This window comes from Pseudorca crassidens, chromosome 15, assembly GCF_039906515.1.
Source record: "Pseudorca crassidens isolate mPseCra1 chromosome 15, mPseCra1.hap1, whole genome shotgun sequence".
Classification (NCBI taxonomy): Eukaryota; Metazoa; Chordata; class Mammalia; order Artiodactyla; family Delphinidae; genus Pseudorca; species Pseudorca crassidens.
Window position 1 is genome coordinate 15,521,247 of NC_090310.1, and position 104,339 is coordinate 15,625,585.

The 104,339-nt window shown below is 48.3% G+C and overlaps 4 protein-coding genes, 2 long non-coding RNA genes and 1 other non-coding gene across 14 annotated transcripts; 3 read left to right on the plus strand and 4 right to left on the minus strand.

Moving 5' to 3' along the window:
- Nucleotides 1-18,543: 18,543 nt before the first annotated feature.
- LOC137206899 (cardiotrophin-2-like) lies at nt 18,544-21,702 on the plus strand (the record flags this gene model as incomplete). Its single annotated transcript, XM_067706110.1, has 2 exons — nt 18,544-18,693; nt 21,197-21,702. Coding segments are annotated over 2 exons (609 nt in total), but the record flags the coding sequence as incomplete, so codon positions are not given.
- Nucleotides 21,703-22,447: 745 nt separating this feature from the next.
- On the minus strand, nt 22,448-26,649 carry LOC137206898 (cardiotrophin-1-like). Of its 2 annotated transcripts, XM_067706109.1 has the most exons (3): nt 26,547-26,649; nt 25,247-25,365; nt 22,448-23,597 (listed from the first exon to the last, which is right to left on the minus strand). In XM_067706109.1, exons 1-3 carry the CDS (start codon nt 26,569-26,571, stop codon nt 23,133-23,135), a joined length of 609 nt encoding a protein of 202 aa, XP_067562210.1. In that variant the 5' UTR covers nt 26,572-26,649; the 3' UTR covers nt 22,448-23,132. The 2 variants fall into 2 exon arrangements, with proteins under 2 accessions (XP_067562210.1, XP_067562209.1); XM_067706108.1 differs by lacking the exon at nt 26,547-26,649 and having other exon boundaries at nt 25,247-26,536.
- A 2,895-nt stretch (nt 26,650-29,544) lies between these two features.
- BCL7C (BAF chromatin remodeling complex subunit BCL7C) lies at nt 29,545-78,972 on the plus strand. 4 transcript variants are annotated; one of them, XM_067706111.1, is made up of 7 exons: nt 29,549-29,881; nt 30,433-30,511; nt 30,845-30,953; nt 31,047-31,208; nt 32,658-32,743; nt 61,648-61,844; nt 78,930-78,972. In XM_067706111.1, the coding sequence occupies exons 1-7, from the start codon at nt 29,790-29,792 to the stop codon at nt 78,955-78,957; spliced, it is 753 nt and encodes a 250-aa protein (XP_067562212.1). In that variant the 5' UTR covers nt 29,549-29,789; the 3' UTR covers nt 78,958-78,972. The 4 variants fall into 4 exon arrangements, with proteins under 4 accessions (XP_067562215.1, XP_067562212.1, XP_067562213.1 ...); XM_067706114.1 differs by lacking the exon at nt 30,433-30,511 and having other exon boundaries at nt 29,545-29,881; XM_067706112.1 differs by lacking the exon at nt 78,930-78,972 and having other exon boundaries at nt 29,551-29,881; nt 61,648-70,804.
- On the minus strand, nt 46,673-46,745 carry TRNAK-UUU (transfer RNA lysine (anticodon UUU)). The gene has a single exon. It is a non-coding gene; the product is annotated as a tRNA-Lys (tRNA).
- On the minus strand, nt 69,841-83,824 carry LOC137206902 (uncharacterized). 3 transcript variants are annotated; one of them, XR_010934856.1, is made up of 4 exons: nt 83,486-83,824; nt 82,033-82,109; nt 76,920-77,044; nt 69,841-69,974 (listed from the first exon to the last, which is right to left on the minus strand). It is a non-coding gene; the product is annotated as an uncharacterized lncRNA (long non-coding RNA). The 3 variants fall into 3 exon arrangements; XR_010934857.1 differs by having other exon boundaries at nt 69,846-69,971; XR_010934855.1 differs by lacking the exon at nt 69,841-69,974 and adding an exon at nt 73,677-73,737.
- A 2,269-nt stretch (nt 83,825-86,093) lies between these two features.
- LOC137206345 (uncharacterized) lies at nt 86,094-90,190 on the minus strand. The gene is made up of 3 exons (XR_010934623.1): nt 90,033-90,190; nt 88,904-89,024; nt 86,094-87,791 (listed from the first exon to the last, which is right to left on the minus strand). It is a non-coding gene; the product is annotated as an uncharacterized lncRNA (long non-coding RNA).
- Nucleotides 90,191-94,468: 4,278 nt separating this feature from the next.
- On the plus strand, nt 94,469-103,538 carry ZNF629 (zinc finger protein 629). 2 transcript variants are annotated; one of them, XM_067706123.1, is made up of 3 exons: nt 94,470-94,884; nt 97,376-97,483; nt 97,638-103,538. In XM_067706123.1, exons 2-3 carry the CDS (start codon nt 97,411-97,413, stop codon nt 100,169-100,171), a joined length of 2,607 nt encoding a protein of 868 aa, XP_067562224.1. In that variant the 5' UTR covers nt 94,470-94,884; nt 97,376-97,410; the 3' UTR covers nt 100,172-103,538. The 2 variants fall into 2 exon arrangements, with proteins under 2 accessions (XP_067562225.1, XP_067562224.1); XM_067706124.1 differs by lacking the exon at nt 97,376-97,483 and having other exon boundaries at nt 94,469-94,884.
- Nucleotides 103,539-104,339: the final 801 nt, after the last annotated feature.

Below are 104,339 nucleotides of genomic sequence, written 5' to 3' on the forward strand. Positions count from 1 at the left end.
CATTGAACTGGTGGCTTCTCTTGTTGTGGAGCACTGGCTCCAGGCTTCTGGGCTTCAGTAGTTGTGGCACACGGGCTCAGTAGTTGTGGCTCACGGGCTCTAGAGCGCAGGCTCAGTAGTTGTGGTGTACGGGCTTAGTTGCTCCGCGGCATGTAGGATCTTCCTGGACCAGGGATCGAACCCGTGTCCCCTGCATTGTCAGGCAGATTCTTAACCACTGCGCCACCAGGGAAGTCCCAGCATCTACTTTTAAAATATGTGATTAATAGATGAGTCCATCTTTCATGTTTTTCAGAATCATTTTTTCTTAACCTTAGAGAAATATTATATGAAAAAAATGTCATTTGTGCTGCACACCAGAATCTAACACGGTATTGTAAACCAACTATACTTCACTTTAAACTTTTTAATAAAAAAATTTAAAATGTTTAAAAATAAATGTCATTTGTAGTGAGGAAACATTTCTCTGAAGTTCCATCATCCTTTCAGTTCCGTTTCCATTTCCTTTTTTTCTGTTAAATTCAAATAAAGTTAAATACAATGTTTTTGTTTTGAAATAGGACATATTGTATGAATTGTTATAAATTTTTTCTTTATTTACTTATGAAATATCTAGAGTCATGTTCTCCAAATGTTAATGCAGTAATGACTATTTCTGGATGGTGAACTAGGGTAGTTTGTTGGTTCCTTCTTTGTTCTTTTCTGGTTTGCTTCAATTTTTATAATGAACAGGTATCATTTTAACAAAAATGATAAAGTCATTAGTCTTTTAAATGTATATATTTTTAATTAATTAATTTATTTTTGGCTGTGTTGGGTCTTCGTTGCTGTGCGCGGGCTTCTTATTGTGGTGGCTTCTTTTGTTGTGGAGCACAGTCTCTAGGTGCGTGGGCTCAGTGGTTGTGGCCCACGGGCTCTAGAGTGCAGGCTCAGTAGTTGTGGCACATGGGCTTAGTTGCTCTGTGGCATGTGGGATCTTCCCAGACCAGGGCTCGAACCTGTGTCCCCTGCACTGGCAGGCGGATGCTTAACCACTGCACCACCAGGGAAGCCCTAAATATATACTTTAAAGAAGGTAAGTGGCAGACTTGACGTTTCTCCAAAAAGATATACAAATGGCCAGTAGCACATGGCAAGGTGTTCAACATCATTAGTCATTTGGGAAATGCAGATCAAAACCACAATGAGATACCACTTCACACCCTTTAGGATGGCTATTACTTAAAAACAAACAGGGACTTCCCTGACGGTCCAGTGGTTAAGACTGGGGCACAGTTCGATCCCTGGTCAGGGAACTAAGATCCCTCATGCCACGCAGCATAGCCGAAAAAAATAATAATAAAAATAAAAACAAAGAGAAAATAAGTGTTGACAAAGATGGGGAGAAATTAGAATCCTGTGCATTGCTGATGGAAATGTAAAATAGTCCAGCCACTGTGGATGACAGTATGGTGGGCCCTCAAAAAATTAAACATTAATTTAATGTGTAGTTAATGTTTAATTAATTAATTAATCAAACGTAGAATTACTAGGGACTTCCCCGGTGGTCTAGTGGTTAAGACTCTGGGTTCCCAATACAGGGGGCATGGGTTTGATTCCCTGGTTGGGGAACTAAGATCCCACATGCCAAAAAAAATGGCACAGCCAAAAAAAAAATAAAATAAAATAGAATTACTATATGGTCTAGCAATTCCAATTCTGGGAATTGAAAGCAGAGACTTAAACAGATATTTGTACACCCAGGTTCATAGCAGCATATTCACGATAGCTAAAAGGTAGAAGCAAGCTTAAGTGTCCATTGATGAATGAATGGATAAATAAAATGTGACATACATGAGTATCACAAGGGGATATCATTCAACCTTAATAAGGAATAAATTCTAATACATGCTACAACATGGATGAATCTTGAAAACAGTATGCTAAGTGAAGCAAACCAGACACTAAAGGACAAATACTGTGTGATTCCACTGATATGAGGTCCCTAGAATAGCCAAATTCATAGAGACAGAAAGTGGAATGACGTTTACCAGGGCCCAGGGGAGGGGGAATGGGGACTTAGTCTTTAATCGGTACAGAGTTTCAATTTGGGAAGTTGAAAAAGTTCTGGAGATTGATAGTGGTGATGATTGCATAACATTGTGAATGTACTTAATGCCACTTAACTGTGCACCTAAAAATTGTTCAAATGGTAAATTTTGTGTTATGTATATTTACCACAACAAACCACTATACTGTAAGGGGCGGGGAGAAGAATGTAACGGCAACAGGTTTTCTAGTTTAGAATGGATATAGAAGATATGGGTTTTATTTATGCAATGAACTCAAAATATTACCTAGAAATTTTTAAAATTTATATTCCAGTAACTTTCCACTTTCTTTTTTTAATTTTTTTAAAGCAAAGTTGAAGGAGAAGGGAGCCCTTGTGCACTAACGCCCGCATCTGAGAACTGAAACCGGCTAGTATTTCAATGTCTCAGTCAGTAATTTCTCTCTTTTTTTAAATTAAATTTGCTTATTTTGGCTGCGTTGGGTCTTCGTTGCTGTGCACGGGCTTTCTCTAGTTGTGGCGAGCGGGGTCTACTCTTCGTTGCGATGCGCAGGCTTCTCATCGTGGTGGTTTCTCTTCTTGCAGAGCACGGGCTGTAGGCACTCGGGCTTCAGTAATGGCTCACGGGCTCTAGAGCGCAGGCTCGGTAGCTGTGGCTCCCCCACTTAGTTGCTTGGGGGCATGTGGCATCTTCCCCGACCAGGGCTCTGGCGTGTCTCCTGCCTTAGCAGGCGGATTCTTAACCACTGCTCCACCAAGGAAGACCTCCACTTTCTTATAAAGATAGACTATATAGATATAATTGTGGTTTAAAAACAAACAACTGGTATGGAATGATTATGAGCAACACTGTGAAATTTGAAAAGCAAGATGCAGAACAGTGTGTGTGGTTTGCTACTGTTTGTTTTAAAAAGGCAAATGCCAAACATACATATTTCATGACATATACATAAAATGTCCTGAAAGTATTCAGAAGAAGCAAGTATCCATGGTTCCCTCCAGGGAGGGGAACTGGGAGGCTGGGGAAGAGAGGTGGGAGGAAAGCCTTTCACTGAACAGATGCCTTTTTGGCCCTTTTGAATATTGAACCAGACAAATGACTGCACTACCTTGGCAAAAAATTGCACACAATTATTAAAAAATGATGTTAAAAGCTTTCTGGAAAATTCTGATATGCACATCTGCTTGGTTGAGGACCACTACCACTAAATGGAATAAATGGGTATTAAGCACCTCTGGTGTGCCATGCCCCATGCTAGGCAGCTATGATGCAAAATTCCTGACCTAATCCAGCATGAGGAGGGAGCCTCAGGCCTTTGTTCATTTAGAGATGAGGGTTTGAGATTTAGTCTCCTCATAATCTAGGATCTGTAAGTCTGTGGCCTCCTGCACAATACTGCATTCTTCCAAAGCTCCGTGGAGAGACCTGAATCCTCGTGTAATACTTCCACCAGCTGCTACTAGGCCTCCTGCCTTCATTCCCTTTCTGAAATGGGCCCAGCTTCACCACCCCTCTAGGCACAGGCCAAGCCCTAAATTCCAGCCAGTCCTACACAGATATTAGGAAACCCTGAGGGCTTAGATTTCTGCTGCCCAAAGCTCTCTCTTCCACTAGATTGACCTGAATTCCACTTGCTTTGGTTAAGCAAGGGTCAGGGGTCAGCTGCCTCCCATGCTTGATTCTATCCTTCCTCCCTCCTTCCCTTCCCCTCCTTCCTTCTTCCCTTCCTCCCTCCCTCCCTCCCTTCCTTCCTTTTCTTTCTTTTTCATATTTATGGTTCTCTTTCCCCATCTGAAATTTTTTTTTCCCTCTTGTTATTGTCTTTTCTAACCATTAAAATACAGTCAATCTGCAACAACTTTAGAATTTGTATATTCTTTTAGCTTTCCTTTTTAAAATATTTATTTATTTATTTAGGCTGAACCAGGTCTTAGTTGCAGCACGCGGACTCCTTAGGTGCGGCATGCACGTGGAATCTAGTTCCCCCACCCGGGATCGAACCCAGGTCCCCTGCGTTGGGAGAATGGAGTCTTACCCACTGGACCACCAAGGAAGTCCCTCAACTATCAATGTACGATTTTTTAGCTTCAATTTGCTCTTTTAACTATTATGGAAAATTTCAAACACATATAAAAGTAGAAAAGTATAATGAACCCTCGCATCCTTCTAAACGTAACACACTTCCAACATTTGTTACATGTGACAAATCTAGTTTCACCTATACCTCCATTCCTCCCATCTTCCCCTCCCCCATTATATTATTTTAAAGCAAATCCCAGGCATCATAACATTTCATTTTTTTAAATTAATTAATTTTTTATTTATTTATTTTTGGCCGTTTGGGTCTTCGTTGCTGCGCGCCGGCTTTCTCTAGTTGCGACGAGCGGGAGCTACTCTTTGTTGCGGTGCGCAGGCTTCTCATTGCGGTGGCTTCTCTTGTTGTGGAGCACAAGCTCTAGGCGCGCGGGCTTCAGTAGTTGTGGCACGTGGGCTCAGTAGTTGTGGCTCGTGGGCTCTAGAGCGCAGGCTCAGTAGTTGTGGCATTCGGGCTTAGTTGCTCCGCGGCACGTGGGATCTTCCTGGACCAGGGCTCAAACCCGTGTCCCGTGCATTGGCAGGCAGATTCTTTTTTTTTTTAACATCTTTATTGGCATATAATTGCTTTACAATGGTGTGTTAGTTTCTGCTTTATAACACAGTGAATCAGCTATACATAAACATATATCCCCATATCTCTTCCCTCTTGCAACTCCCTCCCTACCATCCTCTCTATCCCACCCCTCTAGGTGGACACAAAGCACCGAGTTGATCTCCCTGTGCTATGTGGCTGCTTCCCACTAGCTATTTTACATTTGGTAGTTTATGTATGTCCATGCCACTCTCTCACTTTGTCCCAGCTTACCCTTCCCCCTCCCTGTGTCCTCAAGTCCATTCTCTACGTCTGCATCTTTATTCCTGTCCTGTCCCTAGGTTCTACAGAACCATTTTTTTTTTTTTTTTTAGATTCCATACGTATGTGTTAGCGTACAGTATTTGTTTTTGGCAGGCGGATTCTTAACCACTGTGCCACCAAAGAAGTCCATAACATTTCATTTGTAATATTCTTTAGGCTTTATCTAAGATATAAGGAATTTTTAAAAAACATAACCACAGGTATTTGTCACATCTAAATAAATAATGGTAATTCCTTAGTATCATCCGATACATAGTCCATGTTCAAATTTCCTGGATTATCTCATAAATGTCTCTACAGTTGGTTATTGAAATCAGAACCCAACGCAGGTCCACACATCACATTTGGTTGTTGAAGTAGGCAGCTTCTGACATGGGTCCAAATGATCCCTGCCTCCTAGTATTCCTCTCCCCTTGGTGTAGTCTGGACCTAGTGACTTGCTTCTATAATGAACAGAATCAGTAAAAGTGATGGGATGTCATTTTCAAGACAGGCTATGAAAGACTGTCACTTCCATCTTCTGAGCCCTCTCTCTGGATCTTCTCGGCTTCGTTAATAAAGCAAGACACCACGTTGTGAACTGCCCCATGGAGAGACCCACATGGTCAGGAACTGGGAATTCCCTGCTGGGGCCTGGGTTCCATCCCTGGCCGGGGAACTAAGATCCCACAAGCCACGGGGCCAAAAAAAAAAAAAAAAAAAAAAACCACGGCAAGGAACTGAGGGCAGCCTCCAGCTAACAGCCCGGGGAGGGAAGGATGAGGCCCTGAGACAAACAATCCTCAGGGAACTGAATTCTGCCAAAGCCACGTGAGTGGACTCGGAAGCAGATTCTCCTGCCCCTCGAGGTGACTGTAGCCCTGACCTTGATTGCAGCCTGTGAGAGCCTCTCAGCCCAGACCCCTGACCCAGAGAAACTGAAATCATAAATGTTGTTGTTTTAAACTGCTCGTTTTGGGGATAAATTGTTACACAGCAATGATAACGAATCCTGCTCTTATGGCTCCAGAATCCCTTAATCCACAACGGTCCCCTGACCCCTTGTGTATCTCTCTCACCAGGGCTGGTTCTGTATAGAAGACAGAGGTGTGTGTGTTATTCAGTGTCCCTCAGAGCAGGACCCAGAGTCCCCTTGGAGATGGGGTGCGGTGGCCCCCATACTAAAAATGCAAATGCCTGGGCTCCTTGGGATCAATTGAACGTCTGGGTGGGGACCAGGAATCTGTATTTGTAAGAGTATCCCAGGGGATTCTTTTTTCCACTGAAGTCTAGAAACACATAGACTCAGTTGGGAGACCTGGCCTTACCTCTAGCTGTGGGGCAGTGTGTGACCTCACCTCTCTGAACCACAGTTTTCTCATCTGTAAGGTATGATTCTCATAGCATTTACTTTGTAGGATGTTGTGCCTAGCTGCTCCCTTTCTCACTCTCTTTTTTGTTTTTTAAATATTTATTTATTTATTTATTTTGGCTGCCCCAGGTCTTTTTTTTTTTAATACATAAACTTCTTTAAAATTTTATTTTATTTTATTTTATTTACTTTTGGCCGTGTTGGGTCTTCGTTGCTGCATGCGGGCTTTCTCTAGTTGCGGCGAGCAGGGGTTACTCTTTGTTGCAGTGCGCGGGTTTCTCATTGTAGCAGTTTCTCTTGTTGCGGAGTATGAGCTCGGACTTCAGTAGTTGTGGCACACGGGCTCAGTAGTTGTGGCTCAGGGGCTCTAGAGCGCAGGCTCCGTAGTTGTGGCGCAGAGGCTTAGTTGCTCCGCGGCATTTGGGATCTGCCCGGACCAGGGCTCAAACCCGTGTCCTCTGCATTGGCAGGCGGATTATTAACAACTGCTCCACCAGGGAAGCCCTACGCTGGTCTTAGTTGCAGTCCGCGGGATCTTCGTTGTGGCCTGTGGGATTTTTTTTTTTTCTTAGTTGTGTCATTGGAACTCTTAGTTGCAGCATGCATGCAGGATCTAGTTCCCCAACCAGGGATCAAACCCGGGCCCCCTGCACTGAGAGAGTGGAGTCTTACCCACTGGACCACCAGGGAAGTCCCTCCCACTCTCTTGATTCATGGATTCACTCTCTCTTTTGTGAGAGAGAAAGGGAATGAGTAGGCTGTAGGTGGAGTGAGGGGGAATTGGGCCTAGGGATGGACCCACATGTACCCTCACACACATTCAATGTTACTGAGAAGCATGTACACCTCAAGTCCTTGCATGGGAGCACCAACTTGGTTTTTCAGTTTGCCAAACAGAAGTTTCTTCTGCATGATAATTTTCATATATCTAAGACAACAAACTATGTTTATGGGACAGTCAGCTCAACTGCATATGAAATGTTGAAGATTTAAGAAATTCTAAGGAGTCTGAAATGTTAAACGCACTTTTATCTCACTCTGTGCTGTGAACTGTCTGGATTCTTTCTGCAAATTGTTACTGAGTCTATGTAATTCAATTGCTCTTCATTTTTGTGCCATATATTTCACATGGCCCCTGTGTTAGTTTATCTGTTGCTTCCTAAATTTAGTGGCTTAAAACAATAACAGTCATTTATGATCTCTCATGGTTTCTGTGTATCAGGAATTCAGTCAGGCATCAGTAGGGATGGCTTGTCTCTGCTCTACCATGTTTGGTAGATGGTAGTGGTGTCAACTACCATTAGTTGACTAGTTGGGGGTGTCAACTATAAGACTTGAAAGCTGGGGCCGGGGTTGGGGGGACTTGGAATCATCTGAAGGCTCGTTCACTCATATGTGTGACTATGGATGAGGGCGGAGCTTGGGGCTCACAGCCAGAACACCTACCACACGGTCTCTTATGTCGCCTGGGCTTCCTCACAACATGGCACCTAGGTTCCAAGGGCAAGTGTCCAGAGCGACACTTCTTATGCCCTAGCCTCAGAAGTCACACAAGATCACTTCTGTCACATTCTAGTTGTTACTAGCAAGTCACTAGAACCAGCCTGCATTCAAGGGAAGGGGAATCAGCCTGCTCCCTTTGAAGGGAGGCACGTCAAAAAATGTGGGCACATATTTTAAAATCATCATGATACTAATGAAAATATCAGGGAAAGCATGACATATTCGTGGTCTGTATTGTGAGAGAGTGCACGTGAGTAATCAAGAGCAATATTTGGGTACACTTACGGTAAAAAAACAAAACTAGAGCTGTACTTATATTTATCAACATTTTACTTTTCACTTAATGTATGTTTTGTTTTGTGACTTTCTTTAGAAGAAAGAAAGATATTTTTGCTTAGTATGCTTAGAGATCTCTTTCACATTAGTAAGTTTAGAGATCTCTTTCACATTTGTCTTTAATCTATAATTTATTTATTTTTTATTGAAATATAGTTGATTTACAATATTGTGTTAGTTTCAGTTGCACAGCAAAGTGATTCCGTTATACATATATTTTTTTCAGATTCTTTTCCATTATAGTTATTATAAGATATTGAATATAGTTCCCTGTGCTATATAGTTATAATTTATTTTTTTTAATGGTGTTAGAAAGGGATCTGCCTTGGGTCAGTTTCCTGAGAAACAGAGCCCAAGATGGGGATTCTTTTTTTTTTTTAACTCAATATATTTGATGTGTAACATTGTATAAGTTTAATGTATACTTACTTTGACACGTTTGTATATTGTAATATGATTGTCAATGTAGTGATATCTATCACATTATATAATTATAGTAAGATATTATTGTCTATATTCATTATACTGTGCATTAGATCTCTGTGACTTATTTACTACTCATTACAAGTTTGTACCTTTAAACACTGTCACTCTTATCCCCTCCACCCCATCCTCTGGTAAAGACCATTTTATTCTCTGGTTTTTTACAGGTTTAACTTTCTTAAATTACACATATAAGAGACATCATACAGTACTTTTCTTTCTCTGTCTGACTTATCTCACTTAGCATAATGTGCTCAAGGTTCATTCATATCCTCCTTTCTCACAACTGAATAATATTTCATTCTGTATATGTGCTACATCTATTGATGGGCTCTTGGGTTGTTTCCATATCTTGGCTATTGTGAATAATGTTGTGATAAACATGGAAACGCATATATCTCATTGAAATCCTATATTTATTTCCTTTGGGTACACACCCAGAAGTGGAATTGCTGGATGGTAAGGTAGATCTACTTTTAATTTTTTGAGGAACCTCTTTATTGTTTTCCATAGTAGTTGGACTTATTTACACTCCCACGAACAATGTATAAGGGTTTACTTTTCACCACATTCTTGCCAGAACCTGTTGTCTCTTGTCTTCTTCATGATAGACTTTCTAACAGGTGTGAGATGGTAGCTCATTGTGGTTTTGATTTGCATTTCCCTGATGATTAGTGATGTTAAGCATCTTTTCTGTGCCTGTTGGCCATTTTGATGTCCTGATGTCCTCTTTGGAATAACGTCTGTTCCGTTCTTCTGCTCATTTTTTAATTGGGATTTTTGGGTTTTTTTCCTTTTTTGTTACCTTTTTTTCTTTATTTTTGTGGCTGTTTGTTTGGTTCTTGTCTTTTAGTTTGTTTGTTATTAAGCTGACAGCTCTTTACATATTTTGGATATTAACCCCTTATTGAGGGACTTCCCTGGTGGTTTAGTGGGTAAGACTCTGCACTCCCAATGCAGGGGGCCCAGGTTTGATCCCTGGTTGGGATACTAGATCCCGCATGCATGCCACAACTAAGAAGTCCACATGCCACAACTAAAGATCCCATGTGCCACAACTAAGACCTTGTGCAGCCGAAAAAAACCCACCAACACTTACTGATATATGGTTTGCAAAATTTTTCTCGCATTCTATAGGTTGTCTTTTAATTTTGTTAATTGGGTTTTTTTTGCTGTGTAGAAGCTTTTGAGTTTAATATAGTCCAAGATGGAAATTCTTGACCAAATGACTGGGGAAGTATTCTCAGGAGAATGGGGTCATCAGAATAGGGCAGTGACAAAAAGCTGAACAAGAATGTGGTCTCACCTGGTGACTAGCTTTGGCTAGAGAAAGTTCTGGAGCCCAAATTGTATCACCAAGTTAGTTTCACCTGGAGGCAAGGGATCTACCTTTTTATCAATCTGGTGCTAGTCTGTCACTGGCCAAGTTTTTCCAGGAGGAGAGGTGCTGGGCAATTCTCTGGAGGTGGGGCAGGTGGGGGATGGGTGTACAGTTGGTAAAGGGACCTGGCTGGGGCACCAACAGTGTGCACTACAGTTCACCTTTGCACTGTTCAAATGTACTTGCTTCTCCCATTAAGTTCTCTCCATCCAGGTGCAGCTTCCCCAGGATTCTGACTGATCATAATTTCTGGGTAAACGTAGAAAAGGAGGATTAGCTCCTGAGACTTAACTGATACTTATCGCCTCTTTCCTTTGCCATCCACTCATTCTAGCCCTCCCCTTCCCTTCTGCTCCTGGCTTCAGCTAGTATCTCTGCTGGTCTCGACAGTTTGTCTGGTGGGTTGACCCTGGCCCTCACCCCTGAAGGGTCTGAGTCCCTAGTTAGCATGCCCTGTGAGCCCATGGTGATGGTACTTGCCCACTTACAAATAAAACTCAGCATGGGGATCTGGAGATGTCTCAATGGATCACCTGAATGCTAAGCGTATTCCTGTCACCCCCATTACACAGAGGTGGTCCTACTTCCTGGTGATGACCTTGGTCTCTTACCCCTGCCCATATGGCATGTTCTTTCTTTGCCTGCTGGTCTATTGGCAGAAGGAGACCAAAGTGACCATGGGTTGGGTGTAGCTCAGAGTTTAATGGGACTCTTGCCATGTCCCCTGGTAGAAATGTCCATCCCCAATCTGGAAATTAGGATCTCTAGACTCACAGGGCCTAAAGTTAGGGGGTTGCAAGCACAAATTCCCCAAGGAGGTCACTGGGAGCAACACTAAGCGGGGCCACGCTTGCTTCTGCCCCTTAATTCCCAGGCTCATGTACCTATCTTCTGGGTCACAGCACCATAAAATAGCCATTGTTTTAAGGTGTACACCTTATTCCGAAGGATGGTACTGTATCCTCTCCACACTGGCATCTCAGCTGGGCCTTCCAGAAGTGGTTCCATCATCCTAGGGGGCCATCAGCTTCTGGGTAGTGCAGCAAATGGCAGTGTGTCCACCACTGTGCTTCCATTGTTGTTATGCGGGCCTCCATCCCAGGGAGAAGGATGCAGCTGTGAGTCATTGGCAGCCAACACTCACACCAGCCTGAGACGGGTACGCTGCCAGTAGAGGGGATTTGGGTGGAACACCAGCTGCGTTCACTACATGATCTAATTTAAACTTTTCCATATAGTTTTCCAATATCTTTTATTATTATTATTATTATTATTATTATTATTGGCTGTGCCACATAACTTGCCGGATCTTAGTTCCCCGACCAGGGATGGAACCTGGGCACAGCAGTGAAAGCACCGAGTCCTAACCACTGGACCACCAGGGAATTCCCTCTTTTATCTTAATAGTTTATCCTTATCCTCCCTCATATGAAGTGTCCCTTTTATCACATCCTTAATTCCTGTGTATACACTGGTCTACTCCTTGTCTTTCTATTCTTTTCCACTGACCTACTTGCCCAGTCCTGCATCTCTGGCATGCAGTGTTTAGTACAGTGTTAGGGTCGTTTTTGCTATTTGGTAGGGTCTACTCATCTGATTAGAGTCTGTTCATATGTCACTTCTTTGGGAAGCTTGGGTTACACAGTGGGAATTCAGTATGTAACTGTAAATGGAGGGCAGCCGTGCTGGCTCTTTTTCACTTTCATTTCATGCTGTGCCGAAGGGCTTGAGGGATCTCAGTTCCCTGACCAGGGACAGGGATTGAACCAGGTCACAGTAATGAAAGCCCAGAATCCCAACCGCTAGGCCACCAGGGGACTCCCACTTTCTCCCAATTTTAAAGCCAACACCTCAATCTCCCATCTGTGCTCTTCCTCTTCCTCTGGGTCTCCTCATCAAACCCAGGGATGCTCAGGAAGCAGAGGCAAAGCTTGAGTGAATTCCAGAAGGTGCCAAGGACCAAGATGAGACTAGGTTAAGACATAGACACAAAGCACTGCTGACTCTGTGCCTCCCATTTGGTCACCATGGTGTCCAACCATGTGTCCTCTGAATGCAGACAGATGGTGGTGCAGATACTGGGCTATGGGATAACAGGAACCAGCCCAGACATTGGGGCCAGTCTCCTCAGGTCTTAGCTGTGGTACACGGGCTCTAGAGCGCGAGTGCTCAGTAGTTGCAGCGCACGGGCTTAGTTGCCCCGGCATGTGGGATCTTAGTTCCCTGACCAGGGATCGAACCTGAGTCCCCTGCATTGGAAGGCAGATTCTTAACCACTGGACCACCAGGGAAGTCCCCGTTCTGTGTGATCTTGACAAGAACCTCATCTGTAAAAGTGGGAATAATAACCATAAAACTTACTTCCCAGGGTCATTACAAGGATTAAATGAGATAATATCTATGTATAAAGTGACTGGTAACATAATAGAGGCTAAAAAATATGATTCTTGTCTTTTCCCTGAATTTCATCTGCAAAATGGGGATGACAGCACCTTGTCAGTTTCCTGAAGGGAACCCAGGGGGACAAAGGTTGTAGAAAGGGTTCATAGACTGGGCTCTGGAGCCTGTGTTCAAACTCTAGCCATGCCTCCTACTAGCTGTGTGACCCTGAACTAATCACTTAACCTTGCTGTGCCTTAATTTCCTCATCTGTGAAATGGGGAAACAGTACTATCCATTCCATGGGGTTTTGTAAAGGAAAGAATTATTATACAGAAAGAGCTTACAACATCACCAGGCCCTTAGTCAGTGCTCAAGAAATGTTAGGGATGATGATGAAGACAACTGAGCTGCAAGATTGTACCTTCCAGTAGGGCAGGATGCCCCTCGGTCCTGTTCACTCCCATCCCAGTCTCTGGAATAGTACCGCAAAGGCTCATGGAATCAATGAATGGAGTAGGCTGTGCTGCTCGTCCTGATGGTCCCTGCGTTGGGACCATGTGCCCTCACTGCCCAGTTGGCCCGCCACCCCATCAAGACAAGGCACTGACATGGCATTCCCAGAGATCAGGTGCAGATCAGACTCCTTGGCCTGGCTTTGCAGAGCCCCCAGCTGGAACCAGTATGCTCCTGCCTTCCTTCACCCATCACTCACGGAGGTGTCTTCCTTGTGGGTGGCCTGGTGCTGGGGCTGTGGAGATGACCCCGCCTCCTGTCATGTAGATAGAGAAACGAGGAGACTGAGAATGACAATGCAGGGTGGTCAGTAAGTGGACAGGGGGTGGAGCTTGGGGGCAGTGGGAGCTCTGAAGGGGCAGAGGAGACAGCAAAAGCTTGCCAGAGGAGGTGAAACCCAAGTTGAAGGTTGAAATATGAGAAGGATTGTGTCAGGTGAAGGAGGAGTACTTGCTACACAGGGAGAATGACAGGAGGGGCTGCTGCTGAGCAGGTGTGAGAAGCAGGATACGCGGCTGGCATAGAAAGTGGGAAAAAGCAGGAAGTGAGGTGCAAGGCTGCACAGGGACTGGGGGATTAACGGCCTTGAAGGCCAGGCTACAGAGCTGGGACTATATCCTGAGAGCACTGGAGAGTCAAGGAAAGGTATGGGGGTGGCAAGGCGGGACAAGGCGACCCTTGCTCTTCCCCATTGTTTCATGTCTCAACAACAACCAATCTCTTCGCTCTGTCTACTAGCCATGTTTGTTTCTGAAACCTGCCAAGCATATTCCCAACCTCAGGGCCTTTGCACTTGCTTCTCTCTTTGCCTGGAGATGTAGGGGGTGAAGATTTGCAGTTAGGGGTGGGAATGGGGTTGGGCCTAATATTGGGGTCTGGGTGAGGATCTGGCTTGGAGTTCATGTTCGTGTGTTCTGAATGGACCTCACTATGGGACCTGCTGGATGACTTTGGGGTCATGCTTGAGTGTCCCGGCAGATGGAAGGGACAGATCTCTTGGGAGCATTAGTGTGGCTGGTGGGGACTGGGCTCTAAGCATGGGATGGTGGGGCATCGAGGCTTTTGTCATTGGTTGGAGGCATTATGTACCATTGGGGCAACCCTTGAAGGGACTGGGAGGGGCCTCATAGCAGGGGTCAAGGCACTTGAGTCAGTGAGAGCCTGGGAGGTGGGAATGATTTTTCCAGTTTCCAGATGAGGAAACAAACTGAAGCTCAGTGAGTTTAAGTAACTCGCCCAAGCTAGTGATGGACAAAGGGAGGATTTGCACCCAAGTCTGCTGACTCTTAATTTGCTAGTATTTCCCAGGCATCAGCTTCTGGTGAGACCAAAACAGAGATGGAGACACGTGGGCTGGGAGGTGGGGCAGGACAGGTGGCAGAGCTAATGACATCTGATCAAACGCCTTGGACAAATGGAGCTGGGCCTGGGATGGGGGCCCATTCCTCCAGCTGTGAAGGGCACCTGGGTGCCCTGGGTGTCCAGAGAGAGAGAAAGTGAAGTCCCCAAGAGGAATAGGAGGGGTGGGTGAGGGTGAGCCTGCCCTCTGGGGTGAGATTCGGCCCCACATACACTGCCCACCTGTGCCTAGCACCAGATCGGGTGTCTGCCTCCCTCTTCCCCTCCTCCCTCCTCCACTACCTGGCCTGGCCCATGCCTCACTGCACCCACTCAATGGGCCTAGTCTAATCCCTTGACATCACCACCTGCCCAGCGCAGGCCCTGCCTGGCGGCCTTGGCAGCCCCCAGGCTCAGAGACACAATTTAGGATCCCCCACCTCAGAACCCATCTTTCCCTCAACCTCTTCCCTCCTTCAGCTCACAGTTCCGATTGGGGATACCCCAGATCCAGTCCCAAGCTGGGGGGCAGGTGTCTAGAATCTGTCCTGGCCTTGCTGTGTGACTCCAGGTAAGTAGCTGCCCCTCTCTGGGCCTCAGTCTCCTTATCTAAGTCTCCTCATCTAAGTCTCCTCTACCCCCAGCTAATCACGTCAACCTGTTTTGGCTTCCTCTCAGCACCTTGTAGCTTTAGGAAATTTTGTTTGTTTATGAGTTCACATGTTTGTTGTCAGGGGACCACTGGACTGTGTGCCCCTTATTATTCACCCCGGTGCCCGCACACAGCAGGGGCTCCATCGATAACTGCTGACTGAATGTGTACATGGGTGAATGAATGAACAGATGTAGCTCCTGCCTTAGCAGGAAGCATATGGACCTTCTCCCTCCACACCAGCCCCAATGGGGGAGAAAGGTAGAGCAGTATTTCAGCCCTGAAACTGGGTGGAAGCAGGGTGGGCGTCTGACCCACCATTTTCTGACTCGGCGGGTAGACAGAGGCTGAGAAGTGAATCTCCTTTATGGAGAGACTGGGAAAGCTCTGAAGGACCAGGACCCCGGACCTGTCTCTCTGCCCTCCCTCTCTGCCACAAGGCTTCCCCGGGCGGGGGTGGGGTGGGGTGGGGGAGGGGAAGGCCTCAGGTATATGTCTGTGTGTCCCTGTGTGCTTTACCTGGGCAGAGGGCAGCCACTGACCCAAGATCTCCCAGGATAGCAGAGGCTGAGACACGGCTAAATCTCAGGACTCCTGACCTCCAGCTGCACACGTGTGTGTGTGTGCATACGCGTGGCCATGGTGTGTGTACACGCCATATGTATATGTGTCTGCTCCGAGCATGCGCCTCTGGTGGGGTGTCTGGGTACGGTTGTGTGTTCATAGGCGTCTGTGTGGACGCGTGCGCAGTCCTGTGTCTGGCTCTCCCTGGCGGGGTATGTGGTCTAACACGGGTGTAGGCATGTCCACTAGAGTGTCAGCTCCAGAGGGAAGGGATTTGTGTCTGGCTTGCTCCCTGCTCTATCCCAGCATCTGGAACAGGGACAAGCACACAGTTGCGGTCAATACATCCTTGACTGAATAAACGTATGAAGGTGTGTGCACATGTCTGGTGTGTGCCCACTTGCTAACTCGTGTGTAGACGTGCACATGCTCCTGTGTCTAAAGGTACACCTGGGTGTGGGTGATGTTGCTGACATGTCAACCTCCTGTCCCTTTTCCAAACTCCTCAGCAGCCAGGGCCCAATGCCTGGGTCCCCGTGGGGCGGAACAGGGGCCTCCTCCTCACAGGAAACTGGATCCCTGGACGTGCAAAGCAGCAGGGAGCAGGGCAGCCCCTTTGTCCCCCGATAATCCCTTCCCCGCCTGGCCCCCTTTCTCCCAGCAACCGGGGTTTAAGGTCGAGTTTGGGGGCTGTAGGGGACGAGGGTGTCACCTCAGTGTCCCCTTCCCTACATATTCCCTGTGCCCAGGGCTTCTGACTCCTTCCCTCCCTCGTGGGCGGCCCTAGGGCTCAACCCCAGGTATAAAGCCACCTGAAGGGCGGGAGGAAAGATGCCCCAGAACCACCTGGAGACTGCAGAGATGAAGGAGCCAAGGAGAGAACATGAGCTATCACCCGCCGCGTGAGTGAGGGAGGGCGCCAAGGTCCCGAGGCCAGGACGGGAGCGCGTACCGCCTGGCCCTCTGGCCCGTCTGACTCAGGTGCCTGGCTATTTTACATCTGTTGCGAACCTCCAAATCCTTAAACACAGAGGACTTCATTCGTCATTCATTCATTCAAGAAATATTTACCAAGTGCCTGTTAGGCGCTAGGTAGTATTCCAAGCATTTGGGGACACGGCAGTAAAGAAACAGGCAAAAAGTTTGTTGAATGAATGAATGGGCCTTCACCTTCAGGCCTTCCCTTAAGTTCTGAATTTCTGGGAATTCAGGAATGTAGACAGGGAAGCCAAGGAGGCCACCCTGGTTTGTCTCTCGTCTCCATCATAGCTGGTGACCTTAGGGAATTGCCCTCCTCTCTGATCCTCACACTGTTGGTGGGGACAACTGGGCCCAACCCTTGAGAAGCCAATTTGGCAGGATTTACTCAAATTTAAAATAAATACACCCTCCAATCCAGATATTTCTACTTTCAGCAGTTCCCCAAGAGGCTGGGATAAGGATGTTCACAGCAGCATCCATTCATTCAAAAAATATTTATGGGGACTTCCTTGGTGGCGCAGTGGTTGAGAGTCCGCCTGCCAATGCAGGGGACACGGGTTCGAGCCCTGGTCTGGGAAGATCCCACATGCCGCGGAGCAACTGAGCCCGTGTGCCCCAACTACTGAGCCTGTGCTCTAGAGCCCGCGAGCCACAACTACTGAGTCCGCGTGCCACAACTACTGAAACCCACATGCCTAGAGCCCGTGCTCCCCAACAAGAGAAGCCACCTCAATGAGAAATCTGCACACTGCAAAGAAGAGTAGCCCCCCACTCGCCGCAACTAGAGAAAAAGCCCACACGTAGCAATGAAGATCCAACACAGCCAAAGATAAATAAATAAAATGAATAAATTTATTTTTAAAAATATATATATTTATCAAGCTCTGCACTAGGTGCTGGGGAACCAGCAGTGAATGAAGCAGGTGAGGTTTCTTCTTTTCTGGAGCCAACATTCCAGGGGGAGAGACAGCAACAAGCAAGTAGACAAAGAAATCAATGAGGGATCTGTAAACAGCAGAAGTCTCTGAAGACTACACATCAGGGAGACGGAGGGGCTTTTGAGTTGAGGCCTGAAGGACGAGAAGGAGCAGCCTTGGGTAGGGTTGTGGGGTGCTCACGGCAGGACCCAGCAAGGCAAAGCCTGCATGGGGCGCTGCAGAAAAGAGGGGCCAGGTCTGTAGCCCACACAGAGGCTTTCACTGTGTTAGGTGGGAGCCACGGGAAGGTTTGGGCAGAGGAGGGATCTAGCTGGAGTCGGAGAGTTGCGAGGTGGCGGAGGGAGGCAAGGGTGGAGACAGAGACACTAGAAGAGAGAGAGGTAGCTCGCTTCTAGATACTTCTTTTCATCTTTTAAAATTTTTTATTGAAAATAACGAATACGTACAGGGAAGTGTGCACAAGTCCTAAGTATACAGCTCAATGAATTTTCACAAAGTCAAGGTATCCTTGTTATAAGTGCTCAGATCAAGAAACACAGACAGACCGAGGGAGTTCCCTGGTGGCCTAGTGGTTAGGATTTCAGGCTTTCACTCCGTAGCCCAGGTTCGATCCTTGGTTGGGAAACTGAGATCCCGCAGGCTGCACAATGTGGCCGGAAAAAAAAAACAACAGACCTCTTGGCCACCTTTTAAGGACAGATCCAACAGGATTTACTGTGGGTTGAACATAAGAGGAGAGAATGAGGCGTCTAAAAGGACCCCATGGTTTTGACCTGAGCACCTGGGAGAATGGATGTGCTCTTCCCTGAGTGGGGAAGGCTGGGAGAGGAAGGGGAAGAGGGCATCTTGAGCTGAGCATTGGATTTTTTTTTTCTTTTGAGCATTGGATATTTTGACTTTGAGAAGCTTATTAATATCCAAGGGAAAATGTCAAGCGGGAAGTTGAATACATGAGTCTGGAGTTCAGGGGGATATTCTGGGCTGGAAATAATGGGCTTAAAGGATGGTTCTGCCCTGACTTGGATACACAAGATCATTGTAGCCCACAAGGGCTGTACCCACTTGAGGAGCTGTTATGATGAATGAATGAATTGGCAGGCGAGGTGCTGACCTCTGATTTCTCCTGCCAGCCGCCCTCTGCCTGCTGACCCTGCTGCTGCCACCCCTCAGTCTGGGAGCCCCCATCTCCCCAGCTAAGCCCATCAGTCAAGCCTACAGCCTGGCACTCTACATGCAGAAGAATACTTCAACACTGCTGCAGACTTATGTGAGTGATACGGCACGAGCAGGGAATGAGGGGAGAAGGGCGCCACTCTCCCGGCCCAGCTCTGGGTAGGGGAAGCAGAGCAAGGCCAGAGGAAGGCTCCTCCGCGGGTCCAAGGGTATAGGGACTCTGCCATCTAGAGACATACTCCCAGGAACGTTGTCACTGATGGCTGGCTGACCTTGGGCAAGTCATTCCTTCTCTCCCAGTCTTAGCTTCCTCATCCGCCAAATGGGCTGGTGATCCTGCCTTGGCTGACCTCTCAGGACTATTAGAAGATTCAAAGGAAGCACATAGAGGGAAAGGCTTTAGGGGAATCATGATTCTTTCCACAACTACCTCATGCCCCGTGCTTTCTCTTTTTCTTTTTTTTTGATAAATTTATTTATTTATTTTTGGCTGCATTGGGTCTTCGTTGCTGTGCACGGGCTTTCTCTAGTTGTGGCAATTGGGGGCTGCTCTTTGTTGCGGTGCACGGGCTTCTCATTGCGGTGGCTTCTCTTGTTGCAGAGCACAGGCTCTAGAGCTCAGGTTCAGTAGTTGTGGCTCACGGGCTTAGTTGCTCCACAGCATGTGAGATCTTCCTGGACCAGGGCTCGAGCCCGTGTCCCCTGCATTGGCAGGTGGATTCTTAACCACTACATCACCAGGGAAGCCTGCCCCGTGCTTGCTTGAGCCTAAGCCATGCTGGGAAGTCTAGCCTTATTATCTTTTTAAAATATTTATTTATTTATTTATTTTTGGCTGCGTTGGGTCTTCGTTGCTGCACGCGGGCTTTCTCTAGTTGCAGCGAGCGGGGGCTACTCTTCGTTGCAGTGCATAGGCTTCTCATCGCGGTGGCTCCTCTTGCTGCAGAGCATGGGCTCTAGACGCATGGACTTCAGTAGTTGTGGCACATGGGCTTAGTTGCTCCACGGCATGTGGGGTCTTCCCGGACCAGGGCTTGAACCCATGTTCCCAGCACTGGCAGGCGGATTCTCAACCACTGCACCACTGGGGAAGTCCTTAGCTTCATTATCTTATTGACTCCTCAAATAGTTCTGAGAGGTGGATTTATAACCCATTTTACAGATAAGGAATACTGAGTTTTAGAGAAGGGGAATAATTTGCCTGAGGTCACAAAACCTCAGGTCTAGAAGTTCAAACTGGCAGCCTCCTGATTGGGTCTGACCCACAGCTGTTTTGTTTAGCCCATGCAATGCTTGTTCAGATTCTGTGTATGAGTACCTGTCAAAAACAGGCACAGGGATCCTATTGGCCTCCTGCCACCCCCACCCCCCTCTTAGTCCTGCCCTCTTCCCCAAGTGACATGATCTGCCTGGTCCCTGGAGGCCCTGGGGTTTGTGACTCTTCTGCTGTGTTATACTCTAGATCCACGTGAAGTTACTTAATCTAGTTTCTAGTCTCATATCCACCAAACCCTGGGTAGCTTTGGGTACCCTGAGCCTCAGTTTCCCCACGTGTAAGATGGGGATGTAGGACCAGATGATCTCTCAATTAGGGGATTTATCAGTGTGCATTAAAATTCTGTGGGCCTAGGTTTGTGGAGGCGAGAACTTTAATGGAGAAGTCACTCAGCTAAATTTAATAATATTAATAATTATTTATTAATGATTATAATAAAATGAACAAACATAAACCACTAAATGCTGTGAATAAAAAGGAAATAGGGCTGTGACTATTATACGTTGTCAATAATATATTTATATTGAAAATATTGCAATAAGTAGCATAGTCATAGTGTTCATGATTCTAATATGTAGTTCGTGAACAATATTAATGCCCTTATTGTATGCCAGATGCTGTGCTAAGTGCTTTATACGTTGCGTTGGCCAGCTAGTTCGTTCAGGGTTTTTTTTTTTTTTTTTGCGGTACGCGGGCCTCTCACTGTTGTGGCCTCTCCCGTTGCGGAGCACAGGCTCCGGACGCACAGGCTCAACGGCCATGGCTCACAGGCCCAGCCGCTCCGCGGCATGTGGGATCTTCCTGGACTGGGGCACGAACCCATGTTCCCTGCATCAGCAGGCGGACTCTCAACCACTGCGCCACCAGGGAAGCCCCATAGTTCGTTCAGTTTTGAGTAAAAATAAAAGACACATCTTTTGGGCCACAACAGTGAGAGGCCCGCGTACCGCAAAAAAAAAAAAAGAAAAAAAAAGAAAAGACACATCTTTCATTTTCACCAAGAACTTTATTGAACAATGTATTCATTAACCGAACTAACTTTCTGGCCAGCCCAATATATTACTTATCTTCACCATAATAGTGACACATGGGAATTACTGAAGCTGTGATTCAAAGTTGCACAACTTGTACGTGAAGGAGGCCAAACTGGAACCTAACAGAGCCTGGGCTCTGTGCTAGAACATTTCACCAACTCCCTGAGAGGCAGGGAATGTCAACTCCCCCTGGGAAGATGCCAGTCTCATGGAAGGCAGATGTGAAGTCAGGGGAGACCCAGGGCAGCCTTTTGGCCTCCTCACTCCCGTCTCTGTCCCTCATGCAGCTCCAGTGCCAAGGCAGCCCCTTTAGTGATCCTGGCTTCTCAGCGCCAGAGCTCCAGCTCAGCAGCCTGCCTCCTGCCGCCGTCTCCTTCAAGACCTGGCATGTGCTGAATGATAGGGAGCGTCTGAGCTGTGCCCAGGGGGCCTTCCTGGCCTTGACCCAGCACCTCCAGCTCGTGGGGGATGACCAGAGTGACCTGAACCCTGGCAGTCCCATCCTTCTGGCTCAGCTAGGGGCTGCAACACTCAGGGCCCAAGGCCTGCTGGGCAACATGGCTGCCATCATGACTGCCCTGGGCCTGCCTATCCCCCCAGAAGAGGACACTCTCGGGCTTGTCCCCTTAGGGGCCTCGGCCTTCGAGAGGAAATGTCGAGGTTATGTAGTAACCCAGGAATATGGCCATTGGACTGACCGAGCTGTGAGGGACTTGGCTCTGCTCAAGGCCAAATACCCTGGGTAGAGGAGGTGGAACTTCCCGTCAGAGGCTGCAACACTTCCCCTTTCACAACGGACTATTTTCTGCCTTGCTTCTTGGCTAGAAAGGAGACACATCTTGTCTAGGAGACAGGGCTTGTGTACCATGTATTTGGGAAAATTTCCTGGTAACCAGGCCTCAAGTCGCCACTGCCTGGGCCTTCCTGCCTAGGTCCTATGGCCTCCCTTCCAGATCTGGGTGGGACTCTATGGATATCATTTTATGGATTACCAGTCCAGCGGTACTGGTTGCTCACCTCCTGGGTGGAAAAAAGTATCTCTTTGAAGTGGCTTCACTTCCCACTCCACGGGGCAGTACAGTTGGTCTCCTTCCTGGGCTCTCCCTGAGACCTTCTCCCTCCTGTAATTTCGGGGAGGTCCAGGGGCTGCCTTCTTGTCTCTGTCTACCTCACTTCCTGTATGAAGATATGGACTTTCTGAGCAACTAGGCCTCCCTTCTTGCTGGAGCTCATTTCCTCCCCTAGTCTACCTCTCCGACTACGGCCACTGTTCCAACTTCCCATCTTAAGGGGCTTCACTTCTTATTCAATGGACGTCTGATTCTTGAAAAACTAAGGGTTTGTGTCACATCTGTTTCCTGCTCAGGACACATCCACTTCCTGTTCTGGGCTGAGAGATGGCATCCCTGGCCTGGGGCTCTCATGAATCTCCTATTTATACTGTGGCTTTTGGGGATGTCTGGGGGAACCAGTTTGTAACCCAAGGACCTTATTCTCCTTAAAGGTGTCTCCCCATTTTCAACAACTATATATACTGGTAACTTTAGTGTTCTTTTTATTTTTAAACATTTTATTTACAAAAAATTAACTTATTCTCGTAAATAAAACTCTTTTTAAGGGGTGATTTTTTTTTTCTCTCCAGTAGACCTAACTTGGGGGGAAGGGAAGGTACAGGGAGGGATAGGGCAGAGGGAGGGGAAGAAGGGAAAGGACATCAAAGGCAGAGGAGGCAGGGCCGCAAAGGGTGGGATGTGGGAGGGGGAGAGCAGCAGGTGGAGTGACCCTGGGGGAAGGTGGCTGAAATTTGTCTGGAGGAGCCCACCCACCACAGGGTCAGCAGACATGTCCCTGGCCAGGAAAGGACAGAGAGAAGGACAGAGGGAAACAGAGTGCCAGGTGTCCCCTTGAGATGAGGCGCAGATGTACACATGCTCACATGGGGCCAAGAGGAGGCAAGAGATGGGGAGAAGGGGAGACAGAGATCCTCAGCGAGGCAGGCCCAAGCGATGGAGAAGAAGAGGGGGAAAGCAAGGAAGTGATAGACATGGGAAGTCACAGACGGAGACAAGGAGGCCCCAGGGAGAAAAAGAGATCGAGAGTGTACAAAGCAAATAGAGAGATGGAGACGGTCGGAGAACACAGAGACGCTGCTGGAGATGGAGAGGGATGGAGAGGGGGAGACGGCCCAGGAGGGGACCGCGAGCTGCGGCGCGTGCCCCGCTCTTAGGCCGGGCCCCCGGGCGCCAGCTGGCCTAGGTCGGCCTCGGTGCGGCTCACCCACTCGCGGTAGAGGCCGCACACGCGGAGCCCCAGCACCTTGGCCGGGAAGACGCCCGCAGTGACAGTGGCCGCGGCAATGGCGGCGGCGGCGGGCTCCGGTCGGGGCCCGCGGGTCTCGGCGCCCAGAGCGGCCAGCACGGCCTCCACGGCGGCGCCCAGGGCCCGCGCCTGGCGCGCCGCGTCCTCCAGGCGCCGCAGCAGGCGCAGCGCGCGCGGGTTCAGCTCGGCCTGGCGGCGGCGCACGACGTCCAGCAGCGGTGGCAGCGCGGCTAGCGCCGCCTCGTCCAGCCGCAGGCGCTCGGGCACCGGCAGGCCCGCGTGGCCCGGGGCCGGGGCGCTCAGATCGGCCACCGGCAGCCGCGGGGGCGAGAAGCCAGGCAGCCCGAAGGGGTCTCCCTGGTGCTGCACCTGCGGAGACGCGGCAGTCAGGGCGGCTCCTCCGCCCGGAACTCAGCCCTCCACCCCTCTCCTGGGTCCTCAGTGTCCCCATCTCGTAAATGACACACTCCGGCCAACAGAGAGGCTGTGTTTGAGATAATACAAAACAACAAAAACCACTGTGCGCTTTACACCACTGCTTTGTTTCCTCATCTCCTCAATGGAGATAATAACCATATCAACTTCATAAGGTAGTTATGAGTCTGTTAAAATGCTTAAGGCAGGTCCTGACTCATTGGAAGGGCACAAAAAACGTTAGCTCTTTTATTAATGCTATCTGACAGACCCAGCTTCAAATCCTGTCTCCACCACTTACTAGCTGTGCCATTCAGTGCAAAACCGTTTCCTTCTCTGAGCCTCAGTGGTCTCCTCTGTAAGATGGGGGAACAGTTCCCTGTCCTGCCTGCCTACCACGGACCTCTTGAGAATCACAGAAGATAGTGCAGGGACCGAGTTTGTTTCACTCCCTCCCCCCATTCTTCCCCACTTCTGCACCTGCTTGACACACAGCCAGGGGCTCAATGAATAACTGTCATGTGAATTGAATGAACAAATGAAAAGATAAAGGTGATTTGTAATTTGTAAAGATGCTATAACAATACCATTTATCCTTTCCTAACATTTTGCTTCTGGTTCAGGCACTGTGCTGCTTTAAACACACTATTCCTAATCTTCCCAATAATAGGTGTGATGATGATGATCATGGTCTTGTAAATGAGGATATTGGGACTGACTTATCCTAGGTCATCCATCTAGGAAGGGGCAGAAGCTGGAATTTGAACCAAAGTTGGTAGGACTACAAAGCTAGCTTTATTATCTTACTATTGCTGTCATAATTATTAAATTATTATGTTTAATGTTATTAGTACTGCCCATGGTCACAACAAGTTGGCAGGGCTACAGTCTATCTGATTCAAAACTATACCCTCCCTCCACTACATCAGAGTATTTTGGGGAACTATCTAGTTTCCTTTGTCAGTGTCCTCTGGCCAACCAAAGATTTTGGCAGATCCTTCTCCTCTGTAAAAGGGTCCTCTTGGGATGGCATTTTTACCCCTAGATTGAAACCCTTTCTTAGCTTCTCTGCATAACACAGGTAGAAGAGTTCACAGCTCATCTTATTCAACTGCCTCCTTTTTTATTTTTTTTGGTCCTGCCGGGATCTTAGTTCCCCGACCAGGGATTGAACGCAGGCTCTGGCAGTGAAAACGCCCAAATCCTAATCACTGGACCTCCAGGGAATTCCCTTAACTGCCTCCTTTTACAACTGGGGAGTCCCAAGCTCATGGAGGTGAGATGACAAGATCACACAGAGCCTAAGAACATAGGTTTCCTGACTCCCAGACCAGAGTTCTCTTCACTCTCTCAGGTTCCTTCTGTCTTAAAGTACCAAGGAGGGAGCCTCCATGCTGAGGCTAATGGAGGGGCATTTGGGGCACAGACAGGGTCCTCCTCCAATTTGCTGTGTGGCCAGGGGCCAGTTACTAACCCCTCTTGGGAGCCCCAATTTCTGCAGCTGTGAAGTGAGATTGAGAAAATGGGTGGTCAAGGACCCCTTGATCTGTATGTACTTCCCCATTCCCCAGGCCCCTGGTACCCACACCCCGAACCCCACTCACATATTCCTGGAGCAGCTGCTCAGCATATTTGGTGAGGAGGCGGGCAAGGCTGTGTGTCTGTTGGATCTTGGACTCCAAGTGGGGAAGGGGTGAGATTGAGGAGTCAGCCTGGGGGTCCTCTGGTGGGAAAAGGGGGGGAGGAATGAGGGCACCCCAACCCCTTGCTTCTTGACCACTTCTTCCAGGCTGGCTCTTCCTGAACCCGGAAGCTCCACTCTGAATTCTCCACCTTTTAAGCCAGGCAGGTTCTGTCCCATTCCAACTGAGGGAAAATAGGGCACCAGACATTTGCCAAACGGTTGTTCTCCTGAAATGTGTTCCCTGTCCCCAAATCATGGTTAAAATCCTATTAAAGCCAAATTCAAATACTGCCTCCTCAGTGCAGCCTCCAGATTCACTCCTCCTTTAAATTAACTTCTTCCTTCTACTTAAGGCCATTTGTTCATACTTCCAAGGCGGTTCTTTTAATATCTCTTTTATCTGTGAGAATCTGCCTCAGCATGGGAGTCCTTTGAGGGCAGGGCTCACGTATCTCTGTACCTCAGTGATTGTTGGTGGAATTCAGCATCATCGAAGCACAGAACTTAAAACTGAAACAAGCCTTTAAGCCCATTTTACAGATTGGGATACTGAAGTGCCATTTCTTCCCTGATGGTCCTTCTATGCAAAACCGTGGGCTGGGCACCGTACAGTTTCAATGAATCAGCAACCGGCCTTAACCAGCACAAGTTAGAGGGTGGCGCCCCGGGAAGAAGAGTACATTTCCCGAGACGCCTAGCGCGCGTGCCCAGGGCATGCTGGGGACTGTAGTCCTAGCCCGGCAACCCCCGACCCGCCCCTCGCTAGAGTTTGCCCCGCGGGTCCCTATCCTTAACAGCCTCGACTTTCGTCTCCTGTTGTCACTTACCAGCCCCTGTGGCCCAAAGACTTCCGCCCCTAACTTTACCCCTCCTTCTGGCTCCCAGCTCTGCTTCTTTCCCGGTACTCAGATAGGGTCCCGGCGTCCTGCCCCAGCCACGACCCCAATTCTCCCCCAGGGTGTACTCGAACCGGTAATCTACCTCCTGAGCCCAAGTCCCTGAAGTCACAGCCCCAGGCCTCCTCTAAACTCTGGCGCTTGCCCCTTCCCACAGCTGACGCACAACTCATCCGCTCGTTACCTGACACCGGGGCCCTGCTCTCCCCCGCCCAGGCCGCTCCCTTCCCGGACCTAGGGGTGGCGAGGACCCAGACCCCAGCTTCCAGCCCTTCTGACCCCTGCTCCCCTCGGCGCTCGAGATCCGGCCCTTCAGCCCCTTACCCAGATTTCCCTCCCTCCGGCTCATGCTGGCCCCAGGCTGATCCCGGTTGCCTCCACGCCCCCCTACCGAGGAGGGGAGAAGGGGGAAAAGGGTGGGGGCGTGGCCCGGCCGTAGCCAATCAGGGCTCAGACCCCAACAATCTACACCCCCTCCCACCCCACCTCCGCCGCCCCAGGCAGGATTCCTTGGCCCTGAGCTCAGCTCCCTGCATGCACGGCCTAGTCGGGAAGGGGGCGGCAGGTTGTCTGCAGAGTGGACTCGGGACCTGCAGGCTTGGGTTGCCGGGGCCTGGGAGACAGCCCTGAGTCAGATGGGAGGAGAAGGCTCAGGCTCCGACCTGAGGGAAGGCTTGGCGCCCGGGCTGCTTTTCGGAGAAAGCTGGGGAGGGGTGGGAGGTGGAGAGGGAGCAGCTGGCAGGACAGGAATGTGCTGCCCTTCCTCTTGGCTGGGGGAGGGGAGAGCGGGGTGCGTGAGAGGCCAAGGTGGGGGCCCTCAGGCTTAGGCCACACCTGCCCGGACATACACCTCCCGGCCTATCTCAGATGTCTCCTGCCCTTGCTTTCACAGTCACTCCTACTAGGCGGCCACCTCACCTCACCTTACCAGACCCAGTAAGAGAATTGTTCTGACACACCCGCATCTACTGAAGGGTTTTCACACAGGAACAAACTTAAGAGACAGGTACAGGGAGTCATACCCACACGTCAAACCACTAACCTGATGCAGACAAATGCTGAACGGTCTGTACACACTTACTTATCCCCACAAATGGTTCCCAGGCACCCACACTCTCCTGAGCTCTGGGACCCAGAGATGATCCATTCTTGGTCTCTAGCCCCCTGAGGAGCTCACAGTCTGATGGGGAAACCATAGACAACAGCTTGTTATGGGGTTTGTGAATGAAGAAACTGGGAAGGAGACCTGTGTGTCTGTGAGTACATTGCCATGTGCAGACAACTGTCAGAATAAAGGAAGAAAGAGATGAACTGGCAGAGGGCACAGCAGGTGGGGCATCACACACTGTGCGCGGGCTTTCTCTAGTTGCAGTGAGCAGGGGCTACTCTTCGTTGCGGTGCGCGGGCTTCTCATTGCGGTGGCGTCTCTTGCTGCGGAGCACAGGCTCCAGTAGTTGCAGCACGTGGGCTCTAGAACACAGGCTCAATAGTTGTGGCGCATGGTATTAGTTGCTCTGCTGCATGTGGGAGCTTCCCAGACCAGGGCTCGAACCCGTGTCCCCTGCATTGGCAGGCAGATTCTTAACCACTCCGCCACCAGGGAAGTCACCATCACACATTTTTTTAACAGAAACTGTTGTTGGGTATTTACTATGTGCAAGGCACTGTTCTAAGTTATACAGGTATTAACTCACTCCCATGTTATAGCTGAGGAATTAGAAATAAGTGACTTGTCTAAGGTCACTGGACAAGAACAGCTGGGATTTTACCTCAGCAGTTTGGATCCAGAAATGCTGGCATAACCACCTTCCTATACCTTAACCCCTCTGAACATAGTAACACCAAAACACCCAGACACAATAGCCACACCCTTGAAACACATGCACACGTAACAACAGAAATTTAGAAGGTGGCATCTGCTGACAAACACAGCCTCAAACAAAATCAACCAAGACACACTCATTTTAAGTAAACTTTCCATTGAAGTAAAATATACACAGGGAAAAGTACACACATCATAAGGGTACAGCCTGACGAATTTTCCAAGAGTAAATATGCCCTGGGAACCAGCACCAGATTAAGAAACAGAACATGACCAGTTCCCAGAGCCCCCTCTTAGCCCCTCCCAGTCCCAAGGCTGACCACTATTCTGATTTCTCACAACATTAATCGGTTTTGTCTGTTTTTTTTTAATTTTTTAATTTATTTTTTTATTTTTGGCTGCGTTTGGTCTTCATTGCTGCGCCGCGGGCTTTCTTTAGTTGCGATGAGCGGGGGCTACTCTTTGTTGCGGTGTGCAGGCTTCTCATTGCTGTGGCCTCTCCCGTTTCGAAGCATCGGCTCCAGGGGCACAGGCTTGAGTAGTTGTGTCTCTTGGGCTCTATAGCGCAGGCTCAGCAGTTGTGGCACACAGGCTCAGTTGCTCCGCAGCATGTGGGACCTTCCCCGACCAGGCCTCGAACCCGTGTCCCCTGAATTGACAGGCGGATTCTTAACCACTGCGCCACCAGGGAAGCCCGGTTTCGCCTGCTTTGAACTTTATATAAATGGACTCATACAGTGTGTAGTGCTGTATCTGACTTCTTTCATGAGACTTGTCCCAGTTGTTGGGGGTAGCAGGACATCACTCTCCTTGCTGTGTCCTCCATGGTTTGAACAGACTACAATCATTTTGCACTCCCCTGTCGATGGGTTGTTTCCAGTCTGAGGCTATTATGAATAGAGCTATGAACATTCCAGTACAGGCCCCTTGGTTCTGATACCCACGCATTTCTGTTGGGTGTTAACGACCTAGGAGTGGAACTGCTGGATCATAGAGTTTCACTCGAAAACCGCCAGCTTTCCAAAGTGCCTCTACCAATTTACACTCCCCCAGAAATATGAGGGATCCAGTTGCTCTACTTCTTCGCCTCCACTTGGTAAGGTCCGTCATTCTCACTTTAGCCATTCTGGTGGGTGGAGAGTCAGTCATATTTGCAGTGTCTGGCACGTAACTGGCACTCAGTCAGTAGACTGTTGAATGAATGGGTAGTTGAACACTGTAGAACCAGAGCGCCTGGCGAGGGGGACACACACCCACGCACACGCACACGCGCACACACACACACCCCGTTCCAGGGACGCCCCCACGCGCAGCGGTAGCACACAGGACACACACCCTCTCGCGCCCCCTGGCGCCCACGTGGTCTGAATGCAAGGCCGCAGCCCCACCGCGCGCATCCAGTCGCCCAGCGGCCCCCAACCTGCCTCTCGGCGGCGGGCAGGAGGCGCTGCTCGTCCGGGTGCCCCGAGGGGGCGGGCCCGGTCGGGGCGGGGTCGGCCGGCTTCCAGGCCTGGGCTCTGGCCTCCCGCACCGCCCGGCCGCTCCGGGGACGGGCCGGGGCGGGGCGCGGCGGCAGGAAGCGGGGCGGGGACTCGCGGAAGCCTTGGGGAGCGAGGGAGGGCGCGGCCAACTCCCAGAGAGAAGACAGGCCGAGAGAGCGGCGCCCCGGCCTGGCGCCGAGCCTGAGCCAGCCGGACGGGAGGCGGCCCAACCGCGGGCTCGGCCTCGGCCCCAGCCCCGCCAGCATGGCCGGCCGGACCGTGCGGGCCGAGACCCGGAGCCGGGCCAAGGATGACATCAAGAAGGTGATGGCGACCATCGAGAAGGTCCGGAGATGGTGAGCGCTGCCCCGGGGCCAGGGACGGGACACGATGGGCCACTCCTCCCCCAGATACGTCTACCCCCCTTCGCCAGCTGTGGCCCCCAGGTGTTAGGTGTGCCTCCCAGCTGCGCCCTGGATCTGCAGGGCTCTATCTTCCTTCTCCTGGCTACACCCTGGGGTCTACAAAGCGTGTTCCCCAGCCCTGCCCTCCCGAGGCTGGAGCCCCCATTTATGCCCCGCCCCCTGAAGCTTTGACACTCCTTTCGCAAGTATGCAGAGTGATCTTCATTGCTTTGGTCCCCAGCCCGGCCCATAGTCGCGCTCTCCACGTATATACCCCAGGGGTCTGCAGAGCCATGACCCCAAGTCACACTCTCTCTCTAGAGGCACCCCCCATCTATACCCTCGGGTCTGCAGGGTTTCTCCCTCTAACTATGTCCCATTAGCAAAACTGCCCCTTCCCTCCGGCACCACCACCACCTCTACAGGTATCCCCAGATGTGTCCAGCTCCTGGGGTGGCTCTCTCCTCAGGCCTCTCTGACCCAGTCCCCCCACCGTCCCACAGGGAGAAGCGCTGGGTGACTGTGGGCGACACTTCCCTTCGTATCTTCAAGTGGGTGCCAGTGGTGGACCCCCAGGAGGAGGTGAGCAAGTTCTCCCACACCAGGCCCTTCCTCTGTGCAGCCTCAGGCAAGCCCCTCCCCACCCTGGCCTCCACCTCCAGTCCCCACTCAGACCTCAAATGCAGGAGCCCGGACAGATGTTAACAATTAGTAGCAACTCCGCCTCTTCCCCCTCCCCCCACACCAGACCCCGCTCACCCCACCCCAGTTCAAAACCTAACCCAGTGTGCACAACCTGTCCCCTCATGCAGGGCCTTCTGCTTCTCTGTGCCTCAGTTTGCTTATTTGTACAGTGGGGGCTTTGCAAGTGCTAACTAGAAAGCTGACTCTGACCCTTAGCCCTCTAACCCCCAGGAGCGACGGAGGGCAGGTGGCGGGGCAGAGAGATCCCGAGGCCGGGAGCGGAGGGGCAGGGGCGCCAGTCCCCGAGCGGGTGGCCCTCTCATCCTGCTCGATCTCAATGGTATGTAGGGATGCTGAGATGTGGGGGGCAGTGGGGATTGAGGGAGGGGGCTGGAGGCCTCAGGCCCAACCCTTTTGGCTTTTGCTCCCACAGATGAGAACAGTAACCAGAGTTTCCATTCGGAAGGCTCCCTGCAAAAGGGCACCGATCCCAGCCCTGGGGGCACCCCCCAGCCCAGCCGCCCTGTGTCACCTGCTGGACCACCAGAAGGGGTCCCGGAGGATGCTCAGCCCCCACAGCTGGGCCAGGAGAGAGGTAGGACCAGGTGCCTCCCAGGAGCCCTCTCTTCTGAATCTTGTTCTCTCCAAGGTCGAAGCCACCAGCTTACCCCTCGACCTGCTCCCCCTCCTGTGTTGCCTCCTTGGGAGGCCTTCCCTGAGTCCTGTGGAAAGTCACCGCCCTTCCTCTAGCGACTATCTGTCTCCTTCCCCTGGCTTCTTGGCATCTGTGGATAACTTAGCACTGTCTGAGGTTTCATGTAAATGTAGCATTTTACTAGTTAAGTATCTTTCTCTGCCACTCCCACCTCATGTCACTTCCTGAATGTTGGGCCCATATCAATCTTGTTCACTGCTGTATCCTCAGAACACCATGGAACACATAGTAGGTGCTTAATAAATATTTGCTAAGGAATAAGTAATCGTGATAATCGTAAGAGTGATTAATAATAAGAGATAATAACAGCTAATACTTATTGAGCTCTTACTGTGTGCCAGGCACCCTTCTAAGCACTTTCCATGTTTTATCTCATTTAATCCTTACAACAACTCTGTGAGGGTTATGATCTCCATTTATAGATGAGAAACCGAAACCCAGAGAGGTTCAGTAAGTTGCCCAAGCTCACACAGCCAGTGAGCCAGGATCTGGGGTATGAGTCCTCCTCAGCTCCTCTTTCTTCCCGTAGAGTCAATCCCCTATCTGGTCAGATTCACCTCCCCAATGTGTCTGCCTTCCCAGGCTCCGTCATCTCTCTCACCCGCACCCAGCTCCAGCCTCCTGGGTCTCCTGTCTTCCAGTTGGACCCACACAGCTACCAGAGCACAAGGTTGACGAGGTCATTTTCCTGCTTCAAAGCCTTCAGTGGCTGCCTGTGACCTTTGACTTCTCAGCCTGGCACTCCAGGCCCTTCGTAAACTGTCCCCTGCTGACCTCATTGTTCCCTTCCAAGAACACCATGGCTTGGGCCTGTGTTCCGTGTTGTCTAGATCATACCACACGCTTGTGTACCTTTACTAATATAAAAACAATAATTGGCATTTATTGAACACTTCCTGTGTGCAGGGCACTGTACTTTTCCTGTGTTATCTCATTTAATTCTTAAAACAGTCTCATGTGGTAATTACTGTAATCATCTCCATTTTACAGGTGGGGAAAACAGGCTTAGAGCAATTAAGTCACTTGCCCAGGGTCAGGATTCGAACCCAGGCAGTCCAACCCCAGAATCTGGGCTTGCCAAGCTTCTGTTCCCTCTGCCTGAAATGTACTCCAGCTCCCCATTTGTCTATCTGATCAAATCTACTCACCCGTCAAGATCCCACCTAAATGTCCTTCCTGTGTTTTCTTCCTGGGTTGCAGCCAGGTGACTGGCTCCCCACTCAGTGCTCCCACAGCCCGCGGGCTTATGTGATTGGTGTGTTTCCCTCTTGGTCTGTGCTGTGGTACAGAGCAGCTGTTCAGGGAACACCTGTTAATTTCATGTTCCAGATCCTGGGGGCATAACTGCGGGCGGCACCGATGAACCTCCAATGCTGACCAAGGAGGAGCCTGTTCCGGAATTGCTGGAGGCTGAGGTGAGAGTGTCCAGGAGGCTGGACTCCCAGGTCTTGGAGGGAATGGGGGCTCTGGGGTAGCCAAAGCCTTGGGGGCTGCACTCTTGAGGTCCAGGTGGGAAATGTAGACCTTGGACACAGCTAAAGGCTATAAGGCTGGGTTCTTGGGACTGAAAAGAAAAGGGTGTTTTAGAAACAAAATCCTGCGGGCTGGGTTGGGGCTGATTTGAGACCATTAAAAGCCTGAAAAGATCATGGTGCACCTCCAAGTATTTTTTTTTTTTTAATCCTAAGAATGTAATTAGCTTAAGAAAGTCCCCCACAAACTTCTGACTTTTCCCACAAGGACTACCGTGATACGTTTTCGAGAAATATCAAATATCAACTTCTTTCCCCCAAATGGTGTTGTTGTTGTTTCCGGAGCCCTACTTAATCTGCGTCCTGGGGCCCTGGCCCTGGGCTAGACTCCCGGGTCCGGGAGGGGAGTGGAGTGGAGGCTTTCGAGAAGGCATAGGCTAGGAGGCTGCACTCCTGGGTTTGGGTGGAGCTCATGCCTGTCCACCCTTCCTCTCCAGGCCCCTGAAGCTTACCCCGTCTTTGAGCCAGTGCCACCTGTCCCCGAGGCAGCCCAGGGTGATACAGAGGACTCGGAGGGCGCCCCCCCACTCAAGCGCATCTGCCCAAATGCCCCTGACCCCTGAGAAGCCGGCCTGCCTGTCCTGTCGCCCCAGGGGTCCCTTTGGCTTTTTACAAATAAAGACCCTTTTGTAATTTTGTGTCATGTCATTTCCCCGTCAGGGCTGGGGAGGGTCTTTGGAGACAGTTTTGTCTCACGCTCCATTTCTCAGATGGGGTCACTGAGGCTCTGAGAGGACCTACCTGTAGTCACACCCTGAGTCAGACATGGAAGAGGGGTTTGAGCCAGGACCCTGCCTCCCCAGCACTCCCTCCACCCTGTCCTGTCCCCCTTACCTTTGACCCTTCCTTCAGCCCTCCTGCTCTGGGAATCCCAGGACCCCTTTTCTTCCTGCTCAGCCCTCCCCTGGGCCCAGCAATTACCAAAGCTCTGGGCAGCTAGGCCCGTGATTCCCATTCACACACAGGAACACAGAAGCCCAGAGGGACTTTGGGGCCTGGGATGACCCAACCCATTCCCTGCCCTCAGGAAGCTACAGCATCGTTCCTCCCTGCCTCTGCTTAGCCATTCCTCCACTGGAGCCCCTGCCCACACTTCTGGTTGAATCTTGCTTGTCTTCGGCTCAGTCACTACCTTCTCCAGGAAGCCTTCCCCAGGCTCAGTGAGTTTCTCCCCTTCGGGCTCCTACAACCCCGTGTGCTCCTTTCCCTTTGTCTCAGCATTTATCAGGCTGTTTGGGGATGGTTGGTTTGTGTGTCTATCTCATCCACTAGGCTGTAGGCTCCTGAGAGCAGAGCTTGGTCCCAGCCTTGCCTAGCAGCACACTAGGCATAGAGCAGTCATAGCAATTGTTGGGTGAATGAATGAATTAATGAATGGGCTGAGGCTGTCCAGGAAGGCTTCTCTGAGTAGGTGGCACACAAGCATGACTCTGAGACATGTACCTCAGTGTGGTATATCTGAAGTCAGAAGTCCTGGTTAAAGTCCTGGCTCTGTTACTCGCTAGCTGTGTGGCTCTATGCTGGCTGTTTCCCCTCTCTGAGCCTTAGTTTGTTCATCTGAGCAATGGGGACAATAACTAGGCCTGATCTGCTGCAGTGGGTTGTGGGAAACTTCAAATAATATAAGGGTACCTTCACTCTGTGCCTGCAAGAGAGTCGGAGTCAGGTGTATTAGCCCTATTTTTATTTTTTTTCCTATTTTTATTTTTAACAAAGGAAGAGACTGAGGTTCAGAGAAGACCAAATTGAAGCTTTAAAGAACTTTTAAAAATATTCAGGGTGTTTCCAGCAGCTTCAGTAGTAATATTTGAGCCAGGCTGGCCAGGGGAGCCAGGTGTGCAGTGATGTGGTACATTCATTTCTTGTTGCTGCCTAACAAATTACCACAATTTTAGTGGCTTAAAACAATGCAAATGTATTATCTTAGCATTCTGGAGGTTAGAAGTCCAAAATTACTCTCAGTCGGTTAAAGTAAAAATGTCGACAGGGCTGGTTCCTTCCAGAGACTGTAGGGAAGCATCTGTTTGCCTGCTTTTTCCAGCTTCTGCAGACCACCTGCATCCCTTATGGCCCCTCCCTCCATCTTCAGATCCAGCAGCATAGCATCGTCCAAACTCCCTTTCTGCCTGTGCTTCCATTGTCACATCTGCTTCTCTGACTCTCCTGCCTCCCTCTATTAAAGACTCTTGTGATTACATTGGACCCACCTGCATAATCTAGGCTAATCTTCCCAGCTCAAGATTGTTAATTTCATCACATCGGCAGAATCTTCTTTGCCATGTAAAGTAACATATTCACAGGTTCTGGGGATAAGGCCTGGACATCTTTGGAGGGCCATTATTCAGCCTCAGCACATGTGGTAAAAATCTCAGCCATTTCTAGGGTGTGTGGGTCATCTCGTTATTCCCCTGAATCACCTCATGTGGTGATGAGAGTGCTCTGTAAAATGTAAAGTGCTTTGTATGGATTAGTAGTACAGTGTTAAGGCCCAGAATTCAGGCTCTGGGTTAGAATCTCAGCGTCACCATTCATTCACTGTGTGACCTTGAGCAAGTGACTTAACCTCTCTGTGCCTCAGTTTTCTCATCTGTACAATGGGGATAATAGTAACATCAGCCTGGTGAGATTATTGTGAGGATTAAATGAGGCAATACATGGAGAGAGAGTCCTTGGCTTGGTACATAGTAAGTGCTCAACAAATGGCAGCCGTTTTTCCTATTACCCCATTTTACAGATGAGGATATTAGGGGGTAGGGGTAGAGGCCAGAGACTCATCTGCCAGTGAGACTGGGGAGGAAGAGTCATTTCTGAGTAGGCTTGAAAGGCTGAAGTATGAGTCTTCCCCATTCCTATCCCTCTCCTAGCCCAAGGCCCCAGTCCCCAGGCAGCTGTCCCTTAGCCCAAGCCTGCCCTCACCATTTCTGTAGCCTACTCTGTAACCTGGTTTAAAAGCCACCTCTTCCATAGCCATATCCCTGACCATCACCTTGCCATGCCATCCCCTTCCGCTCCCCACATCCACACTCTCTTTTTGGAAATTCTTCACCCTTGGCTCTCAGGCCCTAGCCTCCAGTGCTTTCTTCCCCTATGTCACTCTCTCCTTTTCCCGATCCCTTAAATATCTCTCGCTCTGGCCTAGCTCTTTTCATGAACACTTTCCCTGCTAGGTCCCACCTACTCCTTGAATTAATGGTTCCCAAGTCTCTGCCTCCCAGTTCTGCCCCCTACCTCCAGGCTCAGAGAGCCAAATGCCTCACGACATCTCCACCGAGACGTCCCACATATCCTCAGCCTAGCCCTTCTCCCCACCTGTTCCCAGCATCCCCTCTGGGATTCCCCAGAAATGGCCCACAATCCCAGGAGTTGGCTAAGATGGGAGCACCCAGAAGTCAGAGTCAACATCCCGTGAGTCACCCTGTCCCGTTAAGTCCTTGTCCTAAATAACCCTCCCACTTGCCCCTTTCTTTAGGGCCCCACTGTTTTGCTGGTAGGCACCAGTGAGTTTCCCTGCTTCGCTCTGGCCCATCAGCAATGCATTGTCCACCCAGCAGCTGGGCGGTCTCGGAAGCCCGAATCTGCCCATGATGCTGCCCGGGGTTAGAACCCTCCAGTCCCCTCATTACCTGCAGGATGGTACCACACTCCGCCTCTTCCTCCCATCCCTGCACAGCTACCCTTGGAACTGCCTATAATCACCCCCAGACACTTTGCTTTTTTCCTCACCTCTGCGGCTTTGCTCATGCTGTTTGCTCAGCCAGGAGTGCCCTTCTCGTCCCTCTTCATCTGGGAGATGGCTTATTGTGTTTCAAACCTCAGCTTCCTGGTGTGGTCTTCTCTCCTCTCCTCGTGCCCCCTGTCCCCTCTTCTGCCGTTTCCAGAGCATCAGGAATTCTCTTGTGATGGTCGATGTTGCCTTCGGTCTCCAGCACCAGACTGCAAGCTCCACGAAGGCAGGGGAATTCCTTTATTCATAGCAACGTGTATTTATTGTGCACTTACTGTTTGCCGGGTACTGTTCTAGGCCCTGGGGATACAGCATAGACAAGATGGAAAAATATCCTTGCCTTCACGGAACTTAGCTTCAGTAAATCAGATTATATGTAGAAAGTTATAAGTACTGTGGAAAAAATAGAGTAAGGGAAGTGGGGAAAAAGCAGATTGCAATTTTAAATAGGGAGGTCAGGGGAGGCCTGACTGAGGACACATTTGAGGAAAAGGTTGAAGGAAGTGAGGGAGAAATCCTTGCACATATCTGGGGGAAATGCATTCCAGGAAGAGGGAACAGCCAGTGCAAAGGCCCTGAGGGGGCACATGCCTGGAAATGAGATCAGTGCCTCTGGAGCAGAGGGAGGAGGGAGAGAGTGGTGGGAAGTGAGGTCAGGTCAGCAAGGGCCTCAGCGGCAGGACAGGCACATAACCTGTCATTCAAACCTTGAGGATAAAAGAGGATGTATTAGTAATTATCCCCAGATAACAGGTGAAACGGGATAACCAGGATGTAAGGTTATCCTGTTTGGAGGCCATTGTCAGGACTTTGGCTTTTGTTCTGGGTGAGATGAAGAGCTATTGAAGGGGTCTGAGCAGAGGAGTAACATGATCAGACTTAGAGGGCTTTTTCCCTTAATATTTTATTATAGTTTTAAAGTTTACAGCAAAATTGGAAGAATTATATAGGTAACACTGATGTACCTACCACCTAGATTCTATATAACATTTTACTGTTTGCTTTATCACATAGCCCTATCCATCCATCTAACAACCTTTCTTATTTTCTTGATACACTTCAAAATAAGTTGCAGACAGTGGTATACTTTCCTCTCTACACTTCGGCATGCACATTTTTCACTAGAGTCCAGTATTTATTTATAGGTTTTTCTTTTCCTGTAAAAAGAAAAACTATTCATATAGTATTCATATAGCAAAACTATTCATATAGCAAAATGCACAGGTGTTAACTGTGATCCAGTGAGTTTCAACAAATATATAATTTGCATGATGCAAGCCCTTATCAACTATATCACTATCCCCCCCCCCCCGGAAAGTCTCCTGTTGCCCCTTCCCTGTCCCCAGCTCCCTAGAGACAGCACTGTTCTGATTTTGGTTTTGATTAGGTTAACCTGTTGTTGAACTTCGCATGCATGGAATGTATGTGCTCCTTTGCATCCATGTCCTTTCACTCAGCATAATGTTTCTGAGAGTCACCCACTCTGTTGCTTGGATCAGTAGTTTGTTCCTTTCTATCGCTGGGTTAGATGCCGTATACTTGTCTTTGACTAGGATTGCTCTGCTGGGTGGAGAGCAGATGGGTCCAAGTTCTCTGCCTGTTTCTGTTTCCCCGCACAAGCCTGTCAGGCCTAGGGCTCAGCCCTGGATGAGTACATCCCAGGGAGATGGATAGCCTTTTCTCAGGGACCTTTCAAACCTCAGCTTCCTGTTGTGGTCTTCTCTCCTCTCCTCGCATCAGTCCCCCAGAAATCTGGGGAGACAGAACGATATCAGAGGTAGGATCTAGGGTGACCAAGCATTCTGGTTTGCCCAGGACTTTCCCCATGTTAGCCCTTCAAGTTCCATTCCCGGGAATCCCTCAGTTCTCGGCAAACTGGGATCCCACCACTGCCCCTAGGCTCCCAGGCCCTTTCTCACTCCAGACTACACTTCCTTCCTTCTAAGAATTGATTTTCCTTAAACTCCAAACTGGTCTGCTGCTCCCTTGCTCTAAAACTTCCCATGGCTCCCCATGGCTTTGCCTGGCAACCCAAAGGATATACTCAGCCTATGGCAGTGGTTCTCAAACTTTGCTGCATATTGGAACCACTTGGGAAATTTTGATGTCTGGCTTCTACCCCCAGACATTTTCAGTGGTATAGGATGCGACTGGGGCATTGGCTCCACAGGTGACGCTCATATCCTGCAAAGTTTGGGACTCACTGGCCTATGGGTATGATTTGATTGGCTTACCTGGTGTTGAATGTGTTGCCAATACTTAAAATTAAGTGATTTCATACAAAAATCTGGCCTCCCGGCTACCTTTGACAAAGCAGAAGTTCTGAGACATTGAGTCTGCTACGAAGCATGGTCATTACCTAGGGGTGTGGGCGCTGGCTGCCCTTGGCGATGGAGCATGTGCTCTCCAGCCCCTAGAGTCCCCACCACCCCTCCATGTCTTGCTCTTCTCGTTCGTGTTCATTTGCATGGCCTGCAGGCTAATGTCTGAGCTCTCCAGCCTGGTCCCCGCTCACCTCCTCAGCCTCTTCTTCCAGGATGCTCACCTCGCTTCCTGCCTTCCTGCCACATGGGCCTCATGGTGCCCTTTCCCACCTGCCTTTGCCCATGCAGTTCTTGCGCCAAACTCCTTATCATGGCAGACCAGGCCCTGCTCAGTTGCTCAGTTTGGCCTCTGCCCTCCTCTCTCCCTCCTCCCCCCTGAGCTCTCTACCATCTAACCCACGGAACTTCAAACACACCAAAGCTGGCCAAAGCTAGTTGCCATCTTAGCCCTTGCTGCTCCGTCTGCCTGGGAAACCCTTCCCTTCCTCCCTTTCTCTTTCTTCCTGGCTGATGCCTACTCATCTTTCAGGCCTTGGCTTAGATCTCACCTCCTTCAGAAAGGTCCCGTGATCCTCAAACTAGGTCACGTTCTGGGTTAGTCACCGTACTTCCTCTTTCACTTGACGTGTCACTTTCCCCTGCTAGAGTAAGGCCACGTTGTTCATCTCTGTTGCAGGGCCTCCTGTAGTGACTGGTAAGTAGTAGGCGTTTGTTAGTGATAAATGAATGAAAGACCACCTCCCTTTCTCCACTGGCAAATCCTACTCCTTTTCCTGTTACATTTCTACTATAGCATTCAGCTCTCTCTTCTCCTGGAGACCCAAAACCTCACTGAGGTCAGATGATCCACTGAGTTTTAGCTTAGGTCCTTCTCACAGTGGGCTGAGTGGGTCCCCAAACCCATCCTGTGGTGTTTGCCCAGTTTCAGAAGGTGTATCTGGAATAGGCATACTCAGTAACGGGTAGACTCCCCACATCCGTTGAAGGCAGGGCTGTGACTGGTTGGTGACCCCCAGGTCCCCACACAGGGCAAGTGAAAGGGCAGAGCACAATAACTTACTTTCCATTCCCTTATATTCATCTGTTGGCAATGGCTCTTCTGCCTGTCCCCTCCTTTGTTCCTCCAGTCAGCTCTGGGATGCAACTGTGGTGTAGTGAAGGGTCAGGATGCAGAATAGGAATGGAGGTATTCCAGATTCAATTGATTTGTACTAACTGTGTGATCTTGGGAAAGTCATTTCCCTGTCTAGACCTTAGTTGCCTCATCTGAAACATGAAGCCAATATTATCTTTTCCATATACAGTAAGTCTCCTACATACGAACCTTCAAGTTGTGAACTTTCAAAGATGCGAATTGCGTTCGCACGTCCAGTCACGTAAATTAGTTCACGTGTCTGGCGTACATTGTCACCTGTGTGCATCCTCTACAAGTGGTTGTGCTTTTGTGTACTTTACTGTACAGTATTGTATAGGGTACAGTAGTACAGTATCTTTATTTCAAGCCCAGGATGTCTGGAAGCAAGTGTAAAAGCAGTGGTGTTGTAGCTGGTACTGCTAAGAAGCGCCAAGCTGTAATGATGGAAACAAAAGTGAAAATAGGGCTTCCCTGGTGGCGCAGTGGTTGAGAGTCCGCCTGCCGATGCAGGGGACACGGGTTCGTGCCCTGGTCCGGGAAGATCCCACATGCCACGGAGCGGCCGGGCCCGTGAGCCATGGCCGCTGAGCCTGCGCGTCCGGAGCCTGTGCTCTGCAACGGGAGAGGCCACAGCAGTGAGAGGCCCGCGTACTGCAAAAAAATAAAAATAAAAAAAATAATAATAATTGAGAGAGTGGAGAGAGGTGAAAAGATGGTAGATGTCACTCGTTCTTATAGCATGAATCGTTCAACCATCAGCACAATTCTAAAGAACAAGGACAAGATCATGGAACATGTGAAGTCTGCTGTGCCGAAGATGTCGACAATAGTATCGAAGAAGCGTGGAAAAGTGATGGAGGAGATGGAGAAACTTCTCAGAGTGTGGGTGCAGAATCAGCATCAGCGTCAGCGTCGAGTCCCGCTCAGCTTAATGCTGATTCAAGAGAAAGCTAAAACCCTTTATGAAGACTCGAAGAAGAAACACAGCGAAGAATCAGAGGGTGCATTGTTTAATGCCGGCTGGTTTCATCGGTTCCAGGCTAGAGCCAACCTTCAAAACGTAAAAGGAAGTGGTGAGGCAGCGAGTGCAGATACGGTAGCTGCCCGGGAGTTTCCTGAAACACTTCAAGCAATCATTGATGAAGGCACGTACTGTACTAATGAAGACCTGATGGAATTGGAGGCCCAGAGGAAGGACGAAGAGAGACAAGAGGAAGAAGAGATAACTGAAGAACCGAAGAGATTCACGATGCAGGAAATGGCAAGGGGATTTTCTTTATTTGAGGAGGCACTGTTAGTTTTTGAGGCACAGGACCTGAACGTAGAACAGTACACGAAGGTTGCAGCAGCCGTTCAGCATGCAATCCAGTGCTACCATGTCATCTACAACAAGGAAAAAAGAGTTACTACCCAGACATCACTGGATCGTTTTTTCAGGAGGGTTGATATAATTGAATCCAGCAAGGAACCAGAACCTGTGCCATCAACGTTAGGCATGAGTGAAATTGAAGCTTGCCTTCCGTCTCCTATTGCTGACGATCCTTCAGCTCTACCATCTCCCACCTCTTCTCCCTCTTCCAGTCAGTAACTCTTCTTGCCTGTTCACTTGATACCAGCCCCCGTATGCCAGCTGTTGTAGTGCACTGCTGTACTTTTCAAGGTACTGTACTGTAAAATTGTTTTATTTTTTGTGTTTGTTATGTATTATTTGTGTGAAAAGTATTATTAACCTATTACAGTACAGTACTATATAGCCAATTGTGTTAGTTGGGGTACCTAGGCTCGCTTTCTTGGACATAGGAACAAATTGGACTTAGGAACATGCTCTCGGGATGGAACTGGTTTGTATTTAGGGGACTTATATTATATATATATATATATATATTTTTATCTTTTCCTCATCTATCTTTGACCCGTGTCAGGAGCAGAGTGAACCAAGTGCAGATCACGCACGGAGAAACTGTATGTAAACCAAATTTTTGTGAAGCGAATAATATTTCCAATCTTTAATTTTTAAAATCACCGGTAGGACTACAGGCACTCTGGGAAATGCAGTGCTAAAGAAACGAAAGTAAAAGTCTGTTGTAATCGATTATAACCCCAGCTGAGGTTTTACTGTATCTATTGTAAGATATTGTGAGGGAGCCAGAGAGAGTCGGTTGGGATCAATGAAAACAGCCCTAAATGGGGCGCCAGGGCTCTGGTACAGCTGCCGTGTGACTTCAGTCACCTTGTCTGTAAAATTGGACCCACAGATCCGGCTCCCCTTCCTGCCTTTGGTGAAGGTTCCTGGAAACAAAGGAGGGCAGTGCGCCTCGGAAACGGCCGAGCGCGGGGAGGGCGCCCCGCGGCGAATCAAGCGTTAAGGGCACCGAGCGCCCAGCTCGGGTCCTAGAGAGGCCGCGGCGGACTTCCGGTACGGGCGCTCCGGACACGATTTTTCCCAGGGCTGCGGGGCGCGGGCGGGGGACAGTGCCGCCGAGGTTGTGTCTGCTCTACAGCAGCAGATCAGGGTCACCTAGGCCGGGACCTGCGGACGTGTCCCCTTCCCCCGAGTTCCTGACCAGCATTTTTGACCGTGGGCAGCATCTGGACCCTCTGGGCCTTTGTCTCCCCGGCTGTAATGCCGGCGTGAGGATCCCGGGACTAGCCGATCACAGTCAGTTTCTTTTATTTACTTGCCTCTGGGAATCCACTGTCTCCCCATTATACAGTCCAGGAAACCGAGGCCCAGTAAGAGAATGTGACTTTGGAATGGCAAAGACAAGCTTTCCACCAGTGTATCTAGTCCGGGCAGAGGCATAGTTCAAAACCACATCCCTTGATTCCTAGCGCTGCTGCTCCAAGAGTTTAAGGACGTTTATGATGAGAGCCACTATTGAGAGCTTAGTCTGTGTCAGGAGCGGTGCATACATACCTCGGGAGATGTCCACATTTTACAAGTAAGAAAAGTGAGGTTCAGGACGATTTTCTCCACAGTCATGATGCAGGACAGTGGGTGAGTAGCGAGGGTTATAAACCAGGTTTGTGCAACTTGACTGGCAGATCTGTTTGGGGGAATATTAGCTAACATTGAGTGCTTATGACTGAATCCTTTCATAAGGGGGTAAAAGCTTGCCACAGGGAGATGATGGGGAGCGAGGGATGCTCGCCGACCTGGTTAAGTTAAATAATAGTGGTCCTGGTTCAGGTATCTTTGCATCCTTTCATTTACCTCAAGGAGAAAAAAAATAAGATTTAACCATTTTCTCTTTTTACTAACAACTTTTATTGAGAGATCATTCATATACCATACAATTCACCCATTTAAAGTGTACAATCTAGTGGTTCTTTATTCAAAGAGTTGTGCAGCTATCACCACAGTCAACTTTAGAACATTTTCATCACCCTCAAACCATACCCATTAGCAGTCATCCCCATTCTCCTCCAGCCCTAGACTATCACTAATCTACTTTCTGTCTCTGTAGACTTGCCTATTCTGGACATTTCATATACAGCCATAAGTGGCCTTTTATGACTGAGATAATCTCTTTTTTAAACAAAGTCCAGGCCTTGGGCTCAGAGCTTTGGGCTATAACCATCGCAAGCGAGAATTGAATACCATCGTTTTGATTTTGTTGTATTTATTTTTTACTATTCTAGGGTAAGTGATAGGTACTTCCTGTTTATGGTAGTGATATAAAGTTTCCTTCTTGAATACATGTTTTTCCATTTTAAAAGTTGATATTTTTAAAGGACAAGATTAAGCAAATAGTAGAGATGGTGTACAGGTGTCTGAAGCCTGGGAACATGGGATGTGAATGAAGTTTTGAAAACACTAGGTTGTCTGATTTGAGGCTTTACAGGACATAGTTGGAAAAACACCCTATTATTCCAATTCAATCTCCTAACAGTTCGTAAGAGGAAGTGCATCATTTTACTGATGAAGAAACAGGTATAGGGACTTCGCTGGTGGTGCAGTGGTTAAGACTCTGCACTCCCAATGCAGGGGCCCTGGGTTCAGTCCATGGTCAGGGAACTAGATTCCACATGCATACTGCAACTAAGAGTTCGCATACCACAACTAAGGAGCCTGCGTACTGCAACTAAGGAGCCAGCAAGTCGCAACTAAGGATCCTGCGAGCCGCAACTGAGGAGCCCACCTGCTGCAACTAAGGAGCCCACGTGCCACAACTAAGGATCCCTCAAGTCACAACTAAGGACCCTGCGAGCTGCAACTAAGGAGGCCACCTGCCGCAACTAAGACCCAGCGCAACCAAATAAATTTAAAAAAAAAAAGAAAAAGGAACAGGTATAGAAAAGTTAACTATGGTAACTGGTCCAAGGTCACACAGCTAGTGACAGAACCTAGACTTAACCTAAGGTCTCTTTAATTCCAAAGACTACCTATTAACCAAGTTTGAAAATAAAACTGGGGGTGAGGAATGGAGTAGCAGGCTTGAGAGAGGACTCTAGCCACTAGACCAAAACATGTGGGGACCAGGCTAGTTGTTTTGGGTATCCCTTCAAACAAATAATCAAATATTTTTTTAAAAAACAATGCAATTTGTGACTCTAAGCAGAGATTCCATCTCAGGCACTGTTGGGGTTTCTTCCTCTCTCAAGGGCACACCAGAATCCAAGAAGTGTTGCCTGGATAACTAGGGGTGTGTGTATGTGTGTGTGTGTTGGTGCCAGGGAGGGTCTAATCCCTTGTTCATCTTGGCTGCTGTTGGCATCACTGTCCAAGGGACAGTGGTCCTTTAAAGTCCATGGCTTCTGCCCCATACCACATGCAAGGCATCAGAATCTAGGGCTGCCTGAGACTCCTTGTATGTAGGATCCCATGATTCCTGGAATATCAGGCAGCCACCTACTCCTAGGACTGGCTAGTTTCATGGAGCACAGCCTTGGGGCATGTGCCAGGACTCCCTCTCTCCCCTTCCAGGCCTGGGGACTTTTCCATCCCTTGTCATCACCTCCACCAAGACCCTCTGCCTCCCACCCTCCTACCCTTCTTAATACACTTCATATTCTTTCACTGTTGGCTTTAATAGCACATTAAACTCAGAGCCCATTTCCATTTAAACTAGTTTTCTTTTCCTCGAGGGCAAAGAAAGGAGGGAGCTTAATTTTTAAATCTTAACTTTAAAAATGTAGCATACAGAAGACAAACATACTTGGTCCTCCCCTCACATAGCTGTGCATTTCAGCTTGGACCCAAACTTGAAGTTAATCACACCTATCCTCCTTCAAAGGCAGTTAGGGTCCATTGTTATTCAACTTGAGTGAGAATCTCAACCCTCACTCCAAGCAGTTTAGATCTAAGAATAATTTGGGGCCATATAGAACCAAATAGCTAACCCGGAGCCAGGTAATACTCTAAGAAACTACATGCATAACCTCACAAAAATCATTTCAACAGCTCTGTGAGATAAGTAGTATTATTGTGTCCATTTTACAGATGGGAAAACTGAGGCACGGAGAAGTTAAGTCACTTGTCCAAGCTCCCCCAGTCAGTAAATAGTAGAGGCAGATGTGAGTCCACGTAGTCTGACTGGAGAGCGTGTGATCTCGAACACAGAGCATAGACTCTGAAGTCAGACTATTTCCTTCATCATCTACAGCAAAATTTTAGTGTTCCCTATTCTTCGCAACTTTCTAATGAAAGCAGGCTTTTTCTTTTTTTTAATTTTTCTTTATTTATTTTTGGCTGCGTTGGGTCTTCGTTGCTTTGCACGGGCTTTCTCTAGTTGCGGTGAGCGGGGTCTACTCTTGGTTGCAGTGCACGGGATTCTCACCGCAGTGGCTTCTCTTGTTGCAGAGCACGGGCTCTAGGCGCGCGGGCTTCAATAGTTGTGGCACGGGGGCTCAGTAGTTGTGGCGCATGGGCTTAGTTGCTCCGCAGCATGTGGGATCTTCCCAGACCAGGGCTCGAACCCACGACCCCTGCACTGGCAGGTGGATTTTTAACCACTGCGCCACCAGGGAAGTACGAAAGCAGGCTCTTTTTTTTTTTTTTTTTTTTCCTTTTTTTTTCAATTTCAAAATTAAACTCAAAGACCACTGTAAAGAGAGTGTTCCTTTAAAGAAAGGAGTCTCACAGTCTGCTCTAAGGAGACATTTTCTGCCACGGCTTTCAGAGCAGCAAGTGGGCTGAGGGGCTTGGAGTTTGGGGGAAAGGAGATGGGGATCCTTGAACCTTGTGGGGAGCAAGGACATGATGGTAACAGTGGCTCCCATTGACTGGGTCTTCCTAACATGCCAGGCCCTAGGTTAAGTGCTAGATAGATGGGTATATGTAATGTGTATGTTTACATGAGACACACACTAGAGGTCAAGTTTTTATCCACTGCCCTACTCTACACTTCTAGATTTTTAGAGGGGAGTTTTTTTAGAGATCACTTCATACCTCCTAATTTATAGGTGAGGAATCATTTCGGTTCATTCCTCAACAGCCATGGAAGTTCTGTTCTATGCTGGGCCCCATGCTGAGCTCTTAGGAAAGATAGAAAAGAACAATTCAAGGTGTTAGCAATAGGAATCTCTGGGTGGTAGGAATATAGTGTTACTCTTATTTTTTCTTATCTGTATTTCTGTACTTTCTTTCTTTCTTTCTTGGCCATGCCGTGTGGCTTGTGGGATCTTAGTTCCCTGACCAGGGATCGAACCTGGGCCCTCAGCAGTAAAAGCGCAGAGTCCTAACCACTGGACCACCAGGGAATTCCCTGTATTTTCTTTTTCATAATAAAATAAAAATAAGTTCCCCCCCATTATGCCCCTACATGTACCGTACTCTTTCTCCAGTTTAAATGATTACACACCTCAAAACCCCCATGGTGGGAGAAATTCCAGTTAAGGAATTCAAGACCTTGTACTAGAGAGGAGTCCTCCTAATTCACATGGCAGCTGCATCTGCAGTCCCATCATGACACCCCACTTTCCTCCTCTCAAATCCCCAATGGGCCCAGGAATTGGCATCTGAACCCAATTTTCCATAACAGTGATTCTCAGTGGGGCCTGAGCATTCAGAAAAGCATAGGGCAGATTTGATTGTCATAATTTCTGAGGCCGCTACAGGCATGCAGTTAGCAGGGCCGAGGGACGGTGGTCATCCTGTAATTCACCAGGCAGTGTCCACAGCAAAGGTCATGCCCAGAACGCCAGTGGACTCCTGTAGGCTGACCTGGTGGCCTGGGAGGTGTTTGGGCCTGGAAATACTGCCCGACTGGATCATGCCTACCCAGCTGATCAGATCTAACCTCTTGGGAAGTTTGAAAGCCAGACCCAGAAAAAGTGAACTGAAACAGCAGGGGCCATAAGAGCCCATATCAGGAGTCTGGTGGGGTCACTGTGCTGGGAGTGAATGTGCCACTTCTAAGGAACAAGGACGTTCCAGGGACCCCATGACTTCCGTGGGTCTCAAAGGGCATGACCAATGTCCCAGGTGTCTGTGAGGCTCCACCATAAATGCTCAGCAGCTACATGGGATACATAAGCCTATGAAAACTCCTACACATTTTTTTCTTTTACTGAAAGTTACTGAATAGGCATAGAGTGGCATTTTAAATATTTTCAAACTACTTCCTCTATTAATGAATATTCTATATACCCTTCCTTATTTTGTTGAAATGTTTTAGGATTCATTCTTTCTGTGGGTTATTTTGGGATAGGTAGCATGCCCTCTGAGAGGGATATTCTTCTATGGAATGTTTGTTGCCTTTTTAATTTTTGCAGCTCCAGGTCCCAAGGTCATAACAAGGAATGATTTGAAATTTGTATGAACTGGATCTGAAATCCTCAGAGTTGCCTATAAGTTGAACAGAAAGAAGTAAATTCACATATTTAAGTGTTTGGATAAGTAGACTTTGTGACTGGGGAAGTATTATACCCCTGAACAACATCTAGCTAAATATTTTGTTCAATATATAATTTTTGTTAATTAAAATAATTAATGTTATAGGCTCAGAGAGGGAAAGCAATTGGCTCAGAGTCACACAGCAAGTTAGTGCAAAGCTAGAACTACAACTTTGGTTCCTTATCTTGAAGCTCAGTGCTCTTTCCATTCGTTCTCTCCCCATGACTGTTGACTCACAAAGCTATGGGCAAGGAGGAAGTTTGGCTTAAGAGTGAAGCTGGGGGAATTCCCTGGCAATCCAGTAGTTAGGACTCTGCACTTTCAGTGCCGAGGGCCTGGGTTCAATCTCTGGTCCGGGAACTAAGAACCACGCAAGGCACGCAATGTGGCCGAAAATAAATATCAGATAAAATTTTAAAAAGAGTGAAGCTGAAAAGAAAAGGAAGATGAAGTATAGGTCATAGCAGGAAGGCAAACATCTTAATGCTTTTTTTGTTGTTGTATCAGTATTCTATTGTTGTAGCAAATTACCACACATTTGGTGGCTTAAAATAACATAGATTTATTATCTTACAGTGTTGGAGGTCAGAAGTCCAACATGGGTCTCACTGGGCTAAAATCAAGGGGTAGGGAGCGCTGTGTTCCTTCCAAGGCTCTAGAGGAGGATCCGTTTCCTCACCTTTTCCTGCTTCCGGAGGAACTCCATAGTCCTTGGCTTGTGGTCCCCTTCCCCCTTCTTCAGAGCAGCAATGTTGCATCTCTCTGACCATTCTTCCACAGTTACGTCTCCCTCTGACCATAACCAGAAAAGGTTTTCTAATTTAAAGGACTCGTATGATTACACTGGCCACCTGGATTATCCCGGATAATGTCCCTGTCTCAAGGACTTCAGTTTAATCACATCTGCAGAGTCCCTTCTGCCATGTAAAGTAACAGATTCAGAGGTTCTGGGGATTAGAATGTGGACATTTTAGGACATTAGACAAAGGCCATTATTCTCCCTATCACAGTTATGAAATATCATGCATAGACATTCATAGAGAAATAGCTTAACATGATATTATAGGACAAAATACCCTCATAACCACCACCCAGAACCAGAAATAAACATTGCCAGAATCTTGGCAAGAACTCTTCCCTCAATCTTGTTGTTTTGGTTGCATTTGCCTGAAAATTTTTGTCCGTTTATCTGAAACATTTTTGTCACTTTATGTGTTTCCTATAAATTGCTTATAGCTAGATTTTAAAGTCATTTAGTTTCTGCCTTATAATAGGTTAATCAGTCTGTTCATATTTATTGTAATAAACAATATACTTTTTTCTTTCTACCTTATTTTACATTTACTATTTATTTTTCATTAATGTTTTCCTGTTTGCGTTTTTTTTTAACTTTTGTTGACTTGGTCAAGTTTCTATTTATTGCCGTCCACCCTCCCCTTTATTAAGCTGCTAGTGTTTATCTTTTCTTTCCTAGCAATCACAATTATTCTTAAATTGTTGTATCAGTACATGGTAATAATCCTACTCCTTCACCAAAATGTTTTACTTGCCCATTCCCACACAATCTCCTGAAAGATGATACCTTTAGAATGCTGTTAACTTCCCCACTCTCCCTACTCCTGGAGTTTTACTAAGATAGTTTACAGGGGTTTTTTTTTGTTCTACTCTATTATTAGGTTTTCCATTAAAGTTCATGACTTCTGCAAAAGAATCCTTACTTAATACCTAAAGCACAAATTCCCAGTCTCTATCTCCTACCATTTAAACCGAACTATATATATAGCAAGATTTGTTGCTCACCTCTGCTACCCCATCTCTTCCTCTTGCATTATCATGAGCTCTCAATCAGTATTGAGAGAGTTTCTTGAGCACTCCCCTCAGATAGGCATGCACATGATCCATGCACTGAATCCTGTAGGCTAGCAGATGTCTTTCTTTTGCCCTGGTTGAGAAGTGACGCGATGACTTGCTTTGATTTTGGGGTTACATTCCTTTTCTCTTAGCAGTCTGTATTCTGCTGTCTCCTAGCTCATAGGATTGCAGATGAGTGGTCTTAAACTAGTCTGATTCTTGCTCCTTCATAAGTAACCTAGTCTTTCTATCTGGAAGCTTGCAAATTGTAGTGGTTGTTGTTGTTTTCTACCTCTGGAATTTAGGAATTTCATCAGGATATGTCTAGATGCTTATCTTCATTCATGTCAGTCTTTTAATCTTCAGACTCAAATTTCCCTCTCCACCTGTTACTTTTCTCTCCTTTGGGGACTCCTATTATTTGTGTGTTAAGTCTTCTGGATCTGTCCTTCAAATTTACATTTAATGGTATGATTTCTTTTCCCTTGTATTTTTGATGTGTTGTAAGATTTCTTCCAGTATCTTTGAGTCTCTCATTACTGACTGTGCCAATTACCAAGTATGTCTATTTTAATGATAAATTCAGGCATTGAAGAAATAACCACAGAATGGGTCTATGGGCCACCTAGGCCCACTGAATTGGCCTGGAGTTAAGATTCCATCTATCACCTGGCTGCTGTAAGCATCTACTTTGACTGGTGGATCACAGTGGCATTTTGGGTCCCTAGGAATGTGTCCATTAGAGCCAATGTCTAATAACCCATGAAGGGTCTGGATAGTTCCTTTTACCCAGTGCACACCGTAGTAAAACGGCCACAGGTCCCTTTGGGGAAGGCTTAGGGAAACACTTATGATGAATACTTGCAGCAATGGTACAAGGTCCTTCCTCAAGGAGACTTAGCATCACCCTCAGTTAAGCGACTCTAGGTCTATGATTGACTTGGGTCTGCGAACTAGTGACAGGCTATGATTCTCCACTGTGACAACTCAAATCAGAATTTTGGCTACCAGGCCTAGGGTTTCTCCTGTAGATCAAGCAGAAGAGAAACACTTCCAGAATGGTGGAGTGAGGACCTCTGAAAATTCACTCCTTCATAAAAACAAGAAGAACTCTGGCTAAAATGGTCAAAATAAGCTTTTTCAGAACTCTGAAAATTAACCAAAGCCTAGCTACAACCCAAGGAGCATTTACTCCAGAAAAACAGCTGTGCCCTAGTGAGAACAGTGAACTTTGTGCAGTTTTAACTTGCCTTAGTCCCATTCTCCTCTTCACAGGTTCACAGAAACCTTGAAAACTAAAAGCCTCACAACTAAAGGAATTGTGAAAACCCGTGCTTAGTAGCCACAGGAGGGGGAACAGGTTTGAATCTCCATAACAGCTCCATTCCCAGAGAAGTATCTCTGTTTGGTAGCTCTCTGAAAAGCTCTATTCTCAGAGTTTGTCTTTATGTGACCCGACTCAGAACTCTCCCTGTGCTACAGCCATATCCCTAGGGATAGGTTGAAACATCCCTAGTTTAAAACAATCAGTGGCCATTGTTTAATATCACAGCAGCCTGAGATGGTGATACCAGTTTTGGGGTAACGAGAGGCTGGACCTCAATCCCTGGTTGGGGAACTAAGATCCCGCAAACTGTGCAGCACGGCCAAAAACTAAAAACTTAAAAAAAAAAAGAGGCTAGCGACTTCCCTGGTGGCACAGTGGTTAAGGCTCTGCGTTCCCAATGCAGGGGTCCCAGGTTCCATTCCTGGTCAGGGAACTAGATCCCACGTGCATGCTGCAGCTAAGAGTTTGTGTGCCACAACTAAGGAGCCCACATGCCGCAACTCCCTAAGGAGCCTACCTACTGCAACTAAGACCCGGCGCAACCAACTAAATAAATAAATATTAAAAAAAAAAAAAAAAAAAGAGGCTGGACCAAAAAAAACACAAAAAAACTTAAAAGGAAAAACTAGGGAATGAAATATCCATAGAGGGCTTTGAAAAGCCCTGACACATTCCTGGGAATCCCTATAAGGTCACAAGCATGAGTAGGGCTGTATGCACTCAGGAAAGACCTGAGAAGACCCTAAGCTTTTACCTCTAGCTGACCTTGATGCTCTGTGCAAGCAGGAAGTGGAAGTTAAAGCAGTGTTGTGCACACACACACACACACACAGAGCCCCTCAGAAAAGGCTAGGAAATTTATTGGTTGAATGCATTAGAGGAAATCTCTGTCCAATCATTAGCTGACCACTAAGCAAGCTAATCGAGCACAGACTTCAGTGGCCATGCGCAAAGAATGAAGTCTTTACAGAATTCATCTAGGAAAGTTCGTAAACAGCAGCAACAACAACAACAAAGCCTGAGGAGGGGTGGAATCAGATTTTTGGAGTTGCCACCTTATAATATTTAAGATGTCACTGTCAATAAAAAAAATTATGAGACATGCAAAGAAACAGGAAAGTATGGCCCATACAAAGGAAAAAAAGGAGTCAAAAGAAACTGTCCCTGAGGAAGTTATCAGACAAAGTCTTTAAATCAGATATTATAAATATATTCAAAGAACTAAAGGAAACCACGCCTAAAGAATCAAAAGGAAGTGTGGGAATGATGTCTCACCAAACAGAGACTATTAATAAGCATATAGAAAGATTAAATTTATATTAAAAATGTGCATGTATGTATGTGTATACACATGCATACATATATATATATATATATCTCAAATAGAAATTCTGGAGCTCAACAGTACAAAAGTACAATTGAAAGATTCACTAACAGGGCTCAATAGAGGATTTGACTTGGCAGAAGAAAGAATCAACACACTTGAAGACAGGTCAATTGCGATTACCCAGTCTGAGGAATAGAAAGAAAAAAGAATGAAGAAAAAGGAATGGAGCCCCCAGACACCTGTGGGATACCATCAGATGTACTAATATACATATAATGAGAGTCCCAGATGGAGAGAAGAGAAAGGGGCAGAAAGAGTATTTGGGGACTTCCCTGGTGGTGCAGTGGTTAAGAATTTGCCTGCCAATGCAGGGGACATGGGTTCGAGCCCTGCCCCAGGGAGATCCCATCTGCCACGGAACAACTAAGCCTGCACACCACAACTACTGAGCCTGCGCTCAGAGCCCACAAGCCACAACAACTGAAGCTTGTGCGCTCTAGGGCCCGTGTGCTGCAACTCCTGAGCCCACGTGCTGCAACTGCTGAAGTCCTCGCACCTAGAGCCCATGCTCTGCAATGAGAAGCTACCACAATGAGAAGCCCACGCACCACAACTACGAGTAGCCCCTGCTCACTGCAACTAGAGAAAGCCCACATGCAGCAACCAAGACCCAAACGCAGCCAAAAAAAAAAAGTATTTGAAGAAATAATTTCCCTGAATTTGATATTTTAAAAAATCAATCGGGGCTTCCCTGGTGGTGCAGTGGTTAAGAATCCACCTGCCAACCCAGGGGACGCAGGTTCCAGCCCTGGTTGGGAAGATCCCACATGCCACAGAGCAACTAAGCCTGTGCACCACAACTGCTGAGCCTGCGCTCTACAGCCCACAAGCCACAACTACTGAGCTCACATGACATAACTACTGAAGCCTGCACATCTAGAGCCCATGCTCCGCAACAAGAGAAGCCACTGCAATGAGAAGCCCGCGTACTGCAACAAGGAGTAGCCCCCGCTCGCCACAACTAGAGAAAACCCGTGCACAGCAACAAAGGCCCAACACAGCCAAAAATAAATAAATTAAATAAATAAATTAAAAAATTAATCTACACAGCCAAGAAGCTCAAAGTAGGATACACTGAGAGATTCACATCTAGACATATCATAATCAAACTGTTGAAAGAGAGAATACTGAAAGCAGCAAGAGAAAAAACGAATCATCATGTACAAGGGATCTTCCATAAGATCAACAGCTAACTTCTTATCAGAAACTATGGAGGCCAGAAGACAGTGAGATAACATATGCAAAGTGCTGAAAGAACAAAACTGTCAACCAAGAAATCTATACCCAGCAAAACAATCCTTCAAAAAAATAAAGGAGAAATTAAGACATTCCCAGATAAACAAAAATGGAGAGAATTTGTTCCTAGCAGACCTACCTTACAAGAAATTCAGAGGGACTCCTTCAGGCTGAAATGAAAGGACTAGACAGTAACTCAAATCCACATGAGGAAATAAAGAACATCAATAACGGAAACTATATAAGTATATAGAAAAGACAGTATAAATATATTTTGTTTATAATTTTTATATTTTATAGACAACTGCAAACATTGTAAAACAATATACCCCAATAAAATTTAAAAAATAATAATTAAAAAAAAGACAACTGCAAAAAGCAATAATTGTAAAACTGTGTTTATGGGCTTATAATAAATAAAGATGTAACATGTATGACAATAATAGCACAAAGGGGACTTCCCTAGTGGTGCAGTGGTTAAGAATCCGCTTGCCAATGCAGGCTTCATGGATTTGACCCCTGGTCCGGGAAGATCCCTCATGCTGCAGAGCAACTAAGCCCGTTCATCACAACTACTGAGCCTGCGCTCTAGAGCCCGCGAGCCAGAACTACAGAGGCCTGCGAGCCACAACTACAGAAGCCCACGCACTGAGAGCCCATGCTCCGCAACAAGAGAAGTCACCGCAATGAGAAGCCCATGTACCACAACGAAGAGTAACCCCTGCTCACCGCAACTAGAGAAAGCCCACACTCAGCAATGAAGACCCAAAGCAGCCAAAGATAAATAAGTAAATAAATAAATAAATTTAAAAATAAAAATAATAGCACAAAGGAGGAGTGAGAGAAGGGAGCTATATAGGAGCAAGTTTTTATATACTACTGAAATTAAGTTGGCATTAACATGAACTAGATTGTTTTTTTAAAAATAAATTTATTTTATTTATTTATTTTTGGCTGCATTGGGTCTTCGTTGCTGCATGCGGGCTTTCTCTAGTTGCAGTGAATGGGGACTACTCTTCATTGTGGCACGCAGTCTTCTCATTGCGGTGGCTTCTCTTGTTGCAGAGCGCGGGCTCTAGGCACATGGGCTTCAGTAGTTGTGGCACATGGGCTCAATAGTTGTGGCTTGCAGGCTCTAGAGCACAGGCTCAGTAGTTGTAGTGTGTGGGCTTAGTTGCTCTGCGGCATGTGGGATCCTCCCAGACCAGGGCTCAAACCTGTGTCCCCTACATTGGCAGGCGGATTCTTAACCACTGCACCACCAGAGAAGCCCAACTAGTTTGTTTTAAGTAGAGATGTTAATTGTAATTCCCAGGGAAACCACTAAAAAAGTAACTCAAAAGAACAGAATAAAACAACAAGGGAATTAAAATGGAATACTAGAAAATATTTAACACAAAAAGAAAGTGGTAGTGGAGAAACATAGGAACAAAAAAGAAAAGAATTATAAATAACAAATAGCCAAATGACAGATATAAATCCTATCTATTAGCAATTGCATTAAATGTAAATGGACTAAACATTGCAGTCAAAAGATAGAGATTGGCAGAATAGATTTTAAAAACCCAACGTGATCCAACTATATGCTGTCTTTATAATCAATGACATCAATAGGTTGAAAGTAAAAGGATAAAAAACGATATGCTATGCAAAAGCAACTATAAGAGATGTGGAGTGGCTATACTAATTACCAGACAAAACAGAATTTAAAACAAAACTTGTTACTAGAGGCAAAAGACATTTTATAATGATAAAAAGGTTGATCCCTCAGGAAGACATAATAATTATAAACATATAAGTACCTAAAAACAGAACCCCAAAATACATGAAACAAAACCTGACATAATTGAGGGGAAAAATAGACAATTCAACAATAATAGTTGGAGACTTTAATACTGTACTTTCAATAATGGATGAAGTAACTAGATAGAAGGTCAAGAAGGAAACAAATCCAACAATAGTGGAGTAGGTTTCCCATTTATTTCATTGCTAGGGACAGTGAACAAATACCATTGCCAAAGATCTCTGCTAGCCAAGAAATCAGATTGCCTGGTGGTCCCTGCTGCCCTTTACAGTTAATGTGTCCACCTTATCTGGATCCCATGATACCCACCGATAGCAGGGAGTCCAAATAAATGGTGATACCCCCTACAGTCATACCAGGCCTACAAAGAAGAATAACCAGAGAGCTTTTCAAGCATGGAGATGCTCCCTTCAGTGTTTTAGCAAAGGAATTGTCTGTGGGTCCTCTCACTGAATACAGCTGACAGGTTACACATGATAAATCAGTCTATCACCCAAGCCTTTGGATTCTCTCTTCTATGTGATGCCAGGAGAACTCTAGTATCTCAACTTCACTACATTTCAGTCAGCTAACCAAATAACTTCTCAGTGCCAACTTCAGGTGTGTGAGCTAGCACATTAAATCTGGGATCTTTAGTAAATACACCCATATAAATGAATGTGGCCCTATCTAGTGTTATATTCTACCCTCATTGGTCTAACACCCTTAGAATCCATTCTCACACACTCCTTAGGTTTCTGCCAACATATTAGCAATGTATTGCTATTCTTTCGATGTGTAAGCTGTTTCTTCCTGGATCATGGTGTGTACCTGTCTTCCTGAAATGTGTTGAGACTTGACCCTTGTTAAAGGCTTAGAGGCAACAGGGTAGTTGTGAATTTTGAGTGGAATGAGCACCCCCTTTCAAGGCATTTGCCCCAGGTGAGGTTTTCACAGGGTTTTCAGACAGAGAACAGCTAGTCTCATCAGACACAGAAGTGCAAGCTACTTCCACCGGCAAAGGAGACTCAGAATGACTTGGGAGTTCACTATTGTCTGCTTCATCTGATTCCAACCAGTGCACCCTTCCGAATTTCTGGACCTTATTCTTTCCTGATTGATACCCTAGTTTTCCCATGACAGATTTGATAAGAGTGTGAATTCAACTGTCCTTATAAATCATCAACTTACACAATTAAATTTTGTGTTTGACTTTTAGCAATATCAGCCCTGGGTCTACATAATTAAAAGATAGTTTTAGGACTGTCATGTAAGTATCCTGGTTCTCAGATTGTGACTTGTGCTGGAAGTGAAGAGACCCGACTTTGTCATTTTCTCTCTGTAATCACCCAAGTGCACTGCAAAGAATCCATCCTACACCACAGGTCTGAGTCATGACTACTGCTGTAGGAGTCAAGGGCAGCAGCCAGTTGGGCTCCCAAGGCATGAGCTTCAGTTGGCATCTCATCACAGTCAACCACAGGCAACAGTTTGATTAACTGTGATGCCACTGCATACCGTGGATTGCTAGCATCCCATTTCCCATTGGTTAGGAGCTCAGCACTGTGCTCAAACTCAAGGGTATGACCATATCATTGCAAAATCCCATCTTTGTGAGTCTTTCTCCTGGGACCATCCCAGTACCAATTATTATATCAATCAAGGTCTAACCAGGAGAGAGAAGCCACAATGGGAAAGTTTAACATAAGCAATTATTAACAGGGGATTGGAATAATAGGGAATTGGCTAATTAGAGCTAAAGACAATTCTAAAGAATACAGAAACAGAGGTGTTAAGATCAGCTACTCTCTCTAGGACTGAGATAGAGAGCCCAAGGAAGAGTCCTCTCCCACCAGGCTGAGATCCAGACTTCACTTGAAAGGGCATGGCAGAGAAGTTGCTGACTGCCTCACCAATGGGACTTCCTGGAAATTTGCCCTCTGGGGTGTCATGCATGAAATTTCATGTCATGCATGAAATTTGCCCTCATGGGGTTCCAGCACTGCTGGAACCAAGATTGTAGGAAGTGTTCTGTACAGGAACCCAGTGCTGGAGAGAGCTTTGCCAGTACAGGGATCAAGCACTGTATAAAGTCATACCATTGTGCAGTCAAGAGCCAGATGTATAATCAGGGAGAGCCCAGTGCTGGAGAAAGCCACACCAAGAATCAAGCACTGTTGTCGTTAGAGAAGGTGCACTCGGTGAGAGCAGAGTGCTGGAGGAAACCAGACTGCTGCCAAAGTCAAGCGCTGGAGAAAACCAGACTGCTGCCAAAGTCCAGTGCTGGAGGAAGCTTGCTCTGCCGAAGATCAGTGCTAGAGGAAGCCTCGTGAGGTGCAAAAGAAGTCTGAAGCGTCAAGAGTCCACTCACTGCAAAGTCAGCTTGTGGTCTGGGGTCTGTGGTGACCACGTCGGGGTAGAGAGGGTGCGGCAAGGTGGTTGCAAGTTGGGGGCTGCGAGCTCCTCAAAGGACTCCTCACTCTCACACACATCTAAGGCAGGGAACCACTGGATGTGCCCCTGCAAAACTGTGCAGCAAGCGCAAGAAAAAAACCAAACCTCAACGGGATCAGAGCCAGGAAAAGCATCCCCTTCCTCTTTCAATGTCCCTCTAGCGCCCTCTACTGACAAAGCTTAACTGCCAGGAGAAACGCATAAATAGTCCAGTCCAGTATCTCAGAGCAGATACTAGAGCCTGAATTTGGAGCTGAGAGGCAATAAATTGAAAACTGTCTTAGTGGCAGAATCCCCACATAGGGTCTCTGACCCACAGACTGGGGACCAATATGGCAAGGAGGGCTAAGTGAAAGTCCCACTTCCTACAAAGACAGCAAACCAGTAAAAATACCACATCCCTGGGAGAAGTGCAGAGATTCATGCCAAAGAATTGAAAGAAGCAGGGGTAGTGGGACCTATCACATACCCATTTAACCCGCCAGTCTCTCCTGTGCAGGAGTCAGATGGAAAATGATGGTGGACCTTCATGAACTTAATCAGGTGACACTTCCAATTGCAGCTGCTGTCCCAAATTTAGTACCTTTCCCCTGGTATTTGGTATGCAGCTATCAACTTGGTTTTTCTTCCATACCAGTATGCAAGGTTCACCAGAGCGGTTTCCTTTTTAGCTGGCAAGGCCACTGTGTAACTTCAGGTGGCCTCAGGGCTCTGTCAGTTCCGCTCTGCCCTAATAGAGTCTGCAAAGATCTTAATCATTAACATCCCACAAAACACCACAGTGGTCCACTATATTGACAACATTACTGGATCTGATGAGCAGCAAGTAACAAGTACTTTAATTGCCCTAATAAGACATATGAAAACTAGAAAGTGGGAGATAAGCCCCACTAAAGATTCAGTGAAGTTTCTGGAGATGCAGTGGCCTAGAGTATGAAAAGGTATCTCCTCCAAGGTGAAAGACAAGTTGCTCCTCATACAACCTACTCCCCCTAAAAGAGGCCCAGTGCTTGGTAGGCCTACTTGGATTTTGGAGGCAGTGTACCTCATCGATAGAGTCACCTGGGAGGTGCCAGTTTTGAGTAGGGACAAGAGCAAGAGGAGGCTCTGTGACATGTTCAGGCTGCATTACAGCTGCCCTATCTCTTGGTATTTATGATCCCCCAGAGCCAGCGATACTCCAGCAAGCACCAAAAGCAGAATCAAAGCACAGACTCATAGGACTTTTGATAAGTGTAGGCTCTTTTCTATAGATAACTCTTCTGCTTTTCAGCAAGAGTCTCTGGCTTGCTATTGGGACTTGGTAGGAACCGACCACCTAACAAGGTAACATCAGGTGACCATGCAACCTGAGCTTCTCATTATGAATGGGGTGTTGTCTGACCAACCCAACCACGAGGTTGGGTGTGCACAGCAGCAATCTATCATAACTTGATATAAGAGATCAGGCTTGGAAAGGTCCAGAAGGTGCGAGCCATTTACAGGACCAGGTGGCTCCTGTTGCATGGTCTTCTCTCCCTCAATCACTGGCTATGACCTTCTGGGGTGTCCCTTACACCCAGCTGACTGATGAAGACTCAAGCCTGTTTACAGATGGGTCTGGCTGATAGGCCGTTATGACCTGACAGTGGACAGCTACAGCCCCCGCCCCCCAGCTGGGTGAACCTGGAGGACAGTGGTGAAGAAAAGTCCTCACAGTGGACAGGACGTTGAGCAGTGCGTTTTGGCTGTTGACTATGTCCGGCATGAGAAATGGCCAGAAGTACGGACCTATGCTAATTCATGTGTCAGATAGGATTTCCTTCCTTTTCAAGGCTGAATAATATTCCATTGCATGTATATACCACATTTTGTTTATCCATTCATCTGTTGTTTCTGTCCCTTGACTATTGTGAATAATGCTGCTATAAACATGGGTGTTCAAATATTTTTTTTGAGACTCTGCTTTCAATTCTTTTGGATATATACCCAGTAGCAGTGGAATTGCTGGATCTTTTTTGAGGGCCCACCATACTATTTTCCATAGCAGCTGCACCATTTTACATTTCCACCAACAGTGAACAAGGGTTTCAATTTCTCCACATCCTCACCAACATTTATTTTCTGTTTGTTTTTTTTAATAGTAGCCATCCTAATGAGTGTGAGGTGGCATCTCGTGGTTTTGATTTGCATTTTACTGATAATTAGTGATGTTGAGCATCTTTTCATATGCCTGCTGGTCAGTTTGTGTATGTTCTTTCGAGAAGTGTCTTTTCAAGTTTTTTGCCCATTTTTCAGTCGGGTTGTTTGTTTTATTGTTTTTATATTGTGGGAGTTCTTTAGATAGCCTGAATGTTAATCGCTTATCATAGAATCCAGGGATCTTTTTGATGAGACCTGTAGATCGGTATTTTTTAAAGCTCCTTCGCGTGTCCTCTCTTAGGAAATGAGACAGTGTGTTTAAGTTAGTTCTCATCAGGACAAATGGGTATATCATCCTATAGGAATAGAGCGTGGAAATTTCCTACCGGGTTACTATGTGTATCCATCAGTGCTGTCCAGTCATGGTAACCCTGTTCTTCCAGGGTCACTGGACACACAGTTCCCTGGGTCTATTCTTTCCTCCTTGCACAGATAGGAATGAGTTCATATTTATGCCTTATAAATAGAGGAAGAATAGAAGAAACAAAATTTCCATATATTAACACTCTCCTACTTATAAAAAGCATCAAGATTATACATATCTATTCTCATCACCTTTCTTTATCTAAGAAAGGCAGTACAACTACCTTTTTGAAGACTTGATATTAACTATACTTTGGGGTAGCTTAGGGTCTCACAGCCTTTCCCAGATATTTCCCTTAAGCATAACGATCGTCATATTTTTTAGGGTGCTCAAATCATTACAGGTTGGACAATGGCCGTCCATTTACTTAGTGTCTTTCTCTTTGTAACACTACCCCTGACATCCTTGAAAATATCCTTGCTTTCTGGCCTCAACAGGATGCTTGTAGACCCATCCTGATTTTTCTTGTATCAAGAAATGGAATCCACTAAAAAAAAAAAAAAAAAAAGAAATGGAATCCACTACCCTCCTAGGACTCCTGGTTATTTTAATGGTAAATAATATGACACCAACATCTGGGCATTAGGGGTATACATGAGAGTTAGTACCGGGGTACTGGACCTCACCTGGTAGAAAGAAGTGTTCTTTCAGGTACAGGTTTTTTGGTTTTTGTTTGTTTTGTTTTTTGTTTTTGTTCTTTGCTGTGCGGGGCAGCTTGTGGGATCTTAGTTCCCCAACCAAGGACTAACCGGGGCCTTCGGCAGTGAAAGTGTGGAGTGCTAGTCACTGGACCGCCAGGGAAGTCCCCATTACAGGTTTATATCGATCTTTCCAATTTAACATATCGCTGCTGTGCCCTGCCTTCCTGACAGTCTGTAGCTACCATGATGCTGCCCTTACTATCATCCCCACCCGATAGCTGAACAAACTAAGACTTTGTAAGAAGTTATGTAACCTGCCTGAAATCACTGCAAATAAGTGTAGAGCTGCCCGGCTCTATCAAATTTCAGAAACTGAGCTCCCACAGGGCCCAGCCTCCACCTCTGCCCGCTGTCAGAAATACATCGTTTACAAAGACTTTCCACCAAGTTGCCCCATTTAGAACTCCCAAGGCAGGGTCTTCCTGGTCTTGGCTGGGTTGAGGAGAAGAGAAAACACTACAGCTTCTTCTTTCTTCACTGCAGGATTCAGGAGTGAGGATGACCAGGAGAGCCCTCCACGAGAAAGGCCTGAAAACAGAGCCCCTCAGGCGGCTCCTTCCCAGGAGGGGCCTCCGGACAAACGCCCGGCCCAGTTCTGCGGTGCCTCAGGATCCCAGAGCTCCCGTGGGAGGAAGCAAGGCCCCGAGGGCACCGAGGACGACCCCCCAGGGGAAGGGGAGGTGAGCCGGCTCCCCAGGCAAGGTGAGGCCCTTAGGCTTCCCTTGGCCGCCCCAAGATCCAGCCACCCACCCGTGCCCCCCGAGGGTGCAGAGAGCTTCCCAGCTCCACAGCCACCGCGGGATCATCGAGGGCGAGTGGCCCCAGCCTGACCCGAACCTAAGGCCATAGCACCCATCTGGCTCGCCACTGACACCCGCTCAGAGCGGGCTCGACCACACCCCAAGTGTGGGAAGGGCTTCGGGCACAATCGTACCACATCGAGCGCCTGAGGACGCATCGCAGCCAGAGGGTCCGGAGTGCTGGGTGCGCGCCCGGCCTCCACCCCGGGAGGGGCTGCACGGGAAGCGCCCGGGCCTCCGCCAGCCTCCGGCCGAGGCCCGGGGAGGCAGCACAAGCGCAGAGACCCTGCGTCACACGCGCATCTCTCCACCCCCTCCCTACTGCCTCCCCGAAGGCCTACGGATGCCCCGCCTGCGGGTGGGTTCCGTTGATCCCTGGAGGATCTGCAGCAAGACCTCCCGGCGGGGCCCCCGGGGGCCGGAAGCCTTCCCGCCCAGGCGCCCGCCTCGCCCACGTGGGGATGCGGAAGGTGGCCTGGGCTGGCTGGCGGGGAGCTCACAAAGCTTCTGAGCCGCCCCCAGCAGACCCCACCTGGAGAAGGCCCGGGGCAAGTGAGCCCTTTGCGCGGTTCCAATGGACGTCACCGAGTTCTTGCTTGCCCACTCCACTGCTGGGCCCGTCGTACTACGAAATAATCACGTCTCCCATTGGTTGAGGGCTTACTCCGTGCCAGGCTTTGTGATTTATGGGAATGACCTCATTCAATCCTCACCACACTCCTGTGCCATTGGGGTTCTCATTATCAGCATTTTACAGAAGGAGAAACTAAGTCTCAGAGAGGTTAAGGGACCGGCCCAAAGTCACACGGCCAGTATGTGGCAGAACCGGCTTCAGACCCAGGTCTGCCTGCCTGACTCCACAGCCCGCCCCACAGCACTGCTTCTCCTGCCGGTACACGAGTGAAGGGTGCAGGTTTGACAGGACATCTACTTATGAAGCATTCATTTTTCTCGTGATAATTACATAAAACACTTTTTATACTAAAGTGAGCAGATACTCCCAGGAATGAAAGTGAATATTTGTGCCAAGATTGAAATGCAACTTGAGACGCCGGAGATATTCCATATGCCAAGGTCAAGGCTTCAGGCTCAGCCCCCGACTCCCTGAACCACCCTCTTCTCAGACCTCTGCCTTTGGAGGGATGTTGACCAGGGAAGCTCTGCTGCAGGGCCAGCTTCTGTGTGGAACCTTCCTGGAGGCCAAGAAAGATGGCCTCTCCCCAGTTTGCCATCCCACTGAATTGCTTAGGAAGGTCATCGAGTTTCTCTGGGCTAAGGTTTCTAAATTCCCAACACATATCAATCTAGGATTGGGGATTGAAAAATGGGAATTCTTAGGAATTCCTGAAGTCATGTTATTCTGTATTTTTCATAACTTTCTATATTTTTTTAATAAATAAGAAATAAACATTTAGTGGTAGTTACAAAGAACTGTAGGCTATAGCAAATATTCAAAACCAGGAAAATACCAGAGAATATTACTGGGTAGTATTTGGATAACAAAATGTTTAAACCTTCAACAAGATCAACTACACTACACAGAACCATGTGTTGAAATTGCCAATTTAAGGACTTGTTTCTAAAACTTTTTACTTCTCAGAACATCATTCATAGGATTTGTATAAGATATACAATACATATAAACAGGTTAATATTTTAATCTGTGAGAATGACTCACTGTTAACAACAAGTAGGGCCACGAATACGTTTTTTTATTTGTTTGTTTGTGGTGGCTTGTGGGATCCTAGTTCCCCGACCAGGGATCGAACCCAGGCCCTCAGCAGTGAAAGCGTGGGGTCCTAATCACTGGACCGCCAGGGAATTCCCACGAATACGTTTTTTACATGGCAACAGCTACAAAAAAAAGACTGATTAGTTGTGATCACTTATCTCCTATGTACTTCGGTCCCAAGTTCCAGAAATGTCTACCTTAACCTTGGACTCTGTCAGCGTTTCATTCTTGTGCCGTGCTTTTTACTTGACATCAGTGTATTCCTTCAAACCAGGAATTCCTCGATGTTTATTGTTAAGCATTCGTTCTCACAGGAGAATTATAATAGTTTTTCCTGTTTTCCCAATTTTTTTTTTTTTTTTTTTTTGCGGTACGCGGGCCTCTCACTGCTGTGACCTCTCCCGTTGCGGAGCACAGGCTCCGGACGCGCAGGCCCAGCGGCCATGGCTCATGGGCCCAGCCGCTCCGCGGCATGTGGGATCTTCCCGGACCAGGGCAGGAACCCGTGTCCCCACATCGGCAGGCGGACTCTCAACCCCTGCGCCACCAGGGAAGCCCCCAATTTCTTGACTGATTGTTTTTGGGATTCAGAAAAACACAAATTTCAGGACTTCCCTGGAAGTTTTGCATGCTGCAGGGTGCGGCCAAAACAAAAACACAAATTTCCTGAAAATGGTCGGGAAGGACTTCCTGCATCAAAATACTCTTCTGAGCTGAGTAGGGTTGGCAAGGCAAATACGCTGCAGAAATAATTATCCTGTATAGCATAAAGCCCAGTCACTGAAGTTTCATGGTTTCAGGAACCTCAGAGTCAGAAGATCCAATTATGGATTCCAGCTCTGCCAGTTCCTGGTTGTGAGACCTTGGGCAAGTCACTTTACCTCTCTGAGCTTCAATCTAATGGATAGAATGCTACCTGCGAAATAACTTGCTTGCTTTGTGAGGCGGTACTGAAGAAGGGTTAAAAGTGTGGCTTTGGAGTCAGACAGTCTGAGGTTTGAATCTACTGCTTACTACCTCTTTGATCTGGGGCAAGGTCTAACCACTCTGAGCCCCATTTTTTCTCTTCTGTAAAATGGAAAAACTGATTGAACCCATTTCATAGGATTTTGGTGAGTTCAAATGAGATCACCTATAAAAACACTTAACACAGAGCATGGTACATTGTGAATCCTTGATGCGTGTGGACCAGTATAGTTATTATCTGCTGTATCTACTACCTCACAGGGCAGTTGTGAGGATGAAAGGGAGGTTATATTGTGGAAGTGCTTTCTAAGCTGTGAAATGGTCATCCACACACTTCCCTTTCCTTCAGAGATGAGATGGCCAGAAGCTCCTGGCAGACGTCAGTGGTTTCTCCCAGTAAGGAGCCCAAGAATACCTACCTGTACCCACAGAAGGTAGCTGTGTTGAGGAGGCAGTGTCACCATGGTTACCTGGGAAAGAAGGTTTAGTTGCAATCAGGTAGGCAAACTCCAGCATCATCTGACTGTGGGCACACTTTGGGGAAAGCCAGTTTTCAGAAGGAAGCTTTGGAGAAAGGACAATATTTAACAGAGCCTGCCCACCATAGGTTGGTTTAATAGGGATCAAATCAAGAGAAGGGGGCGTGTGATAGAAGGTGGTGAGGGGCTGTTTGACTGTTGTCTGAAGCCCTCTTATTGGCTGAACTTAGGAAACAATTCTATAAGCTGGAACCAGTGCATCCCACTCCTGCCATGTGTGCACTTATGATGCTCATTCATTCTTAGACTGTGGACTAAACACGAATCAAAGGGCTCTGCAAAGATGATCTTGTGTAATCCTGACAGCAGCCCCATAAAGTAAATGCTAGCGTTACTCCCGTTCTGTAGCTGAGGGCTTGGAGTCTGGGAAAGTTAAGTCCATCGCCCAAAGTCACATAGCCTATATGTTGTGGAGTCAAGATTCAGACCAAGTCCAAACGCTTAGCCTCCGCCAGGCTTCCTCAACTCACCGGGTGCCAGATGCTGAGCTTGAACAAGGAAGAAGGAAACACAGACCTACAGGATTTAGTGCCTCAAGTGGCCTCCTCTCTTGCCTTCTGTAACAACTCTGTCTCCCCATACGATGCCTACTTTTCTGGACACTGTTTCTTTGCTTCCAGGGATGTTTTTCTCTGCTTAGCCCTTAAGTCCAGGTTTTCTGGGCCCCATCCTTGGACTCTTTTCTTTTGTACAGGACTACGAGAGATCTTTATGCCCACAGTTTCCGCTGCCAGTCATCTCTCCTATTTTTTATTTTTTTATTATATTTTTTAAATTCTTTGGCTGCATCATGCGATTTGTGGGATCTTAGTTCCCTGACCAGGGATCGAACCTGGGCCCTCGGCAGTGAACGCGCAGAGTCCTAACCACTGGACCGCCAGGGAATTCCCCGTCTCTCCTTCTAATCCAGACTGCCCCTCTGAGCACCAGCTCAATCCAGCCAACTGCCTCCTTGATGTCCCCTCTGACATTCCAGCCTCCCAACCAAATTCATCCTCTCCCCCTTAACATGCCTCGCCTCCTGAGTTCCCCTTCCTCCTTACCATGGCCTCCTAGTTTCAAATACTGGTGTAGTGGTGAGGAACCCTAGAAGTCTTCCTAGATAAAGCCTCTTGAGTCAGTTCTTGGGGCTGGAGAGGGACTGTGGGGTGTGTCCTTTGAGAGCTGCCATGGGTTTGGCGGTGAACTTGGAGGGTAGAATGCATTGTTTAATCAGCTGTCTGCTAAGTGCCTGGCAGTGCGCCTGGTCTAATAGCAGGGGTCGAGGACACAATCATGAATGAAACAGACAGGATCCCTGGCTTCAGGGAGCTTTCAGGCCACTAGAGAAGACGGACCTCAAGCAATCCTCCCCAAATACCAGCTCTTACAAACTGTGACAAGTATCATGAAGGAAACGTTCAGGGTGCTATGAAAGAACGTGGTAATCCCAGACTGGTTGGAATCAGAAAGACTGATGATTAAGCTTCCTGGAACACCGTCCTGTTACCTCACACCCAACCAATGAGAAAAAAGTTATGCACCATGCAGGCCTCCCCGCAAAATTTGCCTTTTAAAATTTCCTTGAAGACCATCAGGGAGTTCAGGTCTTTTAAGCATGAGATGCCCATTCTCCTTATTTGGTCCTTCCCAAATAAAACTTTCTCTGCTCCAAAAAAAAAAAAAAAAAAAAAGAACGTGGTAAATCTATATTGGGTGGGGGGAGGGGGTCAAAGGCCATTTGGAGAAAGTGACAATTACTATATTCCTGAGAACTGAGTTGAGGGAAGAGAATTCCACATAGAAGCAACCGTAGGTACACACACAAAGACCCAGAGGTGGACAAGAATGCGGTGTGTTGGGAAAACTGAAAGGCAACTCGTGTCTATGGCTCTGAGTATGCTGGGGCATGTGGGCAAGACAAGACTGGCCTGGTTGGCTGGGGACGGTGGCAGGTGCCTTGTGGGCCATGGTAAGGAGCCTGGGTTTTTTGGTTTAACTTTTTATTTGGAAATAATTTTGAAGTTACAGAAAAGTACGAAGGGCATCCGTATGTCCTCTACTCCAAACTCATCTGTTAAAAATTACTTGTTCTCCCTCTATATGTAGTATATACATGTGACTTTTATTCTGAACTATTTGAGAATAAGTTGCATACATCTTGTTCTCTTACCCTTAAATTCTTAGAATTTCCTGCCCCAGTGCAGTACAGTTATCCACTTCACTAAATTTAACACTGATGCAATATGGTACCTAATTTACCATTCACTTTGTCAATTGTCTCAATAATATCCTTGATGTAGTATTTTCCCCTCTAGTCCAGAATCCAGGCTAGAAACGATGTATTGCATTAAGTTGTCATTTCTCTTTAGTCTCCTTTAATCTGGAATAGTTAGCCTTTGTCTCTTATGACATTGACATGGTAGAAGAATGCTGTCTTCCCCTTTAATAGAATGTTCCTCATTTGAGCTTTGTCTACTGTTTCTTCATTATCATATATGGGTTAAGAATTCCCGGCCGGAAGACTGCATAAATGTTGTCGTATCCTTCTCAGTGTGACAGCAAGAGGCACACAGTGTCTGTCTACTCCTTAGTGATTTTGTCTGATTTCTCCAATCTCTAGTTAAAATTTTTCCCTCATAACTGATAAGCCGTCAGGGCGATACATTACAACCATGCAGCTACCCTATTCCATAGATTATTAAATAGGTGAGATTGACTATCTCTTCATGATTCTTGCCTGAATCAGATCAGTCTTTATTACGATGGTTACAAAATGATGACTTCAACTCCAGGACTCCCTCCACTTGACATTCTTCTGCCTACTTATTTAATATTTATTAGTAGTAGGGACTTTGAGATTTATATTATTTTCCAATAGTTTTATAGTTATTAACCTTACTTATTTTGGTGCTCAAATTGCTCCAGATTTGGGCAGTGGGAGCCCCGTAAAACTAGAAGCCTGGTTTTTATCCCCACTTCGGTGGAGTAGCATGATTCTGTTTGCACATATGACCACCTTTTATTGTGTGACAGTGAGTCGTAGGGGCACAGACATAGGGAGACCTGATGGGAAGCTCTTGTGTAGTTGAGGAGGGAAACGTGGCTTAGACTGGGGCGGTGACATATTGGATGGAGAGAATGGATGGACGTTGGAGGAACTTTGGTGGTAGAATCAGCAGGACTTAGTGGGTGCAGATGGGGGGTGAATGTGTGAGAGGTCAGAGAGGGAGAAGTCAGGAGTGACCGAAGTGGCTGCAGGGATGGTGGAGTTGTTTACTGACGTGGGAAAGACAAGCAGAGTGAGGGGGTCGGGTGGGATGGGTATTTTAGACAGTTGAGTTTGAGATGTCTTTTGACATCTGAGCGAAGGAGTCAAGTAGACAATTGGATATATTGTTCTGCAGCTGATGAGAGAAGTCCAAACCAGAAGAAAATTTAGGACTGCCACAGATGGATGATTTCTGAATCCATGGTCCTGGATGAAATGCTGTGAGAGGGAAGTGTAGAGGAGAGAGAGGGATCAGGCAGGGGAATCCTGAGGGAGTTCACTGTTTAGAGGTCTGGAGGTGCGCGGCAGGAGATGGCAATGGACGGGTCTGTGGGGTCAGATCCCATGGAGCCTGGAATGTCAGGCCAAATCCTGAAGGCTCTGGGAAAGCATTGAAGGGTTCTGAGTAGGGAAGTGAGTGACAGGGAATGATTTGAGTTTTAGAAAGATCGTTCTGAGAGCCAAGCGGGGATGATTTGGAAGGTCATGACAGTAGCTAATGCTACGGTTCTTTCTAAAGTAAATCGGTTTCTCTTTTGCCACTGGAACTTGCTCAGATGGCCACCTGCACCTAAATGCCCTCTCCTTGTCCATCTGGGCACAAAAAAAGATGAACCGAACATCTGCCCCAGCTGCACTTATCAGTCCCAGGTAATGTGACAGCAAACCCCCATCTCCTTGCCTCATTTTGGCTGGAGGCTATTTTGCGGGGGGGGGGGGGGGGGTTGAACCTTTTGAGCCAGGCAAAGTGTAGGTGTGCAGGGGATGGTCTCTGAGGTTTGTGAGAGTCTGTTTAGGGACCGTGATCCTCTGACCCAGCCTGCTTTGAGTTTAGCGTGGTCTCTGCCCCCTGGGCAACTGCCCATTTAAACCTGTATGTCGTCCCCTCCCCACACCCACACGTGCAGGGGGAGGTGGGTCGCGTCTGGAAGAACATCTCAGTGCATCCTCTCCTTAGCAGGGGTGGTGCTGTGCAGGGGACCTGCAGTTCTGCCCAAAGGGTGTCGGCACCTGTTTGGATGGAGACACAAACAAAAAAAGCAGACATTTTAAGAGGCCAGAGGGAGGGGCAGATGCTCTGGAAGCCCAGGAAAGGCAAGATTGTTTCTAGTTGGAGAAATCAGGAAAGGTCCGCTGAGAAGGTGGCATTTGAATCAGGCCTTGAGGGTAGAGGATTATTCTGTGGAAAAGAGGAAATAAAAAAAATCAAAGTCCTGCGTCCTCATATTTTATTGACATGGTCAACACAGTCGTTATTGGTTGCATAAATACCCTGTTAGGCAGATCCTCCATTGTTAGTTCTCTGACTGTTGGAATAATTCATACCAGGCCTCGTGACATTGGCTTGGGGCTTGGGGCTGGGCACTGGGGACAGAAGCAACTTGGGACCAAATGCAACTCAGGAATCAGTGCTTGAGCCCACCCGCTCATTCTTCCATTCAGCAAGACCCACCACATCCCAGGCCCGAGGCTACGACGATGATGAGGAGGACATGGTTCCTGTTCTGAAGACGTCACGTCTGCTAGAAAGGGAGCCACAAGTGGAATGAATTTATTGTAGGGCACGGGTAGATGCTGCCGTAGAGGCACAGCGCGTACAAGAGGCGTGCTGACACAGAGAAAGGGGCTGAAGGGAGCTGAGGCCTCGGGAGCAGATGAGTATATCAGGCAGAGTGGGACAGCGAGAAGCGGGGGAGGTCTGAGGACACACGTCAGAGGACCAAGTTCACATGGAGCACAGCAACATACTTCTCTGTCCACAGGTCAGAAGGCACATCTCTCCTACTCAGGCTTCTGGGCATATTCATTTTTTCTGTTTTCTATTTCAAATATTTCCTTTCCCATTTTGGGGGTGGGGGAGTGTTTTATACTCTTTCCCAAAATCTCAACTTGCATGCTTAATTCATTTGTTTTATTTTTCTCTTTTTGACACTAAAAGTATTTAATGCTATTAATTATGCCTCTGCAGATAGCTCTGACTGTATCCTTTTTTAAAAATTATTTTCTAAATAGGTTGCTTTTTATCCTTGATTTACTTCTTGTCCTAAGGGTACTTTGAGATGTTATTTATGTTTTTCAATTTCTGAGTAGTGTGTTTTATGTTATTGTTAGTTCTACTGCATTTTGATCCGAGACTGACTTCTAGAATTCCCACTTTTCAAAATTTACCAAAATATTCTCTGTAGCTTAATATTTATTGAATTTTATCACTGTCCATGAAACTTGAAATGAAGGTACACTGTTTTCAGGGTCAAAAATTTATATGTTCCTATCTTTTATGTCCTTATTTATTTTTTGATTATTTGTTTGGAAAACGTGTTAGGATATTTCCAATAAAAGTGTTTCTCATGTTTCTTCTTGTATTATGAAATATTTGATTGCATGGATCTTTGTTGTTATTTAACACATAAGAATTAAACCCCTTCACTGTGAAGTATGCCTTTTATTTTTTTAATTTGATTTTACTTTTTATTGAAGTACAGTTGAGTTACAATGTTGTGCAAGCATGCCTTTAGAGAGTGAGGCCAAGAGCTCGCATTCTGGACTCAAGACAGCCTGGATTCACACCCCAGCTCCACCATCTCTCAGCTTAGATTCCTTATCTGCAAAATGGGGCTAGTAATGGTATTTCCAAGTTTGGGTTTTTTAAGCACAAGCTGTCTCTTCTCTTTGCTTGGCCCTGCAATTTTTAAAAAAAAAAATGGTATTTCCCTTGTCCCTTGTATAGTTGTTGGATTAAATGAGATGATGAATAGAAAGCATTTAGAATGCTGCTTGGCACAAGGTAAGTGCTCAATAAAGCCAGAATTCACTGCTACAATCACTGTTATGTTGCCTGGCTGACCATTCCTGGCATTCGAGGCCTCTGTTGTGGAGAAAAGGTCTCTGGGAACCTCTTTCTTTTTCTCCATCCAGTAAAAATTTGGTAAACAGAATGCTTCTTCATGCAGAACTTTAGAAGACATTGTGGGGAATTCCCTGGCGGTCCAGTGGCTATGACTCCACGCTTTCACTGCCAAGGGGCGAGTATTCAATCCCTGGTGGGGGAAACTAAGATCCTGCAAGCGGCGCCATGCAGCCAGGAGGCATTGTGGAAAACAGGAAGAAAAAAAAAGCTGACAACTTCCCAGCATGCAAATGCAGTGACACACTTTGGCTTTGATGGTGGGATCACTGGGTGAGTGTCAGTGGCCTGCTGCCACTAATGTGGGGGTGGGGAGGGCAGGTAGGACGGGAGAAGAGGGGGAGGACCCAGCCTTCCCTGGATGTTGTATTGAACACTACTGTCCAGCCCTCAGAGCCTCACATCCCTTCCACCAGTGCTGTGAGCTGGAACGCTGTAGGATTCCTGTCAATAGCTTCCACCTGCCACCTTCAGATGCTTGCCCTCAATGCTGGAGCCACTTTCCCCATGCCCTCCCTCCCCCAAGGGGGCTTATAGCCAAAGACTGGTGTGAAGTACAAAAGCCCAGCTGCTTGGCCTGAAGTAGGACAAACTCTAAGGTGTTATTTATATCCCAGAGCTGCTAACACACTTGCTAACCTGCCTACCTCACTCCCTTACTGGTTATTCCTGGGAACACTTCCTTAATACATCACTTGTACTTTATTTATTTATGTTGGCTGCGTTGGGTCTTCGTTGCTGCACGCGGGCTTTCTTTAGTTGCATCGAGCAGGGGCTACTCTTTGCTGCGGTGCGCAGGTTTCTCATTGTGGTGGCTTCTCTTGTTGTGCAGCATGGGTTCTAGGCACGTGGGCTTCAGTACTTGTGGCACGTGGGCTCAGTACTTGTGGCACGTGGGCTCAGTAGCTGTGGCTCGCGGGCTCTAGAGCACAGGCTCAGTAGTTGTGGTGCACGGGCCTAGTTGCTCCGCTGCATGGGGGATCGTCCCAGACCAGGGATCGAACCCATGTTCCCTGCACTGGCAAGCAGATTCTCAACCACTGCGCCACCAGGGAAGCCCCTATCACTTGTACTTTAATCCTTGGCCCAGGTTAAGCTTCCAGGAGAATCTGACCTAAGATAAACTGCTTCACTCCCTCCTAACAGGAGGAATTTGGATGTGGAGAGAACACAGTAGTCAGTTTTTGTCCCTTTGGTTGCAAGGGACATAACCCCAAAGGTACTAGCTTAGACAAAAGGGGGAGTGGTTAGAAGGATGCTGCGATATCTTAAGTGATCACAAGGAGGAGATGAGTACACCTGGGCCATAGAAGCATCTGGAATCAGGACATTCTCTACCCAACATATTTTTTCTTTTTGGCCGTGCCACGTGGCCTGCGGGATCTTAGTTCCCTGACCAGGGATTGAACCCGTGCCCTTAGCAGTGAAAGTGTGGAGCCCTAACCGCTGGACCAGGAAATTCCCCTTTCTCCAACTTTACTTATGCTTTTACTCAAGTCTGCTTTATTCCCTGAGAGTTGTATTTCCAAATAGCTGGAAATGAGGCTGCAAAGAGTATCTCCACCTCACTTTCCTCAGCTCTGCCCCTGGTTTGTCCAGCATGGTACCAAATGGCCACAATTGGGGATAAGGAGTCACCTAGTCCCCATGAATCTCTTCTATTCCTAGTGAAAGAGGGGCTGTGACCAGAAGGAAGGAGGGGTGCTGGACAAAAAACTAGATGCCCACCACACAGTTCTTTTGATGAAGAATGAAGTTAAAAAGGCATGGCTTACTTGTATACCCATGTTCACAGCAGCACTAGTCACAAACCAAAAGGTGAAAACAACTCAAATGTCCATCAACAGATGAATGAATAAACAAAATGTTGTATATACATACAATGGAATATTATTCAGCCTTAAAAAGGAAGGAAATTCTGATACATGCTACAACATGAAAGAACCTTGAAAACATTAGGCTAATGAAGTTAGTGAGACACAAAAGGACAAATATTTGTTATGATTGCATTTATATGAAGTACCTAGAATAGGCAAATTCATAGAGGTAAAAAGTAGAATAAAGGTTACCAGGGGATAGTGGGAAGGGGCATAGGGAGTTATTGTTTAATGAGGACAGAATTTCTGTTTGGGGTGATAAAAAAGAAGTTTCAAAATGGATAGTGGTGATGGTTGCAAAAGATTGTGAATATATTTCATGCTAATGAATTGTGCACTTCAAAAGGGTTAAAATGAGGTGTTAGGCAGGGTTCTCCAGAGAAACTGAACCAGTAGGATAGAGATATATATAAAGAGATTTATTATATGGAATTGGCTCGTGCAGTTATAGAGGCTGAGGAGTCCAGACCCAGGAGAGCTGATGGTGTAAGTTCCAGTCTGACTCTGGAAGAATCAAGGAACAAAAAATACATGACACACATAAAACAAATAGCTAAATAACAGAAGTAAATTCTTTACCAGCAATCACACTAAATGTAAACCCTTCTATTAAAACACAGATCAGGACTTCCCTGGTGGCGCAGTGGAATCTGCCTGCCAATGCAGGGGACACAGATTCGAGCCCTGGTCCGGGAAGATCCCACATGCCGCGAAGCAACGAAGCCCGTACACCACAACTACTGAGCCTTGTGCTCTAGAGCCCGTGAGCCACAACTACTGAGCCCACGTGCCGCAACTACTGAAGCCCACGCGCCAAGAGCCCATGCTCCACAACAAGAGAAGCCACCGCAATGAGAAGCCGGCGCACCGCAATCAAGAGTAGCCCCTGCTCACGGCAACTAGAGAAAGCCCGCGCTCAGCAACGAAGACCCAACGCAGCCAAAGATAAATAAATAAATTTATAAATAAATACAGATCAGTAGCTTGGATTAAACAAAAAAAAAACCAAAAAAAAAACCCCTAAGGATCCATTTATATGCTCTCTACAAGAGACTCACTTTAGATATAAGAACACAAAGAGTCCTTTAGAAATAAGGACTCACTTTAGATGAAAGTAAAAGAATGGAAAAAAAGATATACCATGCAAGTAGTAACCAAAACAGCGCTGGGTTTGCTGTATTATTATCAGAAAACATAGACTTTAAATCAAAAAAAGGTAACAAGAGACAAATAAGGACATTATATATTAATGTTTTTTTAAAACAGGGTATTTATTTACTTATTTATTTTTGGCTGCGTTGGGTCTTCATTGCTGTGCATGGGCTTTCTCTAGTTGCAGCGAGTGGGGGCCACTCTTCATTGCAGTGTGTGGGCTTCTCACTGTCGTGGCTTCTCTTGTTGCGGAGCATGGGCTCTAGGCACGGGCTTCAGTAGTTGCGGCACATGGGTTCAGTAGTTGCGGCACACGGGCTCTAGGTGCACGGGCTTCAGTAGTTGTGGCACAAGGGCTCAGTAGTTGTGGCTCGCGGGCTCCAGAGCGCAGGCTCAGTAGTTGTGGCACACGGGCTTAGTTGCTCTGCAGCCTGTGGGATCTTCCCGGACCAGGGCTTGAACCCATGTCCCCTGAATTGGCAGGCAGATTCTTTAACCACTGTGCCACCTGGGAAGTGGTTAAGAGTTTTTAATGTCAGTTATTGTACTTTTAATTTTTAAAAGTTCTATTTGATTCTTTTCAAGTCTGCTTGGTCATTTGGTGGCGTTATTATTTCCTGCTCCCTGGCAGATATTTTAAGTCTATGTTTTATTTCTTTAAACATAATAATCAGAGGTATTTTATAATTTGGGTGTGATAATTCCAATATAGGAAATGTTTGCAGGTTGGTTTCTTCTTCTGGTTATTTCTCTGTATCCCTGGATATTTCTATCCGTATATTCTCCTTGAAAACTTATTTGGGGGAATTTGTATTTGCTTCTGCCAGTGCCCAAACACAGGCAATCGACAGCCAATTTAAAATTATAGCTTAATGTTTTTGCTTTTGACCACACAAGTGAGGTGATTTGGAGCTACATATCCACCCCAGGGCTGGCTTGTCATCACAACTTCTCAGAAGTAGTTTCTTCTCCCAGCTCCTGGTTTAATCCTGTTCGATCTCGGCAGGGGTGTCTCTCCGTAAGCAATGGGCAGACGCAGGGCTTGAATTTCTGTTCTGTGACGCATGCTAAAGTTCATCTAGTTTGGCAAATGCTTTCAGGGTAAAAGCAGTTTGTGTTCAAGTTCCTCTGTGGGTTCACACTTTCAGCTAAATTTTAGTCTGATAATTCCTTCTTTGTCCTTCAGTACTTTTAAGAAAATTTATTATTATTATTCCACATTTTTATTGTTTTCAGTGAATAGATTGCTCTGAATAGCCTGCCATATTTACCAGAAAGCGTTCTATGCTTTCAAGCTTCAAAAAATATTATTTATCTCTTATCTTCTTTCATTTCCTCTCTAGTTCTCTTTGTCTTGTGTACTTCAACCTGTTGAAAAGGTCTTTACTTTCATTTTAAAGGAGTTTTAAGAAAAGTCAGAGATAAAGTGCTTACAGACCACCATATTTAACCAGAAGTCTCCCATTAATGTCATTGTTATATGATTTTTGCAAATGAAGTAATAAAATTCTAGAGGCTGGACGGGATGCTTCTCTCTGGTCCTGTCACCTGATGGCTAAATTTCAACTTGGGGGAAGGAAATAGTTGTTCCACAAGATGAGCCCTTTACTAGAGAGTAGATACCCTTCCCTCCCTCTGTTTTATCAGCCTCAGTCTTCCTTGCTGGACTGACTGCACACACCCTGCTCGCACCACTCCTTCCCCCACCCCTCACCATAATCAAGATTTGGGGGAATGAAGATTGCCTCCGTGGTTTAGATTGAAAAGATTTCCCAAGTGATTCTGATATGACCTCATCATTAATTAGAGGATCACTGGGGTAGCTTACATAGGTGAGAGGAAGCTTTCTTGACTCTCAACTAAGTTAACTGAACCCTGTTATGTGCTCTGGTCACCCCTGTGTTTCTCTGATTGAAAAACTCCACCTGTAAATATTGATTTTCCCAAGACCCCAAGTCTGGTCCACCCCCCGCCTTTTCTATGTCAATTGATGGCGATTCCTTCCATTGTTCAGGCCACAATCCTTAGAGTGATTCTTAATTCCTGTCTTTATCTCATATCCCATTTCCAATTTTGGGGGAAACCTTTTGGGCTCTACCTTCAAAATATATCCAGAATCTGACCACTTTTCACCACTTACACCACCACCACCCTGGTCCAAACTACCCTCATCTCTTATACACTAGCATGCTTTTTTTTTTTTTTAACCAAGCTGCTTTTATTTTATTTTAATGTCTATCTATTTATTTGGCTGCACAGGGTCTTAGTTGCAGCATGCAGGATCTTTAGTTGCGGCATGCAGGATCTAGTTCCCTGACCAGGGATGGAACCTAGCCCCCTGCATTGGGAGCACGGAGTCTTAACCACTGGACAACCAGGGAAGTCCCTTATTTTATTTTTGGCCATGCCGCTCAGCTCGCAGGATCTTATTTCCCCCGACCAGGGATGAACCTGGGCCCTTGGCAGCCCAAGGAGTGTGGAGTCCTAACCACTGGACCACCAGGGAATTCCCTAACATGCATTATTGCAATTACCTTTTAGCAGACTTCCTTGCTTCCATCCTTGCATCTTTGATTCATTACCAACACAGCAGCCAGAAGGGTTATTTTAAATATGTCACATAATGTCACTCTTCTGCCAGAAACCCTGCAATGGCTCCCTATTTCAAAGCAAAAGCCAAGCATACAAGACCCTGTAAGATCTGTACTCCCTGTCCCCTCAATCGTTTCCCACCACTCTCCCTTCACTCACACGCTCCAGCCAGTTTTCTCCTCGCCGTTTTTCACTAATACCAGTCAGATGTTCCCTCTTGCCTTGGATACTCTCCCAGATAGCCCACTGGCAAACCGTCTTGCCTCCTTCAGTTCTTTGTTCAGATCTCACTTTTGCACTGGTGTCCAACCTGGCCACCTCGTTAATGATGCAACCTGCTCCATCTTACCTTGCTCTACTTTTTTATTTTTTTTTGGGGGGGGTGTTATCTTTTTATTGTTAAATTGTAAGAGTTCATTATTTATTATGACTCCAAGTCCCTTCAGATATACGAGTTCCAAACATTTTCTCCCATTCTGTAGGCTGTCTTTTCACTTTTTTTTTTTTGGCCAGGCAGCACGTGGGATCTTAGTTCCCCGACCAGGGATCAAACCCGCACCCTCTGTGTTGGCAGCGCGGAGTCTTATTAACCACTAGACCGCCAGGGAAGTCCCCCCCCCTTGCTCTACTTTTTTTTTCCCCCACAGCCTTGTCTCATCTTCTAACACACTACGTAAGGTATGATCTCCCCTCGTTAGAATACAACCTCCAAGAAGGCAATAATCAGGTTTGCTCACTGAGCCCAAGCACCTAGACCAGTGTCTGGTACCCAGCAGGCGCTCAATAAATGTTCAATTTAAACATTAAATGCTTGTATTCCTCGCAATACTACTACCACCGAGAAGTATAACTAACGATATCGGGTGGTTTTTGGTCTCCCACTACCTTCGCCCACACCTAGGAGAGCAGCTACTTCGAATTGGAAACACGGAATTTTCAGTTCACCAAAGCTCTTTTCTCTGCTCAGCTTCTAGAAAGTGTATGTCCCAGGTTCACGGTTTCCAACCTGGGCGAGGTCCCACTCCCCAGCCCCAGGGTCACGCCAGTGATTGTACCCGACTCATCAACCAACCAATCAACAATCGCCGTTCTTTTTTTTCTCTTGCCCCGGTAAATGACTTCACTTTCCGATTGGTTGTGCCAAGAGGGACAGGTCGAAGCAATTTTGGCAAGGGGGGGTTTTACTCTAGGGCGGTTGCCTAGGTCACCGCCCGGCTTTCCGGAAGCTGAGGGAAAATGGGCGGAGCAAGCACACCCCACCCTTATTCACGATCTGGCTTGGTATTGGTTCGCAGCTTGCGGGCCACGCCCCCAACCCGGACTCGCGCCGCGCCCCAAGCGGTCCGCTGCTCCGGGCCGGGTTACGAGGAGATCCTGAAGGCTCCTCCCTGGGAAGGGGACCTCAAAAGCTAGGACACCTGAGCCCCGCCCCGAGTAATCGCCCCGGCCCGACGCAAGTAGAGGTGCCTCTGCCGGCAGGGACCCCTAAGATCACATTCATTCATGCTACAGTGCGAGACCGTAGGTCTGGATCCAGGTCCAGTAAATTCCGAGAAACCTGGCCGGGGCCGTCACCTCTTCTAAACCGCTGTTAAAAGAGGTTTTGGATTCTAGATGACCTCCAAGGAGCCTTCCCCGACTGACAGGCCCTATTCTTCATGGAAGTCTCTGGGCTCTGGCTTCCTCAAGTGTAAATGAATAGTGCCCCGCTATGGCACTCACTTGCTGTTTGGCCTTAGACAAGTTATATCCTATTTCTGGGCCTGTTTCCTCATCCTGGCATGAAGGGACTGGACTAGATGTTCCCCAAGGTCCCTTCTAGTTATTCCTTCCTAGCTATGAAACAGCCCAGGTAACATGTATAAAAGTTCTTCATAAATATTTGACCCGTTATATAAATTGTAAGCAATTTACGACGCTATCTTCTCATCCTCCTTACTTTCTGTACCCAGCAGTTCCAGGAACGGAGAAAGAGTCTAGGGTGGCACCTAAAAATGAAATACGGACTGTCAACAGATACGGAAAAGGCTGACTGCCTGCCGCTCAGGAGATGATGCTGGAGAGGAGGTGGAATAATCTTTAACCCCCTCAATTTACAGAAGAAAAAACTTTTTTTTTTTTTTTTTTTGCGGTATGCGGGCCTTTCACTGTTGTAGCCTCTCCAGTTGCAGAGCACAGTCATCCAGACGCGCAGGCTCAGCAGCCATGGCTCACGGGCCCAGCCGCTCCGCGGCATATGGGATCTTCCCAGACCGGGGCACGAACCCGCGTCCCCTGCGTCGGCAGGCGGAATCCCAACCACTGCGCCACCAGGGAAGCCCAGAAGAAACAGCTTTGAGAAGAGCTGAGTCAGGCTGCTAATGGGAAGAACCAGGTTTCCTGAATTGACTCCATGATTGGTCCCTTTACACTTTACAGTGCTGGCAAAGAGAAGGCGTAACTGTGTTAAAACAGGTTAAAAAAATTGTTCACAGAAATAAAAGCAGACAATGTAATCTGGAGCACTTCCCACTTTCATTTACTTAGGATTCCTCTCCTCCTGACATTTGGGGTGACTAACAAAGAAGAAATAGAGCAATAAAAAATAAAACAGAAGCAAGTTATTTCCCTCTTCTGCTTTTCCTGTCACCTTTGTCTCCTTGGAAGAGCTTCTCAACTTCTAATGTTCCAAACCCACCTTTGTAAGACTCTTCAGTGGTCACCCACCCACCTTCCAAAAAAAAGGGGGGGAAAAAAAAGCCAACTAAAACCAAAACCAAAGTGGGCCATTTATACAGAATGTCCAGCCTAGGCAAATCTACAGAGACAGAAAGTACATTAGTGGTTGCCTAGAGTGGAGGGGGTGGGAGGGGTGGGAGTGAAAGGGCAGGGGGGAGATTGGGAAGGGGGCAGACAAGAAGTGACTCCCGATAGATAGGATGTTTATTTGGGGAGTGATCAAATGTTCTAAAATTATGGTGATGGTTGCACAACTCTGTGATTAGATTAAAATTCACAGAATTGTCCACTTTAAGTATACAGTATGTGAATTCTACCTCAATTAAGCTGTTATAACAAAAGAGGCATACAAAAAGCAAAACTAAAACCAACCAACATGTGCCTTTGCTTCTTCCCTAGGTTCTGCGTGTTTAATCCTCTCACTCTTAGGGGATCTGGGCCATCTGGCCCTGCAGATGTTTCCTGAATCTCCAAATGTGTCACCTCCAGGGTTGCCTGCCTCCTGCTCTTGCCACCCCTTCACATTCTGCAAGGCTCCATGTAATAGAAGGAAGCATGCTAGTTCCCCTGCCCGCCTGCTCACCCCCTCCTCTGCCACCTCATTTCTTGGCCACTCTGGATGGCGCTGGGATAAAGAAAGGAAGGACAGACAAGGCAGAATAGAGGTGAGTCTTGCAGGAGATTGGAGAAGTGAGAAACGATCTAGGGCAAAATGAGAAGAAACGAAAGGGAATGTTGAGAAGGAAAAGAATCAACTTCACTTTTTGTGTTTTCTTTTCCCTCTCCTGGAATACTTCAAGGATAGCAGATGGCACCTGAATCGCTTTCCTTGGTCTAGGTTGTCTTCTTTCTCTAGTTCTTGAAGGAAGCAGCAGACAGGCAGTTGTTACACATCTGCTTCCTGTCAGTCTTTCACATGAAAACTCATCTTCTTAGAGAAGTCCCTGCCCAGCCTCCTTCTCCAAAACTGCAACAACTTCCCTGACCCTGACACTTCCTAGCCCCCTTCCCACTTTGTTATTTTGCTTTTCTGTCTTCCTTAAAATTTAACCTCTGTGAGGGCAGGACTTTTTTTTTTATCTGTTTGAGTCCCTGGGTCTGGCCCAATGTCCTCCTCAGTCTCAGATTTTTTTTTTTTTCTTTTAAATAATTGAGCTAAGGGACTTCCCTGGCGGTCCAGTGGTTAAGACTCCACGCTTCCAATGCAGGGGGCATGGGTTCAATCCCTGGTTGGGGAACTAAGATCCCACATGCCGTGGTGCAGCCAAAAAAAAGAAGAAAAAGAAGAAAGAAAGAAAGAAAAAAAAATTGAGTTAAAATACACACAACATAAAATTTACCATCTTAACCATTCTGAAATGTGCAGTTCTTTGGTATTAAATAGAGCCTCAGATGTTTGGAAGGATCACAGTGCTAAGCTCAGAAGCCCTGGAATCAACCCACGTGGACTTAGCTCCTGGCCAGCCTGTTACTATGTGGCCCTAAGTGAGTTACTCAGGCATTAGAGTCTCGGCCTTCTCTCTGTGAAGAGGAGATACTCACAGTATTGACGCCATGGCCCTGGAGAGGCTGGAAGGCCATGGGTGTATAGCAAGGGGCAGTGCTTCGCTCAGAGGGAGCCTCAGTACATGTGAACCATTGTTGTTATTCTAGAGCTTGGAATTCAGAATCAGAATCAGGTTGGGTTTCACTCACAAGGTCACATGGATACAGCTCAGTCCTAGATGTAGCTTTAGCTGAATCCTGAGCAGAGCCTCCAGGTTGAGGGGTCTGTGAAGTGCTCCTGGCTTTCAGGACTGAGTAAGCCTCTGCTCTCTCTTCTCTGGGGCTGCCTCTCCATTCCTCTGGGGCTTGGGGGAGCAAGGGGTGCTGCTTCCAGCCGTGGGACTGCACTGAAACTCGGTATTTATTGCTTGTCTGGGGCACCTCCTTATGGCACCTATTTCCTTAGCCATTACCACGTGTCTGCTATGTGCTGGGCACTGTAATGGTTTCTAGGGCAGTGCAGAGATAGATCCAATTTGGACCCCATCCTCGAAGATCTTACAGTTCAACCACGAGGATAAGACATGTGTGACTGGGCCATTTATCAGCTAATAATTATTTATTGACTGCCTACCATGTGCAAGATGCTGTATAAGACATTGATTCAAGCACGGCCATAGAAATCCAGGGGAGGGAGAAATGATGGTGGTTTAGTCATACTCATCTAACCTAGTGCCTGGCTTCCAGGAATGCTGATGAGACGGATGGGGCTGGTTGGATGTTTGGTTGTCAGGGAAGGTTTCACAGAATAGGAGAACAAGCCGAGGACACTGCTGAATAGAATCTACTCACTGGAGAAGATACTGCAAAGGTATGGTCCTCCGGTTCATCTGAGAGGCTGTGAGGCAATCTAGCTGATGTGAGGGTTCCTGTAGGGCAAGTGGAAAATTCAAATGGAAATGGGGTCCAAGAAAGAAAGGGAAAAGCATGAAGGATGCTGGGAGCTTACTCTCTCTGTTGTCTTTACACAAAGGTCCCTCTGGGTTTACTTTCCATTTGAGTCCTTTTGATAGAAACCCAGGAGCCAAAACCTACTTCTCTATTCTAGGAAAAACATCAGTGCAAGCGCAACAGCTGATCCTCAGGCTCAGAGACAGGGAGGATTCTGGAGTGGACGGGACTAGGGTGAACTGGGAAACACAGCCCTATCTAAAAGGGGGCAGCCACTGCTCGGTTCAAACTAGATGCTGGAGGCAAGAACCTCGGCCTGCTGTTTCCAGCTCTTTAGATGGATCGAAAGCTGGAAACCTGTTTGGTTTTTTCTTTAATGGAATCTCCCAATGTTAAATATCAACTCAAATTTTGTTAGTTTTATTTCTTTTTTGGCCGTGCCACGTGGCACATGGGATCCTAGTTCCCCGGCCAGGGATGGAAACTGTGCCCCCTGCATTGGAAGCACAGAGTCTTAACTACTGGACCGCCAGGGAAGTCCCAACTTGAATTTTGAAAAGAAACTCTGCGACCATTGAAACACATTTTCCAACTGTAGCTATCAGTCTATAACCTCTATTTAGGGAACCAAGAGAGATGAGGTTAGAAAGATGGGCTGAAGTGAAGTTTCAAATGGCCTTGAATGCCATGCTTAGAGAGGTCTGACTTAAGCCTATAGACAACTTCAGTTTGATAGACTAAAAGGGCTGTTTGAACAGGGGAGTGGCTTGATGCAAGGGTTTGGGGGCAACTGGAGTAAAGTGGGGAGGTGTGGCATATGAAATAACAGGGGAAGCAGTCAGGATTGAAGGTTACTGCAACAACGCAGGTTTGCAGCAATGAAAGCTGAAAGATGGTGGCAGTGGGACTGGAAAGATAGGTTGGGGGAAAAAAAAAAGACAAAGACTAACAAGATGATAAGGAAAAGATGGGGGAAGCAGAGGGGGTGGCAGGAGAAAAGATAACTGGGAGTTCCAACTCGACTTGGAATGAACCAGCTCTCTCGCAAAGAGAAAAGGCCAACCAGCTTGGTTTCAGGCCTGCTGAGTTGAAAGAAGTTAGCCTGATGCTAACCCACCACCCGAATGCTGAGCCGGTAATGAGTCCGCGGGCCAGAGCACCGCGGCGCGGTCCTGGCTCCGCTCCTGGCCCCCTGAGGGTCTGGGACAAGCCCGTTTATAAATTGACTTTATAAGTCAGTTGCCTACAAAATGGGGGTGATGCCGCCGACTTCTCAGGTAGGTTGTGGGCGTTAAGCAGGAGGCGGACGGGGCCGCACTTGGGAGCGGGGAGGAACGAGCGAACGCAGTCTTACCCCGGGCTCTGGAACGTTCGAGGTCTCGGGGTGGGGCCGGCGAGGGCCCCGGCGGGCGACCGGGCAGCTGGCCCTTCCAGGAGAAACAGCCGCCCGCCCGGCGCCTCCCCGGCCCAGCCTGCGGTGGAAAGACCACAAGCCTCCGGGGCGGCCAAGTTCAGGGGCACCACTCCCCACTCCCCGCACCCCGGTGGGCCCCTGGTCTGCGCGGGCCGGCCCTCCCCTCCCCAGCTCAGTCCCCGCTTTCTGGAGCCCTGCCCCTCCTCCCGTCCGCAGCTCATCCTCCCCGCGGGGAGGCCCAGGCCGAGGCGGGGTCCGAGCGCCGCAGCCCGCAGCCAGCCCGCCCGATTCCCGAGTCCCGACACGGCCGGAAGCGCATTTTCCTCCCGCCGTCAGCGCGGCCGCTCTAGGAACCCGGGGTGCGGGCTTCTCAGTGGGAATAACCCCTTCGGCCCCGGCAAGTGAAATCGGCTTCTGGAGGAATTGGTACACTTGCTCCCTGAGAAGGGTTGAGTTGCCTGGTGCTCGCTCCGGGGGACGTTTTGATGATTCTGGTGCCTAGATCAGGAGGGCGAAGCCCAGCTGCCTCGGTTTCTATCCCAGCTCGGCTGAGGTCATTTCACCTCTCTGAGCCTTGGCTTTCTTACCCTGCAAACATAACCAAGCTAGCTCAAAGGCTTGCTGTAAGGATTCAATGAATTAATACATGTAAGCACTTAAAAGTGTGCTTGACACATAATAAGTGCTCAATAAATGCTAGCCAACGTCATTATTATTACTATTATTACTGCTGTCTTTTTTAAAAGGTCTGTCGGTAGAGGGTCAGTTTTGTGACACAAGAATAAGGAACACGGTAGAGACAATAGTAAGGGCTGCTATTGATTGAGGACCTTCTTGCTAGGTTACTTACAGACCTTATCTCTATGGCCTTAGGGCAATTCTGTGAAGGGAGTATTATTCTTTGTCCCATTTTATAGGTAACTGAGTGTATGTCAGAGTCTGATTTGAACTCAGATCCCTCTGGTTCCAGGGCACATGCTCTTCTTCTCCTCCACACTGCGTCTCTGATATTGAAAACTTTTTCTGGGAATTCCAAACTAAAGCATCAAAACAGACATGATGTCTAGTTAGTCCAGAGCTGAGGAGGCTGTGCAAAATCACCTAATTCCTCCAACGGGACAAAAGTCAATAATGAAGGGAACTGCCCTGGGATGGACACCATCCTTGCCTAAAGAAAAGGATCTTGTGACCTTAGAAAGGAGCAAGTTGCGCAGATTCCCCTGGAGGTCCATTGCAGTGGGTACGATTCCTGGTGCCGGAACTAAGATCCCGCATGCCATATGGTGCGGCCAAAAAATAGGAGAAAAAAAAAGCAAGTTGTAGACATCCAAAGAGAGAAAGGCGTTGAGCATACATTTTAAGGATAAATTAAAACCATGTTTTTATGTGCAAAAACAATTACCATCCAGCCTGCCCTTTCACACACCCTGTGGAAACCTCAGGGGCCAGTTTGACTGGCCGTTTCTTCCTGCTTCAACTCCTCAGGGTCCCTCTGGGCAGTTTTCACTGGGCTCTAGCACTTAGTACTACTAAAGGTCCTTAGAGTGTGTGGAAGCCTGGAGGACGTGGGCGGCTGTTCTTTCTTCCTTTCATTCTCTAGGGATTTAGCAACTAGACAGGCATGCAGGAGAGCAGCCCAGGAGAGGGTGGGCCTGGAAGCTGTGAGTGAAAGGGGTGAGAGGCAATGGGAGATGAGGAACTGAAGTTGGTGGGCACCAACTTTCTTCCCCTCCTCCTCCCCATGTCCTTAGGCACGCCGCTCCCTCTGTCTGGTTGAAGCTTTGAGAGGGCTAGACATTGTCCATCTTGTCGCTTCTGCAAGAAAGAGGGGGGCTTTCCCAGGATCACTCCACAAGTTAATGGTTTAGTCAGGACTGCTTAGGACATGAATACCTCATTTAATGTACCCAAGGCAGGAAAAGGAGCGTGAGGCCACACTGGTTCAAAGACCATACACACTTTCTCCAGTAAGGAAAACCATGTCCATACAATACAGGGGAGATGTTTTCTAATAATTTTTCCTTTTCACTTCTTTTTTTTCTTTTTTTTTTTTTGCGGCACGTGGGCCTCTCACTGTTGTGGCCTCTCCCGTTGCGGAGCACAGGCTCTGGACACGCAGGCTCAGCGGCCATGGCTCACGGGCCCAGCTGCTCCGTGACATGTGGGATCTTCCCGGACTGGGACACGAACCCGCGTCCCCTGCATCTGCAGGCGGACTCTCAACCACTGTGCCACCAGGGAAGCCCTCACTTCTTTTCATAGTTTGAAAAAAAAATTCAAATGGTATAAAAAGATAAAAGTGCAAAGCCAGCCAGCCTCCTGCCTCTGACTGCCCCATCCCCTATCAACACCTGCTGAGGTGAGCATGTTACCAATTTCTTATGTATCTTTCTAGAGATACTTTATGCATATGCAAGCATCTCCTTTTAGAAAAACATAAAAGTGATAGCACACTGTAGATACTTGCTTTTCCCCTGGATTTTTCACATAGCAACATTTTTTTAAAATAAATTTTAAAATTTTATTTATTTATTGTTTCTGGCTGCATTGAGTCTTCGTTGCTGCGCGCGGGCTTTTTTCTCTGGTTGTGGCGAGTAGGGGCTACTCTTCGTTGCGGTTCATGGGCTTCTCATTGTGGTGGCTTCTCTTGTTGCGGAGCACAGGCTCTAGGCGTGTGGGCTTCAGTAGTTATGGCACATGGGCTCAGTAGTTGTGGCGCATGGGCTTAGCTGCTCTGCAGCATACGGGATCTTCCTGGACCAGGGATCAAACCCGTGTCCCCTGCACTGGTAGGTGGATTCTCAACCACTGCGCCACCAAGAAGCCCTCACATAGCAACATATTTTGGAGAATGTTTCGAGTCAGTTTGTACATAACTAGTTCATTTATTTTCACAGCTGCTGAGTATACCATTATATGGATATGCCATAATTTATTTAATCAGTTCCCCTATTGGTGGACATGTAGATTATTCACAGTCTTTTGCTATAAAAACAACATTTCAGTGCATATGATTGTGCATACATCTTTGTGTGCACGTGTCACCAAGCCTGTAGGATCTAGAAATGGAATTGTTGGGTCAAAGGGTGTGGGCATTTTGAATTTTGATCAGTGTAGCAAATTTCTCCTTCCTCCAAAGAGGCAGTGCAGATGTATCCTCTTATTAATCATGTTTGAGAGGTCTGTTTCTCCACAAAGTATATAATCAGACTATTTATATTTGATAACTTCTTAGGTTAAAAACAGTGTTTCATGGTTGTTTTTATTTGCATTACGAGGTTTTTTCTTTTATAAATTTATTTATTTTATTTGTTTATTTCTGGCTGCGTTGGGCCTTTGTTGCTGCACGCGGGCTTTCTCTAGTTGCGGCGAGTGGGGTCTAGTCTTCGTTGCGGTGCACGTGCTTCTCATTGTGGTGGCTTCTCTTGTTGCGGAGCACGGGCTCTAGGTGAGCAGGCTTGAGTAGCTGTGGCACGCAGGCTCAGTAGTTGTGGCTCACAGGCTTAGTTGCTCTGTGGCATGTAGGATCTTCCCGGACCAGGGATCGAACCTATGTCCTCTGCATTGGCAGGCGGATTCTTAACCACTGTGCCACCAGGAAAGTCCCTGAGGTTTGTTTTATAACCAACACTGGTGAGAGAAAATTGAAACCTGACATTGGAGGTGTGAGATTTTAAGAAAGCATCATGCTGCTTTGAAGTAAGTCACGTCTGATCTGACTTGGACGAAGAAATTGAGAAAATTTGCCAATGAGCTCTAAGCCACCTGACTCCTTGGAGAAGAGGTACAAAAGACAGACAAATGAAATCATGATTTTCAAAAGAGGGGAAAGATATCAGTAACACAAACCAACGGCCAGGAATCTTGATGTTTAACTCAGCTAGAATTCTAAACCAGACCATCAAATGGATGATTTGTGAGTACAATGGCATGGTGTAGGGAAGAGGAAGGACACTGAGTCCTATCAGACTGCAATAATCACAGCTTTTACCTAACAGGGTGACCTTGGGCAAGCTACTTCATATATCTCTGAACTTCCACTTCTTCGGCATAAAATAGGGGCAGTAATAGCCATGTGCCAGAGTTACGGCAAAAACTAAAATAACTCATGGAAAATGCTTGGCACAAAAGATATCAGTGGGAGTTCCCTGGCGGTCCAGTGGTTAGGACTTGGGGCTTTCACTGCCGTGGGCCTGGGTTCAATCCCTGGTCCAGCAACTAAGATCCCACAAGCTGCACAGTGTGGCTGGAAAAAAAAAAAAAAAAAGATATTAGTTAAAGTGGAAGGAAGGAGGTCAAACCCGAGCCCTCTGAGGTTATAGGCCCTAGACATCTGAGGAAAGGGGAAGAAAGCTGGACAGATGATCTGGAGATAGAACAGCTGTAAGCCAGAGCAGCTTGATTGCCCCTGTAAAAGGCAGTATTTTCCAAATCTAGTGATCAGATCTCAAGGGTGAAAAACCAGACAAACAAAACCTCCAAATACTATCCCCCTTAAAGCTTGAAACAAAACCATCTTCTTATCAGTTGGGTATTTCTAGGGCCACCAATGTTTCATTCTTTGTGAATGGCCCCTGGAGATGACAAGGAAGAGGTACTGTGTATCTAATCTGCCAACCCCCAAAAAAAGCCTAAAGATGTATGTTGTAGTTAATCCCCCTATTGGGATTATGAGCGGGATGTGTGATTTGTAATAGTGTCTTTAAAACTGGCTGCATTTATGGCAGCCATGCTGCTTATCATGCCCCATCGGAGCTGTGTTTGCCATCTGTCTCTGTGTTGGACTGGATCCAGAATTAGGGGATGGGTTGAAGACATGGCCCTCGGCATCTCAAAATGTCATCTTGATGAGGACTCACCGGAGAACTTTCTCCCAAACCTCACATGAGTTTTGTAACCAATATTTGCTTCAGCCTCTAGAAAGCACAGCAAATCTGTAACCCACTTTTAGTAGTTATAAACAGAGCTTTATACATATGTATTGTATACCAACCCTGGATTCATGTTATCATTTCACCCCTTATTTTCCCTTTGCCATTTTATTCTTTATCTTGATCATGATACCCTACTACTGCTACTGTCAGTAATTATGGCCAGCGTTTTAGCGGCTGTGAGGCTTACTAGATGCCAGGCACCTGTTGCAATGCTTCAAGTCTTTGTTGAAACCAAGCAAGGTACAAATAAAGAAACAAACACAACTGCCAGGTTCCCTCATCTCCCTTATGGTACCAACTTAAAGGGGTCATTTTAATATCTGAGGACATAAATCTTAGAGAAAGGCTGCATATCTTTGACTTCATAGTTCTGCTTATGAAGCTGTATTTGGAAATAAACAGACCTACAAAGCAAAACAAGAACCTCTCAGCAGTCAGAAGGCGTCAGTCAGGGAATTCCCTGGTGGTCCAGTGGTTAGGACTCTGTGCTTCCACGGCAGGGGGCCTGGGTTTGAGCGCTGGTCAGGGAGCTAAGATCCCGCAAGCTGCTCACCGTGGCCAAAAAAAGAAAAAGAAAAATGAGTCAAATTGAAGGAAACATATCAAATAAATAATAGTACAGTGGGTACCCAGATGTGGCAAAGGTGTTAAGTAGAACTTAGGAATCCCTGAGGTCAGACCCAGACAAAGGTGAGGGCAGTCATCTAGGAGACACTGTAGTCAGGGAAGGAAAGGGTAGGATTTAGCTGGATTTCGAAGGAGAGAAGCCCCAGTCTTAAAGCTGGGAAATCCAAGACTTCACAGTTGATCTGTGGCCTAGAACATGTTATCTGACTTGTTTGAAGTCCCATTCCCTTGTGAGTAAAAAGAGGATGATAATACTTGCTTCTCAAAGGTAGAAACAAATGCCTTCATGTGAATGAAAGTATAAGTTGTAAAATGCTTACTCAATGTGAGCTACTATCAGGGCCTAGATTTAAGTTGGCTGGTATTTGATCAGGACCCTGCAGACAGACCAGACTCAGCTACGTGGACAGGAGGAGGGGAAGTGCTTTAGAGCAGAGGGAGGGAGTCAGGGTTTGGTGAAAGGCCCAGAAGCAGGACAGCCCTTACTCTGTCAGGGGATGGGTGGGGTGGAGCCCTTGGTACGTGGGAGGGTGGGGATTACCTGTGAGGGAGGCAGAAAGGCTGCATTCAGATAGGGCCAGGCCCTTCGGGGGTTTGAACTTCACTGTTCTACAGGCATAGTTCTAGGTTCCTTGGGGGATGTCAATCAGGCTTCAAACTTTTGAGAGCTTCCCGATTTTTTTAAAAGAATTTTAATGTGTGTGACAATATAATACTCTCCTCCATCTGTCTTCAACCTCCTTTCCCTTGCTTAGGCCCCAGTAGAGCATTTGTTCCCAGGGCTGATGGGAACCTCTCCAGAAGGTTAGTCCATGTGTCACATATGGATAGGAAATCAGTTGAATCGACCTAATTTGACTCGGATTAGTACAAACCTGAAAAGGAAATCAACTTTTTTTTTTAATCCCACAATCTCCACTCCTAACCTTCCATTTAAAAAGTGGTTGTGGGCTTCCCTGGTGGCGCAGCGGTTGGGAGTCTGCCTGCCGATGCAGGGGATGCAGGTTCGTGCCCCGGTCCGGGGGGATCTCACGTGCCGTGGAGCGGCTGGGACCGTGAGCCGTGGCTGCTGGGCCTGCGCGTCCAGAGCTTGCGCTCCTCCGCAACGGGAGAGGCCATAACAGTGAGAGGCCCGCGTACCACAAAAAAAAAAAAAAAAAAAAAAAAAGTGGTTGGTTTTTTTTTTCTCTAAATTGGAAATCATCAAACAGAACAAAAGATTACAAAGCTAAGTCTTGCTCTTACTTCAGATTCTCACTTCTCCTCCCCAGAAGTAACTCTTTCCGGGTACTTATGCAAACTCCCCAGAATAGTCAAGATATACACAAAAGTTATTCACAGAGTCGGACTCTTGCTGTTGGAGAACATCTGAGTGACCATGTCATTTTGCAGAGGTGGTAACTGAGGCCCTGAAAGCTTAGCGACTAGAGTTAGTTCAGATCATACCTTAATGCAAATATTTGGTTTCAAAACAGTATACAAAGATTTCATTTCTCTTCATTTGTATTATATATATATAATATACACACATATATATAATATACACATTTACTTAATATATAAGTTAATTTTATTTACACAATGATATATGTGGTCTTCAGTAGCTTAATCAAAGTTATTTTACCTTTATAAAAATAGAAAAGTTCCGTAATTTCCAAAAATTAAAAAAACAAACAAACCATCTCTGTTGAGGATGAGGACCATGGAGTCATTCTGAGGGCAAACACTGCAGTGCCTTTGGGGAGACCCATGGGCACCAGATGGGTGGGGAGAAGTAAAGGACACTGGAAGCAGGACAGCTGGCTGGAAAGTCACTGTGGTAATGCAGGAATGAGAACCAGGGGGTTGCAGTGGCCCGGGGCAGGCGGATGGAAGAGCTGGATGGACTCAGCAGGGGTGCCATAGGCCTGAGGACCTACTGGCTAAGGGGTACAGAAGATGGACCCCCCAGGCTTGGTATCGTGTAGGGAAAAGGAGCCGGTGAATCTGGGATGAGGGCGAAGTGGACGGGTCTGTTTGGCAGATGGAGAGAAAGAGCTAAGGCTTTGAGGATGGGGCAGAGCTGGGCAGCTAACAGCTAAGGGTTTGGAACTGACCACGTGCAACAAGAGATTTCTGAGGAAGAGAATGTAAAGGAAGGACTTGGTTCTGAGCTCAGGGGACACGGTGGTCGGGAGGCACCAGGAGGGAAGGACTTGTTGTGACAAAGCCTTAGGAGCCACCGTTGGCACTTGAGCAGTTCCTGAGTCTGGAATCTCAGACTCTCAGAGGTGGAAGGGACCCCCAGGTCCCCAGACCCAGCTCTTGTCCCGCATTTGAGAACCACGTTCCTGAATAGCAGCTCCCAATGTTCCCTGTGGGCACGCATATCTCCGCGGAAGAAGGCCCCATCCATTCCTGGTGGCAGCATCTGGCAGCCTTTCTGCCTGTGGTTAGACAGCTGTCCTGGTGACAAGGTGCCTGCGGTGGTGAGGTGAGTGGCCTCCTCCAGCTTCACCTTCCCAGTCCTTGCATCCTGCCCTGAGAGCGTCCCCATCCATACAGCAGGGGATTGGAGTGTCTAGTCGTGGCCCCAAGTCCTCCCAGATTACTCAGGACATTACCCAGATTTCCAGACTCCTGGCTCTCCTGCCCACCAGGCTGAGGGCTGTGCCCTCTGATGAGGAAGACTGAGGCAGACGTGGCTAGAGTTGGTCAGCTCCAAATTCTTGCATCATCTCATTTAACCCTCCCGTCCCTTGGAAACCAAGGCTCATCCTCTTTCCAAAGAAGAGGAAGTTAAATCTCCAAGAGGCAAAGTGACTTGCCCAAGATCATCCTGGCAGTGAGGATGGAGCAGGGTTTGGATCAGGATCTACCTCCAGGACCTCACTGCCCTCAAAGCAACCTGGGCCTCGGGGCACAAGGCCCTGTATTAAGGGGCCATGTGGGAGGCTCGTGAGCTGTGACCAAGAAGAACGTGGCGGTGGGTTGTCCATGAAAGGCAGGGAGTCAATCCAATCCTCATCCTTCCAGGAATTCCCCTGCCAGGAGGGTCTCCTTCACGGCCACTGTGCCAGCTGACTATAGGCAACAGGACAGCACACTGTCGTCTATAGTCAGAGCACCCTTTGCCTCCCTTAGAAGCAGGACAGGAAACTTTCTGGAAAATGGCTTGGCCCATCCGGAGTGCCCTGCCCTTCCCTATTCCTCTCTCCAGCTTGTGGAGCAAGATGAGGAGAGAATGGCAGGGCTGAGAGGCTTACTCTGTGGTCCCAGAAACACACACAGACACACACACACACACACAGACACACACACACGCAGCCAACCTGAACCCTGATGGTTCTGAAGTCAGCATGCCTGGGTTTGAATCCATCTCTGTCACTAGTAAGCTGTGTACAAGTGACTTACTCTATCCTCAAATAATAATAATATTGGTTTCATGAGTTGTTTTGAAGGTTCATGGAGTTACTACATGTAAACCCTTGGAACAGTGCCCAGCATGTAGTGAATAATCAAAGGAACTACGTCAGCAGACATCATCCTATTTATTACTCTGAACCTGGTAGACACAGATCAAGGGGTACAGAATCAATAGCTACAGTTAAGTGGGTGCTGGAGCATCAACAGTGAAAGATGATTAACATCCTGAAACCACCTTTCAGCCTCACAGTTGGGGAATACAAGAAGAGTGACAAGGATTGTGACAAACTGGAAAGCCCGTGCCCCTCTAAAGAAGGAAGCTACCGCCCAGCCAGTTGTTGCCATGTGAAAATTTGGGTGATGTTGCCACATCTTCGGATTTTCCAAAATTTGAATTTTTATGTGAAATGTACCAATTTTTAAATGTGGCAATTAATTCAGTTTTTAAAAAACCCCAAAACCTTGTAGGCCAGATTCAACTCTTCTGTGAGCCTCCAGGGTACAGCTTTCCTGTAGACTTACTGCCCCACAGCCAGGTCAGGCTTTTGCAGCCCTGGGAGGGCAGAAGAGAGCCTTGAGGGCGGGATCTGCCCACAAGCCTCTCTGATCCCAAGTCGGCCTCCTTCTCACCTGTCCCTCAGAGCAAAGGGGAGAGTGGGGATGTCTGGGAACGAATGTGATTGTGCAGTGGAGGCTCTGCCCAACTCTACCCCATCTGTCTAGCCTAGGGATTAATCCAGAAACAGATGGAAGAGGCAGAAGGATGACTTCATTCCACACACTGAGCACCTACTACCTGCCATTACTGTTCTAGGTGCAGTGGAGACAGCAGTGATTACAAGAGGCCAGGCCCCTGCGCTGATGGAGCAGATCTTAACCCCTGTGTGTGCGGGAGGGGAAGGCAGTGCCAGAGGTGATGCGTGCTTCGGAGAAACAGAGCAGGGGAAGGGAAGCCAGGAGGAGCAAAGGCCCTGAGGCTTGACTGAGGTGTCAAAGGTGACAGAAGCCAAGGATAAGATGGAGATATGCCTGCTAGGGAAGGTGGAAGGAGACAGCTCTGATAAGGAGCAGAGGCAGGGCCAGCAGGGCCTCTTCTGCTGGTCACACTCTCTAAACCGCATATGTAGCCCCAGAGGACTTGCCTCCCCTTAGCAATTTCTGACAGTTTGTTCCTCCCCTCACTCCCTCACATCTCTGGACAGATAGCCCTTTTCACATTCTCTTTGTGAATGTGATTTGTAATTCCTTTGTGTTTATCACACACACACAAACACACACAATCAAACCTCTTGAGTTCTTGAGGGTAGAGAGCCCAATTTTTGTTCAGCTCTGAGGTCTCCCTGCCGTTATGTTCCCCACAGTGCCCAGAAATAATAGGCTTCCATATACCGATGTGTTAAACTGAAATAATGGCATGGCTTAAGCACGTTCCCTCACTTCTCACACCTTAGTTTCCTCTCCTGTAAAATGGGGATAATCATTGATTGTGATGAGGAGGAAAAGAGAAAAAGGCTATAAAAATTGGGGGCCTAGATAACCTGGACTTGAGGCCACCAGGGTTTTTCTCTTGCTCTGAGTTGGGTGCCCCTGGGGCTACTGGGAAACGTTCTTGCCCTCCTCCCTCCTGCCACCACGGGGCCTGAGTTTCCTCCTCTGAGGGGAGCTAACTGAGGAAGAGGGGCCAGCACACACTTCCCAGTGAGGCTGGGGCTAGGGACACAGGGCTGCCACAAATCTCTCGTGGCTGCGCTGGTCCCCTCAGCCCAAATGCTTGTTGCTGTGACTTCTTATTTCATCTAAGCCATTTTTGGTCTGTAGGATGTTCCGTCTCCAGGTCTGTCCTGCCAGCCCTGGCTCCCACCCCATAATCCAGGCATCCGGGACCCATGCGTGGGTCTGAGTCCCAACAAAGGCAGGCCCCGGAGACCAGCAGCCAACAAATCTGAGATGGGGCTTTCTGGGAGCGGCAGGCGGAGCTCCTGTGAAATGGAGGGTGGCCATAAATCCGGAGCCCCTCACTGGTATCTGGGTTCCCCCGAGAACTGGCTTCCACTGGAGACGGAGAGAGGGGCGTCGTCTCAGCCACCTCCCTGCTTCCCGTCCTCTTTTTCTCCCAGGCTGTGGGAGGCAAAGGGTTAAATCCCATAGAGCTGATGCTCTGACTCCAGGCTAGAGGGGCCCGGGAAGCTGGGGTCACTTCCTGCTCCGTCCCAGTCACCCTGAACTGGTCCCCGGGTCCTCAGCCTGGGATCACCCCTTGAGAAGGACCCCAGAGTCCTCGGCATCTAGCCCACCCCCCAAGGCAGGGCATTCAAGGGGTTAAGTCCCCTGGGGCTGGATTCTGCCTTCCGGCCTTTCCCAGACCCCAGAGCCGTGAGTTGGGGGCGCCTGGGTTCCCGGGGGGTTGGCCCGGAGGGCCCGGGACGGCCGCCGGGGAACAATGGGGCGCGAGAGGCAGGGGCCGGGCGCGGGACTGAGCCCCCTCCCCCGCCCCCGGGCCGCCCGGGTTAGGGGTGGGGGCCGGGAAGGGGCCGTGAGGGCCGAGGATTCTGGGAAGAGCGCGAGGGTCTGGCTGTGGGGGAGGGGAGGGCGTGAGCATTCTGGGAAGAGGGAATTCGGCCTGGCGGGCCGGGCTGGGGGCCGGGGCGCCGCGGGAGAGCCGGGAATCCTGGGTGCCCCGGGCGGGGGAGGGGAGGATGCCAGGCTCGGGGTTGGGAGCCAGAAGGAGGGTCGTGGGGACCGGCTGGAGCAGAAGTCCAGGGTCCGGGCTGGTGTGGGCGTCGGGGGGCCGGGGCCAGGGTGGCTGTATTCCCGCGGCTGCCTCCATGTCAGGGTCACCCTGGGCCGCTCTCCACACCTCTCTGTGAGGCAGCCTCCTCCTCTCCTTCCCTCCCTCCCTCCCTCCGCAGTGGGGCTGGCCTGAGGTCGAGGCCGCTGCAGGCCGAAGCACTTCTTGCCTCCCTCCTTCTCCCCACTTTGATACTCCATGTCGGCCTTGTCATTAACCCCTTCCCTTCTACCCTGGATCGCTGAGTTTGAATTTCTCGAGAGACGATCGTGGTACATAAATTCTTACCTGTCCTCAGCAAACACAGCAGGCCTCTTCAACATAGTCAGGCAGCCCCCAGCTTGGCAGAAGTCCCTGCTTCCACCTTCCCAAAGACACTTACAGATGGGGGTGGGGGATTCTCATAGCCTAAGGAGCTGCGGAGATGAAGAAGTTCATTTACTTCCTAACATCTAAGCCCTCTCTCTCCTACTGCTGTTTGGCAGGCTTCAGCTAGCTCCTGCTTCACTTTGGTCACCACCCTGCTGCCTTCTCACAAGTCCTTGCACCACCGCCCCCATACACACAGTGGTCATCCCACACGGCCACTCAAAGCCCAGGCCCTCCCCAGGGTCTCTCTGGGGAGTTCTTCTCCTAGCACTTAACTCCTGTGGCCCTGTTCCCTCATCATGGAATCATATGACTGTCTCTGGAGTGACAGCTGCCTGTGTTTTACTCTGAACTCCTGCTCCTCTGCTGCCATCCCCTTTAAAGGCATTGGACCAAACAGGTTTTCTAGGAGCAAGGGGCATCTCATTCATTCATCTTTTGTTCATTCAAAATTTATTGAGCACCTATTACGTGTTAGGGATGGGATACAGCAGTAACGAAAGAGAAGATGGATTAGAGGAAGGGGTACCAGGATGGGAGTGGTAGTGGAAGCCTTCAGTGGGGAGTACTCTGTTTCGAGTTCACAGCTACAGATTGTCAGGATCCAACCCCTCCTTTTACAGCCAGGGAAACCTCTTGATCCCAGGAATTTCTCCATCCCGTTCCCATGGCCAGCAGGCTCTGTCTGAGCTTCTTTCCCCAGCTGCCCACGTTTATGAGTTTCACATGACTTTCAAGGTCACTTCCCTCTCTTAGAGGCTGCGACAAGCCAGACACAGAGCCTTGCATATCTGGTCTTAGCTCTGCCACTTCCCAGCCTGTGACCTTGGAGAAATCTCCCTGGGCATTGATTTCCTAATCTGGAAAATGGACAGCCTGATTCCTGGGTCTCCTCACAGGACTGTGGGGAAGATGGGGTGCGACAATGAGGACAGCACAGCGGGCACTGTGTCAGCTAGCTGTCAGCTGCCAGGTGGTCTCCACACACTCATCCCGCCTCTCTTTTCCTTTCCAATTCCCTCTCAAGGTAGTTCCTGCAGAAGCCCCCGATGGCTTTAAACTGCCCCCTCTCCCTACCTCTGGCCCGAGCTTCGACCTTCTTTCTGTGCTTGGATAACGGGAAAGTGCCCCAGTCTTTTGGAGGGCCCTGTCCCCTCAGGGAAATCAGGGTGGTTACTTTCTTTTTTTAACTCTTTAAGTGTTCCAGGCAGTCTTGGTTGTCTATGGGGCTCATAAGGAAAGTTTATTGGTCCCAATTAGCAGCCCCATTAAGGAGGAAAATTAGAGTCTTTAATGAACTTCCTCCGATTAGCAAAATAACAGGTTTCCCAGCCTCTGGGCATCAGAGGGGTAGGGTGAGAGCCTGCTTCCCCTGTGGGTGTCAGATAATACCTCTCCAGCCCCCAGTGTGGGTTCAAAGGGTTATGACTGATGAGCTTTTAATTACACTCTTAAATTCACCTACTTGCTTAGTTGTGATCTTAAGATCTGGAGCAAGAATCTGGCCTGCGGGGGCGGGGTGGGGGGAGGGGTGTGGGCGCGGTGAGAACTGATGCCCAGAAAAATGGGGAGGTAGGAGACTGCAGTTCAGATCAGGAGAAATAGGGGCTGGGGGGTGGGCAGGTGGGGGAGTGGGGCTGGGGGAGTAAAGGAAGGCGGGAGGTCAGCTCCCATGGTGTGCTCTCTCCCCTCCCCTCCCCTCCCCAGGGTCCCTGGAGCACTGGGCAGTCCTGAGTTCTGGGATGGAGCCCGAGGCAGCGCTGTGGGGCCCTGATCTGCAGGGTCCTGAGCTGAGCCCCGACGATGCTCATCGAGGTGAGGGACACAAGAAGGGACTGCGGTCCTGACAAGACAGTAGCCCCAGTTCAGGGAGGGGCGCAGACTCTGGGGGAAACCCAGGGGAGGGAAGTGATGCTCGGCCCGTGTTCTGAAAGGAAATGGGGGCTGGAGACTCCCTTTCTCTCTGTAGGTGCCGACAGTGGGAACGAAGAGGAGAGCCCTCAGCAGGAAAGTTCTGGGGAGGAGGTCATCTTGGGAGATCCAACTCAGAGTCCAGAATTCAAGGACCCACCAGAGATGCCCCTGGAGACACCCTCCCAGGATCCCTCAGTCCCCCAGGACCCCCCGGCCCCGCTGGGTCACTCCAACCCCTCAGACCACCAGACCCCTCTGGACCCCCCAACCCCCGAGGTAGTCCCGACCCCGTCTGACTGGACCAAGGCCTGTGAGGCCAGTTGGCAGTGGGGGACTCTGACCACCTGGAACAGCCCCCCGGTGGTCCCGGCCAACGAGCCCAGCCTGCGGGAGCTGGTGCAAGGCCGCCCTTCCGGGGCCGAGAAGCCCTACATCTGCAACGAGTGCGGCAAGAGCTTCAGCCAGTGGTCCAAGCTGCTGCGGCACCAGCGCATCCACACAGGCGAGCGCCCCAACACCTGCTCCGAGTGCGGCAAGAGCTTCACGCAGAGCTCACACCTGGTGCAGCACCAGCGCACGCACACGGGCGAGAAGCCCTACAAGTGCCCCGACTGCGGCAAGTGCTTCAGCTGGAGCTCCAACCTGGTGCAGCACCAGCGCACGCACACGGGCGAGAAGCCCTACAAGTGCACCGAGTGCGAGAAGGCCTTCACCCAGAGCACCAACCTCATCAAGCACCAGCGCTCTCACACGGGCGAGAAGCCGTACAAGTGCGGCGAGTGCCGGCGGGCTTTCTACCGCAGCTCGGACCTCATCCAGCACCAGGCCACCCACACGGGCGAGAAGCCCTACAAGTGCCCCGAGTGCGGCAAGCGCTTCGGCCAGAACCACAACCTTCTCAAGCACCAGAAGATCCACGCCGGCGAGAAGCCGTACCGCTGCACCGAGTGCGGCAAGAGCTTCATCCAGAGCTCGGAGCTGACCCAGCACCAGCGCACGCACACCGGAGAGAAGCCCTACGAGTGCCTGGAGTGCGGCAAGAGCTTCGGCCACAGCTCCACCCTCATCAAGCACCAGCGGACTCACCTGCGCGAGGACCCGTTCAAGTGCCCGGTGTGCGGCAAGACCTTCACACTGAGCGCCACGCTGCTGCGGCACCAGCGCACACACACGGGCGAGCGGCCCTACAAGTGCCCCGAGTGCGGCAAGAGCTTCAGCGTCAGCTCCAACCTCATCAATCACCAGCGCATCCACCGCGGCGAGCGGCCCTACATCTGTGCCGACTGCGGCAAGAGCTTCATCATGAGCTCCACCCTCATCCGCCACCAGCGCATCCACACCGGCGAGAAGCCCTACAAGTGCTCCGATTGCGGCAAGAGCTTCATCCGCAGCTCCCACCTCATCCAGCACCGGCGCACGCACACGGGCGAGAAGCCCTACAAGTGCCCCGAGTGCGGCAAGAGCTTCAGCCAGAGCTCGAACCTCATTACGCACGTGCGCACCCACATGGATGAGAACCTCTTCGTGTGCTCCGACTGCGGGAAGGCCTTCTTGGAGGCGCACGAGCTGGAGCAGCATCGAGTGATCCATGAAAGGGGCAAGACCCCCGCCCGAAGAGCTCAGGGCGACAGCCTCCTGGGGCTCGGGGACCCTGCCCTGCTGACCCCACCCCCTGGAGCCAAACCACACAAGTGTCTCGTCTGCGGAAAGGGGTTCAATGACGAGGGCATTTTCATGCAGCATCAGAGGATCCATATTGGAGAAAACCCCTACAAAAATTCAGATGGCCTCCCTGCACACTCCGCCCCCAAGCCGCCTCAGTTTCGACCCCCCAGGCTCCCTTTTGGAGGAAATTCCTATCCAGGTGCGGCGGAGGGCAGAGCTGACCCCCCAGGACAGCCCTTTAAAATGCCTGATGGGCAGGAGAGCTTCAGCCAAAGGCTGGGTCTGCTGTCCTCCAAGTCCTACATCTGTTCCCACTGTGGAGAAAGCTTTTTGGATCGCGCTGTCCTCCTTCAACATCAGCTCACCCACGGCAACGAAAAGCCCTTTCTCTTTCCTGATTATAGGATTGGCCTAGGGGAAGGGGCAGGGCCCAGTCCCTTCCTAAGTGGAAAGCCCTTTAAATGCCCCGAATGCAAAAAAAGCTTTGGCCTCAGCTCCGAGCTGCTGCTGCACCAGAAAGTCCACGCCGGCGGGAAACCCCAGAAGAGTCCGGAGCTGGGGAAGAGCTCTTCGGTCCTCCTGGAGCACCTCAGGAGCCCGCTGGGGGCCAGACCCTACAGCTGCTCAGATTGTGGGGCCTCCTTCCTCGATCGCCTAGCCCTCATCCGGCACCAGGAGACCCATACCCAAGAAAAGTCCCCCAAACCTGAGGACCCCCACCCAGAGCCAGCCACCCTGTCCACAGGCCAGGAAAATGAGGAGGAAGCCCCCATCCCCACAGAGAGCAGCAGCCACGGGGAAGGGGGAAGCCCCAAAACCCTTTTGGAAGAAAAGCCCTATTTGTGCCCCGAGTGTGGAGACGGCTTCACAGAAGTCGCAGCCCTCCTCCTCCATAGGAGCTGCCACCCAGGGGTCACCCTGTGAAATGGGTCTGGAGACCAGGGGCCTCTCTTCCCTGAGAGGAACACTGGATCTCCCCAAAAATTATGTGGGGAAAGGAGGAAAACTCTTTCAGATTGTAGCGAGGCAGAGGATAAAGAATGGTGGGTAAAAATAGTGCTTTTACATCAGTGATGAGAAACCCTTTAAAATTGTTGGTGGGAACCACTTATACGGCAGTAGAGAAAAACTGTTGGGTTAGAAACCCTATAAATACGTAGGAAAAAAAAGCCCTTTAAGTCTGTAGCAGAAAAACCCTATAAACCATAGTGGATAAAAGCCCTATTAATTGTAGGAAGAGGTCCCAATATGTCTCTAGACAACTCTATAAAACTGTATTGAAATCCTTGTGAAACTATAGGGTCAGGGAAGTGCAGGGAATATGACAATGGCGTTGACTTGGAAGGAGTGACCCTTAGAAGGTGTAGAAGAACCTCCCATGAACTTGCTCCTCCCATGAACTTGCATTCTCTCCCCTTGGAGTATGGGAGGGAACCTCTCTCCCAGAGCCGTGGACAATTACACTGAGGAAACTGCTCGTCTGGGGAGGAGCGCGGGAATGGGGTGGAACCAGAAAAGGAAGAAAACAGAGGAGAAAAATAAGTGATGAGGAGCCCTCAGATCCACAGAGGAGAAATGACCCAGGAACTAGGAAAAGAAGGTGTAGCTCAGGACACTGGGGGTTCCTTGGGGTACGAGGGCAGCCTTAGATGATTGTGTGTGTGAAAGGAAGAGGCCCATGGAATTCCTGATCAGAAAGAACCCAAAAATGGGGAAGGAAAAAAAAAATCCAGCCTTTTTAAAGGCTGAAGTTTGGGGTGCATAAAAGCTTTAAGTATAAGGAGACCACAAAAATTAGGGAGGAAGAGTAGGGGGTTGGTTATAGTGCTTTGAGGAAAGCAGACCAAGGTGGAGAAACTGTTCCGATGGAACCCAACAAACTCCAGGCTGCCCAGTCTTCCCTGTCTCCAGGAGCTTGTTAAACTACAAGTACAAGCAGATCCCAGCTCAGGCCATGAGGGTTCCCCCCACCCCCAAAGCAGGCAGGACTCCCCTCTCCCCAGCCCAGCTGGGGACGTCTACTCTCAGAGGCCTCCAGGGATGGAGGGTCCCTCCTGCCACGTTCTCAGGTCTCACTGTCAGGAGGCTTCTCCTGAAATCTAACTGCCACCAGTCCTGCTGCAGTGGCAGCCCATTTCCTCAGATTCTGTCCTCAGTCAGAGAGGGAGAACCGCTGCTAGTCGACCTCCAAAGAATAAAGCCCTTCAGAGACTCAAGGCCTGTGTGTGCTTAAATCCTCCCCAGACTTCTCCAAGTCAAGAGAGCTATGTGTGGGCTCTCTGTGGCAACGAGGGACAGCAAGTTGACAGAATAGAGAGCTTTGATTAGCCAGCAACCTGATTTTAAACCTCACTCTTTCATCTGAGCTGTTAGCAAGGCTGCTAGCAGGACAAGCCAGCCTGCACACTGTGATGGGTGTCCAAACGCCCCACAGACTGGACCGTGGGTCCCTGAAGAGTATGGAGACCTGACCACCTGACCACCTCACCCTGGTACCTGGAGCCCTGTGAGGTTGTTAACAACCCAGCCCGACTGTAGGCTTGCAAAGGGACAGATTCCACCCACTTGGCTCCTTTCCTCCTTAGCCAGAAACCTTCAGAGGGAAATGGAAGGATGAGAAACACACTCCCTGGCCAGGCTTGTCTCCAGTCCTCACACACCACACACAGTGACATACTTTCATTAACCCAGCCAAACCCGCTCACATGACTGGGAGTGTGTGGCAGGGGAAACAGACTGTTTTCTTCTAAAATGGTTGGAGAGAGAAAACTCCTGAAACATCTGTAACAAGAACCCCATCCCCTAACCCTAGAGACCCTTAAAGAAGGAGAGGACTCCGTCCAGTGCTGGGTTCAATGGAAGTGCCCACTGACCCCACGCTGGCCCCTGTAACGCACTGTGGTCCTGAAGTAAGAGGACTGAGATGCCAGGTGAGGAGTCACATCCCTGGAGAGGGTGACCCAGCTTCCTACAAACTTGTGGAAGAGACCTCTGATTCCACTACCTAAAAGTTCAAAAGGTGAAAGTCCTTCACCCTTCGTCTATCCTGTTCCCAAAGGGATGACCCTCAAATTCAAAGATCGAAGTCATAGAACGCTGTAGGAGGAAGAAGCGAGGCCTGCTGGGGAGAAGGAAAAGGCAGGCCTTGGATGACTACGGGGAGACCCTTGTTAACATCTGCATAAAGCCCCGCCCCACCCAAGTGCCAGGTCAGAGAGCACCACCAAGAGGGGAGAAGAAGGCTGCCTGCCTCTACTGACAGCATGGACCAAGGGGGTGTCCCTCTGAGACTGAGGAAGAGGAGACGATTCTCCAAGCAGGTTTTTTTCCCTGTAAGATGGCAGCAGAAAGAAACTTCAGCTGTAGAGACAAACCCCTTGTAAAGCTAGAAGCAGATCCTCTCAGAAACAGGTCTGAGGAATCTGTCTCCAGAAGGGTCCTGGAGAGCCCTTGGGGCTCCAGGGTCAGTCCAGGGGAAGATGGTCAGTGTGGTCAAAGGCCGACTGAAGGCCAACCGAGGACTAGGGTGTAGCATACGTAGTAGGACGCTCGCATGTTGTAGGGTGAGGGCCAGAGGTCTTGGCTCCGGTACTGAATGGATGATGTGGACACGATTAGTTGGGGTCTGGGGTTTCATAGCAAGAAAGGGGGCAGAGTCAGAGAACTTTGGGGTGTCACCTGTTCTCTGTTGCCCACCTCCCCAAACTCTTTTAGCTGGGTACTTTCCTCCCAGAGCAAGCTACATCTTGGGAGGAACTAAACAGGGAACAGGCTGGGGGAGGTGGCAGTGTCGAGTCCCTCTGACCAGCTCAGGCCAAGGCCCAGGGGTCGTGGCACTTTCCCACCAGAACTGGGTCTGGAAGGCAGAGCGTAGCCAAACCCTCTCGTTCAACTCCACGCAAGCCTGACTCTTAAGAAGGGCCCTCGTGGAGGAGTGCGACACAGGGTCACAGCGTCATTGGTGAAAGCAGAGGGGAGAATAGAAACTGATCTGAGCTTAGGCTGAAACTTGAAACTGCTATGGATATGGAGGTCAGAAGGGAGCATGGGCATGAATCCTGAATGGTGGGGCAACTCGAAACCATCACAACCAAGAGGTGGGTTCCATGGCACCCGCCCCTCAGGTGAGCAGTCCCGACTCCTTTGCCCCCGTGAGGGAAGCCCCACTCACCTGACTTGTCCCCCCTGGAGTGAAGAGAGGCCCCACTTTTGAGTGTTGTGTGTCAATAACAGTGTTGTGTCACTGGTGGTCATGTTGAATAGTTGAAGAGAATAAAGGGAATAAGATTTCCCAGGTGGTTTCTGTCTTCTCTTTCAAGCCTAGAGCAAGCTGAGAGAGCCCGTCCTCTCCCAGGGCAGCTTCCATGTGTAACCTCAAAAGCTCAGCCCAGCCCCAGGCCGCCCTTGCAGCCCTCTTCCCGGAGGCCTAAAATCCCCATCCAGAGCTTGCTGGTGGGAGCCTGAGGGTTTATGGAGTTTTAAAATCTGCTCCCTTGGGAGACAGGGGCAGAAATGTGTTGAGAAGGTGGCAGAGCCAAGCAGCACGACATGCCGACTTCTGGGTGGCAGCCTGGTGACTCTGGCACTCGCTGGCTCGGGTCCAGCTGTGCTGCCCCAGGGAGGCCTCTTGGGCCCCAACACCTGCACCCTCCCCAGATGGCCACAAGGCAAAGTGCCTAAGATTCTAGTTCCAGAAGCCGGCAGCCACCTCCCCTGGTTCGTCTGGGTCCTGGCCCTGGCCCAGCTCTTCCTCTGGACCAGAGCCTCCTAGCCCCCGAGGAGAGGTGGGTGGTGACCTGGCTCGTCATCTCACTCTCAGGATGTAGCCCGTGAGCCCCCAACGTGTGGAGAGGCTGAGGCTAACAGGAGGCAGCCATTTGCCTAAGATGCGAGGGAAACCAGAATGGCCAGGAGCAAGCTCTGCACCCAACCAAGCCTCTCCTCCCCCACCACTGGGCCTGCCTGGGCCTGGCCTGGGCTCCACACTGTCTGGGCCAGGCAGGGGTTGCTCCGCTGAATCCGCCTTGCTGGCTTGCCTCAGCGCTATCTCCTGAACCTAGACCTGGCCATGGCCCCTGAGTGGCTGCTTGAG

Excerpts from the sequence above, each read along its gene's own strand:
- LOC137206898 (XM_067706108.1), bottom strand. The coding sequence starts at position 25,582 with ATGATTTGGGGACAGGGAACACATTTCAGGAGAACAACCGTTTGGCAA. Across the intron at positions 23,598-25,246 it reads AGCAGCTGCTCCAGGAATAT|GTGCAGCACCAGGGAGACCC; the intron begins GTGAGTGGGGTT and ends GCGTCTCCGCAG.
- BCL7C (XM_067706111.1), top strand. The coding sequence starts at position 29,790 with ATGGCCGGCCGGACCGTGCGGGCCGAGACCCGGAGCCGGGCCAAGGAT. Across the intron at positions 29,882-30,432 it reads ATCGAGAAGGTCCGGAGATG|GGAGAAGCGCTGGGTGACTG; the intron begins GTGAGCGCTGCC and ends ACCGTCCCACAG. Across the intron at positions 61,845-78,929 it reads ACCCCCCAGGGGAAGGGGAG|CAGTTCCAGGAACGGAGAAA; the intron begins GTGAGCCGGCTC and ends TTCTGTACCCAG.
- ZNF629 (XM_067706123.1), top strand. The coding sequence starts at position 97,411 with ATGGAGCCCGAGGCAGCGCTGTGGGGCCCTGATCTGCAGGGTCCTGAG. Across the intron at positions 97,484-97,637 it reads CCCCGACGATGCTCATCGAG|GTGCCGACAGTGGGAACGAA; the intron begins GTGAGGGACACA and ends TTCTCTCTGTAG.